This window comes from Xyrauchen texanus, chromosome 17 (assembly GCF_025860055.1).
Source record: "Xyrauchen texanus isolate HMW12.3.18 chromosome 17, RBS_HiC_50CHRs, whole genome shotgun sequence".
Taxonomy (NCBI): Eukaryota; Metazoa; Chordata; class Actinopteri; order Cypriniformes; family Catostomidae; genus Xyrauchen; species Xyrauchen texanus.
Genome location: NC_068292.1, coordinates 24,808,459 through 24,926,527, shown reverse-complemented (window position 1 = coordinate 24,926,527; position 118,069 = coordinate 24,808,459). Strand labels below are relative to the sequence as shown.

The 118,069-nt window shown below is 38.5% G+C and overlaps 9 protein-coding genes and 1 pseudogene across 12 annotated transcripts; 2 read left to right on the top strand and 8 right to left on the bottom strand.

The window, feature by feature from the left end:
• Window positions 1-1,228: 1,228 nt before the first annotated feature.
• znf576.2 (zinc finger protein 576, tandem duplicate 2) lies at window positions 1,229-5,043 on the bottom strand. Its single transcript, XM_052146857.1, has 5 exons — window positions 4,892-5,043; window positions 4,009-4,201; window positions 3,432-3,547; window positions 2,750-2,893; window positions 1,229-2,366 (listed from the first exon to the last, which is right to left on the bottom strand). The coding sequence occupies exons 2-5, from the start codon at window positions 4,154-4,156 to the stop codon at window positions 1,602-1,604; spliced, it is 1,173 nt and encodes a 390-aa protein (XP_052002817.1). The 5' UTR covers window positions 4,157-4,201; window positions 4,892-5,043; the 3' UTR covers window positions 1,229-1,601.
• Window positions 5,044-19,241: 14,198 nt separating this feature from the next.
• Window positions 19,242-20,926, bottom strand: LOC127657894 (trypsin-like). Its single transcript, XM_052146865.1, has 5 exons — window positions 20,763-20,926; window positions 20,365-20,524; window positions 19,825-20,084; window positions 19,573-19,709; window positions 19,242-19,461 (listed from the first exon to the last, which is right to left on the bottom strand). Exons 1-5 carry the CDS (start codon window positions 20,800-20,802, stop codon window positions 19,312-19,314), a joined length of 747 nt encoding a protein of 248 aa, XP_052002825.1. The 5' UTR covers window positions 20,803-20,926; the 3' UTR covers window positions 19,242-19,311.
• Window positions 20,927-21,415: 489 nt separating this feature from the next.
• si:ch211-261d7.6 (zinc finger protein 208) lies at window positions 21,416-38,580 on the bottom strand. The gene is made up of 2 exons (XM_052146840.1): window positions 38,181-38,580; window positions 21,416-28,383 (listed from the first exon to the last, which is right to left on the bottom strand). The coding sequence occupies exons 1-2, from the start codon at window positions 38,542-38,544 to the stop codon at window positions 24,179-24,181; spliced, it is 4,569 nt and encodes a 1,522-aa protein (XP_052002800.1). The 5' UTR covers window positions 38,545-38,580; the 3' UTR covers window positions 21,416-24,178.
• A 5,016-nt stretch (window positions 38,581-43,596) lies between these two features.
• Window positions 43,597-57,773, bottom strand: LOC127657880 (uncharacterized). 2 transcript variants are annotated; one of them, XM_052146842.1, is made up of 3 exons: window positions 57,369-57,773; window positions 44,429-47,895; window positions 43,597-44,398 (listed from the first exon to the last, which is right to left on the bottom strand). In XM_052146842.1, exons 1-3 carry the CDS (start codon window positions 57,754-57,756, stop codon window positions 43,751-43,753), a joined length of 4,503 nt encoding a protein of 1,500 aa, XP_052002802.1. In that variant the 5' UTR covers window positions 57,757-57,773; the 3' UTR covers window positions 43,597-43,750. The 2 variants fall into 2 exon arrangements, with proteins under 2 accessions (XP_052002802.1, XP_052002801.1); XM_052146841.1 differs by having other exon boundaries at window positions 43,597-47,895.
• Window positions 57,774-58,255: 482 nt separating this feature from the next.
• Window positions 58,256-61,655, bottom strand: LOC127657609 (uncharacterized). 3 transcript variants are annotated; one of them, XM_052146475.1, is made up of 4 exons: window positions 61,370-61,655; window positions 60,529-61,215; window positions 59,829-60,254; window positions 58,256-59,703 (listed from the first exon to the last, which is right to left on the bottom strand). In XM_052146475.1, exons 2-4 carry the CDS (start codon window positions 60,833-60,835, stop codon window positions 58,910-58,912), a joined length of 1,527 nt encoding a protein of 508 aa, XP_052002435.1. In that variant the 5' UTR covers window positions 60,836-61,215; window positions 61,370-61,655; the 3' UTR covers window positions 58,256-58,909. The 3 variants fall into 3 exon arrangements, with proteins under 3 accessions (XP_052002435.1, XP_052002437.1, XP_052002436.1); XM_052146477.1 differs by having other exon boundaries at window positions 59,829-60,236; XM_052146476.1 differs by having other exon boundaries at window positions 60,529-61,655.
• Window positions 61,656-64,570: 2,915 nt separating this feature from the next.
• LOC127657610 (trypsin-3-like) lies at window positions 64,571-66,857 on the top strand. Its single transcript, XM_052146478.1, has 5 exons — window positions 64,571-64,729; window positions 65,033-65,192; window positions 65,461-65,714; window positions 66,225-66,361; window positions 66,588-66,857. Exons 1-5 carry the CDS (start codon window positions 64,690-64,692, stop codon window positions 66,735-66,737), a joined length of 741 nt encoding a protein of 246 aa, XP_052002438.1. The 5' UTR covers window positions 64,571-64,689; the 3' UTR covers window positions 66,738-66,857.
• Window positions 66,858-68,983: 2,126 nt separating this feature from the next.
• Window positions 68,984-72,023, top strand: LOC127657648 (trypsin-3-like; annotated as a pseudogene).
• Window positions 72,024-72,063: 40 nt separating this feature from the next.
• On the bottom strand, window positions 72,064-77,200 carry si:dkeyp-84f3.9 (zinc finger protein 160). The gene is made up of 2 exons (XM_052147331.1): window positions 77,183-77,200; window positions 72,064-75,857 (listed from the first exon to the last, which is right to left on the bottom strand). Exon 2 carries the CDS (start codon window positions 75,803-75,805, stop codon window positions 72,776-72,778), a length of 3,030 nt encoding a protein of 1,009 aa, XP_052003291.1. The 5' UTR covers window positions 75,806-75,857; window positions 77,183-77,200; the 3' UTR covers window positions 72,064-72,775.
• Window positions 77,201-78,639: 1,439 nt separating this feature from the next.
• LOC127657966 (zinc finger protein 236-like) lies at window positions 78,640-85,385 on the bottom strand. Its single transcript, XM_052147007.1, has 2 exons — window positions 85,263-85,385; window positions 78,640-83,312 (listed from the first exon to the last, which is right to left on the bottom strand). The coding sequence occupies exon 2, from the start codon at window positions 83,230-83,232 to the stop codon at window positions 79,345-79,347; it is 3,888 nt and encodes a 1,295-aa protein (XP_052002967.1). The 5' UTR covers window positions 83,233-83,312; window positions 85,263-85,385; the 3' UTR covers window positions 78,640-79,344.
• Window positions 85,386-86,421: 1,036 nt separating this feature from the next.
• On the bottom strand, window positions 86,422-106,344 carry LOC127658311 (uncharacterized). Its single transcript, XM_052147525.1, has 3 exons — window positions 106,271-106,344; window positions 95,347-95,417; window positions 86,422-95,247 (listed from the first exon to the last, which is right to left on the bottom strand). Exon 3 carries the CDS (start codon window positions 95,200-95,202, stop codon window positions 87,349-87,351), a length of 7,854 nt encoding a protein of 2,617 aa, XP_052003485.1. The 5' UTR covers window positions 95,203-95,247; window positions 95,347-95,417; window positions 106,271-106,344; the 3' UTR covers window positions 86,422-87,348.
• Window positions 106,345-118,069: the final 11,725 nt, after the last annotated feature.

Genomic DNA, 118,069 nt, shown 5'->3' with positions numbered 1-118,069 from the left:
CTTTTTTGAAATGTCACGAAAGATAAAAAAGCATCTACCGATTTAACTAACACCCGGGCGCAATTAATCGTAATGCAATCTTTGTAGCTAAAGAAATCGCACCTCGCGAGGTCAGAGTTGGTCACAAATGGACACCTAGCATAATTAATACCAAAGTATATTAATCAAATGTGGTATTTACTTACACCTTTATTTTACCTGTAATAAAACATCTGCTGTAGACCTACACGTATATGGATGTAGGATTCAACAGGCGTCCTTTATCGTCTTGCCGCCTAATTGCTCAGTCTTTTCAGTTGGAAGACAGAAAAAAATAAATTCTGTATTTTTCGGTTTGTTGGTTGTGCAAAAATCCACACATTTAGGCATCTTATCTTTCTAAAAATGCTATTAAACAGTACACTTTTTCCAAGTCATCTGAATGGTACGTAAAGTACAAACTATGGTAACACGGATTTGTTTTCCCAACAGATGGGCGACCATCATCAGTAACTTTCCAGCTGTGTGGTGTGTGAGGACGAAAACGCGCACCTCCTAGTGTATCTACACAACCCAATTGAAATGGGGTTGACATATTCTAGGACATTTTCGCCATATATAGTAACATAACTGCAATTCATCTGAGGAGGTAATCGCGAGAGTAAATTGATTTCAGGCCAGCTAAGATGTGCCAATTCGTCCTGCAGGGATACCATCTTGTCTGCGTGTATGGACTGAAGTGTGGATAATATAGTTTTTTCCATTAATGATTTCAAGGCAAATAATGCAATGTGCAAAATGGTCAAATAAATACCCTTCTCAATGCATATTATTGTTCATTTAATATTTTCCAAGTTGAATTTTATCAGTGCTTCAAAAGAATATCTGGAACTGGCAAAAGAAAGAATCTCGGTAGAAGTTAGTTTTTTAAAGAGCAAGTTGTTTTTCTAAACATTGGTTTTAATGAAAATGCTTTATGGCTGCACCATAAATTGCAATAATTAATATCATCAAAGAAATAATCAGAAGACATTTCAAATATTTTCAATCAATTATTCATACATTTAAATCATTTTAATTAACGAATTGTCTTAATTGTGGGTTACATGCAAGTAAAATTTCATGTAACCCCTTATTCTACAAACATTTTAAATCGAATTTAGTCAGAACTCATAGAAAAATTACCACACATCTAAAAAATTATGTAAAAACAACACACATTATAGTCATAGAAAAGACTTTACCCCCCAAAAAAAAAAAGAAAACAAAAAGATATAAAGTCTTCAATGATCTAAAAAGACTTTTTGTTGGGTTTCTTATGATCATATTAGTTACAACATAATTATCCTACTGATTTTGATCAGTTGTGGCGTGACTTCCTTTTCTCACCATGCTGAAATATGTACAGAAGTCATGATAAAATGAGGCAGCAAAAACATTTCTGAATCATTAATTCACAACCCTTTGGGTTTCCAGTTTTCATGTAACATTACAACCCATCACAAGATTCTTCAAATCTAAAGCAAACCCTTACCCCACCTACATTTCTATACACAACTTTTTAAAAACTTGAATCCTTCTTCAGTTAACATACACCTCACAAATCATTCTCCCATACTGAATTATCTCTTTCCCTGACCAGCTGGCTTCTCTTCTTTTTCATGGGTCTGTTGATGAGCCTTTAGGTTACTCTCTCTACCAAAGCTTTTTCCACATGTGGGGCACATATACCGACCAGCACTGTGGGCCCTAGCCATGTGGGCCTTCAGCTGCTCTGGACGGTTAAAACTCTCCTCGCATTCTCCACAAGGGTGAGGCTTCCGCTGCACATGCTTCTCTTTCTTATGTGCCCGGAGTTGTGCCAGGGCGTGGAAAGTGAGGTCACATTCAGTGCAAGGGATCTGCCGAGATGGCTCTGGAACAGCCTTTGGTTTCTTTCCATCATGTTCTGCCTTGGACTCCAGAGCAGATTTGGGTTGCCGGCCTCGTCTTCCTCCGGTCTTCACCTTTGTTTCGCCTTCTGAATGGTTGGTTGCCCCTGTTTTTTCTGCGTCTTCCTCCTTTATCTTTAGTTTCTTTTCACCAGCAGCTGCACTCTCAGCTCTCGGGGCTCTCCCTCTGCGTTTTACAGTGGAGCTTCCGTTGCAGTGCTGGTCCCCTGCATGGTTCTCTTGGTGCTGCAAGAGCTCCGTCTCTTCTTCAAAACCCTTACCACATTTAACACATCGGTAGGTCTTGGTGGAATCATCTGCACCCTCTCCATCCGGACGGACAGGGTGCTGGGTCATACGATGGTTACGCAAAAGTCCAGGACTTCGAAACGTCTCATTGCAATCTTTGCACAAAAACTGACGTTCGGGACATACCTGCCGTCGATGTGTTGTCAACTTGTGGAGAGACCAACATTGAAATGTTAGAAATAGACTACTACAGATTTAAGACATTTACGCAAGTAATGCAAAATCCAAGTTACAGGTCATAGAACCAACTCATTTGTTTTTTGTTCTTTACCAAGCTGTCAAACACTGAACACATTTACCAATTTATTTTTATTTAACGGTCTATTGCCATTATTTAGTAATAAAGCAAAAACAATTGTACATGATTACAAAATATATTTTATGGGACATTTAAGATACTTTATACATAAAATGGTCATCAAAAACTAAATCTGTATTTTTCTCTCTCTCATGCAATCGGGAATTTTCATAATTCAAATATTAAACAAAATTAACATCTTAACTTCCATTTCATGTCAAAATTCTCTTACCTCGGAAAATGTGCGGAAGCATTCTTGACAGTGTGCACATTTGAAGGGTTTGTCCTCCTTGTTGTGGGTAGACTGATGCTGTGTCAGCTCCTCAGAGGAGGGGAAGTCACGGTCACACACATAGCAAGTGAACAGCGTATCGCACTGTTAATGCAAGGGCAACAGGTATGTGAATATACATTTGCCTCCTATATGAAGATCAGCAAGACTGTAAATTACTTCAGGCAGCTATCAATTAGAGAATTCATGGTTTGTATTACTCTGTTCACTCATTTAACAAGTCGCTCATTCTGAAGCTCACTTCAATCAACTAGTAAAAAAAAAAAAAAAAATTGATTCACTGATTAGTTTGTTATCATCACTTCAAAGCCCCTGCTAGGCATTTTCTGTTTTAATTTTTGGAATTAGAATAATTAGTTAATTTCCCCCAAAAACGAAAATTCTCTCAAGCCATCTAAGATGTGTAAGACTTTCTTAATGTTTGAGTGAACTAATCCTTTAAACACTACTGAATATTATCATCAAAATGATAATTATCAAAGTAATGGTAAAAACACTGATAACGCAAAAGCATAAAAAGCAAAAGCTGCATTACTATCAACAGCATTCAGATCAAATCTGTTTTATCCACACAAACACAAAAAGTTTGTTTAGGGGTGCAGTGCCCAAGCTGAATGCCAACCTGCTGCAGTTGCTGTTTGTACTCTTCCCGATGACTCTTCTTCATGTGCCTTTCCTTGGCTTTTGAATTGCAGAAAGTGATAAAACATTGGAAACACTGCAGGCTTTCATGCTGGTCTAAGTACAGAGATAGAAGACAACCCTTTTAAAACATGAATTATGAAGTATAAACAGACATGTGTGAAAAATCAAAATGTAAAACAGAAGACAAACATCAGAAAGGCTTTCAATGACAGTGTTTAGACGGTGGAAAAAAAACTCAAACTACTTATTAGGTTTGTATTCTAACAAAGTAGGCTCTTTAAATGTGTAACCCGTAACTACAGATTCCACATCTTTTTCAGGAAAATAGCTTTGTAATGTGACATTATAATTCTATCCCAACTTTGATTACAAATGCTAGGTAACATGTTACAAAATTATTAGCTTATTGATGCCACTTTGAATTTTACCTGTTAAGAAAGTAAAAAGTTTGTATGCACATAAAGTAAATGTACATTTTAGCACAGGTTCCTGTAATTGGATGCATGTCCACAACTGAATCCAGTATAAAGTAAATGTTTTGCTTTCAAACTCACATGATTGAATGATAGGAGGTGGTGGGGGATTCTGAATAATGATGGTGGTGTAGGTATTCTCCGTCTTCTCAGGGACCAATTCAGCAGGGGCAGCATCCTCTCCACCTCCCATTACTATTTCCTCTATCTTCAGAATGTCAGAGTCCATTTTAAAGGATTCAGAATAAACCAGATGGGTTTACTATATAGCCAACTGTAATAAAGAAATTATAAAAGACAGCTATTAGCATCATAATGTCCTGTCACACCTTTACAAAGTGTCACTTAACTAAATTAATACAATGACGAAATAGATGGACTGTTCCTGCAGTCAAGAACGTACATCTGAATTTCCAATCAAGTTTGAGTCTTTATAACACAATAGCTGACCACCTTAAACAAGCTATATTAAGCTATCATTTTAACAATGCAATGAACTTCGTCCCAACAGCCCAAAATATTTGTCCATAATATAAAACAAAGGCGTTTAGCATCAGGAAAGTATGTTAGGGAAAGAAATCGCGTTGTAGAGCCGCCTACCGTTTGTTTGCACTAACTGAGCTAAGCTTCATGCTACAGGCTAACGAGGCCTGATGGGGCCTTAAGCTGCAACAAACCAATTCAATGCTAAAAAAAAATAACAGGCAAATTCAAACATTAGTTACACAACTTTAGTGCTGTAAAACAAGACTGATACCAGCATCAAAATTAATATCTAGCTCTTTCTTTTCATTGAGCCGCTATTATCTTTGAGAGAGTTCGAGGTTAAACTTGGTGCAGACTAGCAACCAAGTTCGCTGACTAAATCTTCAAACAAAGACAAAAAAAGATAAGACAAATGTTTATTTTTTTCGGACACTCAAATCAAACATAAAAAAACAATTCCACTCTTTAGAATTCTTACCTGAGAGAGAATAATCCTTTTCTGGAAGGAAGACATACACATAAAAATGAAGGGGGCGCAAACGTGTAGTCAGTAACCCGCTTTCAGTGTTGCCAGATTCGTTCGGCATTTTCCAGCCCAATGATTGCTCAAAACCCGCCCCAATGCATAAAAAAAACACCGACCAAATAGTGTATATGAAAATGAAAGTCACATTAACCATAATACTACAGTATTGCCGTTACAACATTGACAAAACAATTAGGCGACGAAAAGATTAAGTTTCCAAAAACCTTTCCATTACCCATTTTTCTTTATTCACACTTATAAACAAACACCCACGCACAGAAAAGGAACAAATATGCTGCCCTGAGATTTCAAGAAGCCAAATAACGAAAACATGCCATTGTGATATGATTAAATTAATGTGTTTGCCATTCAATAGGCATTTTTGTATTTAATTTTTTACTAATATGTCATATAAAGCTTACATATAATCTGTCCTACCTTTGTACGCTGTTATGGCTTATTCCAAATTTCAAGAAAACTGTACATCTTTGTAGTAATTTAAGTAAGGTGAATTCGAAAGTTTCTAGACAGCTGTCATCGTGACGTAACACAGCTGGTGTTCAATCATTCCGTGTTCATGTGCGCACATCCATGAGTCAAGAAATAGCATGTTTTACACTTTTAAGTCGTGTTACTTTATGATACTACTGTCTATGATCACCATGAGTGCCAACTTCAGGATATATCCCGCTGTGGTCTCAACACCATTAAACCTCGAGCCAAAAGGCATCAGTGGCCTGATCATGGGAGAAACACAAAGGAGCAATTTCTCCAAGAAAAACTCCTCAGATAAATCCTGGCATTAACCAACACTTGATATCTGGGTACTTTCGCCATTTTCGATATGTTCCCTTACATTTTTACCGCTTTGTCATTGTTAACATTGTCTCATTTCTATCACAAATATTTACGAGCAACGCGTGCAGTTCGCTCACATTCAAAACTCACTTGTGGGTGTGGCAACTCATAGCTCCTCTGAACAAGATTAAACACATTTTCTGTCAATCAGTGTTCTGTCTATTTCAATTGAATGAATGTGCGTGGAGACGTTTACTTTATTTTAATTGCATGGGCAATGGAAATTCTTTTTTTTTTTTTTTAAATCATTTTAAAAACCCGCCAAAATCATTCCAATGCAGCCCAAATTTTGGCCCGCCAATCTTAAAGTAGCCCAATTGGGCGGGAACCCCACCCAATCTGGCAACACTGCGCTTTCCTTTCAGCCAATACAGTGCAACTGGGCTGGAGATAGCATGCATCAAGTGCCACTGTACTTTCTATTCTGACCATTATGAACAGGTATTGAGATGCATTGTTTAGCATACAAATAAAATGTTTCAATCCCCTATCGAGTTAAATGTGTAGCCCGCAAATAAAATACTTGTATATACAACAATTTAATGTACAATAACTGTGTAGATTATAGTTGTAGAGACTACATGCTAAAAGTTAAATGTTTGTTCATGAAAAGAAGACTTTTATTTCAAATAAATCACCTGAAGGTGCTTTTGCAATTCACAATGAACAGGAGTGAATATAGTCATCAGTAAGTTGAAGGAAATTAACAAAGGAACATCACATTCTGAATATATGCTCTGCTTTTTAGAAAATAAAAAAGCAAGCAATGCACAATACATCTTGTGTTTTCCACCAAACAAACTGTAGAACAATAAAATACATAACATTTTCATTGTCAATAAGAAAGGAAAATTCATCACATTATAACCTTCATTGCACACAGAATGTTTAATTGTTGCTTTTTTTGCACAACTACAGATTCTGGACAAGAACAGATAATGAAGGCTACATGGTGAGTCTAAGAATGAAAACTGATGCAAGAATTATACAAGCAAAGTAGTAAAAGATTTAATTCACCACATTTCCACAGTCTGTACGCCTCATGAAGGACCCTGACTGTGAAACTGAAGGAAGCAGTTGTGGTTACGGGAAACGCAAAGGAACATGCAGCATTTGAGACATCACACGTGATGTGCACTCACAGCCTCCAAATCTACACTGGCCCTCCTCACTCTCATCCAGCTGTTCTGGCCAGTGCCCAGAAACATCAATCGAATTCGAAAACTACCTGATCCTCTGGGGTTTCCTCAGAAGATGATGGTACAGTTTCAGAGGGATTCGCTCCATGTTTGTCAGTGCCTTTGTCCTTTCCCGCTGGAGTATCATTGAGTACACAGAGGTGATAGACAACTTGGCATTCCTCTGAATCCCTTTTTGTTTCAATATTGTTTTTACTTCTGTTTTCTGTGCTAGTTCTTCTTCTAACCGGTCTTTTGCCTCTGCCCCTTCAAACTCCTTTAATACTCCTCATCGCAGAATTTCTTCCTATGGCCCTTTTTTGATCACCAATTCTATGTACAAGTACCTCCCCTTCTTCTTGCTTTATCTCTTGTTCAGCAATACAGTGGACAACATTTTGAGTCAATACTACATCGGCATTGTTTGCAGACTGTTGAGGCTGAAAGCATGGATGACAATTGCTCACTTCATTTTCATGTTCTTGATAGACACTAGCAATATTATTTTTTTTGAGTGCTATGCTGCCCTACAAAGGCAAAACGCCGTAACATCATGTTTGGTCAAAAATGAGTTAATGTCATTTTGGGGGTATTCAAGACCTCCTTTATCATGTGAATAAATATTGTGAGTCAATTTGATTGTTTTAACGAGAAATTAAAGGGCTATGACAACCGTAACATCAAAACCATACGAGAAACCACAGCAGAGCGCCGTAACAGTTGTTACGGCTCTTAGCCTTTGTTCGGCACGCTTAAGTTGAGTTAAGGTGTTCTGACTTTGTTTCGCCTGGCATCAAGAGAGATGTTACGGTGCCGCTGTGATGTTACTGTACTCTGGCTTTGTCATACTGTCAAAGATTACTGCTCTTTTATTGTCACCAAACCGCGTAACATACACACGACACATCTTTGAAATAAAGTGTAGACTGCCGACTGCTTGTTTGTATTATTACTCTGTGATAGCAATGTGATAGGGCGATGGTTCAGATCTGTCAATGTCAGTGACAGCCGGAGCTTGCTAAATTTAATCTGTGTCACGTAAATTAAGCGTAGCGTTGGCGCTGACACTCGCCTCACATCAGATGCTGAAAACCAAATATTAAATACAGAGGCATCCTACATTTCCATGCAATCCGATATAATCCATAGAAGATATAATCCATAGCAATGCACGTCATCTGCTGTATCCACAACAATCCATACGTGTTTGAGCCATATTTCCTTCTTACAGGTGTTCACGTCAGATTTTACAGCTAGTTATACAGCTAGCGTCCGTACAAAGTAGGCTAACCTAAATAGTAAAAGTAATTCCAACTTTTTTTCGGTATACTCTGTCTATATTATCTCAGAATTAAAAAGTAGTAATCCAAGTCGAGTTCATTGACTGAGCATCTTGAGCAGTTTGGTGGCCCTTAACCCTTAACCCTTTAACTGCCACCCCTCCCCCTTTATTCGCATAGACATGAAAATCACTATCCAGACTTAAATGGTTGTATTTCAAGAATGCTTTGTCATATATACCTATGGACAAGTTGTGTTCCAAATTTTAGGTTGATATCTCAAAAAATTAGCTTTCAGTAAGATTATATTTGGGCGCAGTAAACAACTTGGAATGAGCAGTCTCTAATCTCTAATGTATTGGTCCAATGTTTAATTAATTATTACTCTATATCTTGCATTTAAATACATATACCTTTGTATTCAATTATAATTAAATTATCTTTATTGTGAAAATATTTATTGTAATTATTCATACTGTACATACTGTACTGCAAAGTAACTTATCTGTTATACTGTTTAACTGTGTTAGTGTTGCCGCACTATCCTGATCATTATAGCACTAAATAGGAACAACCAAAGGTCTTCTATATAATTTAAAACAAATACCATGATGACTAGACCTTGGTTAGGTGTTCTTATAATGGATGTAAGTATGGTGAACAGCAAGTAAATATTGATTATATGTCAGTTACGGCCTTTTGCCTTTGCATGACTCCTGATTTTTGGCACAAGATACAAAGGCAGAGTACAATAACTGCCAAACAAGGGTCAAAGGTCAATTTTGAGCTCAAGATTTTTTGCATACAAACATTTCTTCAGTATAGCAACTAGTTGTGAAATTTTCTAACTAGTCCTACCTATAATACTTTTGTCTGGACAAAACAGAAACTTTAAAGTCATTTTTCTCAGTTTCACACTCTAGTGAGTTAAGGTCTTTTGCTTTTGCAGGGCAGTATGAATCTCCTAATTTTTGTCTCCAACTGTGACAAAATTCACCTCTAAAGGCAATTCTTCTTTAATTTCCTCCTCCACTGTATTTTTAAGTTCAAAGCAAGACATTTGTGTAACGGGTTCTTTCTCTAGCACATTCTCACCGGCATTAAAATCTTTTGTGATGTCTTGGGGCCACTAAGGCTGGGGATGACATATGTGAAGGGGTCTGGCAAACATCTAAAGGATTTTTATCAGGACGCTCCTCAAGTCAAGGAACAGTTTCTTTAACATTGTCTCCTTGTTCCTTTCCTTCAAACAAAGCCAGAAGGAACTGTCAAAGGAGAAGAAGGACTTAGTGCTGGGAATGAGAGTCTGTGCTCTTTCTTGTCTCCTAAAATCTCTCCCATCTCAGTTTCCATATCCCAGTCTGTTGCTACCTGAATTTCAAAGACATTAGGTCTTCTGACTCGCTTTTTAGGCACATCATCACGTCTCATCTTGGATGGCCAACTTTTTAGCAGAGTGCCAATATGCCATGTGTTGCTGTAGAGCAGACACATCTGAGAATGTCTTCCCACAGTCCTGGCACCCAAGAGTAAGTTGGGAATATGGTGGTCTCAATGCAAATTCCTGGTCTATCTTTGTAGGAGCTTTGCATTTCCGTACAATATTGGGGTTTGTCACATAAGTCACAGAAGTAAAGCTGCTGTCTACAGAGGACATTTCCAAACATAAAGGCTCTCCCTGAGACTCTAACATTTTATTTTCCTTTGATTCTCCAGTATGCTACATTCAAGCATAAATTGTTTTATTTCTTTCTGCACAAGCAGAGTCTCTTGATTTTGATTAACTTAGCATTATACTTGCTTTGGGGGGATTTCTCTAATTTAGCAGCATCCAATTTATGTACCTTCAGCTGAGGTTGCTTGTGGCCTTTTAATAAGAGCAAAACTTGTTGCTCTATTTGAGCCTGGTCAGGAGAATCGGGTATACATTTACTCTTAGTTACTTTGTGCTTTGTATTTTGTGTGTATTTTTCTGATCATCATAAATTTGTGCCTTTCTAACTTTGTTTTGCCTTGCTTCTTTTTCTTCTGCGAAGTTACCAATGTTTTATCTTGTCTTGCCTCCTGGACAGTGTTTGCCTTCTTAATCATTACATTGTGCTCTTGAGTGCCGAATATGCCTCTGATCTTTGAAAAAAGGCCAATGGGAATTAGGCAGACAGTATTTGCATACCCCGCCCCGGACATACGGTTATAAAAGCGGGCAAATACGTCGAGTTCATTCAGAAATCTTCTTCTGAGCCGATGGTCGTGTTGCAGTCAGCTGCGAGTTACACACCTGTTCCTGTTTTCCTCTGACGCTTGCCTGTTGGATTCAACCACGTATTACAGCTGCTTTCTCCTTCTCTGCACGGCAGTGCAGTTTGCCCCTGGGCGCTTCGACAGCGCAAGAAACTTAAAAGAGTTATAAAAACAGTTATTTCCTCTAAAAGAGCAAATACGCAGCTGGCGTTGAACATCCTTTTCAGGACGCGTCTTTATAAAGATGCCCTTCCGCCCCTGCTTAGTTTCTGGATGCAGTAGAGTGTTCTCCGCTTCAGACGGCCACAGGCATTGTCTCGTGTGTCTGGGTTGTGATCACACCGAGGCAGCATTTGTGGATGGTTCATGTTCTCACTGCGAGAACATGACCATGGCAACGTTGCGGTCGCGGCTTGCTTTCAACCGAAAGCATGCCACTCCAGCCGCCCCCCGCATTGCTACTTACCACTTGATTGAGGACGGTGCGGCTGGCGATGGAGGCGGGTGCAGCTCCGCCGGGCACGCCCCCTCGGACCACCCGCCTCCCCGGCACGCTCGTTGACTCCCGTCCGTGCTCGAGGCAACAGCGGCTCTCCTCACGGCCAGTCTGCCTATCCACTAGAGCTTGAGGTGGATGAGATCGCACTGCATCGGAGAGCGTGGTGTCTGACGCTGCGGACTCCCCTGGGCTGCCGCCTTCGGGCCTGCATGCCCAGGCTGAGGCCGACGCGCAGATGTCCGCTATGCTTGCCCGGGTTGCCGCCAGCGTGGGGCTGGACTGGAACCCTCCGTCCTCCCCACAGCCATCACGGTTGGATGACTGGTTCCCGGGGGCTCCGCGGCGCTCACAGCCGCGCTCCCCCCGGACCCATTTTTCCCAGAGGTGCATGATGAGCTGACGTCTGCATGGAGGACACCGCTCTCCACATGTCACAAAGCCATTCGCTCATTCGCAAAGCCTCTCGCTACCCTCGACGGCGGAGCGGCCCACGGGTACATGGCGATTCCTCAGGTGGATAGGGCTGTTGCACTTCACCTATGCCCCGAAAACCCTACCACCTGGCGGGGTTGCCCTGTACTCCCCTCCAAGGCCAGTAGGACAACATCGTCACTGATGGCCAAAGCCTACAGTGCCGCCAGACACACCGCTTCCACCCTGCATGCCATGGCCCTCCTGCAAGTCCACCAGGCCAACGCACTTAAAGATCTGCAGGAACTGCGCTCAGCGACCGACCTCGCCCTTAGAGCCACGAAGGTCACAGCGCAGTCACTCGGGCAAGCGATGGCCACTCTCGTAGTCCAGGAACGTCATCTGTGGCTGAACTTGGTCGAGATGCGTGAGGCCGACAAAGTGTGCTTCCTCAACGCCCCTGTCTCCCAGTTTGGCCTCTTCGGCGACACCATCGAGGACTTCACCCAGCATTTCTCCGCGGTGAGGAAACAGATGGAGGCTATTTCACATATTCTGCCCCACCACATGCCTGCCGCTGTGGGCCATGCCCCGTCTGCTCACCGAGGGCGTCCTCCTGCGGCGAAGAAATGCCAAGCTGGTCCGCCTCAACCCGGGCTCAGCTCTCAGCCCACACGTCGAGCACCCTGCAGAAAGTCGACGCCCCCCTGCCTCACGGACCCCCTCGAGGACCCGTAAGGCTCCCAGGCGCTCCTGAGGCGATCGACCCAGGGACCAAGACGTTAGCTCCGGAGCAGGTAAGCAGACTGCTCCATCCCCGGTGGAGGGCCGGGAGGAGAATCCTTTGTTGAATTTATTTCATTTGCCGCACCCCGTACCCACATTCTCAATTTCCTTTGTCTCTGGGTCACCTGGTCCGCAAATGCCGTTCTCACAGCACTCTGCCGCCACACTTCAACAGTCCCGGCACACTGGACGTGGACCCTCCGCCCCCAGCATGCACAATCTACATTGTGCATGACATGTGTAATTTTTCCAACAATTGTTTACAGACAGATTGTTTCACTTTCAATTGACTATATCACAATTCCAGTGGGTCAGAAGTAGGGCTGCCCCCTGATAGTCGACCAAACATTAGTCGATGAGAAAAGTCTTGGTCAAACGAAGAACACCGGTATTAACGCTGGTTGGACACTAGGTGATACTATGGGGTAATGTTCGTTAACATTATGGGGTAATGACTGCTTTCTATTTAAGTAAATGTGGCAGGTTTCTCTTCAAGATCAAAAGTTGCTCAGTTCTGGCAGGAGAGACAGTTCCTCTTCTCATCAAAAATATGAGATGCTGCACTGAATAGTCTCTCACTCTCTTTGCTGTCTAAGAGGCTCACTAAAGATGCTTGAGTATATATTAGTGGCCCTAGCCCTCACCCTCCGATCCAACAGGACCCCAGACATGCTCAATGGGACTGTGATCCGGGCTCTTCGCTGGCCATGGCAGAACACTGACATTCCTGGCTTGCAGGAAATCATGCACAGAATGAGCAGTATGGCTGGTGGCATTGTCATGCTGTCAGGATGAGCCTGCAGGAAGGGTAACACATGAGGGAGGATGATGTTTTCCCTGTAATGCACAGCGTTGAGATTGCCTGCAATGACAACAAGCTCAGTCTGATGATGCTGTGACACATCACCCAGACCAAGACGGACACTCCACCTCCAAATCGATCCCGCTACAGAGTACAGGCCTCGGTGTAATGCTCATTACTTCGATGGTAAAAGCGAGTCCGACCATCACCTCTGGGGAGACAAAACCGTGACTCGTCAGTGAAGAGCACTTTTTGCCAGTCCTGTCTGGTCCAGCGAAGGTGGGTTTGTGCTCATAGGTGACGTTGTTGCCGGTGATGTTTAGTAAGGACCTGCCTTACAACAGGCCTACAAGCCCTCAGTCCAGCCTCTCAGCCTATTGCTGACAGACTGAGCACTGATGGAGAGCACCTGGTGTAACTCGGACTTTTGTTGTTGCCATCCTGTCGCAGATGTGATATTTGGATGTACCGATCCTGTGCAGGTGTTGTTACACGTGGCCTGCCACTGCAAGGACGATCAGCTGTCCTTCCAGTCTCCCTGTAGTGCTGTCTTAGGTGTCTCACAGCACATGTTCACGCAGAAGCACAGGGACCCTGAGTATATTTCTTTTGGTGTTTTCAGAGTCAGTAGAAAGGTCTCTTTAGTGTCATCAGTTTTTATAACTGTCACCTTAATTGCCTTCAATCTGTAAGCTGTTTGTGTCTTAATGACCATTCCACAGGTGCATGTTCATTAATTGAAAAAAGTTAATTGAACAAGCACGGAAAACACTGTTTAAACCCTTTACAATAAAGATCTGTACATTTAATTTGATTTTTACAAAATTATCTTTAAACTACAGTGTCCTGAAAAAGGGACATTTATTTTTTGCTGAGTTTATCTATAAGTTATTTATATTTTTATAAAAATACCGTGAACAAATTGTGAAAAATATTGTGACCGGTAGAGAATACATGGATGAAGTAGGTTTTTTGTTGCCCTTCACAACTGTTGAAGAGCCATCTTTCAAACAGTTGAACAACACAATTTTAATGGCACTTTTGAAATCAAGCTGAATTCTGAAATTAATGAAAATTACCCCATAGTACCACCTAGCGTCCAACCAGTGGTAATACCAGTGTTAGTCGGTTTGAACTTGAACACCACACTGGTGTGAAAATTATTATACCATGGCCAGTCTACCATGACACCTGCCGAAGGTGGCAGCTGGCTGAAGAATGTGACACAGAGGGAGTGCTCGATCTTGTGGTGCTGAAGCAGTTCATCGCCCAGCTACCGAAAGGAACAAAGGAATGGGTCCAGTGCCACCGCCTAATGTTGCTGGATGAGGCGATCCAGCTGGCTGAGGACCGTATGGTGGGGTATTTGGGTTCTGAGGAGACCTCTTCTTCTCTCTCACTCTCTCTCTCTCTCTCCTCCTACCCCTCTCCTTCCCCTCAACCTGTTCCTATTCCTCAGAAATAGGGAATTCTTACCCCAAAACCAATTCCCTGTTGTTCCCGTTCAACCTTCCAGTTTTCCCTAACCCTCTCCTTTCTCCCCCACAGGCTGGTGAATCTGCTGCCACGGGTGTGTCAATAGTAGGATCTGTGTGGAATATAGAAAAGTCAAAGTAGTGTCTAAATCTGTTGTGTACCCACCCAATGCCTCAGATTGATGAACTGCTCGATGGGTTAGGTGCGGCTCGCTTTTATTTGACACTGGATTTAAAAAAGGGATATTGTCAGATACCCTTAACTCCCATGTTCCATGAAAAGACAGCAGTTTCCATAAACGTTTGGATTACACCAATTTGTGATGCTTCCTTTCGGTTTGTTTGGGGCCCTGGCTACGTTTCAGCGGCTCATGTACCAAATCCTCAGACTACACACTGTTTACACTGCTGGATGATATAATTATTTACAGCAATTATTGGCAGCAGAACTTGAAGCACCTGAGTGCTGTCCAGAGGTCATTGAGATGAGTGGGACTCATGGCAAACCCAAAGAAGTGTGCAATTGGGCAAGTGAAAGAACGGTATTAGCCTTCCACTTGGCTCACTGGCAGGTGCGGCCCCAAATTGATAAAACCGCAGTGATTGCAGCTTGCCTGAGACCTAAGACCAAAAAGGAGGTGAGACAGTTCCATTGTTCATGGTCAAAAAAGAGTCATTATTGTTTTAACAGAAATTCAGGGTCAAAGTCATATTTTGGCTAATATTTACGCACCTATTGTTGTTACCCTCTTATATAGATCTTGAAGGGATGTTGCAAGCAGCTGGCACCCCTCATGATATAATACTGGGAGGAGACTTTAATCTTTTGATGGACTCAGTCCTTGATAATAGTGAAGCAGAGTGTGTAAGCCCCCTAGATCAACATTGATGCTTCACAGGATGTGTAAAATCATGGTCTTACAGATATTTGGAGACTTTTGAACCCATCTGGTAGGGACTATAAATTTTTTTCATCAAGATTTATTCTAGAGAAGTCCTTTATTTCATCTGGTGTTGATTGCTCAATTGGAAACATTTTAGTCTCAGATCACGCCCTGGTGAGTTTAGAGGTGTTGCCACATATAGAGAGAAGGAAATCATATAGTTGCTGCTTTAATGTATCCCTTTTGCAAAATCCTGAATTCCAACAAATGTTAAAGGCTGAAATAAATGTTTATATGGAGACCAAGGGACCAAGGGTCCTCAGGGTCCTCTGTGGGCTTGAATTGGGAGGCACTTAAAACGGTTCTTAGGGGCCTGGACATACAGTATGCCTCATTCACAAAAATATCCAAACCACGAGAACCACGAAGGAGTTGGAAGGGAATATTAAAAGTGCTGAGGCAGAGCTGAAGTGCCACATGTTGTCTGATGGCCTCAGAGAATTGACCCGATTGAAATACAGATATAATAATATTTTGTAATGGAAGGTGGGGTTTTGGCTATTCAGGGCAAGACAGTCATACTTTGAGTCAGGGGACAAATTAGGAAAACTTCTGGCTAGATTTATAACTCAGTGAAATCTGCTGGTGGTGAAATATTTACCTCAGCCATTGATCTTAATAATGCTTTTAAAGAATTCTATCTTGATCCCTATAGTTCGGGGTGGTCCCTTCATCTACTGATGAAAATATTAGAAACTTTCCTTTAGAACCATTGGAATTCCCTAAACTGACGAATGAGCAAAAAAAATTCTCTTGATTCTAAGATAACCTTGGAGGAGCTTGGCGAGGTAATTGAGGACTTGCCTACAGGTAAGGCTCCGGGGCCAGATGGCTTAGCTCTTATGCTACAGAATTGGCTCCACTTTCACTAGAAGTTTATATGGAATCATTAAAGAATGGAAAGCTTCCTCCAACCATGACACAAGCCCGGATTAGTCCGATTCTTAAAAAGGACAAAGATATAGGGAATGTAAGAGTTACCGTCCAATTTCCCTGATCAAGCAAGACATATTGTCAAAAATTTTGGCTAACCAATTAAGTTATGACATCTCTTATGCATATAGATCAGGTGGGGTTTATTCGGGCCATAGTGCTTCTGATAACATTATGCGTTTCATAAATATAATGTGGTCAGTGGCGAATGATCAGACTCTGGTCACTGCCGTCAGCTTCACTCACTTGAAGCCGGAAGGCATTGGATATGGTAGAATGGGATTATCATTTTAAGATTTTGGAAATGTACGGGTTTGGGAATACGTTTATTGGATGGATTAAGTTACTTTATAGACACCTGGTAGCGGCGGTACAGACAAATTGATTAATTTCAGATTATTTTACTCTGGATGGGGCACCCGGCAGGGTTGTCCTATTTCCCCATTATTGTTCTGTCTGCTGCCATGCTAAGATAGGCGGATTAGTTTTCTTGGGGTGATGGTGGGAGGTGTGGCACATAAACCTTTTCTTTATGCAGATTATATTTTATTATTCGTCTCCGACCCCACTAGATCTATGCCTTACCACCACAGAATTATTCACCCCTATTCTATGGAGTGGTGGTGGCATAGTGGCTAAAGCACAGGGCTGTTAATCAGAAGGTTGCTGGTTCGAACCCCATGGCCACCACCAATAGGTAACCCAATCAATATGGTTACCTAGTGATAACCCTAACCCTCATCAATAGGCTGATTGACAAAGGTGGGCTAGGACTATCTAAAATTTTGTTTTATTATTATGCGTTCGGTCTCAGACATTTGGCTCATTGGTCGCTTCAACCTGAGAGAGCCCCTCTCTGGTTTTCTATTAAACAGGAAGTTCTTGCCCCTATTTCATCATGACAAAGCCTTTCTATCAAACTAACCAGAGAAGTTAAGTTACACCCTGTACTCACATTTGCATTCGGTATGGACAAAAGTGTTCAGAGTGTTTAATTTGGACATTTATTTAAATGTTGCCTCAAGCACATGGCTGAACCCAAAATTATGTATTTATAGTCCCCTTTCTGATGGTCAGAGTGGACTGTGAGGGGGGTTACTTCACTTGGTCACCTATATGAGAGTGGAGTGTTGAGATTAGGGCTGGGTATCCTTAAAAAAAAATTCTGATATCGATACCTTGAATTCGATACTTGACTTCGACTGGTCCAAAGAAAAAAAAAACTCAGCAGGAAAACGACAAACACTGGTAGCCTATTACCGCTGGTTGGACGCTTGGTGGTCCTATGGGATAATTTTAGGTTAGGGTTAAGCTTACACAGTAAAGCAAGACACCTTGATATCAAACTTTTAACTTTAGTTTTTCTTTATTTATTTTAACTAAGTTCAAATGAAACTGGAAAAAAATAAGTGCATTTAAAATGTGTTGTTCAACTTTTTGAAAGATGGTTTTACAACATTTGTGAACACCTCTCTGGCAAAGAAGCTTCATCTGTGCATTCTCTACCCGTCAGGTATTTCATTATCTAGGAAAATATATAATGTGTGTGAATAAATACGTTTTGTTCCCTCCTTCACGATATATATATCTAATTACATCGTAAACCTCGGACTAGTGAATATTCTTGCTTTAGTTATTTTGCATTGAATATTAAATAATTTATTTAAAAAACAAAAAAGATCTGTGGAAATAAGGTGAACTGAACTCAAAAGCACCTCCTGAGCTGAGATGTCTGAGGTCATTTGCAGCTCTCATAAAAAATAAAAATTGGAAGGCAGAAACAAAGTGTGAGATCCTTAGATGCACGTGTTCTACGAGACCGCACGCCTCTGTATCAGTGCGTCATATATGCCAATGTACACCTTTTCTGCCATCTGTACTTAATATAATAAAGAGTGTTTCTTCAAACGCGTGTCTTTGTGTCTACGGGCAAATTATTTGTTATATTAATTTGATAATAATAATAGTCTAATAATAATTTAATAGATTAATGGGAAAACGAGCCAAATATCATCATGACAGGGTCAAAGGCATCAGCTATATGGCAATCACTCTGACTATCATTGATCCAGAGAACATCATCTGTTTGCTCAACCCGAATGTGCATTTCTCTCTATAAATTAACACAATGTTTAGACCGTCTCTTGCTGGTTTTTCCAACACATTCAGAATCAATAAAATACAAAATTTGTGCCAAAATTTTGAAGCTACAAAATTAAAACGAAGTTAGCATAAAAGTTATCTATAAGACTCCAGTGGTTAAACCGATATCTTCTGAAATATACCTCACCCATACCTATCACATATGAAATGTGATAGGTATGGGTGAGAAAAAAGTTTTTGTTTGTTTGTTTGTTTTAGCTGTTATCACCCACTAATAATAAAAATAATGGGGGACAAAATCATGCAATTCATACCTTTTAGTATTGTTTTAAATAAATTAGTATGTGCTTTTTGTGGTCCTACTGTAATATGCTTTGTTCTCTTTTTTTAACAGAAATTGTTTTCAAAAGGAACCTTCATAACACTTGAAATTATGAAACTTTTAAAATAATTTATCATAATACTTTTTGCAGAATATCCCTATAGCTGACATTAGAACTGTTATTGGTTTGGAAAGTTCCCATCCCTGGATAATATGTTTTAAAATTGTTATACTGAGTAGTTATTACTATGACAATTAATCATAATAAAATGTTATATGTTTAACATTAGCACTGTAATGAAAAGTGTTACCATTTGTTTCTATATGGTCCCATTCAAAACATGAATTAAGGTTGCTGTGTAAAAATCTTTGCAAGTCAGCACAGTGTTACATGATGGGTTGGGAGCAACTGTAATTGATAAACCATTAAAAACATACAGTCCATATAATATAAAAGAGAAACATTCATATTTGTTTGCAATTGAATTTAATTACATATATTTCAGGAATATTTTCAGGCCAAACAGGTTAAACAAACAGTTAGTTGTTGCCCATGATGTCGACGATCCAGTCACCGTAGCGGCAAACCTCAGTATAAACCCCAGGAAAGCCTGCATCAGCACAGCCATAGCCCCAGGAAACAACTCCTCGCAGTTCCCCATTGCACACCACAGGGCCACCAGAATCACCCTGAGAGACAAAATTGGAGGGGTGTAGAGTGGTTATCATTAGAATCCATTTGAAAACACATTAAAAGGAAGAGAAACGTTTTGTGCCCTTCACTGTTTCCTGTGACTGTACCTGACATGAGTCTTTGCCTCCCTCTAAGAATCCAGCACAGAACATGTTATCAGTTATTTGCCATCCATATGCACCCTCACACTGTGACCTTGAAAGTACAGGCAAATCCAAACACTGCAGCACAGCAGCATAATCAACTGGAAAAAGAATATATAAACAATGTTAAAATTTTCTTTTGCAACTTTTAAATATCTATTTAATATTGACTGTACATATCTAAAGTATCGAATTGTCATTAATCAGCCATTTCACCTCCAGTGTTGATCTGATTGCCCCATCCAGAAACCAAGCATTGCTCCCCTGCAAAAGAGCAGCTGGTCGGCAGAGAAATAGGTTGCACATAATCGTTGAAGATGGCAGGTTCACTCAGCTTGATGAGCATGAAATCGTTGTCATATGTCATATCATTATAGTCCGGGTGAGGTATTACCTTCTCTGCCCAGATGCGCTGCTCTGTACCTTCTTCAACATACACATTGTGCTCTCCCAGGTGGACAGCCAGACGAGGAGGCCTATTTGATAATCAATACTTATATCAATGTTTTCTTTTATTCTAAAAAGATTCTGCTGCTGTTACATTTTACACCATTACATTTTAGTACATACATTTGGATCAGAAAAAGCTTACTTTTAATGAATGCATGACTGCTTAATATTAGTCCTTATACAAGCTGTCTAAAGGGAACATGTCTAAACTACAAACTAAAGTCTGATGGTGATTTAGATTTATACTGTCAAAAAAAAAAAGAAGAAGAAAAAAAAGATAAACGAAATATAGAGTTATATACTCACGGGATGTAGCAGTGAGCAGCAGATACAACCCATCTTTCATTAATCAAAGATGCTCCACACCAGCGTTCCCCTTCATCATAAGTCAGGTAAACTTGCCAGGGTTTGGAATTCGGTGTGCATTCATAACCACCAATGATTTTATCATCAGCTGTGCTGCCAGCTTCATAATAACAATAATAATAAGAATTAAACATTGAATTCTTCTCAAGGTACACTAATTAACCAAAAAAATCAAACCACATCAGTCTTTTTTTTTTTTCAAATTTACTTTGATTTCTTTTGACTGATATTGATGGTAGGTATCATATTAGTGAAAGACCATGGCTAAGTAATGCTACAGGTCAGTGTTGGTAGAAACTAACAACTGACATAATACATAAAAAGAGAGATCTGCATACCCACAGCCAGAACCAGTAAAACAAACGCAATACTCTTCATTTCAATGGTGGACCGTAAAACAGGAGTGCTCACAGCCAGACAATTTAATAGAGCTGTTTAGCAAAATGCAGGAATGGCAAATGTGTTAAGTCATCAATTCAACACAGATACCTAGAGAACAACCAATAAGGTAATGGCAAATATTTGGATGTGAAACATTGCACCTGTGAAAACAGTTTTCTTGTCACACAGTTTTCCATGGACATGATAAATTCAAGGTAGTGCAAATTTTTGAGTGAAAAGCTTAATCAAATAAAGATTGACTTAAAAACACTGATATGCACAATCAGTAACTCAGTAAGTAGAATATTTGTAGCTGAAAGCGAAATTAATAAGCCAAATTGTTTATTAAGCATGCATGGGTGAGTCATATGTAGAATCATGATTTCTGTACCACCTCCTTTTACAAAGTTCACAACACTCATGAATAACATAGGCGTAAATGCTATCATATAACCTATGTATTTTTGGGAGAGATTAAATAGGCTATGGCAACATCAACATTACATGCAGTTCCCAACTACAAGGAAATATAATGAACAGACAGTAATTCACTGAAATTTTAACAATTTATTTGAGACAATTTCTCAGTTCAATAACTACATACACTGCTTTTAAAATGGATTTACATGTTAAACTTGAAACATGCAAATATCTCGGTAAAAAAAGAAACATCCTATTTTCAGGACACTGTATTTTAAAGATAATTTTGTAATAATCCAAATAACTTTACAGATCTTTATTTTAAAGGGTTTAAACAATGTTTTCCGTGAGTGTTCTATGAACCATAAACAATTAATGAACAAGCACCTATGAAACGGTCATTAAGAAACAAACTGCTTACAGACAGCAGGCAATTAAGGTGACAGTTATAAAAACTTAGGACACTAAAGAGACCTTTCTAATGACTCTGAAATACACCAAAAGAATGATGCCCAGGGTCCCTGCTCATCTGCGTTAACATGCCTTAGGCATGCTGCATGGAGGCATGAGGACTGCAGATGTGGCCAGGGCAATAAATTGCAATGTCCATAATGTGAGACACTTAAGACAGTGCAGGAAGGACAGCTGATCGTCTCTGCAGTGGCAGGCCACGTGTAACACCTGCACAGGATCGGTACATCCAAATGTCAGTGTTCTGCCATGGCTAGCGAAGAGCCGGATCTCAAACCCATGGAGCATGTCAGAGACTTGTTGGATCGGAGGGTGAGGGCTAGGGCCATTCCCCCCAGAAATGCCCCCCTTTTGTTCAGGGACACATTAAACGTCTGTGAAACTTGTTCAGTTTATGTCCTAGTTGTTGAATTATGTTCATACAAATATTTACACATTCATTTTGCAGAAAATAAAAGCAGTTGAAAGTGAGAGGTTTCTTTTTTTACAGAGTTTATTAGAATGCAGACAAAAACAGATTTGAGAAAGTACATTCAACCTTATGAAGAACAAAAGAAAACATTTCCTAGATATTGAGGAATCTTAAAGGCAGTAAGTCTACATAGCATTTATCAGGCAACAGGTGAATATATACAGTATATTGTGTGTGATTTAGAGGTTTCAGGTCCAGGTTTAAAATAGATCACATCAAAAGTTAAAAAAATATATATTTTTTTAAAACAGCTCCAAAGTTTGATGATACATCAATGCAGGTTTCCGTCAACAAGTAAAATGTAACATCTTTATAGACATTTGCACATTAGGCCTTAGTCATGAAAAACAAGCAGAACTTTGTGTAAAGTTAGTAAAACGCTTCTAATGTATACTGTCTGATTCAATTCAAAGGGAAAATTTACCTAGGAATGCGTTTTCACACAAATTTGTTCCACTCATGTTTCATGAATAAGGTTTTATCTGATCATTGGTAAGAACATCCACAGATTTACATTTCTATTTGAGATGATGGAAATCTGTTGTTGTCTCAACTTGATTAGCAAAAAACCTCTATAATACAATAGCATTCTGTCTTAAGCCACATTCTTACAGTATTTTTTGTGTCTTAGAAGCGACTTTCCCTCTGGACAAATTCAAGCTTAATTCTTTATTCTCTTCAATACTAATCTTTTTATTTTTTCTTCCTCTCCACATTTCTCCCCAATTTCCAATGCACTCCAAGTCCTCGTGGTAGCATAGTGACTCACCTCAATCCAGGTGGTGGAGGATGAATCTCAGTTGCCTCCAAGTCTGAGACGTCAATCCACGCATCTTGCTGTGCATAACACCGCGGAGACTCACAGCACGGAGGCTCATGCTACTCTCCGCTATCCACGCACAACGTACCACATGCCCCATTGAGAGCGAGAACCACTTAATCATGACCATGAGGTGGTTACCCTATGTGACTCTACCCTCTCTAGCAACTGGGCCAATTTGGTTGCTTAGGAGAACTGACTGGCATCACTCAGTATGCCCTGGATTTGAACTCGCGATGTAGTCAGCATCAATACTCGCTGAACTACCCAGGCTCCCTTTAATACTAATCTTGAAATCGAAATAAAATTTCTAAGGAAATTAAAGTGGTCTTTAAATACCAAACCAACTACAAACCTTTTCAATATCACTGCTGATCAAGTTGAAGTTTACCCATTCGTTCTAAAAATTACATTGTATGACTTTGAAGGAGTCGAATCAGAATTATATACAGGAAATTGACATTATATCTACCAAGGAAAAACAAATCTCTACAGTCACATTTTCAAAAGAAATGTACATTACATTAAACATATCTTTTGAAATCTGGAAAGATGAGAATCATGGTAACTAATATGTTGTACAGTACAAAGCTAAACAATGGCAATGTTAACATGGAAAAAGGTCAAAAACTGTCCAATTGTTTTGGTATAGGGCTTACCAATTAAAAAGACAAGCAGTACAATCACATATCTATCTCTAGCATAACCTAACAGAAGACTTGGTTAGGTTATAATCTTTGTGGGGGAAAAAAAAAGTGTACTCTCCAACAATTTTTATTACATTTACAACAAATATTTAAACACCATGGCAGTTTAATCTTAAATTACCTCTTTCAAAGTACAAAATGACAAGAATTTAATAGAGAAACTTTCAATTGAAGACTCCAACAAAGAGGGAAAATAAATCTGAAAATAATAATAATAATAAAAAAAAAGTGTCTAAATATAACAAATGCATAATAAGTGTGGAAGTTGCATTGCAGAAACTTTTAAAGTAATAACACTCATTTACAGCATTTATGTAGTTAAAACACATTGTTTAAAGGGCATGTGTGGACTGCAACTCTCCTCATTTACAGCAGTAAACAAAACTCTTTTAGAGAGTGCTAAAATAAATCAGTGTCATATAAAGACAATGAGCCAGAAAAATATCAGTTATCATTCACTTTTTTTATAGATTTTTAGAAGTTTTAGAACTCTCCACGTGCGTGTTTAATGTAATGTTGATGCAGTTCCATTTCCTGTTTAAAGGAAATTCCACACTCAATGCAAGTCAGGTTTACAAAACCGCTTCTCTGGGGAACCAATGTACTGCCCTTTACCACTTTATCACCTAAGCCCTCGTGATGGTGGTCATTAAGATCTCTGACATCACTTTGTATTTGTGGAAACAGAGCACAATGGTCCGATTCCTCAATTTGGTGAACAACTTGGTGTTGCTGAAACGCTTGTTGTGACAAGAATGTTTTATCACAGGGCTGACATTTATGACTGTTAGTTTGTAGATTTGAGAGGGCTACAGGCTGCTTGACCATGTATGTGGATATGTGCAAAGAAGCCTGGAGTTTGTCTGAGGACCCAGGTGCCATAGAAGCATTGAGTCTGTATTGCAGTTCAGCTGGTAGTTGGTGATGTACTTCATTGTGCCATGCAAGATGCTGCAGTAGCTGGCTTTCAGTCCAATATCCACGGCAGCAAAGAGCACAACAGTGTGGTCGGGTCTTTACCACTTCTTTATGTGCATTTAGCTTCTCCTCACTGGAAAAAGCTTTAGCACATTTATCACATTTGAAAATACATTTGGTTGAGAGTTCTACATTTCGACTTTTCTGTGCAGGTTCCTCTTCCATAAATTGCTTCAGGTCTGCATTACTGGCCCTGCAAAACATTTTATGATTCTGAACGGCCCATTCTGAAGCAAAGGGCTTATAACATGCAGAGCAATTGACGACATTTGGGTGCTCTTCAAGAGATGCAGTGGGCTGTCTTTCAACATTGAGGTGTTTCTGCCATTTGTGTGCACGAAGACCACGTACATTCAAGAATCTCTTAGCACAGTAAGAGCACTGATGATATTGCACATTGGTCTTCTCTTGTTTGGTAGGTGTGTAAGATTGTGTGATGGGTGGACTGGACTCCTCAGTAGGGAGGATATCTGACTGTGGTTTCTCAGTCTCTGCAGGCTTAATGTGATGGTTTTCAAAGTGAATTGTTAGAAGAGACACAGTTGGGAAAGACATTTGACATTGTGGACAGCTAAAATTGCCATTTGATTCAGCAGTTTCAGCTTCTTTCTCTTTTTGGGGTTGATTCTTTATGAGGGGATGATGTTTCTGATGCCGGCGAAGAACACAAAGGTAGAAGAATCCTTTCCCGCATAAATTGCATAAATAAGGTCCACCATCCACACTTTTAACAGTTCTTGAGCATTTCTTATAGCTCTTTGACAAAAATCTGGCAAATGTTTTGTCCCTGTGCCATCGCCTATGTGTGCCAAGACCTGAATTTGAGGTAAAATATCTTCCGCATTCTGTACACATGAAAGGAGTTCTTGCCAAATGCTTCTCTACCTTTATTTTGGCAACCTTGGGCCGCTTTGCCTGTTCAGCTCTCAAATTTCTTTTAGATACATAACCTATGCAATGAATTCTCTTATGAAAATTAAGAGCCCCAATTACTGAGAAACTTCTGCTACATTCCTGACATTTGTATTTTAAATCAGAAGCTAAACATGGTTTCTGTTTATTTGTAGACCCGATTGAATGAGAAGTTTCACATATCAGTACATCTTCATTGTCATGAGAGGACACATCTTGCTCCTTTATAACCATTTTCTTACATTTTTGTGGATATTCCACTTCGTCCCTTGGTTTTGAACAGTGCTTCATATGATTTAGTAGCTCTGACTCACATGTGAAATCAACTTGGCATGTCGGGCATGGAGGCACCTCAAAACTTAGTGGCAAATCAGAAGATTCAGTCACAGGGAGGCGAGTCTCAAAGCCATGACTTTTCATGTGAAACTGGAGGGCCATTGCACGTGAGAAAGCTTTTCCACAGCATGGACATTGGTAAGAGTTCTTTTTCAACTGTTCAACTTGATAGTCAAAAGATTTGACAGGGGGTTGGCGATCATGGGAAAGCTGGTGTTTAAGAAAACAAGCTAGCAAGTGGTACGATTTGCCACATACCTCACATTTATGTTTCTTTTTTGAATCCGAGGGTGTTCTGAACATAGGATGTTCTTTTTTCTGACCACCCCTACGACCCCTTTTCTTACGTCGCACATGACCATTCTCAGGGTCTGATGTATCAGCAGGCCTTGCAGTTTCCACATTTGCGCACTGCGAGTGGTTTTGCTTGTGATGATAGAAAGCACCCAAAGACCAAAAACCTTTACCACATTTTTTACAATGATGAAACTTTGGGCCCAAAAGTGACTTGGTTGGATTGAAATGCTTTTCCTTTTTATCTTTGTCATTGTTATTTCTGAGTTTCCTGCCATTGCAAACTTTCCAATGGTAGTACAGACTTCTTGCATTTGTGTAGCTCCTGTCACACTGTAAGCACATGAATGGCTTTTTTGAGTGATGCTGTTGGTGAGAATGTAATGCAGAGAGTCGTGAAAAACACATTCCACACTCCTCGCATTTAATATTGTTCTTCTGCAAATTTGCAACCTGGTATGAAATAGACTTGTAAGGTACTTTGTCGTCATGTTTTTGCATATGAAAGTAATGAGCACTCTTGGAAGCACTTTCATGGCCAGAAACCTCACATTCCATAAGTGCATTTTTAGTAGGTGTCTCCAATTCTTCTTTGTGCCAACGCATGTGCTGACGCAAGGATAAGGCAGTGACAAACGTTTGATCACAATGTGAACAATTAAGTTTAACAGGCTCTTCAGGATGGCTTTTGCAAATTTTTTGGTCATTTATTAATCCATCATTTAAATGCTCATAATCGGTCTGTACAAGTTTGACATCAATCTCTGGATTCACCTGCAGGGAGAAGGTGGATTCGGTTGTCAGACTCGAGCTGTAGTCAAAGTCATCTTTATCCTCTTGGTCTGATTCACACACTAACTCAAGATCAGGATTTTGATCTTGGAGACCACTACTTTTCTCATAATCATCAGATCCTGTGATGCGGACAACTTCATAATCTATATCTATTACCTCTGGCTCTTTTGCTGTGTTGAGTGTGTCACTGTAGATTAAATCTCTCTCTTGAACTTGAGTGTGAGAGATCTTCTGCGAATACATTGTTGTCACAAAAGCAACATCGTCTTTCATGTCTCTGGCATTCCCGTATTTTTTTACTGTTTGCATTGCAGCACTTGTTTTAGAGTCCTTCTCCATGATGTCGAGGAAGACATCCGTATGACTGAGCTGATGTGATTGCAGAGCAGATGCTCGTGAAAACTGACGACCACAATCCTGACATTCAAAAGCCTTCTTCTTCAGCTGATAAACTTCATTAAGGAATGATTTGGCTGGCAGCTCTTCGCTGTGAGCTAGACGCTGGTGCTTATTGTAGAATGCGAATAAGGTGAACCCCTTGCCGCACTCTTTACATTTATATGGCTGGCCACTGGAGACCTGTTCTCGTCTTTTATGCCAACGCTGATGGCACAACAGAGCCATAGATCTACCAAAGGTCTTCCCACATTCAGAGCACTCAAATGGATGTTTAACTTCCTCCTTCACCTTCCCTTCTGAACAGCTGGTTGAGAATCTCTTGTGTGTCAAAAGGCCAGATATGTTGCGAAAAGATTTTCCACAAAAGCACTGAACAAACTTTTGCTGATGATCCTCAATCTGTTCACAGCTTGAGCCATTGTCTTCAGTTGGACCTGGAGGCTTCTTAGTATCACAGGTTTTGGATTTTACCAGCTTTACCTCATGGCAAAGGCGGTGTGCGTCAAGAGCTGAAGCCCGAGAGTAACTGCGTCCACAGATGGGGCACTGAAATGATTTTTTCTGTAGATGGTCAAGCTGATGAAAAACGGACTTTGAGGCCAATTTATGAGAACGCTGATGGTTCAGACACCGACCAACAGAGGCAAAAGCTTTACCACAATCCTTGCACTCAAAAAGCTTCTGTCTTATCACTCCCTGCTCAAAGCCAGCATTTGTCCCATGTTTAATTACTTGATTACGATGCTTAAGTTGATGGGCAAAAAACTCCTTTGAGCTTGAAAACATTTCTCCGCACAGAGCACAGAATAAAGTTTTTTGGCCTCTATCTGTTGACACAAGCAGGTCATCCCACTGTGAATCCGTGTCCAGGCAGACTATGGGACCATCATGGATATGCTTGCTACAATGCTCTAGGTAAACCTCCTTGTCTCCAAAGGTGTCACTGCAATCCTCACAGTGAAATGGCAAATCCTCTAAAAACAGGAAAGGGAAAAATGGGAAGTCAGTGTGATAGGAGAAAATAAAAAATGCATAAAGCCAACAAAATAAAACGTATATTTACATATACATATACACACACACACGTGTAATTATTGTATGTATGTATATATATATATATATAATGTATATATATATATATACACTCACCTAAAGGATTATTAGGAACACCTGTTCAATTTCTCATTAATGCAATTATCTAATCAACCAATCACATGGCAGTTGCTTCAATGCATTTAGGGGTGTGGTCCTGGTCAAGACAATCTCCTGAACTCCAAACTGAATGTCAGAATGGGAAAGAAAGGTGATTTAAGCAATTCTGAACGTGGCATGGTTGTTGGTGCCAGACGGGCGGTCTGAGTATTTCACAATCTGCTCAGTTACTGGGATTTTCACGCACAACCATTTCTAGGGTTTACAAAGAATGGTGTGAAAAGGAAAAACATCCAGTATGCGGCAGTCCTGTGGGCTGAAAATGCCTTGTTGATGCTAGAGGTCAGAGGAGAATGGGCCGACTGATTCAAGCTGATAGAAGAGCAACTTTGCCTGAAATAACCACTCGTTACAACCGAGGTATGCAGCAAAGTATTTGTGAAGCCACAACACGCACAACCTTGAGGCGGATGGGCTACAACAGCAGAAGACCCCACCGGGTACCACTCATCTCCACTACAAATAGGGAAAAGAGGCTACAATTTGCAAGAGCTCACCAAAATTGGACAGTTGAAGACTGGAAAAATGTTGCCTGGTCTGATGAGTCTCGATTTCTGTTGAGACATTCAGATGGTAGTCAGAATTTGGCGTAAACAGAATGAGAACATGGATCCATCATGCCTTGTTACCACTGTGCAGGCTGGTGGTGGTGGTGTAATGGTGTGTGGGATGTTTTCTTGGCACACTTTAGGCCCCTTAGTGCCAACTGGGCATCGTTTAAATGCCACGGCCTACCTGAGCATTGTTTCTGACCATGTCCATCCCTTTATGGCCACCATGTACCCATCCTCTGATGGCTACTTCCAGCAGGATAATGCACCATGTCACAAAGCTCGAATCATTTCAAATTGGTTTCTTGAACATGACAATGAGTTCACTGTACTAAAATGGCCCCCACAGTCACCAGATCTCAACCCAATAGAGCATCTTTGGGATGTGGTGGAACAGGAGCTTCGTGCCCTGGATGTGCATCCCACAAATCTCCATCAACTGCAAGATGCTATCCTATCAATATGGGCCAACATTTCTAAAGAATGCTTTCAGCACCTTGTTGAATCAATGCCACGTAGAATTAAGGCAGTTCTGAAGGCTGAAAGGGGTCAAACACAGTATTAGTATGGTGTTCCTAATAATCCTTTAGGTGAGTGTATATATATATATATATATATATATATATATATATATATATATATATATATATATATATATATATATACACACACACACACACACACAATGTCAGAAGTTTACATACACTTAGGTTGAAGTCATTGAAAAGTATTTAACCACTCCACAGATTTAATATAAGCAAACTATAGTTTTTGCATGTTGTTTAGGACATCTACTTTGTGCATGACACAAGTAATTTTTCCAACACTTTTTACAGACTGATTGTTTTACTTTTAATTGACTATATCACAATTCCAGTGGGTCAGTAGTTTACATCTGAGTTAACTGAGTTTAAGCAGCTTTAAAATTCCAGAAAATTATGTCAAGCCTTAAGACAATTATCCAATTAGCTTCTGGTAGGAGGTGCACTGATTTGGAGGTGTACCTATGGATTTATTTTAAGGCCTACATCAAACTCGGTGCCTCTTTGCTTGACATCATGGGAAAATCAAAAGAAATCAACCAAGACCTCAGAAAAAAAATTGTGGACCTCCACAAGTCTGGTTCATCCTTGGGAGCAATTTCCAAATTACCACGTTCATCTGTAGACACAACAGTGTGCAAGTATAAACACCATGGGACCGCGCAGCCATCATACCGCTCAGGAAGGAGATGCATTCGGTCTCCTAGAGATGAACGTAGTTGGGTGTGAAAAGTGCAAATCAATCCCAGAACAACAGCAAAGGACCTTGTGAAGATGCTGGAGGAAACAGGTTGACAAGTATCTATATTACAGTAAAACGAGTCCTATATCGACATAACCTGAAAGGCTGCTCAGAAAGGAAGAAGCCAGACTACAGTTTGCAAGTGCACATAGGGACAAAGATCTTACTTTTTGGAGAAATGTCCTCTAGTTCATTTCAAAAATTTTTTAACTGTTTGGCCATAATGACCATTGTATGTTTGGAGGAAAAAGGTTGAGGCTTGCAAGCCAAAGATTACCATCCCAACCGTGAAGCAAGGTGGTGTCAACATCATGTTGTGGGGTGCATTACTTCAGGAGGGACTGGTGAACTTCACAATATAAATGGCATCATGACGAAGGAAAATTATGTGGATGTACTGAATTAACATCTCAAGACATCAGCCAGGAAGTTAAAGCTTGGTAGCAAAGGGGTCTTCCAAATGGACAATGACCCCAAGCATACCTCCAAGGTTTTGGCAAAATGGCTTAAGGACAACAAAGTCAAGGTCATTAGGGCTGCAACTAACGATTATTTTGATAATCTGTTAATCTAATGATAATTAGAATGATTGTTAGACTATTAGGCGATAATTGCAACGATTAATCATTAGCTCTTAACCGATTATTCTGCTTGTGTCCCGACTTAAAAGGTTGTATTAAATGTGCTTACTAACAATAAAGAGGAAAAAATTATATTTAAAAAATACCTCTAAATGACATTCACTGAATTAAAGGGGGAAAAATACTTTTTATTAAGTTTAATTCGGCAAAGAAATTCACTGCAAACTGTCTAAAAATCCTTAACAACACACATTTAATTAAGAAGCAACATACAAGATATTTAGACTTGCTTTAAGAGAATGTATCTTAATTATACAATAAGTGTATTTTGTATTTAAGTGTATTTTTGACTTGGTTATATTCTATGAGTGCAGTAAAGACAAAATATACTTATATTTAAGATATATTCTCTAAAAGTCTTAAAATCGTATATGCTGCTTCTCAGGTATATGCATCTTTTTTTAAAGGATTTAGATATTTTAAAATATTTGTATTTTTAATATTATATTCAACATTCTCAGATAACAATTATTTATTCTGCAGTTTAATAGAGTTTTACATATTTATATTGGAAAATAAACCAACACATAAACCAATCAAAAACACATTTTGTTGCAGTGTATAATGGGGTGAAGACTACTATAATGGGGGCGAAGACTACTCTCTGAACTTTGTTCACTTCAATCCATCTTTAACTCACAAAAAACAAACTCTCACATATTAATAAAGATGCATATTGCCAATTTTCTTCATGATAAGAAATGCACAGTGACATATATATTATGATTCAACAAGTCACGAGCCATCACATTATAATCTAGCTGCAGCAAGCATGCGCGCTCGAGGGATAAGCATCAATGTGTGCATCAGCCGTATGCGGTTTCAGTCTCTCCCCCTCAGATCGGGACGTTGTTGATAACATCAACTAAACGTTTCAGCCCTAGTGGCCATCACAAAGACCTGACCTCAATCCGATCGAACATTTGTGGGCAGAACTGAACAAACGTGTGAGCAAGGAGGCCTACATCCTGACTCAGTTACACCAGTTCTGTCTGGAGGAATGGGCCAAAATTCCAGCAACCTATTGTGAGAAGCTTGTGGGAAGCTACCCCAAAAAAGTTTGACCCAAGTTAAACGATTTAAAGGCAATGCTACCAAATACTAACAAAGTGTGTGTAAACTTCTTACCCACTGGGAATGTGATGAAAGAAATAAAAGCTGAAATAATTTTCTCTACTATTATCCTGAAATTTCATATTCTTAAAATAGTGATCCTAACTGACATAAGGCAGGCAATGTTTTCTATGATTAAATGCCAGGACTAGTGAGTTCATGTAAAATGTATTTGGCTAAGGTGTATGTAAACTTCTGACTTCAACTGTGTATTTGTGTAAACACACACACAAAAACTACCTGCCTAATATTGTGTAGGTCACCCTCTTGCCAAAACAGCACCAACCCCCATCTCAGAATAGCGTTCTGAGATGATATTCTTCTCACCAAAATTGTACAGAGCAGTTATCTGAGTTACTGTAGACTTTGTCAGCTTGAATCAGTCTGGTCAGTCTCTGTTAACCTCTCTCATCAACAAGGCATTTCAATCAACAGAACTGCTGTTCAATGGATGTTTTTGGCACCATTAGGAGTAAATTCTAGAGACTGTTGTATGTGAAAATCTCAGAAGATCAACAGTTACAGAAATAGTCAAACCAGCACATCTGGCACCAACAAACATCCATGCAATTATCTAATCAGAATCGTGTGGCAGCAGTGCATGAAATCATGCAGATACAGCTCAGGAGCTTCAGTTAATGTTCACATCAACAATCAGCATGGGGAACAAATTTTGGTGTCATTGATTCGGACCGTGGCATGATTGCTGGTGCCAGATGGGCTAGTTTGTGTATTTCTGTAACTGCTGATCTCCTGGGATTTTCACACACAACACTCTCTAATATTTACTCAGAATGGTGCCAGCCAAAAAAATAATAAAAAAAAAAACATCCAGTGAGTGGCAGTGCTGTGGATGGAAATGCCTTGTTGATGAGAGAGGTCAACAGAGAATAGACAGACCGGTTCGAGCTGACAAAGTCTTCAGTAACTCAGATAACTGCTCTGAACAATTGTGGTAAGAAGAATATAATCTCAAAATACTATTCTGAGATGCAGGTTGGCGCTGTTTTGGCGCCACGAGGGGAACCTACACAATATTAGGCAGGTGGTTTTAATGTTGTGGCTGATCAGTGTATATATGGCCTCATGTACTGTAATCCTTGGATAGCCCATTGGAAGACTGCATGTCTTTACTAACAAAATGTTAAAGCATTGGTTTGAGTATGTGCTTAATTCTTGGTCACAATTGTAACTCGTGGGAAACTACTTAAAATGTGTCAGTTAAAAAGTGCTCAGTAATTAATAAAACAAACAATTGCAAAACAATAAAATAACAACTGTAGGCCTATTTATTTTACTAACAGGCAAATGTGGGGGAAAAGGAAACTAAATCAAGAATAAGTGCATATTTATTTTAAAATTTACTTTAATTTATTGTAACAATACTTTTGTACAATAATTTTATAAATCGCCAAAAACACAAGAAGATGAACGTGAAAGTGATAATACAAAAGGGACTTATTGATCTGTTTCTCACCAATTCTAATCATATCACTTTTGAATATGTGGATTTAACCACTGGAGTCTTATTGTGACCAGTCGCAGTGGCTCACGACCTCCCGAGTGTCAGAATTTGCACCCGGCTTGCAGAGTTGTAGTCGAGACCAACTCACTCGAGTCCGAGTCGAGACCGAGACCAGAGAGAGTCGAGTCCGAGTCGAGACCGAGACCAGAGAGAGTCGAGTCCGAGTCGAGACCAGAGAGGGTCGAGTCCGAGTCGAGAGAGGGTTGATTACCTAATTTACTTTTATTTACTTAGTGATATTGGTTTAAAAAAATATTATCAGTTTAGGGTAAAAAGGCCACATAGTAGGTGGTGTTAAAGTAATTTTATTACAATTTGTCAGTATTAAGTGCTCTTGTCCACATAACATCATTTCATTGTACCACTATATACATCCATATAACATTTCTAGTACACATAACATTACTGTACCACTCTATACTGTAAGTCCACATAACATTTCTAGTCACCAATCACTGGGCGTGTCAATCAATTTAAAGAAATATTATATACATACATTAATAATCATGAAAAATATTTTGAATTGGACTCGAGTGGACTCGGGAATAAGTCCGAGTCCTAAAATGTTCGAGTATGAGTCAATACCGAGTCAAAATGCACACGAGTCCATGACAAGACCAAGACCATTAAAATATGGTCTCGAGACCGAGTCGAGTCTCGAGTACTACAACACTGCCGGCTTGCATATTTACTTGTCCAGTGTGCATGATTTCTATGTTCCAGAGCAATTTTATTAATAAATAATAACAGACCCTTTATACATTAAATGTAGAGGATGCAAGCCCATTAAGCCTATGAGCCCACTAACAGTTAAATTTTGAAATATAAAAAAGACAAAGTAAAAGAAAACTGTGTTGTTGCAGTAGAAATGCACACATTTGTTGGTATTTTTATAAAAATGTATTCGGAGGCAATCAAATGTTTCGTTCTTGAGTTATTTGTGACCACTCTTTAAGGCCATTTTGGAAGTTGCTCAAAACATTCACTGTTTTCGAAGACTTTCGAAGTTTTTTTTAGAGTAAGATGAACAACTGGGCGAGGAATGATAAGTAACTAACTACATTGTACATCGAAAAATATAGTGTTTATTATTCATGTAATAAATAGTGTTTACACATGGATTCTACTATAAAAAAAAAATTGGTTTATTTTCCATTGACCCAATTGTTCCTAATAAGCCCACTAGGTAAATATGAATTCATTATAAACTCTAGAATTCTGAATCTATTGCAGGGAGACAATGAATAGGCACAGAAATAGAGATTCAGAAATTACATATTTCACTCACTGGTTGTGATGTTTAAAGTCTAAATCTAAAAATGTATAAAAATTGAGGTGTTCATTTAGTAATATGTGAAGGATTCACATTTTAAAATGCATAGTAAGCTTATTAAGAACACCTGGGCTTAAATGGCATATGTTCCTTTTAAGCCCACTCCAGACTTTTTACATTTGCAATTAAATAAATTAACTTAATTTAGTCAATTTATGACAAAACATAATATGAGAGTTTAATCTTTTATTTAATAATCAATTTACTGGAAGGCTTCAAACATTTCTTTAAGAAAACATGTAAAACAAATTTGGGTGGGTTTATTTGGGTCACTTCCCCAACCAAATATGGTAGTGTGTATTATGGAAGGTTTCAGTTGATTTCTTTTATGGAGATTTGACACATACATCATCTTTCAGAGTGGCACCGTACAATAAAATGGCTCTGATCATGTGATTATTTGCCCACACATGTAAATATTATCACATGCAATCAAGACAGTCTGCATGTTTATTTATCTTTGACAACTCTGAGTTAAATCGACAACACTTTTAAACCCTTTAAATGTCAAAATAAATGTAATTCAAACATATTCGGTGGGATTAAATGCAATAATAGTCTCATTTTGATTATTACTGGATCTAAAATACAGAACAGTTCTGCGTGCATTGAACCCTGATGATTTGAACCACTTTACAGGTCAAATAATACGCAGGTTACAAAAGAAGAATGAATATGAATGCTTTTATAAAATGATAAGCTTCACATTTCTGCCTTAAAGGGATAGTTCACCCAAAAATGTAAAATCTCTCATCATTTACCAACATCATGTAATCCTAGATGTGCTTGACTTTCTTCAGCAGAACACAAATGAAGATTTTAGGAGTATATCTCAGCTCTGTAGATCCTCACAATGCAAGTGAATGGCTGCCTGAAATTTGAAGGTCCAAATATCACATAACGACATGATAAAAGTAATCCATTCAACTCCAGTGGTTTAATCAATGTCATCTTAAACGATCCAATCGGTTTTGGGTGAGAACAGACCAAAATATAACTCCTTTTCACTGTACATCTTGCCACTGCAGTCTCTAGGCACAATCATGATTTTAAGCTGATTTACACTGCCTAGTGCTTGATAATCAATGGGAAGTGTAATCAAGCTTGAAATCACAATCGCCAAGGACACTGCTGTCAAGATTTATAGTAAAAATGGAATTATATTTTGGTCTGTTCTCACCCAAAACTGATTGTATCACTTCAGAGGACATTGATTAAACCACTGGAGTCTTGTGCATTATTTTTATGCTGCCTTTATGTGATTTTGATCTGGCCACCATTCACTTGCATTTCATGGACCAGCAGAGCTGAAATATTCTTCTAAAAATCTTAATTTGTGTGCTGCAGAAGAAAGAAAGTCATACAGATTTGAGATGGCATGAGGGGTCAATGATGAGAATTTTTATTTTTGGGTGAACTATTCCTTTAAAACTCTTTAAAAATTGCCCCCACTCAAGAATGCACAAGCTCAAACTATTAAGTATTTTTTATAGCACAACAGAGACATTGTATTTAAATTTTTGAGGAAATCAATCTATGAATGGTTTACTTATAGTTGACTCTTCGTATTTTAAGCTGACACTGTATTCATAAAACAGTTTCAAAATAATAGATACACACAAGACAGTTATAAATAATTTTATCAGCCTTTTTTACATTTATTTTACGCAAATGTGGAATTTTAATTTAGTAAAGCCTGCCATCCACAGGATTGCAGTATTATTTAAGGTGGAACGGATAGGGCTGTTCGATTCCAGAAATATGGGAATCGACTCCCATTCCTGGTTTTGGAATCGTTAGAATCGATTCCAAGTGTCGATTCCAGACCCATTTAATCGATTCCGAAAAAAGAAAAGAAAAACAGGAGGCAAAGTTAAATCTCACAATAAACAGCTCAATACTAAGCGATGCTTTAAATGAGATACATTTGAGTAGATGCGCCTTTATTTCCAAGAACTAGGCCTACCTAAAATATCTATAATACCTATAATCTTAAAAGCACCATTTAATGGTCTGTTACCACTCATGAGTTCTTGTTTAGAAAGAGGTTTATAATATAATGCACATATTATATTATAACGTTAGTTTCTCGTTTTTATAAGTGCAGCACAATGAACTATTAAACTTTATCATACCGATTTATTGATCCGATCTGAGAAGCCAACTCAACCCCGCCATCTTATTATTGCAGACTTGTGTTGTAACATCGGGGAAGTTATTACTGTATGCCAATTTACTGTCACAAATTTGGTATGGTTGCTTGATTATTAGTTTAATCCAAAGTTTAAAAAAATACCCGCATATTATGCAGGTCTAGAAAGCAGATGTGTTGAAGGGCTTGTGGGATTACATCATGCAGATGAACAAAGGGAGCGGATTTGACTCGGAGTCAGATTGATGAACGTTAAGATGCAGTCATTTTATAAATTGTGTTAGTGCTGTTAGATTTCTAAAATGTGTAGTAGTTCACTCGTCAAGGAAATAAAAACAGTCCGAAAATATCAACCGGTTTCCGTCGACTCCAGCTTTGGAGTCAATTCCAACGTATCAAATCGATTCTCTTTTCCCAACGCTTTAGAATCGAGGAATCGATTCCCAGCCTTAGGAACGGATCATTCGAATGACTACAAAACACCGCATTGCCTGCTTAAATAAATGCAGCACTGGTTCAAAGGCACAAAGAAAAAAAAATACTTTTTATTTTTTGGGCCAAAGTAGAAAGGCTCTCAAAACCTTATTTCATGGTGTGTGTGTGTGTGTGTGTGTGGTTGTCTGCAGCTCAGTGTTTAAAATAGAAATTCCACATGGACCATGAAGTAGGTGTTGTTTTGTAATTCTCCACGATACGTTCGTGTTACTCCAGCTGTTTTAGGCCAAAATAACAAACTACAAGAAATAAGGAGTATAACTACTACCTTGATGATCCACAATCAAATGGCAACAACATGTTGTAATGATTATCTGTATGATCACAGACTTCTAAAACGTGTAGAGCCGAATGTTAAGAAACTTAATTCAACTCACTGATCTGACTTTTAGATAGCGCTACCTATAAGCTAGCGAGGGAAGCTAACTGATAGGATGGTGTTATCAACAACCAAAAGTTGCTTACCATTGGCACTTTCATCTCTCTCAGACGAGACTCCTATACTGGTTGTCTTGTCACCCAAATCTCCTTCCCCGATCTTGACAAAATGTACATCTATATATTCGTCTTTCTTCGCTTGTTCAACTTTAATGTTTACGCGTGGAACTGCATCATTGGTTACAACAACTTCGGCGTGGTCCAGGGTTTTCAATACAGGGCCACTTGGACTCAATTCCAGTTCTCCACCGCTGGTTTCAGCATTTAAGGCTCTGCTGTTGCACACTGGACCTATGCTTAACTCTTGGACCGCACCTTTCCTATATTCAGAGGACAAACTTTCATTATTCGACTGCAAACTTCCCTCGTTTGCTGAATAATCAGCAGCCATTATAGTCCTAGCCAGTCGGGCTCTCCACGATAGAAAAGCAGCGCTGCACTTTTCGCGGTAAAGGACAGTGTTTTTGTGGGGAGGAGCCGAACTTACGAATCCTACTATGGTGAAAGTTTGGCTCATGAATAATAATTACGCCAGACGTTGGGTAGAGTCGGTTCGATTTAGGAGATTCTTCAAACAAATACATTAAACAAACAAATGTATTTTTTTTACTTATTAAATATTTTCCCTTCTATTACGTACATTTGACATATTTAAATTAAAGAAATAAAATGTTCAACAAAGGCGATTGCTTTCATCATGAATATTAATTACGCTACGTTCTTTGACGCTCCAGGAAGGTTGCACGCGACGTCTACCTAAAGTAATTAATATTCATAAACTAAGCTTTACCGTAGTACTAGTAGTATATAAATAAAATATGATAGAGATATGAAAATAGTCGAGTCTTAGCTGGGCTTGGTTTGGCAGCCCAGGCATGTGTAAAATACTTTCCTGTTTTACTACACACCTTATTATGTTATTTCTATGGTTATTAATCTACGTGTGAGGAGGATCTCCTTCAAAGCAGCACATAAACGACGTTATTACATGGTAGCTGTTTTTTTCTGTCTTCTCAGCGCTGGCCATTATGAACCAATCACATTCATTCACTGGATGAAACGTTTTAAAATAATTTTAAAGAGATTGCAGATGTTGGTTTTCATTTGTATGTGACATTGGAATCAATACTTTTAAACGATTATGATTTTTAGTATTCAAATGTCTCCATTAAGACAAAAAACGTCCTGAGATTAGGACGTGGCTTTCAGGAGGGCTCAATAGCCATTAGAACGACCGCCTTTTTATTGTATTAAATTCATACCAGGGTTATTCACAATGAAACCTTCAGTTGGACATTATAAATGTACAAAACATTATAAAGATTACACAGTGGACTGGGTTTATATCTTGTTGTTGTTGAGAATTTGTACATCACAGAAATAAGAACAGTTACAGATAAGAACAGTTTAGTATGTCTTCTACCTTAGTTAAAAGCATAAATGAAGAAATGCTAAATACAGTAAAGAACCACCGAAGGCCCTCTTTGGACCAAATCCCAGATTCTTTAGGGCCAATACTGGTAAAAGTGTGAGTCTTGTACTGTCAAGGTTGGACAATACATTTTTGTTCCCCTCATTAACATGCTAGAAATGGGCCTGTACTTGAATATAGTTTATTTGAATAATTTATATAGTTTGCAATTTAAATAGAGATTAAAATATCCACTTGTTAAATACTTTTGACTTAAATAACAAATTGTCCTTAAAATATCTATTAAGATTAACCATTTGTAATGTTTAAAAATATTCCTGTTAAACATTTTGTAAACACGGGGAAAAAGACCATCTCTGTTTAGTATTTTAATACTGTACACTTTTGCACGCAATATAGGCTAAAAGATAAATATAAATCCTCAGAAAGCATGTACATCCACAACACATCTAAAACAAATCATCAAAAATGGACAATATACTACACTCAATTCACATTTATGCTACATAAAGATCACTACAATCAAAAGAAAAAATGCAGAGAATTAATTTTTCTTTTCATGTAAATAGGCTTTGTGCACTGCAATACATGCATATGCATACACACCATAATGCTAAATTGTACTAAACTGCTATTTAATCACTATTTATTGCTATATAATTTAATTATAAACTCACTCTTATTTAAATGACTTGAAATGCTGTCACACTTTTGCCAATATTACTCTGGTAAAGTGGGACAGAAAATATCTACAAATTATTTGAAATACATTTTTATATTTTCTGATACACATACACATAATAAATAATTTAATGTAAGATTTACAAATACAACCACCGGTGGTTGTGAAATTAGCTGTAAACCCAGTGAGACATCATCAATTTAGGAACCCAAAAGGGTAACTGTTTACTTCCCAAAGACTAGTTTAGTAGTGATATTAACCATTTCAGGAAATACATAGAATATAATGTGGATCAAGCTTAACTGCCCCACTTGACCCTTAGTCCCATTTTACCCATATACAGTGCAAAATTTTAGGCAGCTGTGAAAAATGTTGCATAGTTATGATGTCTTAAAAAATAATGGCATAAATAGTTTTCATTTATCAGTTAACCATACAATGTCCAGTAAACATATAAATACTGAATTAATATTTGGTGTGAAAACCCTTGCCTTCAAAACAGCACCAATTCTCTTAGGTACACCTGGACACAGTTTTTCTTGGTTTTTGGTAGATAGGATGTTCCAAGATTCTTAGAGAACTTGTCACAGTTTATTGTATTTAGGCTGTCTCAATTGCTTCGGTCTCAATTGCTTTGAGTTACCGTAACCCCTCTGTCAGCTCGAACCAGTCTGGCCATTCTCCACTGACCTTACTCAACAAGGCATTTACAAGACTGTAGTGCATGAAAATCCCAGAAGATCAGCATTTACAGAAATACTCAAACCAGCCCGTCTGGCAGCAACAATTATGCCATGTTTCAAATCAATGAGATCAAATTTTTCTTCCTTCTGATGGTTAATCTGAATATTAACTGAAGCTCCTGACACATATCTGCATGATTTTATGCATTGCACTGCTGTCACTCAATTGGCTTAATAGATAATCGCTTGAATAAGTAGGTGTACAGGTGTTCCTAATAAAGTGCAAAGAGAATATTGAAATCTAAAATGAATATTTGCAACTAGTACACTAAAACAGAATTAAGACAATGTATATGTAAACATACAATATATACAAATTAAATATACATAAATATTCTAGCATGTATATATGTGAATATATACTGTGTATATACATATAGCTTTTCACCCTAATATATATCAAATGCAAATTAATTATTTAAAAATCATACAATGTGATTTTCTGGATTTTTGTTTTAGATTCCGTCTCTCACAGTTGAAGTGCACCTATGATACAATGCTTTGTAAGTAGGAAAACCTGCAAAATCAGCAGTGTATCAAATACTTGTTCTCCCCACTGTGTGTATATATATATATATATATATATATATATGAGGGTCTATAATAGGGTGGATTGGGAAAATGTGGCAGTTAAGCTTGATCTGGTTATTTTGTAATAAATGTACTATTTGATAAATGTTAAAATTTTTGTCCTGTAAAATATAGTGAATTTCAAAGTAGGGTATTCATTCCCTTTACAAGAAAGTTATAGATGTTTAACGTTCTTTGTGAAATATATCAGGACTCAGTGCATGGGTTTTCACAAGTTGGGAAGACACTACAAATAAATATAGTTAAAAAGAACCATATTCCCATAAAATAGTTGACATTCAACTCCTATTAATACAAAATGTTAAAACTTTTGGCCCCTGTTATTAACTCTGTAATAAATTAGGACATATATTATTTACAGTACAAACTAATTATCTACTAATATCTTTTTTCAAATCAAAAATACATTATATATATATATATATATATACTGACCACTTACCTATAGGAAAACTTACCCCATATGGCAGGTGTTCAACAACATAATGTAAAATAAATTAATAAATTAAACAAAGATTTTTTAATTTTTTTTTTTACAAATTAGAAATAGGAAATTGACAGCTTTTTAGATGACAAAGATGCAACATAGCCCAGTTTTATATTGTGTTTTGGGGTGACCAGGGGTTGTCACACAGGGAAATCACCATATTTCAAAAACGCTAAGGGTTTGAGTAAAAAGTGACCCAAATGTGTTTTTTTTTCTAGCAGTGGTTTTGTGTATTGTTTCAAATGTCTAGTTAACATCTAATTTAATCTCTTAAATGACAGGATTTGTTTGTAATTTCTGTCCTCTAAAATTTGAATATTATAACTTTTTTCTTACAGGTGTAGGATAACAAAGTGAACATAATAAGCATACAGTTAGGCAAGGGTCAACTTTACAGTGGAAGTATAAATGTGAGAGTTTAAACGAATGGTTGTTGTTCTTAAACAAATTGTGTTCTCCGTACATGGGTATTTTTCTTAAATGTCAGGTTGGGAAAAGTTGTAAATGTTATACATTTTTTAATTACAATATTTACAAAAATATAAATGTTGCCATGAACAATTGTTTTACTGTTTACATTTATATGAAAAGCCTATAATGGACCTTATTCACTGTAGTGCACTTTTTGATTTTTGGCGTATGAAAACGAGGCTGCAATGGATAGATTAAGTCTCTTCCATGGTTTGTACTGTTGTTTAAAAGTGTTTTTAATTGTTCTGCAGACAAAATGCATACCATTGAAGAGACTGCAGTCTGTACCTCAGCCTTGTTTTCATTCCCCTTAAAAATATAATATGGCATTACTGTGAAAAAGGTCTATAGACCATTGCTGTTGAATAACAGCTTCCATTATGACAACTTACCTCATGAGGCTAGACAAACTGCCAAGCTATTGGTATTGGTTTTCCACAAAAGGCAAACGTGTTCAACAAACTACATTTTTTTCCCCAGGGAAATAAGGTAAACAGGTATTTTTTAGACTTAGAAATATGTACCTATGCATAAATTCACTTTCAAGAGACAAATACTCACAAAAGAAAGAAAATATAAACTAGCCAGTCTCCCCTTTCATGATATGCTAAGTTACCAGCATGATTTTAAATGTTTATTAATGTAGTATAAACCCAAAAATAAATTTGCAGTTTTTTATATTGTATTACTTCCCTAATTTGCAAGTAAACTAATAAAGTGTCAAGTGTCAACACGTTTAATTCAGTAGCAATGCCTTTTAACTCATTAGCTCTTTATGAATCATTGAACAAATTTGTAGTAGACAATCATATTACATGGAAAGAATAATTTCTTGAGTTTAGCAACTTACTTAAAGTGGTTGACTTGAGTTTAAATATCAATAATTTTCTTAAGGTATTTAAATATTTGCTTATGTTACAATAACACTGCGCTTTTTGGTTTTATCAAATATGTATTTATGTTTAATTTGATTTGTGTGGTTTATTGCACAAGGGTAACAAATCACATGAAACTAGTATATATTTACAGCTGGAAAATTTAATAACTGAATAAAAACATTAATACGTTTTAAAATCTTGAACAGACACTCCAGCAGTTTAACAGCAATGTACAGTAAAACAGCAAAGATACAGTCTAAACTTATCTATTGTATGTATATCTTTTTTTTTCTTCTTTTTTTTTAAATCAAACTCAGACATCTCGCTGTGCATGTTGCATATAATGCATCTGTAATTCTAACTCTCCAGGTAAAGAACAACCACAGATCATGCAATGGAATAGGTGATCAGGGGAAAAAGGCATTTTATTGACAATTTTGTGTGGCTCAGTTTGTTGGGCTAACTGAGGTAAGTTTGTCACTTGTGGCATGAGTGGCATCTCATTTATGGTGCTCTGTGAGCTGAAGAAGATGCCTTGTGGTAATGGACCTGGAAGTTGCCTTCCAACAGAATGTATTGGATGAGGAGCAGGTAAATTAAGGGACGGTGGAGGAAAAGCCGGTGAGATAAAAGATGTAGGCTGATTTAGAGAAATCTGCCGCCCAGACATTAAGGCTACATGCTGCTGTGCTGGGATATGGCCTTGTTGAACTGGTCCATTTAAAACTGGAGTAGTTTGAAACCCCCAAATAGGGGGTCTTTCCCCAAGAGGAAAACGAGCTGATGGATATGGCATGTTAAGTGGTCCCATCTGATTTGATGGAGTCGCACTAACCCAGGAAGGAGGCATTTGAGTCTGTTGCTGGAGCTGTGGCTGATGAAGATGTTGTTGTAGAATCTGCTGTTGTAGCTGCATTTGTTGATGTGGAACCTGCATTTGCTGTGGTAGCTGTTGTGGAACCTGCATTTGCTGTGGTAGCTGTTGTGGAACCTGCATTTGCTGTGATAGCTGTTGTGGTACCTGCATTGGCTGTGATAGCTGATGGGGAACCTGCATCTGCTGTGGCAAATGGTGGATTATTCTGTTTTGCTGCTTCTCCAATGCATCTCCATGTATTTCTTGAAAACTCACAGTTGTAGACATTTCTAAATGTGTTTTCAGACTCCATGGATTAGCGTTCTGTAAAGAGGAAACACCAGTGGATAGCACCATACCATCAGTCTGACCCAAAATTGGCATTTTACCCAGACCAGGGGACTTCTGGATTTGCAAATCGTCCTTTCTAACATGAGGACCTTTATTAGATTCAATGCTGGTTGGTGCATCAATGTCCATGGTTACTTGGTCATCCTGTGGTCTAGTTTGTACAGAATCACAGATCACTGACCATTGTGATTGCTTTTGGTCTTGAACATTAAGCAGCTGGTTTGGTGAGCTCTGACTTCTGGATCTTGGCGACTGAGTTGTCCCATCTAGAGATGAACTCCTGTCTGTGTGGTGTGGTGATTCCGGAGAGTTTGGTGTATTTACCCAGAGAGAAGGATGCTTTCCTTTTTGCTCTTGATCATTGCCAGATATTTTGATCTCTGGATAATGATTAGTAGCTAAGCTAGGTTGTGCTGACACTGGCACGTTTGCTCGAGAAGTTTGCTGCTTGTGCCTGAGGTCTGGAAGACCTGGCCACTGCATCTGCACATCAGTTGGCTGGGTTTCTAATAAACTCTGAGAGTGCAGCAGTTCTTCTGATGGGGGCATAATTTCAAATTGCCATTCTTGCTGCAATTGAATTGGCTGGGAATGATTTTGTGCCTGCAAGTGCTGTGATCTCAGCTGCATGCGTTGATGGCTACCTGCATTGAAGCTATGTGACTGTTGAGGAACCAAATTTGGCATCTGACCGGGTAGAGGGTCTTGTTGTAGAGGCACTGACCTCCCATTGTCTCTGTCTAACCTCGGCCTACCCCTACCCCTCCTCACACCACTTGCATTTACTCTACCTCTTTGAGAATGTACGGACATAGGATAACTGTGACTCGGTCCTTGATGCTTGCGCATATGTATCTTTTGATGTACAAGCAGACTGCTAAGCCAAGGGAATGACTTATTGCACTCCTGGCAACGGTGGGGTCTCTCCCCTGTATGAGTATTAAGATGGTCACGGAGCAAGTAGGCTAAGGAAAAGCTTTTGTCACAAAGATGGCATTTGTAAGGTTTTTCACCTGTATGTGAAAGCATATGCCGCTGGAGCTGACTCTCATCGCTGTAGCCCTTACGGCATTGCGTGCACCGGAATGGTTTTTGTTGATGCAGCCTCTGGTGCGTTTTCATGTTATGAAGAAATGCAAAATCCTTACCACAGTCTGGGCATTTGTATGGCTTCTTCCCTGTGTGAATAATGGAGTGCTGCTGCAAGTAGCTACTAAATCTGAAGGACTTTTTACACACGTGACACTGGTAACCCTTGCTATGTATGCGCATGTGGAGCTCTAACACTGATCGGTAACGAAAGCATTTTCCGCAGTCTCTACACCTGTAAGGTTTCTTTTCTGTCTGTTCTCCCAATCCCCCTACTCTTGACATACTGTCAATATCTGCCTCATCCCTATACTTCTTTTCGGGGACCGCTTTAAACTGATTTGAGATACGTGATGTGTTTACACCCAATGTGTTTGTCACATGTATTTGTAAATGTGACTGCAGGCTGGATTCCGTTGGGAATTTGAGAAGACAATATCGGCATGAATAAACCTTATCAAATCTTCGGCCATTGCTCATCCTTTCATACTCTGCTTCATGGATTAACATGTGTGCTCTTAGCTCAGCTGCTTTACAAAATATTTGAGGGCAAAGAGGACAGTTGCGCTGCTGCTCAACATTATGGTTTGTGTTCTCTTTACCCAGACCTACCACCTCTCTGCCATGAGATCCATTATGTTTTGTAACATATGCCTCAGACCTAGCTGAGTGAGAGATCTTTTTGTGTTGGCGACAATGTGCTCGCATGTTTTGAGCAAAAGCAAACTTTCTTCCACAGTATGAACAGTGGTAAGGCTTTCGGCCAGTGTGAAGATACTGGTGCTGTTGCAAAACACTACTAAACTTGAAGCTCTTCACACAGACTTTGCACTGGTGTGGCTTTTCTATTGCATGCCTGCGTCGATGGTCCTCCATGATGAAGCGATGCCTGAAGACCATATTACAATCTGGACACTCAAAAGGCTTCAGAACAGCATGGGATCGTTGGTGGATATGTAGTGTGGCCACACTCTGAAAACCTTTGTTGCACTCTAGGCATCGATATGGACTGTCTAAAGAGTGACTTTGCATGTGGGCATTTATGGACACTCTGTACTGGAATTCTTTGCGGCACAGAGGGCAGCGAAAAGGCTTCTCCACATACTGTTCACAAGCATGAAGCCTTAACCTAACCATTGTACAGAAACGCATACCGCAGTGCTCACACTGAAATTTCCTCTGTTTTTTGTACATTTTGCAGTTTGACAACCTCTTAGAAAGTAATTTTGAATGTGAACCTTTTGAAACAAATCTAGTTTGGCTTTCTTCTTTATGTGTACTGCGGTGTTTTATGAGGTCACTTCGATGATGAAAAGTAATGCCACATTCCTTACAAGTAAGGGAAGCCTGCTCATCCTGGTGCATGTGAAAGTGTCGATGCAGATTAAATGTTTCCCGACGAGTGAACTTTTTACCACATTCATTACATTCCAGGCTGCTTCTCCTTTGCTTGACAAATAATCTTTTACCACCACTCTTAGATTCATCTTTTTCTCCCCTCTCTTCTGTGTTGGGCTCAACCTTTTTCATGCTGTTGGGATCTCCTGTTTCCTCTGTCTCCCCTTTCATTGCCTTGGTAGAAGTCTTCATTTTATCTGCTGCTCTGTCTTCTGTGTTATGCTTAACCTTTTCCATGCTGTTGGGATCCCCTGTTTCCTCTATCTTTCCTCCCATGCCTTGCATTGCCTTGGTAGAAGGCTCCATTTCATCTGCCCCTCCCCTCTCCTCTGTGTTGTGCTTAACCTTTTCCAAGCTGTTGGGATGTCCTCTTTCCTCTATCTCTCCTTCCATTGCCTCTGTAGAAGTCTCCATTTCATCTGCTCTTCCCCTCTCTTCTGTGTTCTGCTTAACCTTTTCCAGACTATTGGGATCTTCTGTTTCTTCTGTCTCCCCTTCTGTGGCTTGTATTTCCTTGACAGAAGACTCAATGTCTTCATCTTTTCTACTCTCTTCTGTGTTGTGCTTAGCCTTTTCCATGCAGTTGGGATCTCCTGTTTTGATACCTTGCATTTCCTTGCCAGAAAACTCAATTTCTTCACCTTCTTTTGTCAACTGCTCTCCATCTTTTTTCAGCCAGAGTTTTTCCTCTATGGCAAGCTTTGAATCTGAGCTGAGGTTTTCTATAGTTTTGTCCACTATTTCCTCTTTATCGGTTTCTTGCCCTGTGGAGTGATAGCAAAACACTTTAAAAGCAACATAAAACCTCAACAGTTATGGGCAGTAGCTTTGCTACAAATAGTGAAGCTATTAGCTTGAATACATTTCTGAGTAGCGAGGTGGTAGCTTTGCTAGTTTTAAAATCTAGTAGCTTTTTAGTAGCGAAGCCATATGATTTATTAGGTAGCAGTGTAGCTTTTACAAAGTGGTAGCTCTGACAAAAGCTACACCACTTCATCATACATTACACCAGTGTTTACTATCAGCAATTTTGAATCAGAACTAAAGATGCCCAATTCACAAATGATTTGTTAATTTGAGTTGATACTTACAATTAATTGGTCACACATGAAAAATTTCACGATCACAATTCAAAGGAGTCTGAATTGGTTTGCGATTCAATAAGAATGACTCTGAGAGCTAACACATGAGCTGCTGAATCATTTGGTGTGCATTTTCACTTGACAACATGCTCAAAGAATATTTTACCATACGGAAAATGAAGATAACGCTGGATGAAGTGGATCTACAATCAACGGAAACAAATGCCTCCTATCGTTTGCCAGTGATGAAGGAAGTTCAAAATGTGTGCAGCTTGAGTATCAAAACACGCAGTAGCCTACATGAAAACACATGTTTTTTGGACATGTACTATTACCTGGAAGTACACTGTTGATACAATTGTATAAGAATTCTGTAATCAAATGACGAAATACCATGGTAGTCCATGTAAATACAAAATGGAATATAAATATGCATATTGTACCCCAAAGTACCATGGTAATACCATCTGATACCCTTAGGAGTTTTTTCAGCAGCAGTGCTATTGTGCACGCTTCCTCAAGCCCACAAAGCCGGACCCGTGTTAACGTGTATTGGTCGAGGAATAGCTTAAAACAGGGGTGTCAAACTCAATTTCAGCCTGGGATACATCAGGATTTATTTGTGCCCTCAAAGGGCCCGTTGAAAATGTGGAACCAGCACATGCTTTGTTTTGGTAGCACCCATGCAATTAACAATAATTTTGCATATTATGTGCACTGAAATACACATTTGACAGTACAGCATTGATTTTGAGGTTGGGATGCAGATGAAATTATGATATCAAAAACAGTGACATCTTTGGAATAAATAAACACCTAATTTTTATGGTTGTTTTTATAATTTTAAGTTGTGTCTCCTTTACAGATTCCTTTTATCAGGCTACTGATAAAACTATAGTCATCTCTTGTAATTTCTGAAAGCAAACAAAACAATCAGAGAGAATATCAACAGAACATTTTCTACAGTTGGAAACTGATAGCTTGGTCCATAACAGTTATGAAAATGTACCATAGTCCTTCCATATTTTAATAATGATATTTGTAATAAATCCATGGTAACCATAGGTAAAAACCAAGCTTGGCTCGTCACTACCATGATTAGTAACTATGGTTTCTATATAAAGAACTATGGCATTTTTTCTAATGAAAAAACAGCAGTCTAAATACATTTAGAATTTTTTTTTTTTGCCACAATTACCAGTTAATACAATACAGTTATTGTCACTACAGTAAATCCATGGTAAATGTTTTGTAAGTGTTGTGATTTCAAAATGAAAAGCCTTCTAATTTATGTTTTTTCCTGTTTTCTTTTTCAGTGCCATTTAGAATGTGGGGGATGTTTTTTTTAAACTAGATTCATCACCGAGACATAAGAGTTTTGTAACATACAATTCTGTATTGCATTCAAATAAGTTTTACGATCCCCACCGCACATCTCATTGGTTTACAAGTGCATTTAAAACAGTCTGTTCAGTTGAGACCAGTCCGCAAATTACTTCACCTGCTCTGCGCTCGTGCTCCTTTATCCATGATTGAGCATTGTTGATAACTGATCCATGTAGCGCTGTTTCATTCCTCTTTTGATGCGAGCAAAAAGCACTCCAAAATTTACAGATGTCAGGGGAAGGGGTCATTAATATTCACAAGGAAAGCACTAACTGATTGTTCAGAGAAATGTTGCGATACCCTGCCATCCAATGTTTCAGAAATGAGCGTGCTGGCTGATTGAACTGAATTGAACTGAAGCGAGTTTGACACCTGTGTGTTATGTGGTGATGTCACTGTGAGTATGTGCATGTATTTGTGCTGCAAAATGCATATAGGGCAAACACTGCATTGTTATTGCCCAGATGTACTCTCTCTCTCTCTCTCTCTCTCTCTCTCTCTTTCTCTCACACACAGGTTTGTTTCCCTATATAAGTGAGGACATCTCATACACTTCCATTGATTTTATAGTTGGCTAATGCTATTTTATATCCCCTAGTGCTACCCAAAAACCAACACACACACACACACACACACACACACACACACACACAGAGAGAGAGAGAGAGAGAGAGAGAGAGGAAAAGAATGTGGCCTCTGATCAAAAGCTTCCAGTACATTAAGAGATACAACAGCTAGACACCGAATTTAAGGATAAGATGAACAGGATATGTATGTTTTTATACAGGAATGTGCAAAGGAAATTATGTTCAAATAGGTGTGGGCCTGTAGAGGTAGTAGTATAAATATAAAAAATAAAAATGTAAAAATAGTGATTTTTCATATTGAGCAAATGGGTTTGTATGGGTTACATGTATAAATATGAATTTACATATTGTCTACATGCACATAGATTTTATATTGGACTGTATACTTGTATACTGTATTGCACTATACTGTACTATGCTATGGCTTTGATAAACATCATGTGAATATGCTTTGTCTATGACAGTATACTCTGTGCATTTGGTTGAAAAAAAAAAGATTTAATGTAGAAGCTTTTAATGTAACTTGCTACTTTCTCTGAAGTACAGCTTTTAGCTTACCTTAAAAAAAAAAAAATAAATAAATAAATAAATAAATAAATATATATATATATATATATATATATATATATATATATATATATATATATATATATATATATATATATATATAGAATCTCACACACACACAAATTATTTAACATTTTATAGTTTATAACCTATGCATAAGTTTGCATTCCCCTTTTGTTTACACAACCCTTTCAGAATTCATTTAATTGGGGAGTCACGTGCCGGCTGACGACGAGGATCGAAAGTGTGAACGGCGAGCTCTGCAAGTTTTAACACTTTTAATGAAATAAACTGGTGAGATCTGACACACTCTGTTCCATAAATGTTCTAAGAGCACAATTAGTTCAAAGAATTCAAAATCACATTAAACATTATAAGACAACATGCTCAAGTTGACACTCCTGAGCAGGCTGCGAGCCTGGGAGTCAGTTTAGTCAGAGAGGTCCGGGAAATGTGGCAAGAGATGCTGAACATGTCGGCAATTCTGACGAAGTTTTTTGCTGACTTGGAGGATCTTGCTGTGATACGTTGATCGATCACTGCCATGGAGGTGAAGTTCACTGATGTGGTTACAAGAGTCGGGGATGTTAAGAAATAGATCGATTACCTGGAGTCATCGGAGAGGGAATTATCTGCTAATCCGCAAGAGACCAATGTGGATTTGGAGCATGTCTGGGAGAAGCTGGAGGACATGGACAACCGCAGCTGGTGGAAAAACGTCCGAATCATTGGAATTCCTGTGGGGCGAAGAGGGACAAGATATGGTGAAATTCTTGGATGGTCTCTTTCCAAATCTGCTCAACATAGCAGGCCATAAGCTGGAAATCGAGCAAGCTCACAGGGTTCCTGCTCGGCGATCTGCAGAGGGAGACTGATCAATTCTGGCCAAATTTCTGATTTCATCCGATAAAGATCTGGTGTCACGTAAGGAGTAATGGAAGGCTTTCTTGGAAGAACCACAGCATTTTCTTTTTCCCAGACTTTGCAAATTCGACAAGAGAGAAATGTCATTGATTCAAGGAATGCAAGAAACTTTTCAACGGGAGGTTGCTTTTGCACTGATATTCCTGGCCAAATTGAGAATAGGATGGCCGTAAAACATTTACATGCCCACAGCAAGCGATGGCCTTCATGGAGTGAGTGGGTCATCTTGTTGTGCTCACATTGCAGCCAAGTGGACTGGGTCACTGAATATTCACTTGACTGTTTGAAGAATCTTTTTGTGCTGGTTCCGACTAGCGGCTGGAGTTTTTTGTAGAGTAAAACACCTTCAGGACAGTATTATGGACGAGTCTACATGCTCTTTGTGCTTAGTCTGCATATTGGTTGGAGTTTATTTTGTAGAGCAAAACACATTCAGGACATGAATGAGAGGGACATGAGAGTTTTATGGATGAATCTACACCTCTTTGTGCTTATTCCGCCTATTGGCTGGAGTTTGTTTTGTGGAGTATTTCTTGCAAAGTCATTGGAGTAAGTGATTTGCTTCCACTCATGTTGCAGCCGAGTGGATCGGCTCACAGAAAATTTGCTTGACTGTTTGAGAAATCTACACACTTTTTTTTTTTTTTTTTTTTTTTTGCTGGTTTCCATCTAGTGGCTGGAGTTTATTTTGTACAGTGTCACACCTTAAGGACAGTTTAATGGATTAATCTACATGTTCTTTGTGTTTATTCTGCCTATTGGCTAGAGTTTGTTTTATAGATAATTTTTTGCTGTGTAATTCTGTATCACAACATTTGTATAGAAAATGTGTAATGAGCAGTAATGAGTAATCCGATGGCAAAGCTGTCGTGGGGGTTCTCGTAGGCATTCATGGACTATTTGAGTTTGGAGGGATGGACGCCAGTTATGTTGTGTGCGGGGTTAATGCACACGTTTTTTTTTTCTGTTTGTTTTGCTTCGGGGATGTTCGGGTTTTGACGGTTGCACTAATGTTGGATTTTGTTGATGTTGTTTTTATAATCTTGTTTATGACAAACAATCTATTTTTTCTTATATGTCAAATTGTCAAATGTTAATATGACTGGATTGTCTCTCTCCACATGGAATGTGAATGATTTGGGCACCCACAAAAAGAAGCAAGGTTATTTATCTTCTTAAGGGTAAGAAATGTGATATAGTGTTTCTTCAAGAAATGCACCTTTCTCTAAAGGAATTTTTTTTTTAATGCTTCACAGGATGTGTAAAAATCTTGGTCTTAAAGATATTGGGAGACTTTTGAACCCATCTATTCAGGACTATACATTTCAGTCCATAATATTTACTCTGGAATATATTTTTTTTTATATATACCTAAATCCCTCATTTCATCTGTTGTTGATTGCTCAACTGGAAACATTTTAGTCTCAGATCACGCCCTGCTGTGTTTAGAGGTGTTGACACATACAGAGAAAAATAAATCATATAGTTGCTGCTTCAGTGTATCCCTTTCACAAAATCTTGATTTCCAACAAATGTTAAAGGCTGAAATCAATGGACACCAACTGGTGCTCAGCATCCTCTGTGGGCGTGGCTTGGGAGGCATTTAAGGCATCATACAGTATATCTCATTCACCAAAAAATCCAAAGTAGAAGAACTTGTGGAACTGAAAGGGAATATTAAAAGTGCAGAGGCAGAGCTGTAGCACCAAATGTCATCTAATGCCCTCAGGGAATTGACCTGATTGAAATTCAGATATAATACTATTTTGTAGGACAAGGTGGAGTTTTGGCTATTCAGGGCAAGATAGTCATATTTTAATGTTGGGGGACAAGGCAGGGAAACTACTGGCTAGATATATAAATCAGAGAGAGTCTTTTTCTACCATTCCCTCAGTGAAATATGCTGGTGGTTAAATATTTACCTTGGCCATTGATATCTTGATCTCTAAAGTTCCATGTCTTCGTCAACTGATGAAGATATTAGAAACTTTGTGGAACCATTAGAACTCCCTAAACTGACCACTGAGCAAATACATTCTCTTGATTCTGAGATAACCTTGGAGGAGCTTGGTGAGGTACCAATGTTTGATCTCATTAGATGCACAACAAGCATTTCATAAAATTAAATGGCCATATATATTTGCAACTCTTAAAAAGTTTGGATTTGGGTTAAACTTTATTCAATGGATCAGTATTATATATCATAAACCAGAGGCTTCGGTCCTTACAAATCAGACATAGTCTGCTCCTTTACTATTATACAGAGGGACACGACAAGGCTGCCCCCCTCACCTTATCTGTTTGCACTAGCTATGGAACCATTGGCCACAAGCATAAGGCAGAATGCTGAAATTGCCCCCATAATAATTAACGGCAGACCCCAACATAGATCGTTATATGCATTTGACCTACTTTTGTACGTAGAAAAAACAGAAACGCCTCTTACTGCTAATATTGATAGACTTTTTAAATTCTATTCAATTTAAAATTGACCACAAGTAATTTAAGCACTTAGTAATTACAAGACAGGCAGACACATTACTAAAAACAAATTGGCATAAGAAAATGGTTCAACTGAAAGATAATCTCGAATTTTGGAAGACTTCGCCCATGTCCATGGTAGGGAAGATCAATGCGATCAAGATGGTGACTCTTCCTCGATTTCTATATTTATTTTAGACTATTCCAGTTTTCATACCACTAAAACAATTTCCGGAATTAGAATCCACAATCATCTCATTTCTATGGGATTATAAAGCAGTCAGAATATATAAAAAGAAGAAGGAGGATTTAGTCTTCACAACTTTAGATGATACTATTGGGCAGCTAATCTACAAACCCTTGCTTGTTGGAGACACCTGAACAGGTTTGGATAGAATGGGCTTCATGTAAGAGGTCATCCCTAGAAGCACTGCTGAATAGCCAAATCAAAATGGACTCAAGGTTATATAATGGGAACGTAGTAATCCATAACTCTCTTAAAAATATGGAAACAGGTTAAGTCCTATCTCAATCTCCTGCGTATGTTTCTGGACAGATATGTAATAATCGTGCTTTTCTCCCTGGCTTACAAGACAAAGTTTTCTCCCAATGGATACAAAGGAATTAATTACCATAAGGGACTTGTATATTGACGATAATTTTGCATCATTTACTCATCTTAAACAAAGATATGAACTATTACCCTCTGATTTATTCCGATACTTTCAAATCAGAGACTTTATGAGAAAACACCTTGATGGATTTGAAAGCCCTAAGACAATACAACCCACTTGAGCATGGTGCTTTCTCTTTTTTGTGCTTAGATGTTAGAAAGGGTGAACACAAATACAGATAATATCAAGCAAGAATGGGAAAAGGAAATTGTTGTGGAATTAACAGACAAAACATGGGGAAATTGCCTTGACAATATACAAAAATGTTCTATTAATGCTAGGCATACAGTGATTAAATTCAAAGTTATTCATAGGCTACACCATTGAAGATCCAAACTACACAAGATTTACCCTGTTGTATCCTCTACTTGTAATAAAAGTAACATATCAGAAGGCACTTTCTTCCACTATTTTTGGTCATGCCTAAAACTTCTGCCATTCTGGTGACATATTTTTGAATTTCTTTTAGAAGCGTATACAATTAACCAGGCACCAGATCCAAAGCTGGGCATTTTGGGGTACACTGAAAGTATAGGAGATAAATATCAGTCACAAGCTATTTCTTTATGTATAGTATTAGCAAAAAGCTTTACTACAGAAATGGAAGATGCCCACCTTTGAAATATGGCCCAGGGACCCAAGTAACATGCAGCACTTAGAGGAGTTGAGACCATTTAACAAACAAACCTTGGACATTTGTGAAAGTATGGGACCCAATTCAATTCTTTATTAATAATCTTGGCTTATAGTGTTAAAACTTATATCTGGGATGTATGTGTACTCCATGTGCTTTGACTATGCCTAATTTAACTAAATTATGTTAAATATGTATACTATTTTGTCAACATCCGAAGGTAATTTCTCTAATGTTTATTGACTTTCTTGGTTTTGTTGTGTTTTAATTTATAAAGGGAACAGATAACTTTAGTTCAAGAGACAGTATAAACTGGATAAGCCTTAATTTCATTTAAATTTCTTTATCCTTTTTGCTATAAGTCAATGTCAGTCTGATTTACATCATTATTAGTAGTAATAATTATTAGAAAGGTTTTAATTTATCTGTCTCTTATGTAAGGCATGTATGATCATTGCACCTTAATTTTTTTTTAAGGAATACAGATTGGCGACTTATTCTTGGACACAGGTCCAAGAACATAATGTTCAGTGCTACCAATGGCTGTTCCCTGTTATGAAAAGTAAAATAAAGATTTTAAATAAATAAATAATATCAAGATGTTTTCTTAGGGTTTTCTTAGGGTAACACAAATTGTGCTTCTCAATCAAAACACTACTGCTTATAGGCTGGATATCTTTTTTTTTTAGCCATATGCATATAATAAGCCGTCTCAATCTAGCAATGAATGCTGAGGAGGAGCCTAGCCTCAGAAGGTTTGGTCTAGGAAGGACACACCCTAACTAGGCTGCAGCTTTCCAATTGAGGAGCACCCAAAATGACCACAAAAATGTCAAAATACTGTCTAAAGGGGTCTATGTTGTTTTTGTTTTGTTTTTTTGGTCACATGACAACAAAATGGCTACCTACATGTTGGTTACATCACATGATAGTTTTAACTATGAATCTTATTTTAAAATAGAATTGTTTCAATTATTTATTTTATTTTTTAGAAATTATAATAAAAGACTATTCTGCACTACTCATGCCTTTTTTCAATAATTTCAGCTTTTAATGAGACATTAAGACCCAGAAATATCCAAATGACTCACTAATTAAAAACATGCTCAACACAGAAGTGTATTCAAGTAATTGTTTTGTGTGAATTGCATTTAATTTAATAGGTGCGCAGACAAGTGAGCGTCACTTCACTGACACATCAATGTCAAACCTCTTTCTCAGGGCAGTACTGCGTTTTTTACTACATAAAAAACAAAATGCAATTTTTCTTAGCCCTCTAAAAAATATGAACATATATTCATATTTTTATGAACAACTGTACACACACACACACACACACACACACACACACACACACACACACACACACTATGTAAATAACCTTCAGACCAACCAAAGTCATGTGACAGTGTATGCTTATTATAATGTGTCATACACCATGATCCTGTATTGTTGCTTTAATGCAAACTCTTTAAGTTGAATCTCTGAAGATAGTTGCCTAAAAGGCCTAAACAGAGAATATGTTTCAGAATTTGGTGAACATGGATTTTCGTACTTAGGTTTGTTTTTGTTGCAAACTGACGGTCCAGTAACTTTTATGAATAAAACTTAAAAAGAAAAAAGAAAATATGCATAATGTTTTTTTTTTTTTTTTAAATTAAATTCTGAGAAATGGAAACATCTTAAACCAATCTTCAAGCATGAAAGGGTTAAACAAACTGTTGTGTTTCTGATTGGGTTAGAACAGGCCAATTACAGAGTAATTGTTACTACCCGAAAAAACGCTCGCGGTTTTGTGGGATCTTGCAAAGGCTGAATAAATGTGTAAAATTGTACCAGAGTGTGCGATATCCAACGGAGCGTGCCATACACTGTCTGCCCTTTATGCAAAGTTGTACATACCTTTGTTTTCATTGTGCAAATTCTCCGACGCCGTTCCGAAATCCTCCCCAGACTCGGTAGAAACGCTTTCACTGCTTTTATTTTGAACGTACACGTCCATTTTTGGCTCGCCCATCGTTGCAGATGTCGAAAAACATTCCATTCCTGATGCATCTTTGTTTCGTGGTGGAAGAGCAGGGCCATGTGGAGATGAATTTTCACTTGCTGGTAAAGACGGAACATCGTAGTCAGTCGTTCTCTTCGCGTCGCTGCCTCGTGCACAAACCTCCGCGTTAAAAGTAATAATTGCAGCAGATGATGACTGCAGTTCTTGATTATCTCCCGTGGGTGTACCGTTAGTGAGTTTATTATGTAATTGTTGTTCGGATTCAGGTTGTACAGTAGCCATGTTTCACATTTTTTCTCTCTTTTCTCCACCCCTAAAAACATGGAAGCAAGCGACTGATTGGGAGCGCGTGTACTACATATGCGCCCTCTGCGATTACACTTAAAGGGACACAGGATTAAATTTTTTTCCCGATTTGCATTTTAAATTTACATTCAAATTGTAAATTTGTTTATGTTATTGATTTAGCTGATTTATTTACACACTTCGTAGTGTTAACAATTCCATTAACCGTGAACAGATTGTCAGAATTTAAGGAAATCTGCAATCTAGCAAAATCATGCATGGGTCTCAGGTCTGAAGGACAATGTATACTAAAAAGCAAGGCTTATTTAGTAATATTTAGTTCATTAAAAAAAAAAGAATAGAATAACTGTTATATTAAGAATTATAATAACTATAATTAGAACACATTATTAGGAGTAATAATTATACAATAAAATTGTAATACACATGTATGTCCTATAATTTCCTGCTTTAAAAAAATACATGATATGTGTAGATTGCTTTTATTCAAATGTTATCATAGCCAGACATTTTTTCCAAGTACAAGTGATTTTTGTTAACATGAAAAGTTTGTAAAATATGTTATTGATCTACAGATGCTATCATACATTGCATGCAAAGTGATTGGGCAGCCCTAGATATTACATAAATTCTGAAAAATACATGTATTTCATGTCATCATGAAGAACTTTTAAGCAATATAATATACTTTCAAACAACATGTTTTTTATTACACAGTGAAAATAACTAAAGTAAAATGTCATTTTGTATCAATCTTTGGTGCCCAAACAAAGTATAAATATGAATAACGTGTTTTCTCACTACATCGTGAATACTAAAAGGGTTTAAACCAGCCCTTAAGAATTTCTTTTGAAACTTGCAATTATTATGTATAAGTTTAAGCCAGAATATCTGTCCATGATTTACTATAAGCAACACAAGAGTTCAGAGGTCAATTTAAATATAGTTTACAGCTTTTTGATGTATATATACACTTTAATATATATATATATATATATTTACAACAGGCAAAACAAAAATGTGGCAGCAATGACATGGCACAATCTGCAACTAGCTAGTTTTATAAAACGTTGCTTTAAATAAATAATTTAACTGCAACCGAGTACAGTTTATTCTTCCACATCTCACATCAACGTCTGCGTCTTCGTCTAAGGTCTACAGTCCTGCTGCGGCGTTGCCGTTGGGTTCCATTTATGTCAGTTGGTTGTTCAGTATGCCTAGTACCATCTAAAATATCTGGAGGTGGTGGTATAGGTGGGACAGTTGCTGGAATTTGCTGCTCTAGCTGTGGATGCTGATATGGATGCTGTTGCTGTAATAACTGTTGTTGATATGGCTGTTGTTGTGGAAGTTCCTGTTGCTGTTGTGGAATTTGTTGTTGTTGCTGAAGTTGTTGTTGTGGACTTTGTTGCTGTTGAGACTGAGGTTGCTGATGCTGCATCTCAAGCAGTCCCAAAAGACGTTGCAAAAGTACATTATTCTGCTGTAAGCTATTTGTAAGGGCCTCTTGCGATGCCACGAGTGTCCGCATATCACGTCTAAACCCATCTGCAAACTCATGCAGGTTCTGTTCCATGCGATCCCCAAGCTGCATGGCTGCTTCCCCCAGACCCCGAAGTTCATCTTCAAGCCATGAACTGCGTTGAGGAGGGGGCTCCAGTGGGCCCTGGTGGGTCCCTAAGGATGGTTCTGGGCTTGGCTGAGGGGTCCCATTGAGGAAGGGGGCACTGTAAAGGGGCGAAGGAGGTAGCCACCGTTCTGATGTTGGAGGTGGTACTATTCCCAGGCCCAGGCCTAAACCCAGTTTATCTTCCATGCTGTTCTCCACACCTTCACAATCCTCATCTCCATCATCACCCTCTTGCTCACCAGCTTCTTCCTCCTTTTCAAAACCATCTCTTTCAGAGCCATCTCCTACTGCAACTGAAAAAGAGAGGAACTTTACATTAATGTGTACATTGTCCTCTACATAAATTGATTACAACATTCCCATGATTGACATACTTCAAGACACCACAAAATTTGGGATCAGTCAGCAAAAACGTTACCTGGATCAGTATCTGACAGGCAAGTAAAAGTGCCTTTTCCCCTGGTGCTCTGCTTTTGGCGAGATTGCTGAAGCCTGGGACTAACGTGAGCTGACCTTCCCATAATTGCAGCCCCTCGACTAGATGGCAGGTAGCAGGTGCGATGCCTTGCATCAGCCAGTCTACCACCATTACGTCTCTTCAGGTCATCCCAGCGTTTCTTCACTTCTCTTAGAGTTCGTGGGACTCTAGACACAGCATTTACACGCTCAAGTATCCCAGCCCAAATGCGCTCTCTTTCTCGGCGCCGAAGCCTCCCAGCTGGACCGAATAGCTCCCCCTCACACCGGGTAACCTCTGATACCAACACCTCCAGTTCTGCCCCACTGAAGCGGCTTTTTCTTTTTCCTGCACCTCCTGCGGCTAATGCTGAAGAAACACCCCTGTCTTCCATTAAAAGGCACATTTTTTATTTAAAGGCATAGCCTGAGGCTATTTAATGGGGCCTAAGACTAACATTCAGCCTATAATCTTCTTTTGTGTTACATGGAAGTGTAAAAAGTCTTATGGGTTTGGAAAGACAAGGTATGTAAACAACAACAAAAATTGTTGTGTATTAACCTTTTTAAATGTACTGTAATATTAGCAATAATGTTTCCATAAACAGAATCACTTATTAACAGTTTTTACAATCAAACACTTTTCAAAATGTAAAGCTTACTTGGGTCAAAAGGGATCAGTTCATCTGAAGACATTCCAGGTGCAACTATGTTGGGATGCACAACCACAACATTGAAAGGGAGGCTGGCAGGCAACCCACCATTCGGGTGGTCACAACTGGCCTCTGAGTCTTCATCTTCCCTGGTGAAACCATCCTCTGAGACCCCACCTCCAAAGGGACCTTCTGGAGACTCCACTTTGATGTGCATAGGAGGTGAATGCTCATACAGCAACCCTCCCTCTTCGTAATATTCAGCCATGGATAAGTTGTGGTTTACAGACACACCAACTGGACTGCTGGACAGCATGCCATTCACATGGAGGGTGAGAAGCCACCATGCTGTTCCATGGCAAGACACTCATTGCTTCATTGTGATGTTTACCAAGGATAGATTTAATAATAGGCCCAGTAATTAAAAACCCACATAAGACAGATGTTTTCTTGGAAAATACAATAGGCTAAAGTACCGTTTTATATGCATTTAGACTAAATCTGTGCAGTTATTTCGGTGTCTTTGTTGTCTGTATATTTGTGATGCAAGGAAACAAAAACCTGTGGCTTCCGTCCAAAAGCGACACTAGGAGATGTTCTTCAGCTATGTTTGACATTATGTACACGTATCGTATACATGCAAGGTTGCGCTGGCGTTACTGAGACATCAGAGATACCACTTAATTGCAAACGAAACTGAAAATGACAAGGAAAAGAGGCAACAGAGATGGTGTTAAATAACATTAAAGTCAGCATGTTCAATATAGTTGGTTTCAACCTTTTTTAGATATTAACATCATTAACATTATTTATAATAAGGGCATATCTTGAACGCAAAGACCAAAATTACCTTTGTCGCAGCAATGCGCGTATATTCTGCACCACATCCGCAATGCCTGCGCATTCCGCATAAATTACGTTAGCCTGTACTAGCTCTTCACAGGCAAATACTGCTGTTCGTGTAAACGATGTATGCGACGAACCAGTAAAACGAAAACAGTATGGTTTTTGAAAAATAAGAATCCGTGCTAACACGCCAGATTGTAATAAACAGGCAAAACATTTAAAAATCGACAATAAACCGAATTACAAGAATAAATGCAAAGATAACCTCTAAAATTCCTAAATGTACACAGACAGCGAGTCGCAGGGAAATGACGTCATGTAGAGATATTTGCAATGTAGCTATTTCTAATATTCGCAGCAAATAACTGAAATTATTTTACCTTCCCTTCTAAGGAGTTAAACACTACGTTTTTTTTTTTTTTTTACCATCTTTTCTCCCAAATAGCAAAATACGTTTTTAAACCCAAATAAAAAGAGTTGAGCTGCGTCAGTGAAGATCTAATGTGAAATTGGACTATCAAAACGCTATGATCCAATTTGAACCTCGTATTTTAAGATGTATCCTCTTGAATGCTAAATGTTACTGCATAAGACTTATAGAGATAAATTTCCACACGCACAATTACACATTTACATCTACGTTATTAGGGGTCCAAGCACTTTTGTATGTCCCATTGTTAGGCTTCAATTAATTTTGAAAGCCAGTTTCAATGTAGACACACAGAGAAGTCGTGACAACAAAACGTTCTTGAATATTTAAACAGTTATTGGCAAGGAATGAAATACAATTCATTAGACACACTCTTAAAAATTACAGCAATTAGAACCTAAAAAAACCTACTTTGGTTTTGGCCGATATAATTGTAATTTAGTTCCTGCTCAATAAGAGTATGTCACATTACAATGTCAAGGTCATGAATTTGATTCACAGTGAAACACATATGACCAAATAATGCACTATAAGTCACTTTGAATAAAAGTTATGCCCTATGGTATTTTTATTTTTATGTTGTCTGCTTGTTTATCCAATACAATTGTAAAAAAAAAAATATTTTGAAAAATATTTTGTAATTATTGTTTGGAGGAAAGAATTCACAGAAATGTGCTAAATATTCAACCAAGAATGTTTTTTAAATATATATATATTAAAAAAAATATATATTGGTGGAATATTGGTATATATATATATGTGTGTGTGTGTGTGTGTGTGTGTGTGTGTGTGTGTGTGTGTGTGTGTGTGTGTGTGTGTGTGTGTTTTTACTCCAAATAATAATATAAAATGTGCATTTATATCCAATAAAAATGTCCATGTTAGGTAATCAAAGAAGAATAGCAATGTTTTTTTTTTTTTTTATCCTCGCATGGCCTTCCTTACCATCTGTATACTCCCACAGATGCTAATAATTAATCTGTTGTGCTGGTATTGCCAGTGGAGTCAAAAGTCAAACCAAGATTTTACCTTACACATAGCATAAAGAACAAGCACATTAAAACTATAAGCCACGAGAGGCTGTGCATCACACAGATTTTAACATGGACAAGTGGTAGCAATATGATAAAAGGCACCAATGTTCACTAAACTGTAACATTTTGTATTAATGATAATCAGAATGAATCATTTTTCTGGTAAGTAATGTATTTTGGCGGCCTAAATGCATGCTGCTTGAATGTGCGGTCACAGGTGTGCATTTATATAATTTTTCCACCTTTATGAATTGCAGCTCATCCGGTTAGAATAAAGAGTCTGAACTATCAATTTTATTAATAATTTTAGTTGTTGTTGTGGTTGTTTCTATCATCTCCTTTTTATGAAAAATGTTCATAGTTCACTTGATGGCCTCTGTAAATGTCATGTTCTCTGTTGTCTTTTGTTTTTGTGCTGTTATTTTTAAGTTTAGTTTAGTTCCTGTTTCCTGTTTGGTTTTTGTAGTCCTTTGTAGTTTCATTTTATGATTGGTTTTCCCCTGATTAGTTCTCTTTCCCTGATTATTTCCCCAGGTGTTCCTTATTCCCTTGTCTGTTCCATTTGTGTATTTAAGCCCTTTAGTTTCCTTGTTTCCCTTGTTAGTTCTTGCATGTGTTATGCTCTGTACTAGGTTTCCTTGTTTTCCCCCTTTGTCCTGAGTTTTCCCCTGTTTTGTTAATAAAGCTGCATGTAGATCCACAACCTCTGCCTGCCTACGTCACAGTAAAATGGTATCTGTGAGTTCACATATGATCTCAATTTAAAAAAGCACATATTCTCATTAAAATGGTAATAGCAAAATCGTCTTGTAAATAAACATAAACATAAAATGATAAGTACAAATTACTTACCAATGTTCAAATGGTGAACCAACTTCCAAAGGCAACTTAGAAGAGGTTACTTGACCTCAGCTGAGTATTTTTATGTATGTATTTATTTTCATTTAAATTTTTTATTAAACTTTCACTAGTCTCTCATTATTTAATCTTTCTCTGTGTATTTTAGTGCAACTCTGTAACCCTTTTCTGTGTATAGAGATGATCTATGCTGTGAAGAACACTGGTGTTTTTGCTAATTTAGGCAACAACAACCATTATCAAATGTACAAAATAATTTAAACAAAACATGTACTGAGCCCATATTTCCTGACAAACAAGTTATGAGTAAAAGATTTATTCCAAAGCCCATTATTACAAGGAAAGAACATTATCATTATTGTAGCCCCTCATTAGGATCCCAAGAAAAAGCTATGTTTTTTGGGGCACAGTAAAAAGAGGTAAATGAACAGATTTCTGTAACTAAATCTTAGACTTACCTAGTCATTAAGGTACCAGACACTTTAGATGATAAAATGGTTACTTCTGTGAATTCTGATTGGATGAGCCATTGTAAAATACACACCTTTTAGATGCTGCTTTGACAGCATACCATTATTATAATGAGCTATGCTACTTGGCATAAGAATTGTTTCTTCCAGTAATTATCAATAATAATACATTTCCCTTTATTGATATCAATTTATTGAATATTAGTGTCTTTAATCATAATGCTGTTGCTGCCATTTTATAAATTCATTAACAGTTTTGTAGTAAAATCAGATTATTTACTCTGTTTTATGTAGCAAAGAATTAATGGAAATGTATTTCTAATAACCAGTGAATTCCTTGGGAGAGAAAGCACTGTGCATCATATTGTGTCAATGTTAAACAACATGTTAGATTCGCACACTAGTTACTATTTACGGCTTTAATGTCAACAAGTGGATTAATGTTCTTGAGATTTATCTCAAACTTTGGAGTAGGTTAGGTATATAAAGTGGGTCTGTGGCTATCCAAGGCATCAACCAGGGCAGGAAAACCATGAAGGTGTTCATTCTTTTAGGCCTGTTTGCTGTGGCATGTAAGTATAGTGATACTATATAAGATATATACTGGACTAGTACAGAACTAATACTGTTTAAGGTGATTTAAATAATCCTGTAATCATTGAAAAATAATCTTTATCGTGTTAATGCACACAGTTTGTAACATGATAGTAGTTACTAGTAGTTTGGGGAAATTAGATTTCTATTTGAACAATTTTAAATGAACTTCACTTAAAGTATGTTTACATACAGTAGGAGTGCTGACTGACAGTTATGTTTAGGCATAGCTATGCTTTCAGAATATTGTCATTTCATGTTTTTATCTTTTTGTTTCTCAGATGCCGCTCCTCTTGATGAGGATGATAAAATTGTAGGGGGATTTGAGTGTAATAAGAATGGTGTTCCATACCAAGTTTCTCTGAATAGCGGATACCACTTTTGTGGTGGTTCTCTGATCAACAACCTCTGGGTCGTGTCTGCCGCTCACTGTTACAAGTCGTAAGTAAGATTTTTAATTAAATGCACAGTAAAAAAAAACTTGTTATTGGTACTGCCAACGCTTGTTACAAATTTATATATGAACTACAAGGTTGTAGGGTGTCAATCTATCTAACCGTCATAGGCCGCAGTGTGGTTTTGTTTTGTTTGTAATTTATCGATAAAAGTCTTGTTCATACTGTGCTAAACGTTAAGTAAATATTTGCACACTGTGCAAATTTATGTATATTTTGTGTAGCAAATCATACACCTTTGTATCTGTACTCAGCCGTGTCCAGGTGCGTCTTGGTGAGCATAATATTGATGTTAACGAGGGCACTGAGCAGTTCATCGACTCTGCCAAAGTCATCAGGCACCCTAGTTACAACAGTAACACTCTGGACAATGACATCATGCTGATCAAACTGAGTCCAGCTGCTACTCTGAACAGTTATGTTCAGTCTGTTGCTTTGCCTTCAAGTTGTGCTGGAGCTGGTACTGAATGCCTGATCTCTGGATGGGGTAACATGAGCGCGAGTGGAAGTGAGTGACTTTAACTTGTACTACAGTACTATAATGTAACGTATTGTAAGCCGGTCAAAAGTTATAAGACCATCCAAAAATAATCTACTCCTGAAAAAGTATTTCATACTAGAGAGTAGAGACATTCTAGGTTGAGACGGGTCACTAGCATACAAATGAATGGGAGAAATCAGAATGCTAAATTTGATGGGTGTAAGAATAAAAGAGTCAATTACCTTTTTGAAATGGACATCAGCTTTCTATTTTCTCCCAAATTGCATGCACAGTAGTTGGACCTGCCTGAAACTTTTAGTATAATTTCAGCTAAAGAAGCACGGTTTATGATATAATTTTATTTGATATATGTTATTTGATCATAATCTTGACCAATCATTTTGGAGATGTCAGTCTTTCATCCATTCATTTAGACAGGTACTGTACTTGTATGATTAGAAATAGCTGCCCAGAGGCATTATGAATATGGTCGGCGAGTGACCTGACTTGTCTCTAAGGTTTTTTTGTTTTATTAAGGCAACTATCCCAGTCGTCTGATGTGCCTGTGGGCTCCTATCCTGAGTGACACCACCTGCAGAAATGCCTACCCAGGTCAGATCACCTCCAACATGTTCTGTGCCGGCTATATGGAGGGAGGCAAGGACTCCTGCCAGGTAAGAGACTGCAAGTTAATGTACTGCATATTTTAATGTCACACTAAAAGAACATTTTTGAGAAAAAAAATAAATATATAAATAATCCAACTGGAATATCTCAGAGATTCTGACATCCAATTCACATTGAGGTGGATTAGCTGCACTGTGTGATGAGTTATATGTGCACCTGGGTGCAATTAGTTACTCAGTCATAACCCCACAATAAAATGCTTCTGTTTTACAGGGTGACTCTGGTGGCCCAGTGGTATGCAACAACGTGCTCCAGGGTATTGTTTCCTGGGGCTATGGCTGTGCCCAGAGGAACCAACCTGGAGTCTATACCAAGGTTTGCAACTATACCTCTTGGATCAACAGCACCATTAACTCCAATTAATCAAATCCAATTAATCATCAAAGATGTTACCAAAACCATACCATTCTAGTATTGGTCCATACTGCCACACAGTCAACATCACATGACTAGCCAAATAAATGTTTGAGTTAAAACTACAAATGAATGATTTGTATGTCTTTTGTTTATGGGTAGTTGACATTGAAAGTTGATATGTCCTTCAGAATGACATGCTATATACACACCATCTGAAACTATTTTAAACAGCATTTTGGTCATTCTTTTTTAGTTATTATGCATGCAGCTTTTATTTTCTAGAGTATTTCATTAAAAATTGTGAAAAGTTTAAAAGGAATGGTGATCAGTTACATGACCTAAAAGGAACTTTCCTTTATACATTCCTATACATTTTAACCAAAAATCTTTGTTATTATTATTATTATTATTATACAGTAATTATAATTATTAATAATAATGATAACAAAATAATAGTAATAAAAGCAACACATTAGTTTGTGGATTGTTTTTAAGGTAAAATCCATGTTATAATTAAGGCTTTCCCTACACTGAGTGCATTACTAGTTTGGTATATGAACAAAAATATTTTTTGGCACTTTCCTAAGTTGAATGTTAAAGATCTTCTAACCTAAATTTCATAGTTTAAAAGCACAACGTATTGCCGATTTTATTTTGACATGGATCTAAAACCTACTTTGTGATTTTTTTCAAAATAATTTCAAATGCAGAATCTCTGTGAAATGCGGATAATCCACAGCAAACTGTTTAATTAAGTTGAACATTTCCCAGTGAGATGTTTGTTTAAAGTTTGGCCTATTACAGGCCAAGATTTAGAGCTTTAGAAAATTTTTGCTGCAGTACAGCTTGCATTGGACTCTATGGTTTTGAATAAATTGTCTTTTTAATAGAGTACCTAATTATGTCCACTCAATCATCTCTAATGTGGGTTTTTAAAAACAAGTGGAGAGACAAAAATTATCTAGACAAATTTTGGGTAAATTATCACTTTGTTTTAAAGATAAAACAGTCGTTCTCACTTCACACCAATCATTCTGATCACTCTTACACATTGCTAATGAAGTGAATTCTTTTCTAAACATCTACACTCTGAAGTAACACATCATGGACTGTAACAGTAGCTACTTGCAGAAAATCCCATTATCAGACCTTTCATATTAATGTAGTCTAATTTGACCCAAGAATTACATTTCTGTTTTTGTAAATATACAGCATATCCTGGACGGAAAGTTCTTATAGTGTATGGCCCCTCCCCTCTATTTAAACATTGGTCAGTTCTCACCACAGTAAAAAAATTAAAAAAGAAGAAAAAAAGGAAAATACATTAAACAAATACAGATCATTTAAAATCTGTAATTCAATGCACTTGTACTCTGCATTGAAAATATATGTAAATGTGCTTTTGCATCTAATAACTTTTCAGACTTTTATTCTTTGGCATCGATTCACAAATATTTGTTGGTTAATCCACTCACAGTACAGATGGATTTCATTTGTCATTCAGAGATATTAGCACATGAAAACATCAAAATCTTTGAATTTATTTAAAACTTGGAAGAAATAAATTGCCCCCCAAAAATCTACAATTAAAAATAACAGATAATAAAACTGTTTGCCATGTGCAACACAGAAATCTGTTAATATCTCCAAAAATGTGCATGCTTTAATTTTTCAAGACCCTTTTAAAAACTTGAAATTTTATATACATTTTCTCTTAAGATAAATAAGTTGATAATTGTATGAAAGTCTTCAGTCAAGAATTGTATATATTGATCACCTTAGCTTCAGAGTTGGTTATGACCAAAAATAAATAAATAAATAAAAACCTCTTAATATTAACTTTTTACTGTATTAAATCAGCATGTACAAACACATATGTCTTTTGCTATAAAGAGCACATTAGTAATGTTTGCTTCATGACAAACTTTATTAATATGTAACCAAAAATTACCTGGCTTTTTAAGTAATTACTGCAAAAAATAAAAAAGCAGTAGTTTTTTGGTTACACATTAATAACAGTAATTGATCAACATTAATTAATGATTTGTGATGTTTCTACAAAATGTGCTATGCAGAAAACTTTCTACAAATGATGTCAAACCATATGCTGGATTCACACACTGGTTACTATTTAAGGCTTAGTTTATGAACAGAAATGTATGTATGTCCTTGAGGATTATCGCCAGCATTCGAGTAGGCAGAGTATATAAGGTGGATATTGGAACATTCTGAGCATGACACTCTCAGGCAACATGAAAGCTCTCATTCTTCTGGCTCTTTTCGCTGTGGCCTGTAAGTAAACAGAACAGGGAAGACTGAAAGTGGTACATATTTGTTAGTTTTTAGGATCTCACATAAAAGTGCTAACAGTCATGAGTAGTTAATTTTTGTGTGTTGCTCTGTTCAATAAAATATATCTGCAGATACGTGTAGGTATATTATATAACAATATCTTATGTTTTCTCAGATGCCGCTCCTCTTGATGAGGATGATAAAATTGTAGGGGGGTTTGAGTGTACAAGAAATGGTGTTCCATACCAGGTTTCTCTGAATAGTGGGTACCACTTTTGTGGTGGCTCTCTTATCAGCAACCTCTAGGTTGTGTCTGCTGCTCACTGTTACAAGTCGTAAGATAAATTCTGTATTCTTTTCTTACGTGTGTGCATAATGTATATACAGTCAGGTCCATAAATATTGGGACATCGACACAATTCTAATCTTTTTGGCTCTATACACCACCACAATGGATTTGAAATGAAACGAACAAGATGTGCTTTAACTGGAGACTTTCAGCTTTATTTTGAGGGTATTTACATCCAAATCAGGTGAACGGTGTAGGAATTACAACAGTTTGTATATGTGCCTCCCACTTTTTAAGGGACCAAAAGTAATGGGACAATTGTCTGCTCAGCTGTTCCATGGCCAGGTGTGTGTTATTCCCTAATTATCCCATTTACAAGGAGCAAATAAAAGGTCCAGAGTTCATTTCAAGTGTGCTATTTGCATTAAGGAATCTGTTGCTGTCAACTCTCAATATGAGATCCAAAGAGCTGTCACTATCAGTGAAGCAAGCCATCATTAGGCTGAAAAATCAAAACAAACCCATCAGAGAGATAGCAAAAACATTAGGTGTGGCCAAATCAACTGTTTGGAACATTCTTAAAAAGAAAGAATGCACCGGTGAGCTCAGCAACACCAAAAGACCCGGAAGACCACGGAAAACAACTGTGGTGGATGACCGAATAATTATTTCCCTGGTGAAGAAAACACCCTTCACAACAGTTGGCCAGATCAAGAACACTCTCCAGGAGGTGGGTGTATGTGTGTCAAAGTCAACAATCAAGAGAAGACTTCACCAGAGTGAATATAGAGGGTTCACCACAAGATGTAAACCATTGGTGAGCCTCAAAAACAGGAAGGCCAGATTAGAGTTTGCCAAACAACATCTAAAAAAGCCTTCACTGTTCTGGAACAACATCCTATGGACAGATGAGACAAAGATCAACTTGTACCAGAGTGATGGGAAGAGAAGAGTATGGAGAAGGAAAGGAACTGCTGATGATCCAAAGCATACCACCTCATCAGTGAAGCATGGTGGTGGTAGTGTCATGGGCATGTATGGCTGCCAATGGAACTGGTTCTCTTATATTTATTGATGATGTGACTGCTGACAAAAGCAGCAGGATGAATTCTGAAGTGTTTCGAGCAATATTATCTGCTCATATTCAGCCAAATGCTTCAGAACTCATTGGACGGCGCTTCACAGTACAGATGGACAATGACCCGAAGCATACTGCGAAAGCAACCAAAGAGTTTTTTAAGGGAAAGAAGTGGAATGTTATGCAATGGCCAAGTCAATCACCTGACCTGAATCCGATTGAGCATGCATTTCACTTGCTGAAGACAAAACTGAAGGGAAAATGCCCCAAGAACAAGCAGGAACTGAAGACAGTTGCAGTAGAGGCCTGGCAGAGCATCACCAGTGATGAAATCCAGCGTCTTGTGATGTCTATGTGTTCCAGACTTCAGGCTGTAATTGACTGCAAAGGATTTGCAACCAAGTATTAAAAAGTGAAAGTTTGATTTATGATTGTTAATCTGTCCCATTACTTTTGGTCCCTTAAAAAGTGGGAGGCACATATACAAACTGTTGTAATTCCTACACCGTTCACCTGATTTGGATGTAAATACCCTCAAATTAAAGCTGAAAGTCTGCAGTTAAAGCACATTTTGTTCGTTTCATTTCAAATCCATTGTGGTGGTGTATAGAGCCAAAAAGATTAGAATTGTGTCGATGTCCCAATATTTATGGACCTGACTGTATAAGAATCAGCCTAATAGAGATTCAACATTGGAACTCAAGAGGTAAATAATAATATGTGGCCGCAATAGCTCTTAAAAATGCTTACACCCTTTTATCTGTGCTCAGCCGTGTCCAGGTGCGTCTTGGTGAGCATAACATTGATGCTACGGAGGGCACTGAGCAGTTTATCAACTCTGCCAAAGTCATCAGGCACCCCCATTACAACAGTAATAATCTGGACAATGACATCATGTTGATCAAGCTGAGCCAGCCTGCCACCCTGAACAGTTACGTTCAGACTATTGCTCTGCCATCAAGCTGTGCTGGAACTGGTTCCAACTGTCTGATCTCTGGATGGGGCAACATGAGCGCAAGTGGAAGTAAGTTCCATTACACTTATGGAATGATCTATGGAATTAAACTGGATATGTAAATCCAAGCCAACATACAGTAACATGATCTAAACCCGAAATTACCCAATAAACATACAAATTCATCTGATGGTCATTTGGTTTTTCACTAGGCAACTACCCCAGCCGTCTAATGTGCCTGTGGGCTCCTATACTGAGTGACAGCTCCTGCAAAAACGCCTACCCAGGTCAGATATCCTCCAACATGTTCTGTGCTGGCTTCTTGGAGGGCGGCAAGGACTCCTGCCAGGTACGGTCTCTGCTAGTTACACATTTTGATGACACTCAGAATCACCAGAGAGGCTAATTCTGTTGTTTATAGCAATCATTGCCTTATCTAAAACACATGTCTTACAGGGAGACTCTGGTGGCCCATTGGTGTGCAACAACCAGCTGCAGGGTATTGTGTCCTGGGGTTATGGCTGTGCCCAGAGAAACAAACCTGGTGTCTATGCCAAGGTTTGCAACTACAACTCCTGGATCAGAGACACTGTCAACTCCAATTAGGCTCCTATGGATTTTATGAGACCATACTCATGGTGGGTTGCGATATCAATGGACAAGCTTAAATAAATGTCTGAGAACAAACATAAAAGATTTGTTGTTGTATTATTTATAATTGGCTGAGTTTTAAGAGAACACAGATGTTTGCATATTTACAGAAAGAAATTCATCCACATTTCTTTAAATAGTGCAGTTTTTCTTTAGAAGTCTGGGTTGTGTTTCCCAAAAGCCAATGGTCTCTACTATCAACTTAAGCTTGCAATACTTTTGGAAAACCCAGTCCAGGTCAGGTTTTAAGTTTTATTACATTGGATAGGATTTTGCTTTAAAAAGGAATGTGCAGTCCAAATCATTTTATGTAGTAGGCAGTATGCGAAAATGTGTTAAAATGTCATGATGACTCCTGTCAGAATCCTTACCAAGTGTGACATTTTGGAATGACTAAAACACTCAAAATATCCACAAAATATCCTTCTTTGAACATGCATATACATTTTCTCATAACATAAAACTTGTTCAGTTTAAACAAAATCAGTCAGGACTTTAATTTGTTAACAGTAACTGGTTCAGATAAATGTGTCAATTACAACTACAAAAAAACAGACATTTTTAAGATCTCTTAAATAACATAAAATTGCCCATCGCAGGGAATTTCTAGTCCAATGTCTACAGAACTGTTTTAACAAAGATGGATGTCTTTTTCTTTAAAAAGCACATACATAATGGTTATATATAGCACACATTTACTAAAGTTACAGCTACAGAAATAATTGACTGCCATACAATACCACATACAGACTGAACAAAGAAATATTCATATGGGATATTTATATGTCTCCTCTGGCATGTTTGAAGTAATGCGCATGCAATGCAAGAAGGTTGGAAAAACAAGCACTACATTCTGTGCAAACTAAGTCACCAGTTTTCTTCTCTTTCATCACTACGGATGGTGATTGGCTTGAGCCATTGAATTCTTCCATTGTTAAACATTTGTCATTAGCATGCGTTGGTGTTTTATCCACTTGTGCCTCATTAGTTTGAGAATGAGGAATGGAATGGGGACCTGATGGCAGATGAGGCAACATCCCAATGGGGCTTTGAGCATCTGTGTTTATTTTTTGCTGCTGCTGTAGTGCTAGATTTAAAGGCATGGGACCAGTGTGTGATGAAGAATGAGGTACTACTGCACCATTTGAAGGGGAGAATGGGAGGATGTTATCTTGTGTCTGATCATCACATAAGCTGGGTGAATAGTCACGGCTATGATGTTTGAGGTGGTGAGATTGATTTAACTGAAAGTGAGAACATTCCTCCATTTCAAGGTGCTGCTTCCAAACATTTGTGCCTTTCCTTAATATTGGTCCTTTCTCTGCAGAATTGTGGGAGAACTGATGGTGGAAAAGCAATTCCAGGGTCTCAAAACTAGCGCTGCATGAACCACATTCATAGGGATGTACAGTGGGCTGCAGATCAACTATGTAAGTTGTCTCCATTTGATTGTATGTACAGTGAACAACTCTGTGTCGCTTAAGAATGACCGCACTTGCAAAACCTTTACCACAAACATCACAAATGTAGGGCATACTTGACCGATGCCATTCTTGCTGGTGATTCCTCAAAAGTTGTGCATTTGAGAAGGTATGAGGACAGAATGGACAAACGTGTGCATTAAATTCTGGATGCTGTTGCAAATGTTCATTGTACAAGCCCATAAATCTGAACCCTTGACCACACTTTGGACAAAAAAAGCGCCCTCTGCTCTGTCTATGCAGCCGCTGATGAATCCAAAATTTTCTCCAGTTTTTAAAAGTCCTGCTACAATCACTGCAGGAGAAGCCTTGGTCCCGTGAATGATTAAGCATATGGGCTCTCAGTCGTCCTACATGCCTGAATATTCGCCCACATCGTGGACAGAAGTACTTCCTTGGATCTGCTTTTCGGTCTGTCCCATTCAGCTGAGAAACAAAATAGCTAGATTTGCTTGGCTGACTGAGAAAGTGGCTTCTCTGTGGCTCATATGTGGAGGTGATGATGACCTTAGGAGTGCAAGTAAGTACAGAGGCAGATCGTTTGAGCTTCTTCGGCGGGGAAAGCTCTTTTCGGGAAGTTGGGGGAGATTTTACATGAGAAAATGTGGGATTTGCTTTTATTGTGAGAGAGTTTTTGGGCTGCATCCTGTGAGCAGAATTGTGACCAGAAACCTTTGGTTTTGCAAGCCTCATGGACAAACAATGCTTTCCATGTGCATTTAGCTCAGAGAGAACACTAAATGCCTGCTTACAACGGTCACACTTATAACGTTTGGCATCTGCGTGTCCTTGCAGATGTAATTCATACTCATCTCTGGTGTCAAAGCATCTTTTACAAATGTGACATTTGAAGGTTATAACACCAGCCATTTCCATATCTTTTAAGGATGCATGTAGATGTGTTTTACCTTCACAAGTGTGTACTTTTAAGGGTCCAATCTGAGAAAATCCCTTTCCACATTTTGAACACAGGAAAGGCTTGATGGACCAATGCACTCTCTCATGGACACGGGCAGTACATTGCTGTGTAAATGATTTGCCGCACACTTTACAAGAATATGGCTTTTCTCCACTGTGAATCCGTAGATGGATTTTAAGGACTGATTTGTAACAAAAGACTTTCCCACATATCGGACAAGTATGGAGATTACCTCTCCCTCTTCTTCTTCTCCTTTTAGGAGAGGTAATTGGATTACTATGATAGTAATTTTCCGCTTTGTCTGCCGTGCTCACTTGGCTCGTGTTCACAGTTTCTCCAGTTGTTGCTCTACTTTGGTATCTGTGTCCATGTTTACGACTCCGAATTTTGCATTTATGGACTCTGGCGTGAGATCGAAGGTTGGAGAGCTGAGCAAAGGCTTTGCCACAATTCGGGCAGTTGAAGGGCTTCTCACCTGTGTGAACACGCCGATGAATGATATATGCTGAGGAATGATTGAATGGGCGGCCACAGTATTCACACTTGATTATCTGTTTTTCTTTGCGTGGGCGTCCGCGAGAAAAGGAAGAATGCCCACGTTTACGTTCTGTGATAATCTCCATAGCGTTTGCCTCAGCATTGTTGTCACTCAAAGGTTTCTTGTAATTGTCCTCTGAATTAGTCTCTTTCAAAGATACAAGTGTAGGGGATGAATTCTCTGAGGGTGTTTTCTCAACTGAATCATCTAGACTGGCATTATCTGATGCTTCATCATTTTGATTTAATGCTTCAAAGCGCATGACATGTAATACTACTTGATTTTTAATGTCTGAAACTTTTGCATCTGCGGTATTGTCATGGATGTTTTTTTCAGAATCTCCCTCTTCTAATGTGGTTTTCTTAACTTCCATAGATGTTAAAGGCTGGCCTTCATAACTGTCAGATTCTCTTTCTGACTGATTACTTGTTATGATTTCATCTGTTTTAACAGACAGATTTACATCCATTTGTGGTTTATCTAATCCTGATTTAAGTTGCAATGATTTTGGCTCATTGACTGTGGTGTTGGAAAGGCAATCAGAATATCTATTTGGTTCAGTTAGAACGTCACATTCATCCAAACATTTCTGAGCATCCATGACAGTCTCTTTGACAGGGGTAAAATCAGAAGTGTTTAATTGTTCTGGAAAGGTATTTCCATCTGTTTCACTGGAGGCTTTTTCTCTCTTGCTTTCATCAAGGTTATAGGGCAAGCACTCAGGTCGAACATCAGTAACTGCAGGTGACTGGGAACTTGTTGCAAGACCTTTTGAAAGTAATCCCCCCATCCCTCTTCTCATTGAAGCCTGGTCTTTGGTTTCTGCCTCATTCAAGTTGGTTTCTTGCCTCTTCTCCCCTCCTTCAAGCATGATGTGCGACTCGTCTGCAGGTGTCGGAATTTCCCCCCTACTCAAGCTGAAACTAAACAAAGATGGAAAAAGAATAAGAGATTACAAACCAACCATAAAACTAAGAGTAATTTGCAGAGTGACCAAATGACAAAAGAACAAAAGTATTTTCCAATGAGATTTCACATTGAGCAGGGCAACCAGGTTGTTAAAAAAAAAAAAAAAAAAACCTAGCCACTGACAAATGGGCTTGTCATTCAAGGGGTCAGTATTTGACTAGTTAGTTTTAGCAGTTAGCAACTACACCATTGTGTGGGCAAAAAACATCTTTCTCCTTTGAATGAAAAAGTGACAAAATATTTTTTTTGTGCAAGCAACATATAAATCACAAATATTTAAATGTATTAGGCCACATTTTTGTATTTACCATGTAAATGTGTCAATGCAAAAAAGTTTAAGTTTAAAAGTATTCACATTGTATGATCCACCTAATGTCAGTCAAATGTTGGAATTTGTGGTTAAAATTATAGTAAATATGAGCAATTCCCCAATTATATATAATTAGTCTTTTCTGGCATAAAGGTATGTAACAATAAAATATACAAAAAATAATAAATGAATTAATTAATGTTTGATTCATGTAAAACCGTATCAAACATCGTGTGAAAGTTTGATTCATTAATTTATTACCACGTCTTTTTCATAATATGATACATTATGCACTGCTACAAGTGCAAAACAAACGCTTTACGTTTAAATATGTACATTTTAGCAATAAAACGGAATCCTTATTATAAATCATAATATTTTCAATTATTGTATATTTGTTTTGTGTGCAGCGAGTAAAGATCACGCAATCTAAATATTTGATTTTATTGTATCACGGTAAAATATAGACTCACAACTATAAAAATAATATATGTTCTTTCTCCATTGTGCTGCCGATAGCGGAGCAAGAAACAGTCGGTCTGATCTTGCATTTGAGGCTTTTTGCATAGGCCAATAAAATAACTGTCTTTGATCGACCGTGGGTGTTGCACTGTAATGCAGTACGATAATTAATGCATGCATGGTCCGTTACAGACAATCCTGCATCTCCCAATACAACTGCTGCTTCAGCACCAATCTGTCGCTGAAAATGGTCTTTAATTACAAAAGCGAAGTTTTTTTAATTCACTCGATGAGTTTAAACATAATGTGAATAGAATAACCTTACACAATTCAAGTCTAAACCTCAGTACTAAAACTGATTTTTTTACACCACTCATGTAAAAAAAAAAGAACTACTCGTCGTTTAATCGTTGACACAAACGGAGCTTCTGTCTGAACCTATTAGATTAGTATATCTGAACAAATAACGCAAAACAAAGAAAAACACAAGACCAAGCTCACACCAACCTTTTATGGTCTTTCTTTTCAGACCCAATGAACAACGTTCAGACGCAAACACACAAAACAAATGTGGTTTCCGTTTCCGTTCCCAATAAAAGTCCATTCGACGTCTTCATCAGAAAAAACGCTAAATATAAATAAAGAAAACATAATTTTTGTTTTTTCTTTACGTTAAACATTCTAGCGTGATTGAAATTAAAAAGAGACTGTAAATGTTAGTCCTATGCCATAAAATGTATGCCCACATCATTAATTTAATTAATTGATTAATATTTAAGTGGAAATATATAGCATTAAATAATTTAGGGAAATAATATATCTTATAGAATAAAACAATACTGAATACAGACACTTTGTATGCCTCTTTTGAATAAATATGTCACACAACATTGACTTTATAAAGTAAAAGGCATTAGGTATTATGAACAAACAAATAATATATAATATATATATTATAATATATATATATATATAAAGTAAAAGGCATTAGGTATTATGAACAAACAAATAATATATATATATATATATATATATATATATATATATATATATATATATATATATATATATATATATATACACATATGTATTATTATATATATATATATATATATATATATATATTTTTCCCCTGCATTTATTAATCTTCATTAAATTTAGTTAGTAAAAATACAATTGTTCATTGTTAGTTCATGGTGCATTAACTAACGCTAACAAATGCAACTTGAAATACTAACACATTTTTTTAAATTAACATTATGATTAATAAATGCTTTATAAGTATTGTTTATTGTTAGACCGTGCTAACTAATATTGTTATCTAGTTAACAAAGTAACCTTATTGTAAAGTGTTACCAATAAACGCTGACTGAATAATTGAACAAAAGATATTTAATAAAATATTGAATACTATCTTTACAAATATGAAGTACCCGCAGATGCTATCCTTAAACAGCATGTTCAGAATAATTTTAACTTCCAAAAGAGATACAGCAATAAAGTGAAGGCAACCAGATCCAAATTTTATGATCACTTAAACATGAAAACAGCTCTGTGTATTTACAGCAAGGCATTGGACAGCTTCTGCTGCAGATAAACTTTTTAACACAATAAATGCTGACTGAATAATTACAAAAGTATATGATTATATTGTGCTTATAAACGAATAGAAAGCTGTGAATTTATTCGATTAACAGAGCCATATTGCATATCTAAGCAAGTATAACTGCTCCCAGCTTCATATCTAAAATAATTAAATTTTCAGTTTTCTAGCTTAGATCATTTAAGATACATATTGATAATTTGCAATATTTATTTTGTAGAATTTTGCATATCTGCACTTTTTAAAAAGTGCTTATTCCTGCGTAACAATTGAAAGACATTATTCTGAACCTCCAGTAGTTTTTTAATCCTAAGCAAATTCATTTATTTTCATTAGCTCAGTCAGCTGTTATTATTACACACAGGAGGTCATGTTTAAAATATGTTTAAGGATGGTCACAATCAGTATTACCAGTTCATCTGTGTCTATTCGCCAAACCTTTCTTTATCATTTAGATATGACCAGCAAGAATTACTATTGCTTTGTGTTTAAAGTTTAATCTTAAAAAAGAAGTAATACTGTGTGCAAGACCACAATGGTTTAGTAACTGAAGACTTTCGAAGGTGTGACTTCTGTGTTTATTGATAGAACATGTTTACATCAAAATTGTATTATTACCATACACTAACAATACACAGTGGCTATCTCAAAAACAGTTATGTAAAGAACTATTTTACAGTGCATTCATGAAGAATATCTATTTGGAGTCTTCACACGTATGTAGTGGGAAAAAACAAATCTAGGTTTAATAGACTAAATTAAGGCAACATTATGAAACACCGATAAAATAAGTTGAATAATCTAATAACAAGAAGCTAAAAAAAAACTGTTCAACTACTGAACAGGTTTTGATTAATGGTTTAAAACTACTGAATACTATCTTTACTACTCTTTAGAAATGTTAGGTACCCACAGATGCTGTCCTAATATGGTATGGTCAGAATAATGTACAAATTTTACCTCCAAAAACTATTTTTTTTTAAATATACATATACAGCAATAAAGTGAAGGCAAGCAAGTATATCCACCTTTTATGATCACTTAAAGCATGGAAATATCTGTGTATTTACAGGAAGGGATTAGACAGTTTCTGCTGCAGAGGATCTTTTGTGTCAACCATTGTTGTTGTTTCAGGCACGGGCCCTAATATACGATGAACCCTTCTCCTGTGATTCTTCAGTGAGACTACATCGGGATAGCTGCGTTGGCAAATTTGACACTTGTAAGGATTGTGTTGGACTGCGTTGAGCTCAAGACCTCCAAGGATACGATGGACCCTCCTTCTGTGATTTTTTAGGGACATTAAATCTGGATAGCTGCGTGCACAAATCTGACACTGAAACTGATTGGGTGTGTGATTTTGCTCAGTTCCCCTTGATGACTGAAACACACCACCTAGAATACGATGCACTCTTCTTCTGTGGTTTTTCAAGGATACTAAACTAGGATAGTTGCGCAAACAGATCTGACACTGAAACTGCCCGGGACGGACTTGGTCTACGGTTTTCAAATTAGATTGTTTTTTATCTTTTGGGCGATGAACCTTCCTTACATGATCCTTCAGTGATTGAAGCTTTGGATAATTGCGAAGGCAAATGTGACATTGAAAAGCTGCTGATGTGCTGCTCTGCGAACCAGCTTCGCACAATGGTTCCTGTTTTTCATTTACTGATGTAATTCTGTTTATTGTATGAACGCTTCTCTTATGTTCCTCAAGTGCCTGAGGACTTGGACAATAATGGTCACATATCTGACACTTCAAACCTTGTTGCTTGCTGTGTGAGAGTAGGTGTCTCTTCAGTCCATCTAGACTACTGAACCAATGCACACACACTGGACAACGAATAGGTTTAAACGTGGGTTTACAGGTATTGCTCTGAACATGAACTTTAAGGGTTAAAGGATTTTGGAATGTCATACCACAATGAGAGCAGGAGTGCTTCCTCTGGCCTGAAGCATCACCTCTGCAATTCAATCTTAGGTGTCTTAACAAAGACTTGCGGCTACTGAAGGTCTTTTTGCATCTTAGGCAAACTAATGTCTCTAGAGGTCGTGTCTGGTTCAAATGTTGTTGTGTACGGAGAGCAGGTGGTTGTCCTTGTACGCTAAGTTCTGGTGCCTGAAAACCTGAAGACTGCTGTGGCGGAGTTGGAGCAGGTGACTGTGCCGGCCAAGTTGGAGCAGGTGACTGTGCTGGCCAAGTTGGAGCAGGTGACTGTGCCGGCCAAGTTGGAGCAGGTGACTGTGCCGGCCAAGTTGGAGCAGGTGACTGTGCAAGCCAAGTTAGAGTAGGTGACTGTGCCGGCAGAGTTGGAGCATGTGATTGTGCCGGTAAAGTTGGAGCAGATGACTGCGCCACTTGGGAAAATGAGTGCCTCGGTGACCCTTTTTGCACACTTGCTTGGCTTTGAGACTGCAGATGCAATTGTTGATGTGCCTCAAAATCCATCCACGACTGCACGTTCTCACCACAGTGAGGACAAATGTAGGATTCTTGTGCATGAACTTGCAAGTGTTCAAACAGAAGTCTAGGACAAGTGAAAGAGGCTCCACATTCACAAGTCACTCTTCTCGGGAGCACAGATGGCAGTGACATAATGCCCCAGTTTCTGCCACTATTAGCACTGCCCTCCTGTCTGACTGTTTGGCTTTCACTGGACGGAGACAGAACAAATACGTTTTCCTGGGCAGCTTGTGTTTCACTCTCCACAATTCTTGTACCTACTGGTGAATTGGTGTTTCCCGCTTGGCATTTTTTTTGGTGAGAATTCATATTGTCTTTGCGGCTGAAGAACCTGCCACACTGAGGACATGGAAAACTTTTGATAGGCCCAGGAACACTAGATGATGTATTCTTAAAATAATTTAGCTGTTTTAACTTTATTGCCCCACAAATCTTCAAGTGCTGCTTTAGTGTGAAGCAGCGGGAGTAGCTTCTCTGGCATCCAATGCAAACAAACCTCCTCACACCTTTCTCTGTCATATGCACCTGAAAGCCACTACTAGCCAATACTGACTTTATTTCTTTGTCCTCATGAGGTTTTACAGTGACAACATCCTCATCTTCATCACAATCTTCTTTAGCCTTATCTGCCAAATTGTCCTCATCTTCCTCATGATCCACCTCTGTTAGTACATCAATTTCAGTATCATCCAATGGCATAGTCCACTGCTTTTCTCCAAATGTATCTTTTTCATCTGCTTTTATTTCAAAAATATTTTCAGTTTTTGTTGATATAGTTAGTGTGGAGTTGGAAACACCAGCAAAGATGTACTCAGATGGTTCTGGTGAATTTAACTCACCCCCTGTCTTAAGAGATGGAGACTGCATCTTCAATGCTGTCTGATTTTTTTTTCCTATAGGAAATTCTGTGTTCTGCTCCTCAAACTTAATCGGTTCTGTGCCCACTCCAACATTTACTTGCTGTGTTGACATTTGCTTTATTTTTGGTTCTTGCAATACTGTAGTGTATTGCTCTTTAAAACCATGGAGTTTAACATTACCTTGGTTTCCTAGAGTGGCAGAGCTTATCAGAGTACCTCTACATGGGCAGTTATGCCTTTTGAGGTTACGCATGCATGAATAGCTACGCTTGCATAAAGAACAGTAGAACAGTTTTTGTGCCTGTTCTGTTGAAGGGCTGTTCAATGTCAGAGACATCTTTCCCACATGAGGAGAACATTGATGGTTTCCAGCAAATGTGCCAGAGCAGATGTGATTATTTGGAACAGAGATAACAGTTATCACAAATTGTTTGCAACGAAGACAAAATTTAACTCTCTCTTTTTTATGCAGGGCATGATGCATTATCAAGCTGTCTAGGTCTTGGAAAACCTTTCGGCAGAGTCTACATTGGTGTCTGCCTTCCAGTTTGTCCCTACTAAAAAGCTTTTGACGAGTATCAAGCACCACCACAGGGCAGAGAGTTTGTGTCACAGATATAATCTTCCCCTTCTTCGACAACATCTTTCCAGTTTTAATATTTAACACCGTGCCTGAGGAACATGACATATTTTCATTATTTTTTGTTTCAGGTGGTTTCTGTAGTGGCTTAGGCAATGTTATGGTTGGTACAGCTTGCACTGGTGCCCTTGGTGCAACTTTCCTGGGGGGCAAGTTCCTCTTGGTTTGCTCCGGTTTCATTTGGTCTGGTTGCTTGTGACTCATGTAGGCAGATGCTAGCATCTTTAGGATTGATTTCTTATTAAATGCAGTTGATTCTTTACATGATTCTGGTGATTTTTCACAGTCATCCACAGAATGGTTTAACATGCTAATGGATTTTACTGTGTCACTGTCCTTCTCCAGGAACTGCTCCTGCTCTTCAATCACACAGTGGTTCGAGGGGGACCCAAAGGGCAAATTTTGTTCTTGCTGATTTGAAATGTTGCTTTCCACAGGGAGAGCCATGTCTGTAGTGGATACTATATCCTTGATTTCTTGTTTAGAAAGAGGAGAATCACTTTGCATAAGGGGTTCTTCATTAGAATTGGATGGTGAAAGACTGGGGAAAACATGGCTTAAGACAGGGTCGCTGGAGTCTGTTTTGACCTCTGGCTGGATATCTTCTAAGCATTCAGTGCTCAGCTCAGCAGGAATCCTATCCAAATTTGAACTGACCTGTGCTTCTGGTTCATGTAACTTTTTGTGTTTCTCAAGATCAGTTAATCCACTGAAAATATCACCACAGTCACATATATACAACTCTGAAGAGGCTGGAGTGGGCAACTCCATGCAGTGGTGCTTGTCGAGGAGATCTTTACTTGAAAATAAGCTTCCACAGCTGACACAGGTTGGTAGTGTTGATTCTGGCTGGCCAGACATTTCATTTGCATGAGATGCTTGGTGTACCAAGAGTGATGCCAAACTATTAAAAGTAGATGAGCATGCCACACAGTTATATGTTTTAGTGGCAGGGCTCCCATCAGACCTTGTTTCTTGAAGTCCAAGCATTCTTTAGAATGGTAAAAGATGCACCTCCAATGTAAATTCTAAGTAGTGTTACCAAAGTTTTTGTTATTGTTGAATGTGTCCTAAAAAAAGAAAGAGAAAGCAAATCAACTAATTTATAGGCAAAGCTTAACCCCTCTTTTTAATTCAATTGTAAATAATGAGAGATTAGGTAATGAGCTTTAGGATATTGGATATTTTGTGCTGTCATGTATAAAGCATATTAGAATAGATTTTTCATTCTACAGAGAATGTTACATTTAAAGGGATCGTTCACCCGAAAATTAAAATTCTCTTATCATTTATTCACCCTCATGCCATTCCAGATATGTATGAATTTATTTTTCTTCTGCAGAACACAATTTAAGATTTTTAGTATAATATGTCAGCTCTATAGGTCTAAAATTATGCTAGTGAATGGTGGCCCGAACTTTGAAGGTCCAAATATTACAAAGGCATCATAAAAGTACAACTCCAGTGGTTTAACCACTGTCTTCTGAAGCGATCCAACATGTTTTGGGTGAGAACAAACCAAAATATAACTCCTTTTTCACTGTACATCTTGCCATTGCAGTCACTAGGCATAATCATGATTTCAAGTTTGATTACACTTCTTATTGCTTGATGCCTGTGCAGCGTGCATGAGGGCACTATAAACATGTTAATCAATCTTGAAATCATGATCACCAAGGAGAATGCTGTCAAGATTTAAAGTGAATAAGGAATTACATTTTGGTCTGTTCTCACACAAAACCAAATATATCTCTTCAGAAGACAATAATTAAACCACTTGAGTACTTTTATGATGCCTTAGTAATATTTGGACCTTCAGAATTCGGGCCACCATTCACTTGCATTGTATGGACCTACAGAGCTGAAATATTCTTCTAAAAATTTTCATTTGTGTTCTGCAGAAGAAGAAAAAAGTCATTCACATCTGGGATGGCATTAGGGTGAATAAATAATGAGACAATTTCTATTTTTGGGTGAATTATCCTTTTAAATTTCATTATAACTTTTTATACAAAAGACCCTAAAACTATAAATAAAAGTATCACTACTGTATGAATAAAACATTGTTTTCAGACATTTGGTACTGATAAGGCCACTCAGCTATTTAAAGAAATTAGATATATTTGCTTCGAAGAAAACAGTATTCAAAATTGTATCCAATTTAATGTCTGTTACATCAACATTTATTCGGCCTCTGAGTCAAAAAGGTTGTGAACCACTGCTCTAAAAGGGATGAGAATAACCAATGATGCCAGTTTCAAATCATAGTTTATTCGTGATCAAATTAAATACATGTCTACAAACAACATTTGATACAGATATTTTATGAATTAATGACCGGAACAAATCTAAGCCAAAATAAGAATGTTATGTGAATTTACACGTTTCATTTCGACTGAAAAATAACCAGTACATAACTAGCCTGTTTTTAATTGTTGCGCTGCAATGTTTTTTGAATAACGTGTTAATTATTCATTTTAAATGTAGCAAAATTGACAGAACAACAGAAAAAAACATCAGACTGATCTTAGCTTGCTTTGATTTAGTTAGGCCTGGCCACTTCCCGCGGCCATTCTTTTAAAGATGCTAATTGCTCAAATAAACGATTCATCGCAAAAACTAAAAATCAACACAAAGATATTTTGCATACGAATAGTCGTTTTAGTCGAGAGAGCACTTAAGGGTCAGTTTTAGTACAGATCTTAAAAATATGCCAGGGCAGGGCTAATGTGCTAATGTGCAGCATTGCGACGACTAATGCAAATTTTAGCATGCTCATCAGACTGTACATTTATAACGATTTAATAAGCCTCCCACATCAAAACGTAAATAGCGTATCTTTAAGACCAAACACTCGTTGTAGACACATGTGCTTGAGATATAGGGGCATGCAGCACATGTCACAGGCTTGCTGCACAATGGAAGTGCACATCCTTCATATAAAAGCGCAGCTAACGACCGTTTGTCGAATGAAACGGAGCAATAATAGGTAGTTTAATGGTTCATTGGTTAACACTCACCTTGAATCAGCCCTATTTGCAAAGTAGCATGCGTTAACTGAAAGAAATTATTTCCAATCCGAAAAGAACGGGATATATGTTGCAGCTGGATTCTGACATTTTCATTGCTATGCTATGTCATTTTTTCAGTGCACTATAGAGGGCAGTATGTGATTCTCCACTGTATTGAGATAAGAACCATCGGCAAATACGCCGCCAGCTGGTGAGAAAGACCGTCTGTCTATATTCCCTCCAAAATACATAATAACCCCCCCCCCAATCCAGGTTTGCCACACTGATATATATTTGCTATTACTTAAAAATATAAGACATTTCGCTTGGATTGCTTGTTTTTGAAGCTTGAGCAGTATTACGTTATGAAAACACCATTACACACACACATATATATATATATATATATATATATATATAGATATAGATATATATATAGATATAGATATATATATATATATGTGTGTGTAAATGAGATTTAATAATGACGTGGTCTTACAAAAAAAATGTTGATTAACTTTATTAGCCTTTGGCTCAAATGTTATATTTTTTAATACAAATTAATAATAAATCCACCAATATTATAATATTGATGTCTGTATAATAAATTACAACACACGTGGAGACTGGGTCTACATTCACTAAGGTTTTGAGTCAAATGTAACCTTACAAAAATGTGTACTTTCATGAAATATAAAACAAAAAGATCAATAATTAACTGAACAAAAATGATCTACAATTGATTTTTTTTTATACATAATTCCTGAAACCAGGAAGTGAGCTTGTGACTCAATTAAAATATTTCAAGATTATTGTATACTGACTGGCCTCGTTATCTGTCACTGTGTAAATAAATAATTACAGACCTGATAATTTCTTTAATGAATATGCCACTAGTTGTAGAAAAAAAAAGCAGTTGGAAAACTGCCATATGGGGAACCTTAATTTGAAGAAACAGGTAACAAATATATTATATATATATTATATATATATATATATATAATAGGTATTTATAATAATGTATTTATCATCTATATATATATATATATATATAGATGATAAATACATTATTATAATACCTAGGCCTATATTAAAGTACAAAATATATTTTTCAGGGATTTCTCATTATGTGCACCTTTATGAAGGAAAAACATTTCCCGGGGGAACAAAATAAGTCATTTCTTTTCACAAAATCAATCAACATTTAAAAAACTTACTTTAATAACTGCAAAGTATTTATTTGCATGAAGAAATGCTCAACATTGCCATATAATACTAAAGTATGACTTCACATAAGGTTTTCATAGCCATATGTATTATTTGAGCACTATTTGTAGGTAGTACTGATAGGCTACAATGTTAACTGTAATTTATACAATGTAATTATGAAAAGCTTGTTTAAAAAAAAAAAAAAACGAATTTTAGCAAAGCCATTTAGACGAGATTCTTATCAATTAAAACATAAATCGGCATACATATAAAATATAAATTTAACTCAGGAGGGCATTCATCTCATAACTAATGTGAAATGACATTGAATGTTTGCAAATGGCTAAGAAAAAAGTAAACATTGCTAATTATTACTACAAAACATTAACATTAATCAGTCAATTCCTCTTAATTCTAAGGATGTTTTAAAGACAAAAGGTAGGTACATGTAAAAATGCCAAACATCACTGTAACAAAGGAATTCTACAGGATTTTCAGCTATACATCCTTGTGAACCATACTGCGGAACATCTTTAAATGTCTCTTAAGCTATTACATTCATACAAATATACCTAAAATTCCAAACATCAACTAGATTGCATCAATGCAGTATACACAATTCAGTCTACGTACTGTACAAAGATACCATTTAATAAGCATTTCACAGAACTGTAGAGGAGAACAGACCGTTTAAACATTTACAAGCTGATTCAGAACTAGGGTAAAATACCAACGTCATTTCAAAGCGGATAAAAGCAATTAAGACACGTAAAAAAAGAACAATGAATTGTATTTACATTTGATCGGTTAACAAATAACGTTCAGAAAACTGAATGAGTTTGAATAAACTGCATTGCAGGAAACAGATTCATCAATAATTTGTCCTTTATTCAGTCACTGGGCTTTGATAGGAAAATTGGGTTGGTGATTGGGACTGGAGAGATTCAGAATCAGCATGACTTTGGTGCTGATGCTCCTCCAAGAGACTTAGAAAAGCAAAGGCTTTGTCACACTCTGTGCATTCATAGACAACTTGTCCTACATGTGTTTCTTGATGCTGTTGCAGCTGTGAAGGCATGGTGAAGGATTTATAGCACATATCACATCGGAAATCTCCATGGGCCTCCCTCAAACTTTTTTCAGCATGTTTCCGTTCATGTTTTGAAAGATCATATGGCGTAAGGTAGGATCTGTTGCATATTGAGCAATGGTGTTGCCTTTTTGTGTCATGTGTTTTACTGTGAGATAAGAGAGCTGGTTCTGTTTTAAAGGATTCTGAGCACACATTACACTTGTAAGGCCGTTCGCTGTGTATCTGCTGGTGCTTTGTGAGGTACTTCTTTTTTTTAAACCCTTTCTTACAAACCAAGCATTTGAAAGGACGAGGATCTTCATGATGCTTTTTATGGTGGTCTGCTAAATTACTATTGGAGGAGAACCGTTTTTGACAGATGGGGCAATTAATGAAGTCTTCTCCAACATCAACCTCTTCCTCTTCCTCATTACTAACTTCAAAGTGAACGAGGGGACGAGAGGCAGATGGCACTGAAGGGTGCTTGTGCGACAATGTCATTTTTCGATTACTACAGTTGTGTTTACGGAAAGCATCACTGCCAAGAAAGCTGTTACCACATTCAGTGCATTCATACTGTGTTGCGGCAGTCAAATGGCATTTTTCATGTTCCTCAAGTTCTTTCTTTGATGGGAAAGTCATATTACAAACACTGCACTTATGAGAATGAACAGATAGGTGATTTGCTAGCTCCATAGCTTGTTCAAAACTGTCAGGACAAATTGGACATTGGTAAATTTTTTCATGTTTTGCATTTTCTGTATGGATCTTCTCGTCACTAGTGGAAACATTTGGGCCAACAGAAGTCTCTTCATTCCCATGACTTCGTAAATGATTGAGATAAAGATGGTGGTGGCTAAAACTCATGCTGCAATGATTACACTGATAAGAACGTGGTCCTGACAACTGATGGCTGAGCTGGTGCTTTTTTAGGTGAGAACCATGTAAAAAATGTTTGTTACATTCTGGACATGAGTATGGTCGCTCTTTTGCTGGATTGCAACCATGTTCTGAAAGCTGCTCTGGATCTGAAAATCTCACTTGACAAATTCCACAACAATACTTGTACTGCTCAACATTACTCGATGAAAGGCTTCTACTGGACACACCTGGAGTAATTTGCTTTGTTTTTGGCCGTTCAGGTGGAATTAGAGGAGGAAGCTCTTCTTCTTGCTCCGTGTGTATATTGCGATGCTCTGCGCGACTTGTTTTGCAGGAAAAGGTTTTATCACAAAGGTCACATGGAAAATTTTCATCACGGTGCATAACCATGTGCTCAGCTAGATCCGATGAGCTTGTGAAGCTCAGGTGACACTTTGTGCAGCGGTGAGGACGTTTTCTGACATGTCTTAGCTTGTGCTTACGCAGGGCAAAGAGTGAGACAAACCCTTTACCACACATTTGACACTGAAACTCAGATTTGTGGCTTCGCTGATGTTGTTGCAGGTTTGCCAACTGAAAGAAGCACTTCCCACATTCCTCACACTCAAAAGGTTTTTCGCCAAGGTGGCATCTTTGATGATCCTCGAGACTTTCTGATGTTAAAAATGTTTTTCCGCAAACATGGCAAGGAAAGTACGGCGCTGAATCGGAGTCATTGTCACTGTCATCTCCATCTTCAAAATCTCCGATGGATTCCTCCTTATATGACTCTTGAATTACAGAAGATTTTTTGGATTCATTATCAATAGGGTTTGTGACAGAACCCGGTCCATGTTTTAGTCTGCAGTGCTTTGCATATGATGATTTTAAAGTATATGTTTTGTCACATGGATGACACCTATATACTTCAGGGACCTCAGGTCCTGCTTTCACACTAGGTTCTTTTGAATTGGGCAGCTGTCGCAAAGGATGAGCCATCCTTTGGTGAATGCTCAGAGATTTAGCAGTCCAATACCTGAACTCGCATGTGTTACAGACAAAGGGGCGATTGGGGTCATGACAAGATCTATGGATGTCAACATCAGAAGGAAATCGAAAACTCTTGAAACATATTGGACAGGTATTTGTTGTTTTTATCTTATGTTGGATGTTAACATGCCTTTGCAATAAACCAGCCTGCCCAAAAACTTTACTGCACACATGGCATCGGTGAACATCAGCTGATCTATGCTCTTGATCCTCACGACCATGTTCCTCCAAATGGCTTATAAGTCTAAGTCCATCTGTAAAACTCTGATCACACTCAGAACACTGATATTTGTGAACAGCTGCATCTCCCTTGTCAGAACAACTTTCTGTCTCTTGATCTTTACATGAGAACTTGGTCTGCAGTACACCGGTTCCTGTTGTGTTGGAACCCTTATTAAACACAAGCACTGTGTCATTTTGATTGCAATCTAATTCACCTGTATTTTCCAGGGTAGAGTCATTACTTTTGATGACTGTGTGACCTCTACATTTTTTCTTGTGTTTTTCCATGCTCTTTTTGCTCCAAAAACCACCATGGCATTTTTTACAGGAAAATGGGTAGACTTCACTATGAATGCGCATGTGTCTACCCAGCCCAGAGGGATTCACAAATCGCATGTGGCACTGAGGGCATTCAAGAGGTTTGTCAGGGCCTCTATATGATTTCTCACGTAAGTTTTCTCTCTCAGGTTTCTGACTGCTGCATGGTTGGTTCTGTCCAGAATCCTCATCAAGTGGCTCTTGCTTTATGATTTGCGAGTGACTTGATACTAATTGCTCTTGTGGTTGAGCAGATCTGTGCTTTGATAAGAAATGCTGTTGGAGCTGTGAGAACAATAAAAAGCGCTCGCTACAGTTTGCACAGGAAAAACCTTTTACCTTGCATGGGCTCTTGGGATTCTTAACCACTTCAGAGGATTCAGATGATTTTGAGCTGATGACACAGGTCTTTTGGTGTACCAACAGTGTATCATGGAGAAACAGGCCACCACACTTATCACAAAGGACTTTTTCTTGTCTTTTGCCCTTTCCACCACATTTAATCAAGTGCCGTTTCAAGTAGTCTTTTCTGATGAAACGCTCTCCACAGCTGGCACAACCATATGGTTTTTCCCCAGTATGAAGACGTAGATGCACCTTCAGCTGTCCGGGCATCTTAAATCGGCGGGGACAATATTCACATTGGTATTTAAATTTATTCATGTAGTGTACCTGTATACGTTGCAGAAGTTTTGATGTTTCTCTGCATGGTTGATTTGGAACATTGTTCTTGGCAGACTGCTCAGTTTCCTTTAAAACCCTCTTACATTTGATCGTGAGGTTGTGTCTCCTCAAAGTCTTTACAGTACTGTAAGTTTTACCACATCGTTTGCAAGGAAAAGGTTTGTCAGTAATGTGCAGCATTGCCATATGACGCTTCAAATCACTCTGGGTGGACAACTGCTTGGAGCAAATTTTGCATTGCAGTGTCTCATTTTCTTGCAGCTCTTTGCTTTGGCAGCCTGTGGCCAAGCTGTCTAGACTCATCTTGACAACTCGCACCTCCAGTCGTCGCTTTCCTCTGCAGCGGGTTTGGTGCAGTTTCAAATGATCATAGCGTGAGAAACAACTTTCACAGGTCTTGCAACGATATGGCTTGACATCTGTATGAGTAAGGATGTGCCGTCTTAGATATCTGGGCCTGGAAAATGATTTGGTGCAAAATTTGCACTTAAATTCCCCACAATTTTCTCCTGAAACTATCTTGATCTCTTTCTGCTTTTTTCCTGCAGTATGCATAGATTTAGTTTTTTCAGTTCCACTCAAACTTTCCAATCCACGTTCCTTGGACATACCATTACAAAAAGCCTCATGCTGCAAGTATTGCTTCTGACCATCATATTTCTGTCCACAATGCATACATGCATATGATTTTTCCTTGGAATGAACAGAAAGATGTCTCAGGAGAAAGCTTTTAGATCTAAAGCATTTAAAACATTGTGGACATTGCTGCTTGAATCTGTCTTTACCATTTGTTCCGGTTTCATTTGATATCTTGCCCTGGCACTGTTTTTCATGAGCAGTTCTGTATTTTGTTTTGCTAAAGTATTTCCCACATTTACTGCAAGCAGTTCTTAATTCTTCATTATTGCATATACTTTCATGTTCTTTAATTTTTCTTTTCGTGTAAAACTTCCCACACTTTGGACAAGGGAAAAGTGTTTTTGCTAAGTGGGCTCTTTCATGGAAATCCAAATTGCTGGGAAAACGAAATGATTGTGGGCAGTGTGAGCATTTATAGGGTTTGTTCTGTACACCTGTGCATTTCTCCTGATGCAATTTAAGGGCCTCTTGTCTGTGGAAGTGCATTCCACACCTCAGACATGGAAAAGGCTTTTCACCAGTGTGAAGGCGGATGTGGCGAATCAGCACAGCACGACTAGAGAAATTACGTTTGCAGAACTGACAATTGGATGTTGAAGGTGCTGGCATATGAGTTAAACAATGCTCGCTAAGTGCCTTTGAATCATCAAAGGCTTTTTGGCAGACAGCACATTTGAACTCCTCTTTGGGAATTTCTTCTACCTTTTGAGTTTTAGCCTGTTCCAGTGAGCGTTTTCTCTCATGAACAACCACATGTCGAAGAAGGAATACAGGAAATCTGAACTGCATTGGGCAATCAGGGCACTTGAGCAAGCCTTTTTTATTTGGATGGGACAGTCTGTGTTTTAACAAATCTCCAATTGATGGCAGAACTTTCCCACAGTCTGAACACTGTATTTTCCGCTTGTGCACATTTTTGTGAGCCATTAAGTGTCCATGTATGGCAAAATTTTTACCACAGTCTAAACAGCGAAATGGTTTGTTTCCTTTATGGTTTTGTACGTGCTTTTTGAATGAGTGAGATGACGTGAAGGCTCTTCCACAGAAGCGACAAGAAAAAGGAAGGCTTACATCCTCATCAGTAGCCTCCTTGTTAGTTGGACTTTGACTGGCAAAGCTAGAGTTTTTCAAGTCAACAGTGTTAGCATGCTTGTATTTGATTTCCTTTTTGTTTTTTGCAAGTAATTTATGCTTTGCTAGATGCCTGTAGAATCCAGATTTGCTAGTATAAACAGATAGACAAAAAGTGCATTTGTAATGCGACTGATTTTGTATTGGCATGGTCAGTGGTAACTCTTTGCCCTCATTGCTGGATTTGATGGTTTCTTTGATCTTATTTCTTCCTTTAAAGTGCCCTTTTGATGTATACATCTTAAGAGTAACACAAGTGTTCCAGATATGTCGCTTGCGGTTACAGGCCAAGGTAAAGACATCTTTACACAAAGGGCATCGATACTTGTTTTCGCCAATCTTTCCTTTGCCTTTTCGTGTGTATTCTTTGAGACACTGTTCACGCAAATGCCGTGTCCGATTGTAGGAGTATTTAAATGCACGTTTACAGATGGGGCATTGGAAGTTTTCTTGAAGTCTGCTCTCTGGAACTGAAGATTTGTCAGGTGGGACAATGTTTTTAGAACACTGATCTCGTTTATGCTTGTTAAGATTCCATGAATATTTGAATGCTCGGTCACAAATCTCACACTTAAACGGCTTCTCATCAGAGTGCGATCTTTGGTGTGATTTCAATTGTGCTCGGAGTCTGAAATTTTTCCCACAAACTTGACAATATATTTGTGCAGGTGACTGGTGTCTATTGCATACATCCACAAGTTTGACATAACAATGACCGAGTCCTGTATTGGAGCGGTCCGTTTCAAACACAAAGTTTGGTATGTCTGGCTTTTTGAGGGTTGATTCTGCATGCTCTGCAGTCTTTATAGAAGGTTCTAGTATCAAGGGCTGGCATTGTGCTTTATGTTTGTGACTTTGACATTTTTGAGCAGTAGGAAAGTATAATCCACAACATTTACATCTATGTTGTGTAACAACTATGTGCCTCAACTCGTGTTCTTTGTAAAAAGGTTGACGAACAAAGGACTTCCTACAGTACCTACATATGAACTTTCCTTTCACCTCAGTTAGCCCTTTGGTGTATGGTAAGGACTTTAACTGATCATTTAGCATGACTTTGCCACAGATATGTTGTCCAGCCAATGTGCCATCAGGGAAATAACATTCGCAAGTGGGACAATACTGAAAGTCATGCAAAGAATGAGTGGAGTGGTAGTGCTCAATGAGCTCATCAGAACTTTGTTTGGACTCTTTGCATTTAAAACAATGGTACTTTTTTGCATCAGATATTCTCTGCTCAGTTGTCTTAAGGATAACAACAGGCTGCAGTTTTCTCATTTGTGTCTTGAAAGATGACAAAGGAACTCTTCTTTCATTGATGCCATTTTCAGCAAAGAAACTTTGCTGTCCAAGACTTAAGGAGGTTGTGGGTGTTTGGCAAGCGCTGAGTACTGGTGGATCTTTTGGTCCATTGATTTCCTCATCAATCTGAACACTGTTGTTAGATTCAACAGCAATTTTTAAAAGAACTGGTGGTTCAATGTGATTAAATGGATCTCTCTCAGGGATTTGTGTCATATTCTCACCAACTGACAAATCTGTCTCATCGACTTGGTTTACTTGTGCATACTCCAAGTGTTGAATATCCTCAATTTTTTGCTCTGAACTTTTAAAACCAAAACATGACTCAAGGAATCCAAAACTACTCCGCTCAACCACTTGTACATCATTGGATGTAAAGCTTTTCTGTCCACCTATCTGAAGTGACTTTCCATGGCCAGATGTCTTCTCAAACTCAGTTTTTGAGGATGTGTTTTCAGGATCTGCTTGCTTTCTTTCCATTTTGCATCCACTTAATGAATCTATGGTTGAGCAATTGTTTTCATCTCCTTTTGAATTGGATGGGGTCTTTATTGCATTACTCAAGTGGGAACAAGTGGAACCATCCTGAGGAGTACCAAGTTCTTTGCAAAGCACCATGGTTTCATCCACAGAACATCCCAAATCATGAGCAAGAATGTCTCTCTCCCCAATTTGCTCTTCCTTTGACAAAGGGACTACACTATTGAAATCATCCATGGTTTGAACTTCTACACACTGATCCTCAAAATTTGTGAGACATGCCCCCTCTCTCCAACCCTCACTCTTACGGTTGACATTTTCTACTATGCTTTCATATGTGGTTATTGGATGTCCACTTCCACCAGTGTCTTGCTGTTGATTTGTTTCATTGATATTTTCTTCCCCAGTATTATAGCATACATCAGAATAGTGCACTGTATTGTCTGAATTTTCTCCTTCCTCCAAAGACTGACCAGGCTGGTGGCCACCCAGGTTAACTTCAATGGAAGAACTCAAATTGCAATCAAGATTTGCTTCCATTTCAGAGCAACTGCTAATATCTGAATAATCCACAAGATTGGCATCTGTCAAAGGTGGTATTGATACTTCCCTGTCAGAATGTGCCTCTAATGTAGACTCTACCTCTCCTGAGTTAGACCAGTGACATGGTGTCATGTAACCATTACATTCTTCTTTATCCCTTGACATTACTTGTTTATTGTTAGCTGAATTAATTTCCCCATGCAAAGATGATTCACAGCAAACATTCTGGGGAGAACCAGACTCTGTGTTCAATTCATTCAGGTCATATCCGGCAATGTCTTTCAAATCCATTATGCCTGAAAGGTTCTCCTTCTCAATTAATTGTTCTATTTTTTGAGCAAAGCTCTCCTCTGATTCCATTACAGTTCCTATAGAGGTTTCTGGGCTCTGGTTAGATGGAATCTGGGCTTGCTGGAGTGCATTCCATCCTTGCGCCATACTGGTGTCCTCCTAGAGGTCCAATATAGTTTTCTTTATAAAACTCTGAAAAACAATTTTCCATGCAATTAGCAAAAAATTATTTCCATTTGTAGATAAACTTTTATGAATGAATGAGAAAAAAAAAAGAAAAAGAAAACTCACCCCACTATCCGCTACATATCAGTGGGAACAATTTAGCTGATTTGCCCAGAGAGCTGCATAAGGACCGAAATCTGCACATAAAAGCATATATAATCATTATTCTACATATATGATTGCTATCTGTTTGAACTAGTATAGCATGCACAAAAGACAATTACATCAATATTCACAATATTCTCAAATCAAATATGGCCAACCCTCCAGAGACACGTTGAAGAAAGAATCGCTATTGATATTAAGCTAACAGAGAAGGGGGCATTTTCACTTATCATCGCTGTCTGAATAAAAGCATGCATCTTAATTTTTTTTTTTTATAATTTTCTCAAGAGCATTAAAAACTCCCTCATAAACAATCTCACCTTTAGCACCATAAATACAATTCTGTTATTACACATCTGTAAGTGAACTGTTCGATATTTTAACTGGACTTAAAAAATATTGAAGTTATGGTAATTGATTTTCTAGGTGACAAAATTGACAAATAAATGGCATTTCACACCTGATGAGTCATACTGCTCCTATTGGTGGTATGTTACTGATTGTATAATTGGTTGATTTGGACATTGTCGATTGGCTGATTAGCCAATTATGGACACCTGATAGCACCTAGAGGTCATCTATAAAATCAAATGAGAACAGAGTTGACACACTGAGGAAGGCTTTTGCCTGAAACTTGTTTTAATTCCCCTGATGTACATAAATAAATAAGTGTGTGCAGACCTTCCTTTATTTTTATGTATAACTTCATGCAAGATTGTATGGCTGCTTGATTACAGCAAAAATCGGAATCACGATTATTTAATATGATTACTCATTACAACCCCTGGAGTCGCGAGTTCGAATCCAGGGTGTGCTGAATGACTCCAGCCAGGTCTCCCAAGCAAGCAAATTGGCCCGGTTGCTAGGGAGGGTAGAGTCACATGGGGTAACCTCCTCGTGGTCGCAATTAGTGGTTCTTGCTCTCAATGGGACGCGTGTCAAGTTGTGCATGGACTGCGGAGAATAGTATGAGCCTCCACATGAGGTGTCAGGCACAGTGATAAGATTGACTGTCTCGGAAGTGGAGGCAACTGAGACTTGTCCTCCACCACCCGGAATTAGGCGAGTCACCGCGCCACCACGAGTACACCTAATAAGTAGTGGGAATTGAGCATGCCAAATTGGGGAGAAAAGGGGAGAGATATACACACATATATATATATATATACACACACACACACCTAAAGGATTATTAGGAACACCATACTAATACTGTGTTTGACCCCCTTTCGCCTTCAGAACTGCCTTAATTCTACGTGGCATTGATTCAACAAGGTGCTGAAAGCATTCTTTAGAAATGTTGGCCCATATTGATAGGATAGCATCTTGCAGTTGATGGAGATTTGTGGGATGCACATCCAGGGCACGAAGCTCCGTTCCACCACATCCCAAATATGCTCTATTGGGTTGAGATCTGGTGACTGTGGGGGCCATTTTAGTACAGTGAACTCATTGTCATGTTCAAGAAACCAATTTGAAATGATTCGAGCTTTGTGACATGGTGCATTATCCTGCTGGAAGTAGCCATCAGAGGATGGGTACATGGTGGCCATAAAGGGATGGACATGGTCAGAAACAATGCTCAGGTAGGCCGTGGCATTTGCACAATGCCCAATTGGCACTAAGGGGCCTAAAGTGTGCCAAGAAAACATCCCCCACACCATTAAACCACCACCACCAGCCTGCACAGTGGTAACAAGGCATGATGGATCCATGTTATCATTCTGTTTATGCCAAATTCTGACTCTACCATCTGAATGTCTCAACAGAAATCGAGACTCATCAGACCAGGCAACATTTTTCCAGTCTTCAACTGTCCAATTTTGGTCAGCTCTTGCAAATTGTAGCCTCTTTTTCCTATTTGTAGTGGAGATGAGTGGTACCCGGTGGGGTCTTCTGCTGTTGTAGCCCATCAAGGTTGTGCGTGTTGTGGCTTCACAAATGCTTTGCTGCTTACCTCGGTTGTAACGAGTGGTTATTTCAGGCAAAGTTGCTCTTCTATCAGCTTGAATCAGTCGGCCCATTCTACTCTGACCTCTAGCATCAACAAGGCATTTTCGCCCACAGGACTGCCGCATACTGGATGTTTTTCCCTTTTCACACCATTCTTTGTAAACCCTAGAAATGGTTGTGCGTGAAAATCCCAGTAACTGAGCAGATTGTGAAATACTCAGACCGGCCCGTCTGGCACCAACAACCATGCCACGCTCAAAATTGCTTAAATCACCTTTCTTTCCCATTCTGACATTCAGTTTTGAGTTCAAGAGATTGTCTTGACCAGGACCACACCCCTAAATGCATTGAAGCAACTGCCATGTGATTGGTTGATTAGATAATTGCATTAATGAGAAATTGAACAGGTGTTCCTAATAATCCTTTAGGTGAGTGTATATATATATATATATATATATATATAAAATAGATGACTACTCATTGACTGGAAACATTACGCATTTATTGATCTTTTGAAAAAAAAAAAAAAGGGTCTTTTTAACAGTGGATTTACTTGAACTTTATAATTCAACTGAAAAACAAAAAAATAAATAAAATATATACCGTAATTTCCGGACTATAAGCCGCAACTTTTTCCCACGATTTGAACCTCGCGGCTTATACAATTACGCGGCTAATATATGGATTTTTTCCGCTTTCAAATTTTATAAAAAAATTTTAAAAAAAAAACATTCTATAACGTGCTCAGTTTTTTGCCGGCGTGAAGCTTTCATTAGACCAATGAAATTGCCGAACGGGTTAAGGTCAAAACAACTTTTTTTGTTTACTGCTTAGATTAAATCGAACGTGCTCAAACTTCCCATCATTCTGATTATGGTAGTAATTTTGTCACCCTCACCATGGCAAAGACATGGAAAAACGGATGTGCTTTCAAGTTGAAGGTGATTGATCTGGCTGTTGGAAAAGGAAACAGAGCTGCAGCACGGGAGCTTGGTCTTAATGAGTCGATGATAAGACGCTGGAAACAGCAGCGTGAGGAATTGACTCAGTGCAAAAAGACAACTAAATCTGAGGCTATTCAACTCCGACACCGAAGGAGATGACTTCAGTGGTTTCAGTGCACAGGACGAGGAAGATAGTGACCAATGACTTTCTTGGTAGGCTACGGTTTACTGCTAATTTTTTATTTTTTGTTACCAGCCGTGTGTGGCAGCGGGGGTGTGGTCAAGCGCCCGTCCGGGAGAGAAAAGCTGTAAGGGCGCTTACACCTGCGCTAAATTATGTCTAACACCGGTGTCTAATTTCAAGTGCCCTGCTTCACGTGTTCTTCTTGGGAAAACTGTCACACGGGCACCAGTGTGACAGTTTTCAGCAGGGCACTTGACGTTCCAGGTAAGGCTTTTAATGGCCACAGCAATGTTTACAATCAATTTTATAAAGTTTCTCAATTCTTCTATGCACCAACACTAGACTGACGTGTGTCACTCTCTCAGCTCTGTAGCTGCTGCCTTTTTATGCCGCTCTCCCATGCTTACTGAAATTAGACACCGGTGTTAAGACATAATTTAGCTCAGGTGTAAGCGCCCCCGCTGCCACACCGTGTTTCGTTAAAGCTTGAGTAAAGTTCATTTGTTTCAATGTACCGGTAGGCACCTGCGGCTTATAGACAGGTGCGGCTTATTTATGTTTAAAAGAAATTACGGTACATATTTCAATGATATAAAAATAATACAAATAAATTGGATAAAAAAAATAAACAAGATCAACTATGTTGTAGTGCACTTTAGGGCTGGGCGATATGTAAAGAATATTTTATTATATCAACCATATGTAGGTGAATTTCTTTATTGATTGCTTGATAAACCATATTTATTGAAACACGAAAAACACAGACATTTTGAAATTAAAATTGCACTTTAAACAAAATGAAAAGTAATTAAAATAACAAAGTGAAAGACAACGTATTTTGGTAATAATGCTGCATAATGAAATAAAATAATTTTATTTCAAGGTGAATGTGTCTATTTTATGATTTAAATCACTTTCGTCTCGTCTCGGCACACACACACACACACACACACACACACACACACACACACACACACACACAGCAGAGTTGCGTTCACAATGCATGCTAACAGCGTGGAAAAAAACCCCCCTAAATTCTCAGTACCTCTCGAGATGAATACATAGAATTTGCAGCATTCTCATAGATCACATTAATCTAGCAAATGGTTTGAGCAAAACATATGCTTGTTTCAAAATACAGGCTCGCTCTCCATGACCCAAAACAAACAGCGAATCAGACACAAGCACTGACAGCTTTTCTTTTGTCTGTTCTTAAAAATATAATAGTGTTTCTTCAAGCACATGTCTTTGTGATTAACAAAATTTCTTGTCGCCCGCCTGTTGCGAGTTGATCAGCAAAATTACTCGTGCATGAAATACATTTTGAAGAGAAGCTTGCAAACTGGATTCAGCCTAGTCACATTTGACTGGGCTACTGTTTAATATATTTACTGACTTCCCAGATCCATAGTTTTAACATTACTTGATATTGTCGATCATTGTTGATCAATTAAGTTTCGCAATCGGCATCGGTTTCTTTTCAAACTATTAGCTTCTGCTGAAATAAAGACTTAGTGTTTAACCAGGCTGCACAGTAAGATATTATTAAATAAATTACTATTGAATAATAATACATTAATATAGCAATATTGATTGTTATTATACAATTATATATTTTCTTAATTTCATAGCATCATTATTACTGCAATAATATAATACTCAAATTGACTGGGTTACACAAAATTATGATGATGTATGTTTCTCTTCCTCTTTTTCATAGTTTTTATTTATTATTTACTTTGGTTTTAGAAGACTCAAAAAAGAACACCCTTTTTAGAACAGTATTTCTGGTCAGCAGTAAAGCATGGGAAAAACATGGTTTAATTTTGGTAGAAAAAACAAACACTTTTTTGTTGCATGTTTATCAAAATCGCAGTCCAATCACAATTGCAATATAAATAAATAGACAATTAGATTTTTTTTGTCCAAATTGTTCAGCCCTATCGGGTTCCTTGTAAGAGTCCAATCGCCCAGCCCTAATGCACTTCCACAACCAACGTAAAACTACTAAACATTTAATATATAAAAATGACCAAAGGCCAGAGGTCCACTGGATTTTTAACACAATACAAAACGAGAGCATTATTGCAAAATGGAATGCAGCACAATAACCGTTTTATCTCGACTATAGTTTTCATAATCTTTGGAAGCCAAAAATAAATCGCCCAGCCCTAGATTGTACGTTTTCTCTTCATTTTAAAATAGTATTTTATGCAACATTTCATTCTTACAGATGTACAAATTTTATTCACATTCCACATTTTTATGTAATTGCATTTTTAATAATGGTACAAACGGTTGTCACCATTTTTTAACAAAATATTCACAAGAGATGCAACAGAATTGCACATACAGTATAACAATTATTTAATTATAAAATAATTTACTATACCAAAACTACTATGGAGAAAAAAAAAAAAAAAAAAAAAAAGCCCATTTGTTTAATTCTTGAATTTTAAGTGCTTAAGTACAAACATTTCACAAAGTATGTCTGTCCCTTTTAAAAATGATAATTTACACATTACAATTACTACATTATTAAAATCTTGTTACATGTTTGTTTATATGCACTTGTATGATTTACAATGATATGTAGAACAAGCACTAAATTGGTAAAGTCTCTTTAAAATAAAAGTTTTTACGCAAGCATCCACAAGAAAATGTTTATTGTTGAATGGGTGCAGTGCACATTAATGAGATAGAGAAGTTGCACAGTTGTTTTTACCTCATCCATGCATGTAATTTTAATAAATTTTTATTTTGATCAACAACTGATTGTAAATAAATGTAGTAGTAGTAGTAGTCCTTTATTGTCACATAGTAAACCAGTGAAATTGGCCATCGACCTGTCCATACAAACATACATATGACAAGGGGATAGACAGGACAGGAAGACAGGGAATTAGAAGAAATACAGCATGACATGAGGAGAGGAGAGGAGAAAAAAAAGGCAGCCCCCAGACTATGCTCCTTAAGAAGTACAGTGTGGGAACAGGGAAAAAACACTTCAGCAACATTAGCACATAATCAGTACACTCTACAACATGAACAAGACTTGCAACAGGGGAGGGATTGGGGGTCGAGGTGGCCCAGCACAGGCAAGCAGCCATCCGGACCTGCAGCCATGTTCGGCGCTGGTCACAGACCCGCCTGTCAGACTGGGGGTACAAAGCTGCAAGGCGAGGGATAGGGTATCGGGCGGATGATTGCATATCTGTATATATGTGTAAGAGTTCATGTGTGTGTAGGCCTGGAGAGTCGCTATGCCAGCATCTAATCTAGGTGCCTCAGTCCGCAGGGTTGTCATAGCGATACACAGCAAGTTGCCATGGAGACAACCTTGATCAGGTCCCAGACATAGTCAACAATCACCAGGTGTTTGGGGAGTCGGGGAAGGAACGCGAGAGTGGCTCACTGCAGTGCTCTTCCGGGGGAGTTGTTGTTCCAACAGCGGCCTTGGCCAAGGCCAGTGCTGGTTGAGGGTGGCCGAAACAGATAAGATTGGGATTGTTTGGTCTTAAGGAGAGTAGCCGCATTCAATTTACACGGCTATTCTCCTGGTCCATTTTGGTCTCTGAAACGATCCATTTGCCTTTGCAAAGCTGTGAGCTTCTCCATGATGTTATCCGTATTTTGGTTCATAGACCCAGTCTGAGTGCAGACAGCTCTGCCCACTGTTTCAATCATGACGGGCAGCCTTGTGAGGCTTTGGACAGCTGTCACCGTCTTCTTAACTCCTCGATAACCAGGGCAATGCCTAATCCAATCAGCAGAAGACCTGTTATCATGGTACCGAATAGGTAGATATCTTCAACGTCCTCCACGGAAAGAGCCGCCAGACACACGACCCGCCACCTCTCCCACGTGTCCATCGTGTAGCCAGCTGCGAACGTTCCGTCAGGGCAGACAGGTTCCCCCGAACCCAAGCTTCTCGTCGAGAAGATGGTGTCAATTGCGTTGAGAGACCAGTTGATCAAATCCATGATGACTTAGTTTGAAGAGCAGTGCTGAGAGAGTCTCTCAAGTACAAGACAGTAGACTAGATATGACGAGAGGAGCAAAGCAGGGAAGATAAGGGTAGGGAGAGGGTGAGAAAATGCGACCGCCTTCGTTGAGAGCCAAGAGAGATGTATGTTAAGAGATATGAAATGAAACAGGAGTGCCTTGAACTTGTCTTTGGACACACAATCCACAAAACGAAGCAAAAAGGACATTTTTACTAGTACAATAAATTTTTAAAAGCAGGTTATGCAAGTTATTAAATTAAAATCTTTTAACAAACGTCCAACAGGCACTGTTGTAAAAAATAGTCAGTGGAATAGTTTAAGCAAAATCTTGAGCAGAAATGTCAGTGACATTTCATGGCTCAACTGAAGCAATGGTGACAGCGAGAGCCACAACATCTATGGACCAACAGAAGCCAAATAAGGTTAATTTCCTTCAGAATGCACTTTTACAAGCATGTAAAGACAAGGCTGAATCTGGCTTCTAAATCACCAACTTCTTATTCAGAAAAAGTATATTGGTGCTTAAGTTGTTCTTCACCACTACACAACTCAATCTCTGGTGAGTAAAATCTGAATATGCACTAGACAATGCCTAACAACTGACATATTTTAGTCACAAAGCGCAAAATTAAGTGCAAATGTATATTTATGTAAAACTTCAGTCTTAATTAAATCCAGAATGCTTCCCTGATGGATATCACACAAATGGGCCTGTTTCCACCTGGTATTAAAATGCACTTTCAGTGATCCAATCATATGCGATCAGCCGAGACAATCTCCTGTGACCACTTATGTTTGAATTTCGAGGGGAGAGTCTCTAATTTCATGACGGCATACTGTACATCAATCATTGTGTTACTGCATGAAAATAAACTGCAAAAAGGCATAGCATAAATAAATAAAAAAAAAAAGTTTCCTGGATTCAGCTGAATTCTCAGTTATTTTAGTATTGTGTATGCTTGTCATTTTGTCTCTACATGTTGATATCAGACGCACTTTATTTCTGTAAAGTTCTCGTGCTTAAATATTTTATGCATGTCACGTCCATAATGCTGAAATTACCCAGATCCTGTTGTAAAAATTCACTATTTACTGTCAACCATGACTTATTTATTCTTAAGAGTGAAAGTGTCCAACAACGGTGTGATTACGGAGATTAAAAGGTGCTGTAAGTGACTTTGGAGTGTAGGGTTTTGGAAAGTCTGGTAGAAGTTCCAGAACAGCTAAAGACTTGTGCGACTGTCGACTGACAGTTGATTTTGCCGATACTGATAACTAAGATGGGAAAGCAGGCAGATAGCGGATAAAGTTTTTAAAATCTATAATATGAAAACTTTCCACTAAAATGTAAAATAGTACTGAACTTTAGGATCACTTTCCATGGCAATACTTCAATGAATTTCACCCACACTGCTACCTTCTTTAAAGCCTTCGCCATCAAATAAGTTTGTTGTTTAGCAATAACACTGACTAGTCAAATAGCTACCGTTTGCTTCATCACTATGGTCCATTTGATTTTACAGATACCGATAACAAAGTTGGGCAGTACCTGCTGATAACGGATTATCAACTGATAGTTTTTAAAATTGAAACAATGAAAAAATAACAGTAAAATAGTGCTGGAATTTATTAAAAAAAGTACTGACTGAACCATGAAAATGTATTGTACTTTTTTGAACAAAATAAATATCTAAAACACACACATATATGTATGTGTGTAAAGCATTTGTGAAGCCACAACACGCACAACCTTGAGGCGGATGGGCTACAACAGCAGAAGACCCCACCGGGTACCACTCATCTCCACTAAAAATAGGAAAAAGAGGCTACAATTTGCAAGAGCTCACCAAAATTGGACAGTTGAAGACTGGAAAAATGTTGCCTGGTCTGATGAGTCTCGATTTCTGTTGAGACATTCAGATGGTAGAGTCAGAATTTGGCGTAGACAGAATGATAACATGGATCCATCATGGCTTGTTACCACTGTGCAGGCTGGTGGTGTTGGTGGTGGTGTAATGGTGTGGGGGATGTTTTCTTGGCACACTTTAGGCCCCTTAGTGCCAATTGGGCATCGTTTAAATGCCACGGCCTACCTGAGCATTGTTTCTGACCATGTCCATCCCTTTATGGCCACCATGTACCCATCCTCTGATGGCTACTTCCAGCAGGATAATGCACCATGTCACAAAGCTTGAATCATTTCAAATTGGTTTCTTGAACATGACAATGAGTTCACTGTACTAAAATGGCCCCCACAGTCACCAGATCTCAACCCAATGGAGCATCTTTGGGATGTGGTGGAACGGGAGCTTCGTGCCCTGGATGTGCATCCCACAAATCTCCATCAACTGCAAGATGCTATCCTATCAATATGGGCCAACATTTCTAAAGAATGCTTTCAGCACCTTGTTGAATCAATGCCACGTAGAATTAAGGCAGTTCTGAAGGCAAAAGGGGTCAAACACAGTATTAGTATGGTGTTCCTAATAATCCTTTAGGTGAGTGTGTGTATATATATATATATATATATATATATATATATATATACACACACACACACACACACACATACCACACATTTTCATTCGTGTAGTTTACTTAGTCCACAAGAGGGTGAAATAAATACATAAACCCTTCAGCACTGTCATATTATTGCATAGAAAATTCCTATCCTGGCTGTTAAAAAAAAGAAGAAAAACAAAAGCATTTCATTTTCAACTAATGTGCATAAAATAAACAAAAAGTTTTATTCATTCTATATTCTCAAATGTTAAGTTAAAAGTAAAATGAGTGGGGAAAACGCTTCAATAAACAGTTCACATGGTGTTATACTTGCACTGATTCCAACTAATCCAGACACACGCTTCATTATAACAGCAAAATACCACCTTGTTTTTTTATTTAGTACAGTTGTATGTAGAGTACCAATATTCACAGTGGTATTCGACTGAACTCTGAAGCGACTCTGAGACCAGGCCAGGGGCTGTTCAAACAGATGGAACATAACAGTCTGAAAACGAATGCAAGGATCTCGAGACACATTTCCAAGTTGAACATCTTTCCTGACAAAGCATTTAAACAATTCATGCTTAATCGGAGAAACGCTTATAAGAGAGCAAGACTCAATGGCCAAAGACCTCCGCCAACTGTAACAGGCTGTTCACACTAAACACTTTAGCAGCTATTCAATCTTTTTTCTATGTAAACGTGCACTAGACTAACATATTTGTTTCCCTTTGTTTTTGTTTATTCAGCGTCTCGTACAGGAACTTTTTTTTAGATGCGTCTAATTATAAAGAACTTTAAAAGCAAATAGAGACACCTGATTCTGTTAACTATTTGTTGTGCTGTATCTAGCCTTTTTTAGCACAAAAATGTGATTGAACTGAAATCATCGTATTACAGTGAGGATAACATTTATTTTTTTAATTGAATCAGATGCGTTTGATTTGTTTATAAGTTTCTCTCAGCTGCATGAAGATATTAATTTGCCTTCTCACATCACTAGGTTTAAGTATGCAAATTAGCTGGCTAATGAATGCATAAATGTTACCAGCTTGATATAAACTAATGCAAGTAGATGGTAATAGATGGTAACAATCATGACATTTAAACAGAGTAGGACTTGTGTGTATTCGTCACATTGTTCCAACCACTTGGGGTTAGCTTTAATGTTAGCGTCCTCTCAGCCTTGTCGGCAAAATTTCTGCGGTTCACTACTAATGCAGCATCTAGTCAACAAATGAATTACTTTATAATGATGAGACATTGTGTACTGTAGTGTACTGTATACATACCTTTTCATTGTTGATGTTTTTTAATCCGCATCTTAAGTGTTCCGCTCCATGCAGAATGTAATCTCATGTGTCAAAACAAACTCCACAAGGCATCAGTTAAGTCATTTTTAATTTTGCCTCTATACAGCATGACAGCGGCCTCTAATGACAGTGGATCCTTCCCAGCAGCTCCAGCACCGGACACATCAGGAAAACTCTCGGTGTGGATATGTGCCGATAACCGTTTCCAGGAAGACCACCCCTCCTCCCAATGACAGGGTGCTCTGTCTTACCACGGCAGATGTGAGAAACTCTACGTAGAGTCAACCCACGGAAGGCTGCTGGACCAGACAACATTCCTGGCAGAGAGCACAGAGGACGTGCAGACCAGCTGGCAGATGCTCTTTCCGATATATTCAACATCTTTGAGCAGCGCCGTCATTCTAACGTGCTTCAAGGCCACCACCATAGTCCCCATGCCAAAGAAGTTTTCAGTGTCCTGCTTCAACGACTACCGTCCCGTCGCACTCACACCCATCATCAAGTGCTTCGAGAGGCTCGTCATGAGGAATATTAAGACCCAGCTGCCCCTCTCACTAGACCAACTGCAGTTCGCACATCGTTCAAACCATTCAACAGACGACGCCATCACCACCACCCTCCATCTGGCCCTTACCCACCTAGATAAAAAGGATTCATACATTCGAATGCTGTTTATAGATTTCAGCTCAGTATTCAACACAATTCCTCAGCACCTGATTGGAAAGCTGAATCTGCTGGGCCTGGACACCTCCCTCTGCAACTGGATCATGGAGTTCCTGACTGGGAGATCTCAGCCAGTCCTGATTGGGAACAGCATCTCCACCACCACACTGAGCACTGGGGCCCAGGGCTGTGTGCTCAGTCCACTGCTGTTCACTATGCTGACTCACGACTGTGCAGCAATGCACAGCTCGGACCACATCAAGTTCACCAATGACACAACTGTGGTGGGTCTCATCAGCAAGAACGACGAGTCAGCATACAGAGAGGAAGTGAAGTGGCTAACGAACTGGTTTAGAGCCAACAACCTGTCTCAGAATGTGGACAAAACAAAAGAGATTGTTGTTGACTTTAGGAGAGTACAAAGTGGCCGCTCTACGCTGAACATCGACAGCTCCTCTGTGGAGATCGTCAAGAGCACCAAATTCCTTGGTGTTCACCTGGCGAAGAACCTCACCTGGTCCCTCAACACCTGCTCTATTACCAAGAAAGCCCAGCAGCATCTCTACTTTCTTCGACGGCCGAGGAAAGCACATCTCTCACCCCCCCATCCTCACTACATTCTATAGAGGGACTATTGAGAGCATCCTGAGCAGCTGCATCACTGCCTGGTTTGGGACTTGCAGTTAAAGCCCTGCAGAGGATAGTGAGGACAGCTGAGAAGATCATCGGGGTCTCTTCCATCCATCAAAAACATTTACAAAAAAAAACACTGCATCCGCAAAGCAACCAGCATTGTGGATGACCACACACACACAAACTCTTCACCGTCCTGCCATTTGGCAAGAGGTACCAAAGCATTCGGGCCCTGACGGCCAGCTGACACACACGCACACTAATTATTGTCACTTTATACCTGGCTACTACCTCAATAACTGCTATGTGCATAGAACACTCATCTCATGCTGCGTTATGTTTACATTTGGCATTTTTAGAAACAGTCATCTGTTTGCACTACAATGTACTGGTAGGCGCTGCACTGTCTCTCTCTGTGCCTATTGTCCTGTTAATTTTTAGTAATTTATTGTACTGTTCCGTACTTTTTGCACACGTTTGCACATGCACTTTATATAGATATGTCATTTAGTCTGTGTAGTCTCATGTGGTTCTGTTTTTTTCCTATGTTGTTTTTATGTAGCACCATGGTCCTGGGAGGAACGTTGTTTGTAATATTAATTTGATAATAATTTAATAGATTAATGGGAAAACGAGCCAAATATCATCATGACATGGTCAAAGGCATCAACTATAGGCAATCACTCTGACCATCATTGATCCAGAGATCATCGTCTGTTTGCTGAACCCGAATGAACATTTTGTTAAATTTATAGAGAGAAATGCACAGACCGTCTCTTGCTGTTTCCCCGACACATTCATAATCATTACAGCTTGTAAAAATTAAATCTTAAAAAGGCATTATTACGTATTTCTCTGTAATGTAGAACAGTGTTCGCAATGTTACTGAAAACATTCTTTCTCAGCCTGGAACTCAATACAAGTGTTTTTCCTTGATGCCTAAACACAGCCAATCACCAGCACTTTTAGATTTGGGCACATCTAGCACGCTACATGCTTATCACCGACATTGACTAGATTAACCCCTTAGGTACTGAAATTTGGTACCGAATGACAAGACATTTTTCGATACTCAATTGTTTAGAGGCAATTCGGTCTGCGCCTTATATCGAACTCGATACCCAGCCCTACTCTGGACACTTTTGTCCATATGCGAGATAACGGGGTGTAACTTAACTTCTCCGGTTAGTTTGATAGAAAGGCTTTGCAATGGCGAAATAGGGACAAGAACATCCAGTTCAATACAAAACCAGGGAGGGACTCTCTCAGGTGGAAGCTCAAATGTCAGACCGAATGCATAATAATCAAACTAAATCTTGGGTAGGCCTAGCCCACCTTTGTCAATCAGCCTATGCAACATACTAAAATGTAATCTGGGACGTTTACCATTCCAAATGAAGGACTTTGCTATGCTATCAAATTGCTTGAAATAAGAGAGGAGGACATCTATAGGGAGAGATTGTAGCAGGTAGTTGAATACAATTCATTTTAATAACATTAACCTTCCCAATCATAGATAAAGGTAATGAATCCACATCACTCAAATATTTTTATTAAATGGTAAAAATTAACAAAATCAGATAAATGTGCTGAGAATAGAATACCCAAATACTTAATGCCCTGTTTGGGCCACTAGAAGGCACCCAGCTGAAAAGCCATTACCGGGTAGTACGCTGTAATTGTACACAGTATCCTGAGAACTTAGAGATCAAATTATTAATTATATGGAGGCAAGGCATAGATCTAGTAGGATTGGAGACGAATAATAAAATACCATCTTGTAAATCAAAAGCAAATGCCACCACCACCTCTGGAAAATCATCCTCCTTTCTTATCGCGGCTGCTAATGGTTCCAGGGCAAGACTGAACAATAATGGGGAAAGAGGGCAACCCTGCCGGGTGCCCCCATCCACAGTAAAATAATCTGAAATTAATCAATTTGTTTGTACCGCAGCTACCGGGTGTCTATGAAGTAACTTAATCCAGCCAATAAAAGTATTCCAGAACCTGTATATTTACAACATTTTAAAAAGATAATCCCACTCTAACAAGTGAGATGGCAGTGACTGGAGTCTTATCATTCGCAACTGACCACATGATATTGATGAAACGCATAATGTTATCAGAAGAGCTATGACCCAAATAGATAAGTATAAGAGATGTCATAACTTAAGTTAGCCAAATGTTTTACATTATTTTAACATCTAGCTGCATCAGGGAAATTGGACGGTAACTCTTACACTCAGTTGGATCTTTGTCCTTTTTAAGAATCAGCCTGATCTGGGTTTGTGCCATGATTGGTGGATGCTTTCCTTTCTTTAATGATTCAGTATAAACTTCTAGCTAAAGTGGAGCCAGTTCTGTAGCATACGATCTAAAAAATTAATCTGGCCCCAGAACCTTGCCTGTAGGCAAGGCCTTAATTACCTTGCCAAGTTTATCTCCAAGTTTATCTCAGAATCAAGAGAACATTTTTGGTACAAGTTGGAGTTACAATGTGAACATGGACGACTATGAATTCAAGTGGACATCTATGACATGTTGAGTTCCACAAGGCACAATTCTTGCACCGCTCAACTTGTAGGCCTATACGCTCCCACTATGCCAAATTATGAAAATAAATAAATAAATACATACATACATGCATGTATGCATGCATGCATGTATACATACAGACGTCATTGTATTTGGCAACAAAGACAAAATTCCCAAGGTGAACACATACCTTGATTCCAGGGGTCTAAAAGACAAACATACAAGTCAAGAATTTCTGTAATTTGAGTCAGACCTTAATTTCAGTAGTCACATCAAAGCAATAACTAAATCAGCCTACTATCATCTAAAAAAATATAGTGAGAATTAGATGTTTTGTATCCAGTCAAGACTTGGAGAACCTTCATACATTCATCACCAGTAAGGTAGACTTCAGCAATGGACTCCTAACCAGTCTTCCCAAAAAGACCATTAGACACCAGGTGCCGCTGTTCAAGATGTGCCCTAAGATGACCCAGAGGCATTCCTGGAGCTTCAATTGTGGTGCAGCAGTTACATTTACATATTTGGCAGATGCTTTTATCCAAAGCGACTAAGTGCTTATTACAGGGACAATTCCCCAGGAGCAACCTGGAGTTATGTGCCTTGCTCAAGGACACAATGGTGGTGGCTGTGGGGATCGAACCAGCGACCTTCTGATTAACAGTTTTGTGCTTTAGCCCACTACACCACCACCATACCGTACACATTACCAGCGGAGAACCTCCTGGTGTACACAGACTTAAGAAAAGGCATCCTGCAATGGGTTGGCCAGACCCCAGAGCAGCAGTGCAAATGCTTCCCTGTCGGAGCCGGAGAGCACTGGGATCCTTTTTCTTTTTTTCCCTCTCTTTCGGTCTCCCCTCCTTCGCCCCCATTTAATCCAATCCAGTTCCCCTTCCCAAACCGGCCCCGCTTAGGGGAAACTGGTGGGCTGTGCAGTCCCCGATCCTACTCCACTCTCAATCTTAGGTTGGTGAATCCGCCATCGTGGTTGGGAAGTCTGGGCCGGTTTGTTGGAGCTGCAGGGAGCCTGGGCATTTCCAGGACCAATGCGCATTGATAGAGGTGGGGACATTGGTCTGGGTCCCAGACGTGCCACAGGGCCTCCCAATCGATCGGGAACGTACCTCATAACTGAGTATTAATGGGGGTACATATCAAGCCTTGGGTGGATTCATGTTGTAATCAAACCTCCATTCACCATAGTTTGGTTCAATCCGAGGTTTTGGATACAAGCCCGTGGGTGAAGGTAAGGTGTGTGCATGGGGATATCCAAAATTACACTAGTGACAGTCACCATTAAATTTCAGGGACAAAAACTTAGGTGTTGAGGCTGTGGTTAATTCCCGCCTCACCCGTCCACTAACCTTGGAACGAAATGGCTGTCATTTACTACCTTAAGGGGGAATGTGTGTGTGGATGGGTCCTGCAACAAAGTGTTGAGCCATTAGAGCGGACAGCATGCAGACATCACTTTGAGTCATTTCTGTTGGGACTACGCAATGCAATATCCGAATGCAGAGATCTCAGGATGTAGTGTTATGGAGGCACTCGTCAGAATAATCTTGGAATTATTCCAAAAGAAATCCTCACTGATAAGGGCACACAGTTTGTCACGTACACCGCACAAACTGTATGAATTATTGGGGATTAAATCGATTCAGACCAGCATTTACCACACCCAAACGGACGGCTTAGTAGAATGATTTAATCAAACGCTAAAGAATATGATTTGTATGTTTATCCATGAAGATGCTTGAAATTGGGACAAGTGGCTTAAGCCCCTATTATTTGCAGTATGAGAGGTCCCGTAGGCCACCACTCCCATTTGAATTATTGCACGGCCATTGACCGCACGTCGACCATGGTCGACGTCCTATGGAAAAATTGTGAGGGACTTTCGAAAGAGCAAAAACGAAATTTAAACTCCACACAATGGGGAAATTAACACAGCAGAATTTGCTTCAGGCTCAAGAACGTCAAAGCCAGCTGTATAGTAGAGGTACTCGGCTACGGGAATTTACACAGGGAGATAAAGTCCTTGTATTGCTCCTCACATCAAGCACTAAATTACTCGCCAAGTGGCAAGGACCATTTGAGATCACACAGTGAGTTGGGGAAATCGATTATGAGGTGAAACAAATGGATATAGACGGAGCACATTAGATTTACCATCTCAACCTCCTAAAACAGAGAGAGGCAGTCCCCGTGACTTTGGCGATGGTGATGCTGGAGAGGGAGGAGCTCAGACAGGAGGTAACTTAAAAGCCAGCGATAGTGTCATCTGTGGAGACCACCTCTCACTGTTGCAAGTCATAGAGGTTGGCAGGTTTCAAGGATAATAATTCTCAAAAATGTTCTCGCCTCTTCCCGGTCGTACGAATCTCATAGAGCACCATATCGAAACAACCACTGACTGCGTACCACTACCACATCGCTACTGATTACCTGAGCACAAAAAAAAAACAATTGTGGTTTGGGAAGAATTAAAAGGCCATGCTAGATATAGGAGTAACAGAAGAATCAATAATGGTTCACTTAGAGGGAAGGTGTTGTGATGAACCACCAACAAGTTACTACAGCCATATATGCTCATGTGTATGAGAAGCAGTTATGGGGAGTTCAATGGGACATGGCATGCATACAAATAATCTCAAGCTTTCGTGTTTTCAAATAACATAGTTCATTGTTTAAGGGTCATGATGTATACAGGGGTCAAAACAGTAGTAGCATGTGTAAATCACCAAGAGGTTTCTTGCAGCATCTCCATTCACTGGAAAAGAGAATGTTGCTTTGGATCAATGTGCACCTGCTCTCTCAAAGAGTGACATATCCAAAGCCTGTAAAATACAGCAGGAAAAACACATTTTTGGAGGGCCCTAAAATGTGTTGTCTCATACTAGTGCTGTTACAAGTATTGACACTGTACAATGCTGCAGCAGCAAACCGTGCAAGGCAGAGAGCTTGCAGCAGACTAGGGTTACCTAACGGCAAGGCCACAGGAACAAATTTTTAACAGGGGGAGCTGCAGATGGATAGATGGGGGAGTTGGGGCATTTGGTTTGGTCCTGGGGGTTTTGGGTTGGCCGCTGCTGCGGAAATAATGCAAAATACCCTTAAACATTTTCATCATTACTTTTAACGAGATTACCACAGAATTTTTGACAAGATAATCTCAATAGAAGTTGTTGGTGTTGCATTCGACTGGGTCTCCAGTTACACATGTGAGATTCTACTTGGATTACACTAGAGCTGCATCCCAAAATCGCATACTTTTGCACTTTTATGTCATGCTGTAGTGCTTGTTACAGGAGGATTATACACTTAATGCAATGAGAAGAGTACTATGATTACCCAAATTATGTACTTCTTTAACTGAAATAACAGTGAGGAATATTGGAAACTTTATGCACTTTATGGAATTTTCCTTCCCACAATGCTGGCTTTACAAAACTATTTAAATAAATGGTTAACGTGTGTGCGGTCAGTGCAAAATCTAGTTTTTCTAGACATGCTGACAGTGCGGCATTTGCACATGCTCCTGGCATTGACTGTAGTAAAGAGTACTACAGTCTGTGTCGAACACATCCGTATGGACTTGGTCAAAAGGAGTAAGGCTGAAGAATACCCTAATGTTCAGTGTTTGACTGAGGTTGGCTAACATGACAAAGCTAGCAGAATTGTCCGCCCTATTCTCTTCAAAGTAATTTACCCTCCACTGTGAGAGCTTCAGAGGGCTTAAAAGGTTCTCATCCTCCTTGATTTGTCTGCTCCCTTTGATACAGTACCCACCAGATCCTCATGTACACCCTGTCTGACCTAGGCATCACAGGTACAGCACTTGGCTGGTTCAAGTAGTACCTCCCAGGTAGATCCTTCATGGTCTACTGGGAGAAGAAATGCCCAGGACCGCTTCCTCTTCTCAAACTACACATTACTCTAACCAATCATAATGGCGTCTCCCATCACTGCTATGCATATGCGATGAAGCTCCACCTGTCATTCCAGTTCAATGACTCCACTGTCTCAGCCCGCCTTTCAAATATCTCTGCCTGGATGAAGGAACACCACCTCAAGGAACTCAACCTTACAAAGACAGAATTTCTGGTGATCCCTGCCAACCCATCAGTTGACCACAACCTCGCAATTCATATAATGGTGATTGATGATGAGCTAAACTTCACCGGCCACATCTCTTCAACTGCTCGATCTTGCAGGTACACTCTTTACAAAATCAGTAAAATAAAATACTGTGTAGTTCCTGGGCCAAGCTCTTGTCATATAAAGACTTGACTAGAGCAATGCTCTGCTGGCTGCCATCTCCACTAGCACAATTAAGCTACTGCAGTTGGTCTATCGTGTCTGGTCTTCAACTAAATGAAGGCTAACTTCACTCACCTCTTTATCTCACTTTACCTGTCTACCTGTTGCTGCCCACATCAAATTCAAGTCTTTAACTTTGGCTTTCAGGAGAGCCAATGGAACAGATCTCTCAAACTCATATGTCCCATTTCGCTCCTTGCAATCAAAGAATGAGTGGTGCCTGGTGGTTCAGTTGCAACAAGGCACAAAGTCACTACCCAGATCATTCACATTCTCTATTCCACATGTTAGAATGCACCACCAAGCCTCCTGATCTGTTGAGACATCAACAAGCAAAAGCCACTTGCTAATAAATGTGTCCATTTCTTTATTTTGTGTCAATCTTCTGCTTTAACTTCTATACTACATCTACGATTAGAACTTGGCAGTGTGAATATTGCTGGCTTTTGTATGAAAAATTGCTTATGTTCCTCATTTTGTAATTTGCTTTGGATAAAAGCATCAGCTTAAATAACTAAATGTAATGTTGCTGTTCACAAGAAGTGAAATCATGCCCACAACAAAATAATTCTGAACAAAGATGTGTTTGGCTTGCACAAAGCTGAAAAGGATTACAAAAGTATCTGTAAAAGTATTGATGTTTAGTTCACTGTAAAACAAACTATCAAACTGAGAAAGTTCAGCACTCATGCTACTCTCCCAAGGAGCGGACATCCTGCAAAGACTGCAAGATCACAGCACAGAATGCTCAATGGTGTTTAAGGTTGAAAATGCAATGTTTTGTGCCATGATCCATGCACACAAGTCTACTGCCCCTGAAGATCTTACCCAAATGTTCTGGTCTTGCGTGAAACAGTGTTTAACACACACTCCCTCTCAAATCACTGAATTTAAATTAACTCCTTGTCCACTCTAATCATCTTTAGGACACAAGCAGACCCTCTCCCTTGCAGCACCAACAAGATGGACACAGTGGTTTTGCCCTGCTTTTTGCCCAGTGGAGAATTCTGCTTGCTTGGAAATCATCTACTTAACCTTTACTATCTGCCTGGCTGAATGATACGGTTTACTTTCTTAACCATGAAAAGGATAAATAATCACTTTGCAGCTCTGGTGGTATGTTCTACACAATCTAGCAACCCTTGAGATTACCTTACTTGACTTCCTAACTCCTTAGTTGTATTATGACATCATGACATTAGATCCCTATAGACTGACGGCACAACAAAAATTCAAAGCCATTCCTGCTACTCTTCCTCTGTGGTTTTTAATGTCATGAAAATTACTGTCCATTTGATTCTTTCACGTCTGACTAGTAAAATGGCTTGTGCATGTCCTGTTTTCTCTGCAGTCCCTCTATGAGGCAGTAGCAAAAATGGAAACTGTGATGTTGTAATTAAGTTACTGTCCTCAGAGGCAGTGGAAAAAAAAAAAAATTTGCGGTGTTGTTCCAGCACTTCAAACAAGCTTCACCACAGTCCATGATAACATACAGAACTGGAATCTTCCTCGCCAGTCTCAAAAAATGTGCAGATCTCAAATTATCTGCCAAAGAGAAGAAAAATTGCAACTTAAACCAGTGAATCAGTCAAATGGATTTGTTGAACTCCATATATGTATTAAAACTAAATATTCATACATGCATAGTAAAGTCAAAGACAACTCTCTCCGGGGGCTGGGTAGCTCTGCAAGTAAATATGCGGACTACCACCCCTGGAGTCATGAGTTCAAATCCAGAAGCTGAGGGACTCCAGCCAGGTCTCCCAAGCAACAAAATTAGCCTGGTTACTAGGGAGGATAGTGTCACATGGTGTAACCTCATCGTGGTCATCGCTCTCGGTAGTGCACGTGGTGTGTTGTGCATGGATGCCAAAGAGAATAGTGAAGCCTCCACACACACACACAATGTCTGTGCGGAAACGCGCTCAACAAGTCACGTGATAAAATGCACGGATTGACTGTCCCGGACATGGAGGTAACGGAGATTTGTCCTCCACCACCCCGATTGAGGCTGGTCACTACGCCACCACGAGCAATTAGAGCGCATTGGGCATGCCAAATTGGGGAGAAAAATGGGACAAAATAAAACATTCTCTCCCACCAATCTTTGGTATCCAGTTTAGTTATGGAAGAAACAGGCAGGACAACAAATGTTTCTTACTTAAATGTGAGAATTAGAACCAGAGGTTTTATTGGCAGGGGGGTGTGGGGGCTGAAGGGAGTCCCTAACTACCTTTAAGAAAAATCTCTTCCACAAACATGTTCTTACTACCATTATTTCTTCATTGTTGTCTTGTACTTTAATTTCAGTTTTATCATGTACGGTCATTTAGATCACATAACTGTGTTGCAGCACTTGTCATGTTACTGCCTATTAAGGATGGATTGCTTTTAATTTCCTCATTTGCAAGTAATGTTGCATATAGGGGTGTAACGATTCACTCGTATTCTCAATATGTTGATTACGAAGCCTGCCGATTCACATGCATCAATCAAAAATATGATTTTTGAATCGAGAATCATTAGCGTTGGTCAACAAAATCTAATTAAATCAAGATTTGGTAAAACGTTGTGAAATTTTACAAAATGTATATATATTAGTTACATGTGTGCCTCAGAGCATGCACCCTCACAGCTCTCCCCTTACAGACGTGTGCTGCACTCTTGCATCGCCGTTCACAGCATCACGTTCTGTCTGCAACACTCATTAAAACTTATTCCGAGGAGCTTACTGAGGCTTTCGAGCACCTCATGTCTGATCTCTTCTAAGGACAGCCACTGACTATCACATAAGCAAATGAAAGCTTACTCACAGTAGCGCTCATGTCTTGAGTCAAACCAACTTATACCACTGATACAGCTGCAAACACACTGCATGGCCACTACTGAAATAAAACACTTAATTGCAGGAGAACTTAGCAGGGATTCTCTATAATCTAAAATAGTGCCATTTTACTGGTATCACTGATTAGCAGAGGACTTGGCAGGCAGAAAACATTAAAGATGAAGTAATTAGTTGATAGTGCTTTTCTCGTCTTTATTTGCATATGAGGTCTTGAGGAAAATGAATGTAGTCATTCGATGTTTTAGATGCATTAGAAAACCTGAAAAGGAATTTTTCAATTGTGATATCCAGTTCTAGACAAGACATGCAAATGAATAGTCTTAATAAAATATAAAAAAACAAATTTTTTATAGTGAAATATTTCATATGGAATATTTTTCTCACACGGTGAAAAAGCAGATGGCCAATTGTAGTGTAAACATGCATTCGAACAGCCAAGGACTGTCTACTCATCTGTCGAACTACCACTGCATGAAGAGGCTTAAAATGTCTTATCACATTCCCAGTGGGTCACATACATTTAGTATTTGGTAGCATAGCCTTTAAATGTAATTTGGGTAAAACGTTTTGGGAAGCCTTCCACAATAAGTTGCTTGTATTTTGGCCCAGGTTTGTAGGCCTCTTTGCTCGCACATGTTTTTTCAGTTCTGCCCACAAATTTGCTATCGGATTTGTGATGGCTACTCCAATACCTTGACTTTGTTGTCTTCAAGCCATTTTGCCACAAATTTGGAGGTATGCTTGGTGTCGCTGTCCATTTGGAAGACCCATTTGCGACC

Bases quoted from the DNA above. Each gene is read 5' to 3' on its own strand.
- znf576.2 (XM_052146857.1), bottom strand. From the start codon at position 4,156: ATGGACTCTGACATTCTGAAGATAGAGGAAATAGTAATGGGAGGTGGA. The intron at 3,548-4,008 runs GTGAGTTTGAAA...CTCTGTACTTAG, and splicing joins ACCTCCTATCATTCAATCAT to ACCAGCATGAAAGCCTGCAG. The intron at 2,894-3,431 runs GTTGGCATTCAG...TTGCATTAACAG, and splicing joins ACAAACAGCAACTGCAGCAG to TGCGATACGCTGTTCACTTG.
- LOC127657894 (XM_052146865.1), bottom strand. From the start codon at position 20,802: ATGAAGAGTATTGCGTTTGTTTTACTGGTTCTGGCTGTGG. The intron at 20,525-20,762 runs GTATGCAGATCT...GTTATTATGAAG, and splicing joins TTTACTGGTTCTGGCTGTGG to CTGGCAGCACAGCTGATGAT. The intron at 19,462-19,572 runs GTACAGTCACAG...TTTGTCTCTCAG, and splicing joins GAGGCAAAGACTCATGTCAG to GGTGATTCTGGTGGCCCTGT.
- si:ch211-261d7.6 (XM_052146840.1), bottom strand. From the start codon at position 38,544: ATGGCTGCTGATTATTCAGCAAACGAGGGAAGTTTGCAGTCGAATAAT. The intron at 28,384-38,180 runs GTAAGCAACTTT...TCCTGTTTTTAG, and splicing joins GAGAGATGAAAGTGCCAATG to AGGATTTGCCATTTCACTGT.
- LOC127657880 (XM_052146841.1), bottom strand. From the start codon at position 57,756: ATGGCTACTGTACAACCTGAATCCGAACAACAATTACATAATAAACTC. The intron at 47,896-57,368 runs GTATGTACAACT...ATCACTCCACAG, and splicing joins TTTGCACAATGAAAACAAAG to GGCAAGAAACCGATAAAGAG.
- LOC127657609 (XM_052146476.1), bottom strand. From the start codon at position 60,835: ATGCTGTCCAGCAGTCCAGTTGGTGTGTCTGTAAACCACAACTTATCC. The intron at 60,255-60,528 runs GTAAGCTTTACA...TTTTAATGGAAG, and splicing joins ACTGATCCCTTTTGACCCAA to ACAGGGGTGTTTCTTCAGCA. The intron at 59,704-59,828 runs GTAACGTTTTTG...TCTCTTTTTCAG, and splicing joins CCTGTCAGATACTGATCCAG to TTGCAGTAGGAGATGGCTCT.
- LOC127657610 (XM_052146478.1), top strand. From the start codon at position 64,690: ATGAAGGTGTTCATTCTTTTAGGCCTGTTTGCTGTGGCAT. The intron at 65,193-65,460 runs GTAAGTAAGATT...ATCTGTACTCAG, and splicing joins GCCGCTCACTGTTACAAGTC to CCGTGTCCAGGTGCGTCTTG. The intron at 66,362-66,587 runs GTAAGAGACTGC...TCTGTTTTACAG, and splicing joins GAGGCAAGGACTCCTGCCAG to GGTGACTCTGGTGGCCCAGT.
- si:dkeyp-84f3.9 (XM_052147331.1), bottom strand. From the start codon at position 75,805: ATGCTTGAAGGAGGGGAGAAGAGGCAAGAAACCAACTTGAATGAGGCA.
- LOC127657966 (XM_052147007.1), bottom strand. From the start codon at position 83,232: ATGCTTGGACTTCAAGAAACAAGGTCTGATGGGAGCCCTGCCACTAAA.
- LOC127658311 (XM_052147525.1), bottom strand. From the start codon at position 95,202: ATGGCGCAAGGATGGAATGCACTCCAGCAAGCCCAGATTCCATCTAAC.